At 38.4% G+C, this 126,795-nt stretch overlaps 12 protein-coding genes, 1 long non-coding RNA gene and 1 other non-coding gene across 37 annotated transcripts; 6 read left to right on the top strand and 8 right to left on the bottom strand.

Moving 5' to 3' along the window:
- The first annotated feature begins 2,922 nt into the window (after positions 1 to 2,922).
- Positions 2,923 to 3,996, top strand: LOC103699055 (transcription factor bHLH149-like). The gene has a single exon (XM_008781130.4). The coding sequence runs from the start codon at positions 3,115 to 3,117 to the stop codon at positions 3,775 to 3,777; it is 663 nt and encodes a 220-aa protein (XP_008779352.2). The 5' UTR covers positions 2,923 to 3,114; the 3' UTR covers positions 3,778 to 3,996.
- A 5,938-nt stretch (positions 3,997 to 9,934) lies between these two features.
- On the top strand, positions 9,935 to 15,476 carry LOC103698897. Its single transcript, XM_017846835.3, has 2 exons — positions 9,935 to 10,290; positions 14,989 to 15,476. Exons 1-2 carry the CDS (start codon positions 10,122 to 10,124, stop codon positions 15,270 to 15,272), a joined length of 453 nt encoding a protein of 150 aa, XP_017702324.2. The 5' UTR covers positions 9,935 to 10,121; the 3' UTR covers positions 15,273 to 15,476.
- A 1,015-nt stretch (positions 15,477 to 16,491) lies between these two features.
- On the top strand, positions 16,492 to 25,772 carry LOC103698630 (probable folate-biopterin transporter 4). Of its 2 annotated transcripts, none has more exons than XM_008780690.3 (7): positions 16,492 to 16,838; positions 18,829 to 18,956; positions 19,976 to 20,197; positions 20,284 to 20,745; positions 20,854 to 21,051; positions 23,521 to 23,658; positions 25,217 to 25,772. In XM_008780690.3, exons 1-7 carry the CDS (start codon positions 16,755 to 16,757, stop codon positions 25,479 to 25,481), a joined length of 1,497 nt encoding a protein of 498 aa, XP_008778912.1. In that variant the 5' UTR covers positions 16,492 to 16,754; the 3' UTR covers positions 25,482 to 25,772. The 2 variants fall into 2 exon arrangements, with proteins under 2 accessions (XP_008778912.1, XP_008778968.1); XM_008780746.3 differs by lacking the exon at positions 16,492 to 16,838 and adding an exon at positions 16,890 to 18,671 and having other exon boundaries at positions 25,217 to 25,554.
- A 4,807-nt stretch (positions 25,773 to 30,579) lies between these two features.
- On the top strand, positions 30,580 to 33,569 carry LOC103698758 (transcription factor bHLH144-like). 5 transcript variants are annotated; one of them, XM_039130193.1, is made up of 4 exons: positions 30,580 to 30,806; positions 30,965 to 31,046; positions 31,144 to 31,330; positions 32,189 to 33,569. In XM_039130193.1, exon 4 carries the CDS (start codon positions 32,577 to 32,579, stop codon positions 33,276 to 33,278), a length of 702 nt encoding a protein of 233 aa, XP_038986121.1. In that variant the 5' UTR covers positions 30,580 to 30,806; positions 30,965 to 31,046; positions 31,144 to 31,330; positions 32,189 to 32,576; the 3' UTR covers positions 33,279 to 33,569. The 5 variants fall into 5 exon arrangements, with proteins under 5 accessions (XP_038986121.1, XP_026657735.2, XP_017702266.2 ...); XM_026801934.2 differs by having other exon boundaries at positions 32,460 to 33,569; XM_017846777.3 differs by having other exon boundaries at positions 32,491 to 33,569.
- Positions 33,570 to 36,256: 2,687 nt separating this feature from the next.
- Positions 36,257 to 43,665, bottom strand: LOC103698844 (putative oligosaccharyltransferase complex subunit CG9662). The gene is given in 4 exon segments (XM_008781046.3): positions 36,257 to 36,876; positions 36,949 to 39,948; positions 43,009 to 43,390; positions 43,393 to 43,665. Coding segments are annotated over 2 exon segments (522 nt in total). The 5' UTR covers positions 43,544 to 43,665; the 3' UTR covers positions 36,257 to 36,876; positions 36,949 to 39,948; positions 43,009 to 43,019.
- Positions 43,666 to 45,817: 2,152 nt separating this feature from the next.
- LOC103698545 (uncharacterized protein At2g34460, chloroplastic) lies at positions 45,818 to 50,546 on the top strand. The gene is made up of 5 exons (XM_008780603.4): positions 45,818 to 45,978; positions 46,054 to 46,266; positions 46,372 to 46,488; positions 49,846 to 50,118; positions 50,228 to 50,546. Exons 1-5 carry the CDS (start codon positions 45,844 to 45,846, stop codon positions 50,390 to 50,392), a joined length of 903 nt encoding a protein of 300 aa, XP_008778825.2. The 5' UTR covers positions 45,818 to 45,843; the 3' UTR covers positions 50,393 to 50,546.
- An 875-nt stretch (positions 50,547 to 51,421) lies between these two features.
- LOC103701740 (GDSL esterase/lipase At4g10955-like) lies at positions 51,422 to 54,556 on the bottom strand. Its single transcript, XM_008783904.4, has 2 exons — positions 54,174 to 54,556; positions 51,422 to 53,587 (listed from the first exon to the last, which is right to left on the bottom strand). Exons 1-2 carry the CDS (start codon positions 54,383 to 54,385, stop codon positions 52,615 to 52,617), a joined length of 1,185 nt encoding a protein of 394 aa, XP_008782126.3. The 5' UTR covers positions 54,386 to 54,556; the 3' UTR covers positions 51,422 to 52,614.
- A 10,868-nt stretch (positions 54,557 to 65,424) lies between these two features.
- On the top strand, positions 65,425 to 68,333 carry LOC103698460 (aspartyl protease family protein 2-like). The gene has a single exon (XM_008780515.4). It carries the CDS (start codon positions 66,152 to 66,154, stop codon positions 67,859 to 67,861), a length of 1,710 nt encoding a protein of 569 aa, XP_008778737.1. The 5' UTR covers positions 65,425 to 66,151; the 3' UTR covers positions 67,862 to 68,333.
- Positions 68,334 to 69,475: 1,142 nt separating this feature from the next.
- Positions 69,476 to 77,268, bottom strand: LOC103698257 (persulfide dioxygenase ETHE1 homolog, mitochondrial-like). Of its 2 annotated transcripts, none has more exons than XM_008780281.4 (9): positions 76,823 to 77,268; positions 73,283 to 73,411; positions 72,985 to 73,092; positions 72,396 to 72,530; positions 70,490 to 70,531; positions 70,335 to 70,394; positions 70,207 to 70,260; positions 69,964 to 69,988; positions 69,476 to 69,849 (listed from the first exon to the last, which is right to left on the bottom strand). In XM_008780281.4, the coding sequence occupies exons 1-9, from the start codon at positions 77,090 to 77,092 to the stop codon at positions 69,761 to 69,763; spliced, it is 912 nt and encodes a 303-aa protein (XP_008778503.2). In that variant the 5' UTR covers positions 77,093 to 77,268; the 3' UTR covers positions 69,476 to 69,760. The 2 variants fall into 2 exon arrangements, with proteins under 2 accessions (XP_008778503.2, XP_008778634.2); XM_008780412.4 differs by having other exon boundaries at positions 69,490 to 69,849; positions 73,283 to 73,427; positions 76,823 to 76,954.
- A 6,316-nt stretch (positions 77,269 to 83,584) lies between these two features.
- LOC103698201 lies at positions 83,585 to 85,500 on the bottom strand. Its single transcript, XR_602695.3, has 2 exons — positions 84,814 to 85,500; positions 83,585 to 84,458 (listed from the first exon to the last, which is right to left on the bottom strand). It is a non-coding gene; the product is annotated as an uncharacterized LOC103698201 (long non-coding RNA).
- Positions 85,501 to 89,312: 3,812 nt separating this feature from the next.
- LOC103698119 (apoptosis inhibitor 5-like protein API5) lies at positions 89,313 to 107,596 on the bottom strand. The gene is made up of 16 exons (XM_008780132.4): positions 107,275 to 107,596; positions 107,000 to 107,164; positions 105,944 to 106,043; positions 105,789 to 105,854; positions 102,208 to 102,290; positions 102,051 to 102,125; positions 101,764 to 101,913; positions 96,922 to 96,987; positions 96,752 to 96,817; positions 94,192 to 94,302; positions 93,764 to 93,850; positions 93,572 to 93,678; positions 90,374 to 90,488; positions 90,223 to 90,288; positions 90,046 to 90,146; positions 89,313 to 89,958 (listed from the first exon to the last, which is right to left on the bottom strand). The coding sequence occupies exons 1-16, from the start codon at positions 107,371 to 107,373 to the stop codon at positions 89,769 to 89,771; spliced, it is 1,647 nt and encodes a 548-aa protein (XP_008778354.1). The 5' UTR covers positions 107,374 to 107,596; the 3' UTR covers positions 89,313 to 89,768.
- A 907-nt stretch (positions 107,597 to 108,503) lies between these two features.
- Positions 108,504 to 115,786, bottom strand: LOC103697945 (homogentisate 1,2-dioxygenase-like). 18 transcript variants are annotated; one of them, XR_005513380.1, is made up of 10 exons: positions 115,547 to 115,786; positions 115,402 to 115,468; positions 115,010 to 115,272; positions 114,735 to 114,822; positions 110,947 to 111,119; positions 110,652 to 110,827; positions 109,587 to 109,651; positions 109,356 to 109,474; positions 109,132 to 109,248; positions 108,504 to 109,053 (listed from the first exon to the last, which is right to left on the bottom strand). XR_005513380.1 is itself a non-coding variant. In XM_026801730.2 (9 exons), the coding sequence occupies exons 6-9, from the start codon at positions 111,062 to 111,064 to the stop codon at positions 108,967 to 108,969; spliced, it is 465 nt and encodes a 154-aa protein (XP_026657531.2). In that variant the 5' UTR covers positions 111,065 to 111,119; positions 111,803 to 111,891; positions 114,735 to 114,822; positions 115,010 to 115,272; positions 115,402 to 115,468; positions 115,547 to 115,769; the 3' UTR covers positions 108,504 to 108,966. The 18 variants fall into 18 exon arrangements, 5 of the variants coding, with proteins under 5 accessions (XP_026657531.2, XP_026657517.2, XP_026657570.2 ...); XR_003384000.2 differs by lacking the exon at positions 109,587 to 109,651 and adding an exon at positions 111,803 to 111,944 and having other exon boundaries at positions 109,132 to 109,215; positions 109,324 to 109,474; positions 115,547 to 115,784; XR_003384018.2 differs by having other exon boundaries at positions 109,132 to 109,215; positions 109,324 to 109,474; positions 110,947 to 111,114; positions 115,547 to 115,783.
- An 18-nt stretch (positions 115,787 to 115,804) lies between these two features.
- On the bottom strand, positions 115,805 to 115,877 carry TRNAE-CUC. Its single transcript has one exon. It is a non-coding gene; the product is annotated as a tRNA-Glu (tRNA).
- Positions 115,878 to 122,211: 6,334 nt separating this feature from the next.
- LOC103701721 (LOB domain-containing protein 2-like) lies at positions 122,212 to 123,459 on the bottom strand. The gene is made up of 2 exons (XM_017844395.2): positions 122,558 to 123,459; positions 122,212 to 122,440 (listed from the first exon to the last, which is right to left on the bottom strand). Exon 1 carries the CDS (start codon positions 123,328 to 123,330, stop codon positions 122,602 to 122,604), a length of 729 nt encoding a protein of 242 aa, XP_017699884.2. The 5' UTR covers positions 123,331 to 123,459; the 3' UTR covers positions 122,212 to 122,440; positions 122,558 to 122,601.
- Between the last annotated feature and the right edge of the window lie 3,336 nt (positions 123,460 to 126,795).

A 126,795-nucleotide genomic window follows, 5' to 3' on the forward strand; every position in this document is an offset into this window, starting at 1 on the left:
TTTATATCTTGTGTAATCTGTGACAATATCTGCACCAATTTCAACAAACAAGCTCCATTTAGAATTTGATTGGATTTAGACATAAACGGACCTATTTACAGCTTTAATCAAACTTGATGAAGAAATGCGATGACACAATTTGACCTACATGCCCCCTAAGAACAAAGGCAACATTCAACTTCTGAAATGAGATCCTACCACCTAATCTCACCTTCTAATCCTTATCTCCCACGCGTGTAATCTCGTATGCAGTTCATGTCGGCCACATGTTAACGATCCAAATCTATGCTTGCTGTGTTCCAATACTGCAGACTTTGGAACCTAATTACGGAGACATCAAACCATATAGATTGACCGGCAGAGGAATCATGGTGGGCCAATTAGGGTTCCATCACAAGCAATCATCAAACACATTGAATCAGTTATTTAAGAACTTTTAGCACCAAACAAGAAAGCGATTTAGTCTTTAAGAATTATGATCTAATTTGGCTTGCCGCAAGGGTTTTTCATTCTTTACACAAAATAAAGGTTGTCTGATTTTTGTGTTAATGAAATAAGCAGCCGGTGGTCCGACAAACATGGTATCTTAACATGGCAGATGAAATAGAGGCATCAGCCGTGATGGAAAAGAACTTCCATGAGATCCCCACAATGTGATGAAGAGAACAATCATCATTAGAGGAGTAAATTGAACTAAATCACCAGCACCACCCACACGAGCTAGCTACCATCATATCCAATTATCCAATCACGGACAAGAGACAACCCTGCCCACCTAATTGGCCCCCACCTCTTCCTTCTATGTGAGGATCCATATAGCGTGTGTTTAAATATTCCATATCCATTATTTGTCGAAGGGATCATGCATACTTATACAGAACTAAAGAACCTAAAAAATACCATCGGACTAGCTATTTTGGATACAATTCTGGATTGTTGCAATAGTATCAGAGTGGACCCAACCCATAATCTACGTGGATTAAGGGACACTAAAGCAAGAATTTATGCAGGCTGACCATGGGCTGATCATGGTGCTTGCAATTAGATTTTGATAAATATAGATCCTCAGGATTTAAATCCCCCCCCCCCCCCCTCCTCTCTCTCTCTCTCTCTATATATATATATATATATATATATATATATATATATATATTGATTGATCTCTGGAAACTCCGCTTAGGCTCAAGATCATTATGCTCGAAAATTTTTTGATGTTAGGCGCTTTCTTTCTTTTTAACTTTTTTTTTTGAAAGCCACTAGCACGTTCCACGTAAAGGAGGAGCACCAGCGGCAGCACCACCACCACCAACGGAAGCCAAACAAAACTATACGTATATGCTAATTAACTTCAATAAAAAGCCCAGGTAAAGCGACGGCAAAAGAGAAAAGAAAACGGTAGGCCCCGCCGCCCGCTGCCGTGGTGGGAAAGCCAAAGCCGGGGAAGGGGAGACTCTGCATATGACCTGATATGTGATAACCTTTATGAAGGATATCTTATTGTAAGCTTTGTGGGAGGGGTGTCATTAGGTGAGGATCGTTCTTATATTGATGTTTGTTATTGAACTTATACAAATCTTATCCACCCAATAATTGTTCCTTGATTTGCATCTATAAAATATTTATTTATTTATTGTTTATTTACTTGATTCATGCACCGGCTAGTTAAATATCCTGAGTCACAGATGCCTGACTAGCATGAACAGGGTATCACATTATGCATCAAATCATAGACCTAATTACTGAATAATAGCTCAAACGACTCATTCCACGCTTGAGAGGTTATTTTAAGTGCAGTGTTACATTATAATTTTCATGAATGATGATTACAAGTGGACTTCAAATATTATTCAAGTATAGGAATGCAAAAGGAGCAGTTTATAGTTAAAAAAAAAAAATCTAAAATCATTGAGTACAGGAATCCACATACTAAAGCGAAGATGTATCATTCCAAGAAAATATGCTGCACCTCATCTATTGCTATCTATAGAGACTGTAATAACTCAGAACCTCACTCAAAAAGACTAGCCAGAAGATATTATTTGAAATTTTTTTGATTCTGTATAAGTATGCAAGATTTATTCAGCGAATAACCGACGTGGGACTAAATACTTACTTGTATGAATCCTCACATACTCTCTCTATTTAAGCCTTGACGTTCTCGTCAGGTTAAGAGTTCAAATTCATTTAAATTTAATCACAAGCACCACGACTGAGCTGTAGTCAGCTCCAATAAATCCGTGCTGCAGTGTTCGCTAGTCTACATAGATTATAGGCCAAGTCCGCTCTGATACTATTTGTCACAATCCCGTACCTTATCCAAAAAGACTAGCTAGAAAGTATTGTTTGGATTTTTTGATCCTATATAAGTACTCAAGATCTACCCAACAAATAACCGATGTGAGACTAAACATACGCTCGCACGGTCCTCACAAAAACACCTTGTAATTTCTGGAAAAAAAGATCGACGCACCTTGTATTTCAGTTGAAAAACACATTTAGTATTTGTAAGGGCTTCATTTTTTACCACCGTGCAAGAAAATAAACAAGTATGCAAATCATACTTTGACAAATTAGATCCCTCTTTCTTTTAGAAACCATAGTATGCCGTGTTGTATCGTATCAGACGGTACAAAGTGTACCATACCGTATTGTACTGATTCGATAATAGGACCGATGGCGTAGCGAGGGTCGGTACGCTAAAAAAATTTTGTACCATACTAACACTATACTAGTGTGGCACCGATACGGAGTCCGGTACCAGTACGATGGGTCTTGTTTGAAACAACCTCATTCATTGCATTAGTGTCATGTTGAAGAAAATTAGGGCACAATTGATGCAGCACAACATTGCAGAAGCAAGGCAGCAATTTCTATTAGTTGGTTGGAAGGGAGAGGCTTATTAAACTACACAGGTGCAAGTATCAACTCTATTGTGCTGGTGATAGAATGCACCAAATGCTAACACTACCATAACAGGGGAATCATGTGAATTAATCTGCATGGGTCCGGCCATGGGCCTCACCATACCTCCCCACGTCCCCATCATAACACACAGTTTATGCTCCAATAATATGAGCCCCTATCATTCTATCAAACAACAAGCATCATAAATATATGGAGGCCGCCAAGCTCATCTCCGTGTCATTAATCATTACTTCCTCCTCCCTTCCTCCTCTCCCTCCCGCGATGATCTCGTCATCATCTCCTTCCTCTTCTTCAGCGTCCGGTTCACGGAAAAAACCGCGGCCCGGTCCGACCCCCCAGCCCCAGACCAAGTGGCGGACGGGCGCCCAGGAGCGGATCTACGGGCGCCGCCTCCTCGACGCCCTCCGCTCCGCCCGCGTCTCCGCCGCCGCCGGCGGGGCCCGGGCCGTCAAGGAGGCGGCCGACTCCGCCCTCGCCCTCACCGCCCGGGGACAGTCCCGGTGGAGCCGGGCCATCCTCTTCGGTCGCTGCCGCCGTCGCAAGCTCCTCCTCAAGGCCGGCGGCAAGGTCCGAAGTCGTCGGCAGCCGCGACCGGTCAGGAAGGCCGCATCGCCGGCGCCTCCGCCGCCGGCGCTGAAGGGAAAGAAGGTGAGGGACCGGTTCCGCGTGCTGGCCCGCCTGGTTCCTGGGTGCCGGAAGCTGTCGGCTCCGAGCCTGCTGGAGGAGACGGCCGACTACGTGGCGGCGCTGGAGATGCAGGTCAAGGCGATGCGCGTCCTCGCCGACGCCCTCTCAGCGGCTGCACTCTCCTCTCCGCGGCCGCCCCCCGCTACCCCCGAACCGGAGAATTGAGGGCCGGCCGGCCGGCCGGCCGGCGGGCTTCGCTTTGGATTCTAATTATTATTGAATAATAAAATGAAGAAGAAGAAGTAGATATGTTGGGGGGAGTAGAATTTATGGAGATATTTTTGTTGGGTTTGTTTTTGTAAATTCTCAGATACTTGTATATGCTGCATGCTGCTGTCTGATTGTTCCTTCTAACAACAAGATGAGAATTTATATTTTATGCTCTCTCATCTACAAACACTCTTGTTGCATCCTCTCTCTTGCAGGGCTTTTTTTTTTCTATGATTTTTATAGAAGAAAACTCTTGAGAAGTGAGGACAGTCGAAATATTGAGAGTTACGTGATATAAAAGGGTAGGTTACAAAATTCAAACCTGCAGCATAGAGTTATTAGGGTGCGAAAGTCAACTGGTTTCTGGAGTTATGAGCAAAAGAATGATGGTTTTTGGAGTAGTAGAATGGCATAATTTGGGCAATTAATAGTTTGATACAAACCCAAAGATTAGTTATAGATGAACCCTTGCCCTCAAATATCCTTTTGAGAGATGATGATGGAGTTAAAAGGAACCGATAACACAATTCCCCCCTCCTTTGTTTTATTCCAATTGGACTGTGTACAGAATATACAAAGTTTTGGTTGCATAATTTGCTTATAGCTTTTCAAAGACTAAGGTATTAGTTCTGTTTAGACCCACTGCATTGTAACCATAGACTTATAGTCTTTATGAAAAAATCTTCTTGTAAATTTATGATCAAACATGGACAAGATCGCAAGGTTCCATTGCATCGATTCTGTTGCCTTAGGTTGCCTTTGGCAATGCGTATATTGAAAAAAAAAAACAAAAATTCTCACTTATCAAAAATAGATAGCGTAAGTTTCTCGATTTGTGCACGCCCTCCTTCTGCATGGGGATTCTCATCTTCTCTATACGATACTAAAGATAGAAATGCTCATTATCTAAAGAAGTTTAAATAAAACCATCATCGTCGATCTATATCTTGGTGGGTGAAAGGGACAAAATATTCACCCTATCAATGTTCTGTTGATGGGAAAGTGTGAACAGGCCAGCCGTCTAGCGAATCTGCCCTTAATTTAATAAGTTGCTTTTTAATTTAATAAGTTGCTTTTAATTAGTAGCCGGAGTAAAAGCTAAAGACCCAGGTGGCCAGGTGCCTATGATGTCCGCACACAAAATTTGACCCCGTCAACATTTAACACATGAAGAGCAAAGAAATCACCATCATTAATTATTTCTATAATTGAAATATCAAAGAGTTTTCTTTTTTTTTAATTTTCAGAAAAAATGAAAGAGATTATTTATTACAAAATGCCAACCATGTCAATAGTCCCAAGAGTCTATCTTGCATGTTTTTTGAGTTTCAATATACACTACTAACTAAAGAAGATCATGCTTGAGTTGTATCTCTTGCAGAAAGAATGATTGGTCTTCTTTTGCAACGTAGACTGTTAGATCATAGGTATAGAATTGAAAGCAATCATTGTACGCTTCCATGGTAGATTCGTTTAAAGAAAGGTGAATCCTTCGTCCATCTCGGAATGGTACAACCGCTGCCCTAGCCCACCTTATACTCCTTTTTGAGGATAAGGGAGGCCATGAGCCACGCAGGTGCTATGCATGTAGTGGAGAGGACAATAAATTTAGTGTAAAGAGGCAAATCCCAGGCAACGGGCGGAGCAGGACTTACTATCTATCAAAGGCTTAAAGGATATGGATGGACCCATATCCCATGTCCAGCCACTCAAAGAGGACAACTTATTTTAATATACAAGCAAAAATCTTGCACTGGGGAACGGTGGAGGCAACCAGTTGAGCTCTTCTACCTACCAGAGAACACAGCAACCTGTAGCCAAGTCCACTTCGTCGTACCAGTGGGGGCCTAATACATGTAGTTCTTTGGATGAGCATGGGATGGGGAGTACCTCATACATTGCCTGAAAGATGAGCCTTTCGACCAGACCAATGACAGTACTTACTGTTGCTGTTTGGTGCCTCGGAAACCTTCTTTGGGACTTCACCCGAAGGAAAGGAAAACCTTCGAGGTCCGTCCGTTAGTTTACATATCACTATATCAGCTACGTACGTACTGTCCATAAGTGAAGGGTGACAAATCAGAAGGGATTGCTTCCGTGAGTTTTCTAGGCTGGACGCATTCCTTTTGTTTTGTAGGCCTGCGGGCATGTGCTGTGGTTGGACTTTGATTCAATGATAGTGGCTTTTTCACTATTTTTTATCATCTACTTTCGGTGGTTCAAAGTTGAATCTGATGGGCTCTTCTATAGTTCTATAACGCTTAGTAAACTAAATTTTGACCCATACCCAGCTATCCACGTAACATATTTATATCATAACCGGCTCCCAAAGTAACATCCACTCTTTTATGATGGATGCATGGAAAGAATGCCTTCCTATATTTCAAAAAGAAAGATTCCCTGAGAAAAAAAAAATGATAAATACTTACTTGAGATAATTGATTATCATAATCCACAGCCATCTCAGTGCTTGTTGAAGAGGATGGTTTGTTTATGGCTCTTAACTGATCAAGCAATGGCGACATTACAAAAAGATTGATAACAAGAATTTAAAGGAAACCTTAGTTAGATAAGGATATCCTTTTTAATTTTTTCCCTCAAAACAACATTTATGGGTGCTTAGAAGTCCCATAGAGATAGGGTGAATCTGGGACTCATAAGATCTCATCAACTTATAGCAGTGAGACCAAATTTAGCACTACATCAGGGATCAATAATGTAATTCTAGTCTTCTTATTGCCTGCTGGGATGCAAAGGGTTTTGCTAGAAGATAACTGCCGAGTTCTGCACATACGTAGGCATTAGCATTCATGGAATTTCGGTATAGTTGTATGTTGATCATAGACTTGCTTGGGGATGAGGTAGGGCTTGGACTTGCTACGAATCCTGACTGCTATACATGAAGAAATTATAGCCTACACCTCATGCACTTTCTGGCCGTGCATGCAGCCAATTATAGCCACCCATTTCTGTAGATGGGCAACTGATGATAGTGAGAAAATCAACAAACTATAGTAACTTGATCGATAAAGTCTATAGCTATTCAATGTTTCCGCAAATATATATGTATTTCAATTGACATGTTCATATCCAAACAGCGGGTGTGTATATATCTTTGTGATTGAACATTATCTCTAACAAGGATTTTAGGTTGTCATAGGCCATGCCTGAGCATGTTGTTCAATCGAATAATCTAACAAGAAATCCATCCCAATCATACTGGGTTTCAGGCTGTAAGATATCTTTATAAATCTCCATTTTAATAATACCACCTCTGCATCTCATCTCTCTTTTTAGCAAATATATAGAGTTTATTATCATAAAAAAGAGTACCAATATCACTGTCATTTTAGTAGAGTTGATTATGGGCTGAGCCTTGGGCCTAAATCCTATTCATTTTGAATTAGACTTTGGGCCAAGCCTATATAAAATTTGACATTTTATGTGCCCAAATCCGTCCCATATAATCAGCCCTACAGTTTCTAAGAATCATAATTACATAATTTCAACTTGAATTGCAAGTGTCCCTTGAATTGCTGAAGCAGGGACTAATGATCTGGAAAACAATAGCGACTTGATGAAGATGATGATGGGATGCTAAATGTTTAATTCCTTTCTTTTAAGGCTTCTGTTATGGGATTTTAGTCTTTGTCACCTTAGGTAAAAGATCGTGCCGAAGAGTTTTAAGTTCTAACTTGTTTACAATCTAACTATGGGCCTCTGGAGCTACAGTTTTAAGCTCCTATATAGTTATAATCCTTATTCCCTCTCAGCAGGTGTGTTTCACTGTTCCTATCAAGAGTTATTCCCAGAAAACCTATATCCCAAACCCCCCATGGAAACATATATGAGGTTCATTAAGCAATTAAGCCCTGGATACCCCACAATAAGGAGGAAGACTGGTAAAATATAGTGTAGTGCACAAACCAGTCATGACAATTATAGTATGTTGTATCGTACCGAATCTGACGATATGAAATATATCTACTGTACTGATATAATGATCAGTATGGCTTTGATATAGAGTTCAGTACCGAAATGGCATACCATAAGAACAACCATATAAGATACACAAAACAATAGATTAAATGCAAAGAGTATAAACAACAAATATCCTACAATATGCAGGGTGATGTCCAACAAAAGAACACACTCCACGAGTTTTAATTTTTAACCACTTCTTGATCTCCATAACTTCCGCCTTGCTGGTTTGTAGGTTATACCTCTGCTTTATAAAAGGGAATCGTTTGGATTAAGACTGACAAAGAGTCATCCATTGGGAGTAAATTTGTATTGTTCGGGTTTGGAGACAGCACTTGATCAGTGATGATGGGTGTATCGGTGATTTATTTGGACAATTTAATTGATGTTGATTTCGTTGCCTGCTTTTTTTTCGTAATTTTAATTGCACATTGAAAATAATATTTCATGTTGACAAAAAATATTATTAAAGCTGTAATCTATTTAAAATCTAATATATTATTTTTTGTTCTTCTTTCAAGCGAGTGTAAGGGGTCAGGGTTTTCGTGGGGCCTAGCAATTGATTGAATGAAAAAGTATTTGCAAGTGTCGAGTTTAAGATGAGCGAATTGATTGGCTCAATAAAAAAGTGAAAGCGAATATTGAAACTTGGGTAGCCCTTTTTATTCATTAGAAAATTAGGTAGATTTCTAAAAAGCTCCCCTTAACTAGGTTGGTTTGTCAATTTTGGAACCACATTAAACAAGTGGGCTTGAGCTAGATATCTGCTTCCACCATGATCAAAAGTAGAATATGTTACGATTTATTTTTTTATAAAAGAATATTCTACAATTGGGTAGCTCGTTGATCGGCTTCTCAAGTAGGCTATTTTGGATATAGATCCTAAGTTCGGTTTCAATTTTTCTATAGCTCCTTTTGTGATCATAAACATCGATAAGATTTTAGTTTGTTTTAGAGAATTGCAAATAACATTACTTTGTAGCTGGAAAGGAAAGCCAAGTAGTTTAAGGATTTTAGCCTGATACAAATATGATGACCGCAATGCCGTCACTTTGGTGACACTAGTTCTCACATGCTCAAAGTTAAGTTAGCAAGTGATTAAAATGTTTAGTGACTTAATAGATTAATGATGGCTGCAACTTTCTAGGAATGTGATTTTTAAGGGTGTTCCTTCTTGAGGGTTGAAAAGAAGGGTCATGCCAAAACAATCTCTATATAGATGCTATAAGCATGCAACATGTATTTATGCTTTGCCTCTTCTAATTTATTCAAGCCTTCCCCATCTCTATGAAGCATTATACTGCACTTACTGAGTTGTTATTCTATTCACTTCCATTTCCCAGTATTCCACCTCTTTTTATCATCTGTTCATAGACTTCAAAATTATGAACAAACCGAGCCAAGGTTTTAGTTTCTGGAACTCTATTTATTTGTGTTGAGTCTCAAACTTTATTTTGAATCAATTTGCGAACGCGTAGCTTGTTGAGGCACCCAAAATCATAAAAATGGGCACTTGTTTGCTTTAAAACTTGCAAAACAATGGCAATTTTATTGCAAACTTGAAATGCAGCTTGAATGAATGAGCTAATCAACTAGCCAAGCTCAAAGTAAACAACATTATCACATGCTTGTTAAGAAAATCGTGCTATCTTGGTATTTTTCAAAAGCTAAAATAGGGTATAAATCTTCATAAATTGGCATTTTCAATGATGCCAACGGCGCTCAGTAACTTATCACCTTCAAAATAACTATATATTGTCGTAATAAAATGAGATGCTAGCCATATCTGATGAAAAAAAGACTCAATATCAGACGATATCTATCATGATAATTAATAATTTTTTGCTAATATAAAAAAGGAAAATAATAAGAAAATTAGATGTTAAGTGTTGTTAAGAATAAATCGATGTGAAATGATAGTGCTCAAGATAGGTTACTAATCATGGTAGCAACATATTGTGCTTGTAATATTGAAATTAGGCTTGCAAGTAATTGGATTTAAGAAGCCCACAACATGACACGAAGTCACACATGACATGGCCCTGGGGGTGCCACTTGGGGCAGGGACAGCGTAGCAAACAGCGATATAAATACATCAGCACAGGTGATCGATATCAGCCGTTCATCGACATGGATCCAATCTCTTGCCACTCTTCAACGGTGGATCTCACACCGTGGCCTGTAAGGATGTCGGCAAACTTCGCTGGAAGCGAGCTGCCACCGAGGCCTGCAGACTGTCATCAAATAGGAAAGGGGAAGACTTTGAGAAGCTCGTGCTCATCTCTCTCTCTTCGAGGATCGAAGACGCACCGCCGGAGATGGAGCCGCCGAGGAGAGGAGGACCGGCGGTGGAGGTGATGGGCATGCTCGTTCTGGTGCTGCTGCTGTGCGGCGCGGCGGAGGGGTGGACCGGGGAAATCCACGGGAGGGTAGTGTGCGATGTGTGTGGGGATTCCTCCATAGGACCCGAGGATCACGTCTTGGAAGGTGATTTTTCCGGTCTTTAAACAATCTCTTATCTGGGATTTATGATCTCTGATTCGGTTGTCCAACCTCATAGTTATAGGTTCTTTTATTTCAAAAAAGATTGAGAAATTTCTTGATTTTTGTTACGGGATTTTTTTTCCTTTTCGTGACCAAGTTCAAGATTTTGTTTAGCAATTGATGGTTTAGAGTAATTGGTAGTTTAGTTGTTTCGATGTTTCATTCTACTTCTGTCTGCTTCAACAACTACGTAATTTCTCTTTCTTCATTACTTAAAATCCGTGGTTCGTACATCCCAATTTCATTTGTCAATTTAGCACGCTGATGATCCGGAGTCAAGAAAACTAGGCTACCGAGTACAAAGTGGAAAAAAAGGGATTATTTTGGAAAGGTAATTATACGAAATTCAGCAGCAAGGAATGAAACTTCCACTACAATCGTTGACGTTAGAAGATAGAGGTCAAAAGGACATACAGTAGATTTGGTATTCGACATTTGAAAATATAGAGGATGGTCTTGTGTTGAAGCTCGATCAACTAGTAGAATTGGCAATTGATTCTATCCATCTCTCTCGCTGTCTTTAACTTTTTGAAACTCTATAACTGATCGCATTGTTAGCTATCCCTATGTTCTTCATAGAAATGTGAAATATACTTAGATTTCGAATCAGATCTAAATCATGGTTGTGGTATCTTCACCGTCAATATTAGATTAGTCGATTGACTATATAAGATTAGAGGAAATATTAAGGAAGGTCACCTTACGATGAGTCAAGCTGAACATCCTTGTTAGAAAAGTGTCATGAACTTCTGTGCATGTGACAATATTTGTAAAGTGCTCGCAAAGAACTGGTAATGAAGGACTTGTTCATGGTCTTTGAAATGACTGGCTTATATCTTTGAGTTTCCTTTGAAAAGAATATATTTCACCTATTAATGGGAAATTTTTATTCTAGTGAGCTTCTTCTGACTTCGTGACATTGTAAAAACAATTTTCATCCCCCAGACATGCTATTCTTCAAGTTGCACAAATTGATTGCGAGAAACTATGACAATTTTTGTTGGGTGAGCCTAAAGATTGATCATTATTATGAATTGAGCTGGATATTGTTGAAAACTCAGCTTGATTAAGAATTGGAGATGGCCTCTTGACTTTTGTAAGATGCATGAGTAAGCGTCCAATACTGTATTCTCAATGATGGTCTGGACGTCATATGTTGGGTACAAATCTGATCACCCTACTCAAACTGAAAGCTAAATATCCAATAGAGATAATGAATTTATCAATAGTTCATGATGATCATATCCAATAGTTCATATTCCTATATTAAAATAGTTGTCACTAAGAGTTAAGTGTGGGTACACTTGAAAGAATATATTTGGCATCCAAGATAGTTATCGTGGTTATGTTCTAGTTAACACATTTTGGTGACCTATAAAGCTAGAGGGAGACAGCTCGACCAAGGTAATGAAACAATTGAGTGAATGGTTTGAGAGCATACCTTGTGGTGGGTTGAGAGGCTTGAATTGGGCTTACTTCCACTTATGTTATTTTGTTTTATTTTTTTCTATTTTATTCAATTCTGAGAACCACATCTTTGCTCTTATTGGGGCCACTTGACTTATTCTTTCCTCTTTTTTGGGAGCCATATGTTCCCTATAAGCAGCCACCAAGGATTCATTGATGGGTGGGCTGATTAGGACATAATTTACTTTTAGTTGTTGACCTAAACGGAGAAGTTCTATTTCTGAGAAATGCTATCCATGAATTCACATACAAAATTCATCAGTTCGAACCATTCATGTTGTTTGAAGACAAGTTTTCTGGAGAAGAATCATTATTTAGAGAACATAATATGGCATAGTCTGAGTCATCTTTATCTGCTATGGAGATACACCATGAGTGTTCTTGCCAATCCCTAGAACCACTTTTTGGGAATTGTAGTACCATCAGTAGATATTCAGAGGAAACATGCTTTTTAGTTCTAATTCATTAACGCTCTATAATACTTTGTCTACTCCTTTGATCATATTAGGAGGAGTTTGTTTGTTCTCCAATTACACATGCGATATGTGAAAACCATTGCGAAATAAGGTAAGATCCTCAAAATACTTTATCTGACCTTTTATGACTGTCGACCAGTGTCCTGTTCATGGTCATGATTATATTATTGTACCATGCTTTTAGCTAGATAGACATGGAGCCAAAATTGACATACATTGGGATGAGAGGATGCACAACTATATTGGATAGTTTTATTTTGGTGGATAAACGTGCTTTCAAACTTAAGATTTATTTTCTGACTAATAAATAATTGGGAAACTATGAATCCTAATGGCAGAAGTGGAGAGGGAAAATGTTTTTTATAGGTGTTTTTGGCCCTCCATTCATATTTGAGTTTTGGGTCTTGATTTTTCTTCAGACACTTCGATGTTAAATGTTAAAGCCTCTTGATTCTTTGTTATTGTGTACTTGCACATGGAAACATAACTCACATCCTACACTATATTAGTGACTTCAGACCAGAACTTGACATCAAAATGCCATTACTTAAGAAATTATCTCGTACAAAAAAAATAAAACTTGAAAAATATTTGTTTGAAAGAGTACCAGTGTTTATGTCTATGTGGTACTCTATATTATCCATAAAACAATCAATTGATCTACTTGCTACGATACAGAGCAACAACTATTAATGCTAGGTTGGTAGACCCCCCAATATATGCAAGGGGAGTGTATCGAGAACATGATGTCTCGGCATGGTACATATGATACAATAATTATATACATTGGTTGTTCAACATTGGCAGTTGTTCACATTCCTTGTAGTTCACTGGAGGAAACCTCCATCTTGTTCAAGATGAATGCTTATGTTGGTAAGGGACCTAAATTATTTAAGCACCAGAATCTCAGAAGAGATTACTTGTCTTGCACACACATGATTTTGGAGTTTTATGTGCTGTCTTGCCCTTGTTTGTCAAAAGGTCTGTGGAAGTTGGATTATGCTTGTGGACGGTGGACTGCAAGTCCTTGATTACGAGAAAATCCTGGAATTTGCCGAGAAGTAACACTCCACACGGTTGTATCAAAGCGATGCTCCATTTTAAAAAACTCTTCTACCATTTATTGTAAATTAACTTCTCCAAGAGGATGCACACTGGTTAATTTGGCGTATCCCAAGTTTATAGCTGCCAGTCTTGGCAAGTCTGGAGCATGATATTACCTGATCTGCTAAATCAGTAGTGAATTATAAATTGGTACATATGGAAATCATTCAGGGTAAAATGAAAAAGATGAGCTAGTAGTAATTTTATAAAATGGTTTACTCAATTAATTCCTATATGCAGCAAATTTTCTTATGTAGCTCCTTCTAACTCTAAAATAAAAATCCTTCCTTATATCATTTACTAGATGTATCTCGATGCATTTTTAAAATATGCTGATATAGTGTGTATAAATGAATGAACATGGATCTTCTCAGCCTACCTGATTCAGTAAGCAAAAGTGAATTATGTATCCGAGCCTGAACTGCATGAACCAATGAACCAGATGACAGCGAGTGATATAAAGCTGAGCCAAAATAATTTCACTGCTATATCTCTTGATTCTTCGAATGTTAATGCGTAATGGGTAATTGGGTCATTATTGGAACTCAAGCTTTTTATCATTTGTGAGGAAAAAAAAACCTGGTAATTCAGTGGAACCCATTCTACCACTAATTCAGATCTGGACAGGTAGATTCCTAACATCAAACAGCCACCCATATATGATCTTTATTCATGCCATCAATTATGTTTTATTTTTCCTGCAATTAGATTTTTATATGAGTAGAAAACAATAAGAGTTTGAAGTTTGAACAGCAAGAGTATGTGCATGAAGCATGCCAATAACATTGCATTATGAAAATGTTTTAGTGAATCTGCCAGCCCTGTTGCTCAGCCGTTTCTGCTTGTGGACTAGATAAGTATACTTGAATGTATTTCTTGAATTTGTGTTTGTGCTTATATGCATGTAACCCAATCCACTGCATTGCTGTATTGATGCAGTCATGGGTTTGCAAATTAGTAAGTCAAGGTTCTAAGATCAACATTTAAGTTTCTTTTTTGATGTTAATATTTTACAAATTTTTGTGTCGTGTCGATCTGCATGCATTCATCTATTAATTATTGATGGGTGAGTGACAAGATATCTAGTATTATGTTCTTTACCGCTCATATCATGACACTATAAGAGGAAAAAAAGAAAAGCAAAACAAAAGAAATTCATGTCTCATCCTTGCCTCCTCGGTGCTTATTTAATAATAGTGTCTTTTGAGGAGCGTTCTGCTTGGGGCTCATGAGGACCACATGAATGCCAAGGTAATGTTCTATTGGGCCTGGCTACCATGCTGGTTAAAGGAAAACATATTTTGTGGCCATTGACTGCGTGTCTTACGTTTCCTCGGAGGTTGCTTTGAAGTTTCTTGTGGCAGGTGAATTTGTGCAGAACCTGCAATATGCTTGATTCTCCAGCAAAGTCATTTTACTTGCAAGAACTCGTATGTGCTTTTTCATTCTTATGTTGTTGCAAGTGATCTTGCCTACAGATTTGTTCAGCTAATTTTTCAGCAATTGCAGCCACCTCTGTCGGAGCTGTTCAAGGGCTTACCGTTAAATATGCGCGATCTCATCATCTCACGGGTTGTTTTCGTGTTCCTTGCAGGTGCTGAGGTAGCTATTCTCTGCATAACCAAATCAGGTGAGGTTATTAATTATCAGGCCTTCACAAACTCGAAAGGCATTTACACAGTGGCAGAGACCATGCCTGAGAGCGACAGGTGGGAGTCATGCTTGGCAAGGCCCATCAGCAGCTACCACGAGCATTGCACTCGAAGGGGAGATGCTCACTCTGGGATCAAGTTCACTTACAATTTGTCATCTGGACATTCTCATGCTGTCAAACCATTCCTTTACAAACCTGCTTCTCTCCCAATGTATTGCAGCTGAAATTCATGCCGCATGTTCAGAAACATACCGGGAACTTAGCGGTCCAAAGTCATGTATGTTGATAATTGATTGAGGGGGGGGGGGGGGGGGGGGGGGGGATGAAGGCACCCTAAAAGCTGTAGAAATCAAGTTGGTTGTTCATACTTAGTAAAATGAAATGGCTGTATCTGCTGTATTGGTTATTTGTGTTCATTAGCCACAGTATATGCGCCTTTTTCGCCTTTCTTTGGATTTTGAAGTCTGATAAAAGGGAAAACTTCCCACCTGGTGCAACATCAGGACACTTACAATACTGTTCTTTCTCATGCTGCTGCAGATCTCGTGGCATGCAAAGGTGAGATTATCCAAGCATCCAACATTTTTTTTTAGGTGAAGAGAGTTCAGTGTGGCAGGTACCCTACATTGTAGTATGCCCTTTTGGCACGTCTGAAGCTCTTGACATATATCAGTTAATTGGCAAGCTTGTTTGTTAGAATAAAAGAAGAGTGCTTCCATTGTAGTATGCCCTTTTGGCACGTCTGAATTTTTTTTAAGAGTAAATACAGTAAAATGAGATTTGAATATTGAGAAAAAATTAGAATTGAGTTACGGAGGATTAGGACTTTTCTATTTCTAGAAAATGAAAATAAAAATAAGACCGTTAGGATGAAAGTTACTTATTTTTATTTTGTTATAGGGATTAATTTTTTCCAACTAAATATATTCGAGAAGAGTTGTAGCGTGGACTTAGCATGCATGGCATATTATTTGACTATTATCCAAGAAAGAAAAAAAAATTACAAAACATGGGAAAGTAAATGGTCCTTCAACTTGTTGTCTCAACATGATTAGAGTCATGGCCATCAAAGTGACGAGGACCAAACTATACTTTCAAATCCTGAAATCAAGATGGCGAGGACCAAACTATACTTTCAAATCTTGAAATCAAGCTATAGATCAAATAGGATCCGGCCAATGAGAGTTTTAAGCGAAGGTCCGGTGTAATAGAATGGCGCCATTACGGAAACATCTCGGGGGACTGGATTCGACTATAGCAAGCGTATTTGACCAAAAAAAAAAATATAGCATGAGTACGCCCTACGCGGCTCAACCCATTTACCCCAGAAGTTTGCCCTCACGTGGCACGAAGGGATTGGTGCGGCCACGTTTCTTTCGCCCGTTGGCAGAACGCGGTGCAGACGGTCAACAAATAGAAAGGGAGAGAGGTAGAGAAACGGGCTATAAGGCGGGCCGAACGCAAGAAAGCATGAAGAGAGCGAGCGCGAGGGGGTTACGGAAACTCTCACCTCTCCCTCACGAAAGAAATCTTAGAAGCGAATTCCCCCTCACGAAAGAAATCTTAGATGCGAATCCCTACTTGCTTCCCTTCTTTCTTCATTCGCTTATTCCGACCGGAATATCGGTCGACATCGAAGGAGATAGGCCAGAGGAAGGGCTGGAGGTGATCGAAATTTCGTCGGTTGGCGCGAGCTAGCCGTGAAGATGGGGATCCGATGGGCGAAGCAGATGAGAGATACCTTTGGAGTTCCCTTTTTATGGCTCGTATCCTTGATCTATTTCACTCAGGTTTTTTTTTTCTTCTTTGATCTCTCTTAAAAAAATTCTCTTCCTTGTTCGTTTCTTTTCTTTTTGTATGATATCTTATTGAACCATTGGTTGCTTTCTTGTTTTCTTCTTCCTTTCTTGATTTTTGGTTTTTCTTATTGGTTTTTCGATCTGAGATTTTCTGTCGGTTTTGAGATTTGGGGGGTGGGCGGCATCGCGTAAGGGTTGCGTGTGATGTTGGATATTTTTCCTTTCCTCTAGAAGATTGTCTTACTCTTCTTTTGGTGTATCTCCTACCATTGAAGAAAACTTTTTCTTTCTTCTTTTGTGTTTAAACGATGGAGCTCTTATTTTGTTCTGTTCTTGTTTGGGTTTCTTGATCTGGAGTTCGCTTCCTTATAAATACTTATGCTAATCGTGATCAGGATCTTGATACGTGGCAGCCTTATAATATGTTAGACAATTAGAGTTTTCGAGGTGCTGGTGTAATTAGAGATTTTCTGCTCCTGAGATTGGATTTTATTTTTGGCGTAACCTTTACAGTATGCTATGATTTTGAGTCATCCTGGTTTATCTCAATAACTATAACCTATGAATTGGCATTACTAAGAAAATTCATGCTTTTGATACAAACAATTCCATTTGGTCAATTCTACCACCTTGCATTACCTGTCCTGTTATGTCAGAATCTTATCCATGTAAAGTTAGCGAGATGATGAAGTTGTTTATGTGCCGTTTATATACATGCACGCACACAATCATTCTGTCAACTTTTCATCTTTTGAAGGCAGGCCACCCTTGTCCTGGAAGAAAATTTACTATGAACATTTAACACAAGAAGCAACAGTCTTATATAGAAAATTTGCAAGGCAATTATGAATGCTGATCTTTGTCTAGTTTTATCAGCCTCATGGAATCAAAGCGTATTCTAAGTTCTTCTGTAAGCTATAAAGGCTCTTGTTATGACTTGTAGATGTAACAGCTTTCATAAATGATGCTTAGCATGTGAATATGGGAGCACTGAGAAGTTTGTTCTAACTCTTGTGCTTGAGGATCTGGAGATCCACTAGTTTGAGAAGCCATCTTTGCTTAATTTGAATTGCTGATTTATGATACACTTTAAAAGCTTCAGCTAAACTTGAACACTCTGAGCTAGCTGCATGTTTTTCTAAGATCTGAGATCCTCCTCCCATCCTCGTAACCAAAACTGGTTCTATATAGCAACCTATTCCATAGGCAGACGTTTCTAGTCCTGGTTATGGAGCCTAAGGTTGCTCAGATCTTCTTTAGTTTCCTCCCTAATTAATGCCCTTTCCTTTAGAGGGTTGTAATTTTCTTGATATAGAGTGTCTAATAAAAGGTTTTATTGTGTGCTCCTTGAAGAGGTTAGCCATAGTCAAGGTAGTAGGAAACTAGGAATTCTACCTCTATGCCTGATAAGATGGTAAAAATATCTATTTCCAGTTTGTTGATTTATGGCTTCTTGATTTTGATGCTTGTATCTGAATTCCAAATGCTATACTATTGTTCCGTAATTATACTTGCTTCCGGTGTTGATGACTTGAATAAGCACTATCTTTAAAATTAATTTGGCATTGTTTAAGATTCCAACCTCTAAAATTTGGGGTGACCATGTCAAGCAAGTATTCTTGAAATGTTTGTAGTCTTATATTGTCGATATAGATATGAATAACTATTGTCTTCTTAGCTGCTATCCTTGTATTCAAGTTCTCAAAAGTTTGTTATGCTATCTTAAGCGGTAATAGCTTAAAGAAGAAATGAAAAATGGGTTATTGGCTAAGTTGTCACACTCCACCTCAAAACAAAGCAAGCTATATGTTTCAAATCTGGGAGGTATTTTTGCTAAGTATTTCACAGAGTTAATTCTAACTGGGTGATTTTCCCACCCTATAGAACTAATATCATGAGGACCATCTTTGCTTTTCTTTTTGTCCTTCTGTTTTTTTAAATATTTATAGGAAGTGCTAATGGACTTTGTATGCTACTGTAGGGTTTCCGATCATTTGTGTGGACAGCAGTTTCATACCATATGAAAGACATGCTCAAGCTATCACCCTCAGCATTGCAATTTGTGGTTTCTGTTGCATATTCTCCTTGGAGTATAAAACCAATCTATGGGTAATACAGTCTTTACAAGTACGCAACATGCATAGCATTGGTTATTTTGTTAAATGGAGGTCACCACTACGTGTATAATGAGCCAGTAATTGAGATACTAGACTAATAGTATTCAAATGGAATTAGCATTAATTTCTCTCACCAATATATTTGGGATCTAGTGATGGCGATGCTTCCTTGTTTTCACCATAGTCATAATGTCACCTTGATGCAGTCCTGCTGATGCTTGAAATTATTGAACAGTTGTCTTATGCAGTCAATATAATTATTTTTCCTTCGTTATGCAATAGTGAATTGTTCTGATTTTTGTTATGAATCACATTTATTGAGCAACTACATGTGGATGTGTTTTTGAATGGTTTTAAATTTTGTATAATGCTTCATTCTTAGGATGACATGTATTACCACCACAGACAATCTTTTGTGCATATCAGCACTTAAAGAAACATAGTCCCATCAATGCATGCTCAAAAGATACTCTTTTATTCGTTTAAAGAGAACCTCTTTACCCCACATATACTGGATTATTCTGGTTAATTCTATGATAATAAAAAGACATTTGTAAACCACTGGTATATTTGTGATTATTCTACCCATTGTGTCTATCATTCTTTTGCTGCATTATTGTTTCAAAATAATTTTACTGAAGAAAACAAGCAGTACAAAATGATACATGTGTAGAAGTTCAGTTCTGACTAATATTGTTATATAAATGCATATTGCTGTATATCATATTGTAGGGGTTGATATCCGAGGATAGAGAGGGTTATTGACCAATACTGGGATGGTATATAGGTCCCCCTGTTATACAAAAGTTTTGTATTTTTTTTCCACCAAGGGCTTTGGGAAATAATCATTGTACAGAAAGGTATGGTATGTAGTGTGCTATATGTGTGTGTTTATAAATATAGTGGACATGGGATAAATCGGAGGAGATATTAGATGGCTTATTGGTTTAAATGCAAGTTCTCTAACTTGGTGTGTGATTATTTGCTGAAATCTTTATGTTTTTTTTGCAGTATTTTATCTGACTGTATCCCTATTAGAGGGAGGAAGCGAATACCCTACTTGCTCATATCCACTGTACTCTCTCTTTTGCCATGGCTTGTTCTTGGTCTGACAACATCTTTAAGGAGTTCAAGCAATTCTCTTGCTGCTTTCTTAACAGTACAAAACTTCGGGTCTGCCATGGCAGATGTCGTTATTGATGCGATGATTGCAGAGGCTGTTCGCTCTGAGCAGTATGTGTTTTCTCTTTTTTCTCTCTTTTTTCTTTTCTGATTTGAGAATATGTTAAGAAGGAGCTGAGATATATTCTTTTTACCAGTGCAGAATTTTCTGGTGACCTCCAGTCATTATCTTGGTCTGCAATGGCCTTGGGAGGAATATGTGGGAGCTTGTTAGGAGGATATACATTATCCAATCTCAGAATAGACACAATTTTCCTTCTTTTCTCTGTGCTTCCAACCATCCAGCTATTGTCATGTGCTTTAGTAGAGGAGGCCCCTGCAGGATCTAAAAGTACACCAGATCATAGCAAACAACAACATATAGAATATGAAGCAGATGTGACCTTTTCAAGTGGAAATGGTTCCTTCACTAAGACATTAAAATCTGGCACTTCTAGAAGAAAAAAAAGCAGTCATAAAAATGCTGAAAGGAAAACAAAATCCATTAAATCTGAGATTCGAGAACAGCAGAATGGCTTGCTAGCTGCAAGAGGTTATTTATCTCTGAAATCGGCTGCATATAGTTTGTGTCGAGCATTTAGAAAGCCAATGATTCTAAGGTAGCTAGAGAATCTAATGTTGCTCGAACTATTCCATGTTTTTCCTCCTATACACTAAACTTCATATAACTAATTTTTCGTTGCTATATTTTTGATTTTTTGGAACAGACCTATGGCATGGTTTTTCTTTTCGAACATTACAGTTCCAAACCTCTCAACACACATGTTCTATTATCAGACTGAGGTGTTGCATTTGGAAGCATCCTTTCTGGGGACTGTACGCGTGATTGGGTGGTTTGGCCTAATGCTTGGCACATATATTTACAATCGCTATTTGAAGCATATGAAGCTAAGAAAAATCCTGATGTGAGTAACTTAAACACCTTCAGTTTATAGTTTTTTCTCGTCTCTCTGCTGCATTGTTCTCTAAGTTCTTTGTGATGGTATCTCTATGCTTAATTCTTTTTTGATGATGTACATTATGCTGTCATCTTAATGATGGTCAAGGAGACAATCCTTTGATAAAATTCTAGTAGAAAGAGCATGAAAGAGTCAAAACTATGTTGGGCAACTTAAAATCACTTTGTATGTCCAGTGATAATGTATTGAGTATGCTGAAATGGAGAAACATTGTCTTGAAAGTACCATTATACCACTTAATAATCTAACTTGATGAAGACATGCATATTCAGCATCCAGGCACATAAATAGCCACTTTTGTTTGAATTACAGGTCAACAACTTGAAAATGTTGGCAAAGATATTCATATGAATAGCAGAGATATGTAACTAGTATTCACGAGAAATTTGATTCTAATCCTAAGTAGTTTGACTTTGACATAATAAGAGAAGTGTGTCATTAGGATTTACAAAGAAAGAACTTAACAATCATATGTGTGAGAATGATAACAAGGTTTGTTCCACCCTCTATCTGTAGCAAGCAGAGGTTATCTTGCATATCTTTATTCCACCCTCTATCTATAGCAAGTGGAGGTTATCTTGCATATCTTTTTTTGAGGTAACATGTAAAAGAATGAATAGTCCTAGTATACTGTCGTTGCACACATTTGGTGCAATTTATTGAGGGCTAGCTTCTTCTTTTGGATGTTAATTCCAAAAAAAATACTCAATACAAATACTTCAAATTTTCATATTTTTCAAGAAGAAACCTGAGAAAATTATAAACTGCCTCCTTAGGCTGAAAGGTCAAGCTGCTTTACAGCACCAATTTGGAAGACTTCACCATTATGCTTAATGTTACTGGGAATATAGCAAATGACCATGGCCAAATGGACTTGTGTTAGGTAAATTGGATAGTCATTACGGGGCAATCAATTATAGTTATACTATGAAATGATTTCTGGAAATTTGTCTTTCTAAGTTAACCAACTGCTATCAGTCTATAGCTTTATGGAAAATTCAAATAGGTGTATTTTAATTTTCAGTTCTAGTTAAAGATTCTAGGAATGGGACCTGAGGTGTCTTAGCTCCTCCCACCATATATTAAGCTTAATGAAGATGTTTGCTTTCTTGGCTACTGTTGCCAAACAGGAATGGTGGATGTCCCTGGAAACCCTCAGAAGGATGATATTGTTCTTTTGGGCACCATTTGGTGGTATTTTGGTCAATAATCTGCCTGTCATCTGAGATGATATATTTTAATATCATGCTTTGCTTTCTTTTTTCATAATATTCATTCAATTCTAGGAAATATTTAGGTTTGTTATGTTGTTGCATGAGCTTAAAACAACCCAACTGGTATGACAGGTCTTCTTACTTACTGATAGATGTTATGGTAGGACGATTTGTGCTAGAAGTTGCCTTTGACTAGAATTTGTTACCAATTCAGAAGGTTGATATTAAGTTTAGAGCAATGTGAGTTCTGAAACATTGATTTATTGAGCCACCCCATAGGAATGATTTTACTTGTTGGTCAGTGCAAAACATTGATCCCATGCCTATGATCATACCCATCCAGCCCTCTTCCAACTACTTGGCTTTCAATTTGGATCTATTTGAGTTTGACATGACTTGTTAGTGGCTATCAACCAAATGTCTTCCCTCCTTTCGGGCTTGGGACTGGCATTAGTGGTGTTCCAAACTTGTTTCAGTAAGTTTTATGTACACTTTTGCTGTTAATAACCTTCTAAAATAATTTGCTTTGCTACTAATAGTGAAAGGTCATACAAATCATGTTGGTGCCCTTGTGATCATGATTGCGTATAAGTACACTTCTGCATTTAAAAATGGTCTCAACCATCGCACTGCTGCCCACTTCTGCTAATAGATGTTTTTTTTTTTGTCCAGTATGTTGCCTCCTATAACCTGCTGTATCTATTTTGTCTCTCATGTACTGTTTTGTCTTATTTAATTATCTCTTTTTTTATCCAACGAGAAGGCAGAAATAGAACCTTGACATTGCCAATTCTTATTTGCAAATTGTTTGTTTGACTTCAGGATTTTCTGATATCATAATAATTGATTTTAATCAATAAATATTTTACGCTTTTTTTTTTTTTTTGATTCTATTGGTTGTACTCATACTAGAGCTGTTTGAGCTGCCGTTGTATGAAAAAAAGCTGTTGATCCTTCAATTGGCCCTTGGGTTTCTTGACATCAACAAGATCTTACCATTTCTACTTGTTTTATCGCATGATTTTTTTGGAAGTAATCAAGTTGGTGATGGCGCTCTGCCATCGAGAACATAGGTCTACGAAGTTTATACAATACATCCCCTTTATATCTTCTGTATGTCCTTGTGGCTATCTGGGAATTATGTCCTGTATTTTTTAAAGCTTTTTGTTTAAGTATTTATACATTTTTCATACCTTGACAGGTTTGCTCACATTGGTCTTGCCACTGTGATTCTGTTTGACATTATCCTAGTATCTCGGTCACATGTTCAGTTTGCCATACCTGATAAGTACATGGTGCTTTGGGGTTCGGCTTTGGGTGATGCAATTAACCAATTCAAGTAAGTATATTGATTTTCATTTGGATCTTTTCAATTATAGTTCCCTGGACTGACACTTCCAGATTGATGCGATCAAACTTTGTATGAGAAAAGTTATTGTCATATAGTTCATATTAGTCGATTAGCTTCAATAAGGGAACAGTACTCTTACTCACGTATAGGCGAAGTCTTAAGGATTTGTTTCTCATACCTTATGAAGTTTGATCTCAGTTAATTATAATATGGGATTGTATATTTTCAGGGTTGAATTAAAAATAGTTTAAAACACAATACAAATATGTCAATTGTTTAAATTTTTATGACCAAAGACTTGTTTGAAATGTTTGGCATTTGGAGTTAAACAATTATTTACGTATGTATACATTACTAGCACATCTAAAATGAATTGCATGACCACTTAAAGAGGTAAGTCTGAATGGATATAAATACAAACACATGCACATTCATACAAGCATACATACATACATGCATGTGTGTGTGTGTGTGTGATTCATAAGATATGAGTAACTAGGACTTTGGTTCAAGTTATCAAGTAAGCATGGTTGTGAAGTTCAGATTGTGCTGACAATAACCTAAGGTGTTTTGCATCTGTATGCGTGTTGTTGACACACACTCGCCTAGATGCATACATACATGCATATATTTTGGATGTGTCTGTGTGTATGTGTGTGTGTTGATTCATAAGATATGTATAACTTGGGCTCTGGTTCAAGTAAGCATGGTTGTGAAAGTTTAGGGTGAGCTAATAATAACCTGAGGTGTTTTGCATCTGTATGCATATTGTTGCATTATATAGGTCTTACTTGCATGGGGTGTTGGCTAGAACTGGACCGCAACCCTTTATAATATTAAGAGAGGTTTGTACTTCTCCAATGACATCTGTTTCTGCTTATTTGAAAATAATACTGCATCATCTTGTTTTTATTGCCACTTTTTACAACATGTGAAATAGTTTGGAAGCTTTAGGTGAAACTACTTAGTAAAATATTTCGAGGATGAGGACAGAATCCACAGCATATTAGCTTATTAGTTGACTATGTTATTGGAGCATTTGCGTTGAAAGAAGCTAATATGCTCAAAGAGATGTGCTTGCGAGCATGGGTTCCCCAGCACAGGGCATACCGTGATATGAGTCAAAACTGAAATATTATAGTATAGCAGGTCTACTGACATTTACATTTGTTAATATTTAAGAGACCATCAGGAGGAAGATATTAAACTAAAATTTGAGGAAGAAGAGCAAAGGGTGGAGCCTTGCGGGACAAAATTCCTGCAGATATGAAAATTTTCTAGTGTCGCGAGTGTTAGCTACATATTCTTTCTTTCTTTTTTCTTTCATTTTTTTTTTGTCTTGAGAGAAACTGCATTTTCTTTCTGCTACATTTTCTTGTGAGCATGTGAATGGTTGAGAAATTCAAATTCGGACTGACAAAAACTTGAAAGACAAGGCAATGATGCATGCCTAAGTTCATGCTGCTCAGATGAGAATTTTAAAAATGTTCACATTTTTAAAAGTCTTTTGTATGCTTGCTTACAATTCTTCCTTTCTGACATGCAGGATGATGCCATTTTTGATCATTTCTGGACAGTTATGCCCACCTGGAATTGAAGGAACACTTTTTGCTCTGTTTATGTCCATAAATAACCTTAGTTCCACATTGGGCTCATTCTTGGGAGCTGCTTTGGCTTCAGTGCTGAACATATCATCTGGATCTTTTGATAACCTTCCCCTTGGCATTACTGTGCAACTAGCAGCCACTCTTGTTCCCATTGCCTTCCTGTTTTTGATTCCAAAGGAAGCTACAGGGCTGACTTCACAATGATAACTAATCAATACTCAGCATTGCTCAAAAGAAAGACTAATCAATACTCAGCTTTTGTTTTCTTCCTCAACGCTCTCTTCCTGCTCCAATAGAGTTTGAAGTAGGATTAACATTGCAGAGCGGTGAAAGTGTAGATTGTTAGATCTCTACGCACAAACAGAACACAGGTCGTTGCTTCATTTTCTTACAAAATTGCTGTGGAGGAGGCGGGAAAGTTTTGATCGTTTCGCTTGTAAAACAAAATTTTCTTATAAAGAATCTAAATCTTGGTCCCTATTCTTTAGTGATCAATATCTTGTCTCCAATGTTAAATCTACGGCTTCTTATATTTAAATGGGGGATAGTGAGTGTAGTCATCTCGAATCATGAGGATGTGCCAATTTGAAATATTAGATTAGGTTGATGGCTTTTTCCTCCAGATCATCACATAGATTGATTAAAGCATTTGAAAGAGGGCGTAGCATTTTTTTTTTACAATTTATTGCTCCAATGGTTTTCATAGATCTTCACCATACTTCTTCTTTCTCTATTAAATTATGGGCCAGTACTTGCCAACAGTCACTAAAAATACTTGAAGAATACTTTCATCCCAAGCAAGAATCACATAGATGCAATGTTTTGTGTTGATTTATATTTTATTTAAAAATATATAATTTATCATCGTCGTTATTATTTGGTATCAAGATGTGCTATATCGGTACTGAGTTCTGTATCGGTGCTATTATATCATTATGTTAGTATGTTTGATATGAAAGCTGATTCTGTGTATTGAGTGTTGGTACATTCTTTGTATCATGTACCAGTATCGAACCGATATGGTATCGTATATTTTGTACTATCTAATTTGGTATGGTATGATATATAATATTTGGTATGGTTGGGGAGAAGTCTTTTTCAAATGATATATATTTAAAGTAAACTCTTTGGGCATCACCTGCAGTAATTCTGGTAGGCTCGTAATGGAAGCCTATTTAAATTTTGACGCTCCACATCCGCAAGCCAGTGTGCAGCTGATTTTCTTCTTGAAATATCATATTTTTTGTTAAAAAATAAATATTGTTTTCCTAGAATATGATCCAAGTTTTTCATGAATAGATAATCGACATTATTTATATCATGGCTCCCTCTACGTTGTGGCTTGTCATTATTATTCACCTATTGTGCTGTGTGCATTATAAGGTTGGCGATGACGTAGCATGTTGCTCATCTGAAACACTAGTGACGACTCTAAACGCTGGAACTACTACTAAATTTTTGTTCTTTCAAAAGTGTCCTTTGTTCAGGTTGTCAAGGCAAATTCTTTGGCCTGGATTAATTTTTAATTGAAGCTTTGGTCTGGATTATTGCCCACTTGAATTGGACCATGGCTTCATATCAAGTTCAGTCAGCTTATCAGACAAATCAAACAAGATTGTGGATTTAGCTTGTCAACTTTAAACCGTACAGGAGAAAAAACCATTAGAACAAACAACCAAGGACCTCAACTTGTCGCAGCTCTCAAAAACAAAATAATTTGGAGTACAATCACATCTTCATTGATTTTTTGGAGCCAGGGAAAGAACCCCTCGTTTCAGAATCATAAGTCTTTAGATAAGATGCCACACTCTCGAATACCTTGATGCATCCACTTCCGATTTAGGGATGCAATCAGGCATCTTTTAAGGAGGATGCAATGGAAAAACAAGACCTTAAAAATCTGAGTGAAGAAAAATAAACTAAAAGTGCATTCGGATCATAGTCAGAGTCGGAATGGATCGGAATAAAAATCAAAATAGCCATATTCTCCGTTTGAATACCATGAAAGAGTCGGAATTGGATTTTGAGAGATTAGGGCCTTTTCCATTTCTTCTTGAAATCGGAATGAAAATGGAACTCTCTCCAACCAAATAATTAGAATGGAAGCCATTCATTTTCATTTCCAATTCTAGAGCCCAACTTCCCCGAACTAAATATGCCTTAAGCTAAAAAGGATTATGGCACCGGAGTTGGACCAGTAGGTTGGCACCCATCTCCTCCTGGAAGAGGTACAGTACTCATCCAAATGGCTGCATTCCCGCGTTATTTTTTTTTGTGGGGGGTGGAGAGGCCCGGGCCCAAAGTTGAGGTCCGCCCAGGATTAAAACCTCAAGCCCAAGCCCTACTATGAATGGAGCTCAAAGCAGACTACTTTTTATCTTGTTATCCTAAAGTTGGACGCGGTCCCTTTTTTTTCAATTAATTTACTCCCTTTTGAAAAGAAAAACCATTATAACTTGGTGGTCCTCTCTTATGTGAGCGTGCGATTCCTTCGCAGAACTGGGAGAGATTTGAGAAACCCATTAAGATCAGGCATGAGCACAATGCCACTAGAGTAGAGGTAATGAAAGGCGATTCTTTTGCTCCACCATCCTCTGGCCCCATGCAGCACAATTAGGACTCCACCATGGTATGCTGGTAAAGAACAAACAAACGACGATCACGCCTTCTTATCCCACTTCTTTCCATCCGATAAGTGAAGGAAATCACTCCAACATACACATCTTGCAATGTTTGACCTCCCCTTCCATCTTTTCAGTATTGCGCGTGATCTACCTAACATGGATTCCACAATTTTTGATGCTGGATGAAATTTCTCTATGGAAGGAATTGAAGAGGAAGAAAAAGAGAGAGAGAGAGAGAAAAGAGAAGCAAGCATTACATGCTTGATAGGTGGGATTGCTAAGGACATCCTTATCAAACCACTCAAGTTCGCATGCTCGTATCAGTAATGGTCCCATCTCATGCAGACCTCAAGCTTAAGCAAAAGATTTGGGCTTTGGTGTTGGTGGAAGCAAGATAGTGTGATATTTCTAAATTAGAAAAAAAAATAATCTCAAAGGACCGTTGACATTTTCATTCTTCTAACTGTCACTCCTTTTATTTCGGAGCAATTGGATGATTATTGAATAAATACTTCATAAATTATATGGATTTATTTCTTATTTTTTTCCAAGCTATCGATAAAGCATGTGTTAAAATATAAAGAATGCTATGTTGAGGAATAGTGATAGGTTGAAGTATCCGCCCATAAACTTAAGTTTGTAGGTTAGATTTTAACATTCTACTGCGATTGCGAATCTAAAGTAGTAAAGATAAGATTTATCTTATATTGTGTTGCTTTGTTGCGATTATTTAACCATAAATGTTACGCGACATTATATTATTTTTTTAAAAAGATATACACACATGCATTACTTTGCTAGTTGGAAATTTTAAAAATTAAAAATATTTTTATTTTTCATTATTTATATTAACCTTAAAATTTGACTGTATTGTCATAATATTTTTTCTGTATTGATTAATTTTTTGGACTGAACTAAATTTCTTACTAGATTCATAAATTGAACAGTTTATTTTAGCACGACTTATATTAATCTAATATTTTCTAAGTAGAATTCTGTAGAATGAGAAAAAAGAATCAGCTCAAAATACACCATTCGGCAGCGTATCCAGATAGCTTTTTTTTTGGTTTAAAAAAAAAAAGAAGAAGATGGGAGGAAAAGACAAGCCCACCCTCGCGTAGCAGTCTCCACCGGGCCTCCACCCCGCCAGGAGAATGTTCGATGCGGGTAGAAATGACCATGTGTTGGGTATTCCGGCTAGGGGTGGCAAAATATGACCCGACCCGCCAACCCGACCCGTGTTCGACCCGCCATAAACAGGTTTGGGTTTGGCCTAAACAGGTTCGGGTCGTAAACAGGTCGACCCGTTTAACCTGTTTATTAATTGGGTCGGATACGGGTTTTAGATGTCTGACCCGTTTAAACCGTTTGACCCGTTTAACTGTTGGGCAGGTTAAACAGGTCTAAACAGGTTAAAGGGTTAAACAGGTTAAAGGGTTAAACAGTTTAAACAGGTCTAAACAGGTTAAACGGGTCTAAACAGGTCTAAACAGGTCGGGTTGGGCAGGTTAAACAGGTTGGGTTGGACAGATTAAACAGGTCTAAACAGGTTAAACGGGTCAGTTTGGGCAAACAGGTTAAACAGGTCGGGTCGGATTGGGTAAACAGGTTACCTGTTTATTAAACAGGTTAAACGGGTCGGGTCGGATTACCTGTTTAATAAACAGGTCAGGTTCAGGTTTGCAATTCCTGACCCGTTTAATAAACAGGTCGGGTTCAGATTTATAGTTTTCTGACCCGACCTGTATTTGACCCGACCTGTTTATGCCTGATCCGACCCGATTACTACCCCTAATTCCGGCTGGTTTTACTCATACCCTCTCCATCCGTGATCCGGTTCGGTTATCCCTCTGAGCTCCAGCACGAATATTATGTATGACTACGTTACACCTGGCACTATCGAGGTTACCAGCAGAGCGATATGTCCTTTCAGATTTTATGTCCGAGAAGAAAGCATTTGGTCTTCATAATTTAATCGATATTTATGTATTTTGAATTTAAAATTACTTGGTTGGAAGTTAGACCATGTTTTTACTAGGCTATTACCTCAGTGGTCCGGATAGCTTTTGAGAAATCTTTTTTTCCCTTCATCCGGCGAGACATGACCCCCAAAGCTTGCGACCCCGCTCTTCAGAGCGTGCACAGTAATCACCGCTCTTAGGCGGTCAAAAAGGAACCGCAGGGAAATGCACGGACACGTATTCTGCCTCCTGTCGAGCGAATAATTATAACGATTCCAGGACATGATGGTCGAGCCATGGAAATAGACCTATCAATCCGGACGGCGTTAGTACCATAGATGCAAGTGGCCGCGCGTGCTCTGCCGTCAGGCTCCGTATCCACTTCCACTCCGCCCGCCGGCCCCTCCTCTCTCTCTCTCTCCTCTACAAATGCAGCAATACGTTACGTTATCATGATGATGCCCATAACCTCTCTCTGCGCGCCGGCCGCACATCACCCAGGGCTCGCCACGTCCCCCACTTCCACTTACCTGTCCCCCAGATCTGTTGGGCCCCACCCGAAGGATCTAGTGGCACGCGTGCCGGATCCGACGGCTGTCCTCCACCTTCGATCCGACGGCGTCCCGCTTCCCATCGCCGCTATCCGACGGTGGTCATCCGAATTAAATAAAGTCTTTGTGAGAAAAAAGATAAATAGAAGGCGGAACAAGAGTAGTGTTAAAGATTTGGGCCTGGGATTCCAGTTTGGGCCAAACCAGCCTAGGCTTTCGTCGCTTCCATACACCGCTTTTGTCTCCTCGGCCGAAATAAAACTAGAGAAGCCCTCCCCTCGTCCGTATTTTCCCTCTGTTTTCTCTTCGGTATCTCGCCTTCTATTCGTCCGGAGGTGAGGTGGATCCCAGCTGGTGTCTTGGATTCTCTTTTCCAAGCTCTCCCTCTCTCAGGTCTGCTTCCGTGTTGTGATTTTGCTGGGAGTTCATTCTGAGCAGCACACTCTTCTTGGATTAAGATTCTGTTTTTAATCTAGCTGAGCAAGCTTTTTGTTTCTTGTTCTTGGTGGCGTGGAACTACGCATCTTTTGCTGTTTGATCCCATTAAAAAGCTTATGCTGGATGACAGTTGAAATCGGACGGTGCGCTGTGGGTGAGATGCATACGCTTGGTTGTCTTCTTCCGTGTCATTCTGTATGAACCCCTGCTCTATCTCTTTCTTTTAATTGGTTATCTGATTTTAATTATGGCTTTTGTGGCGAAGTATGGAAACGTTTAATTCTGTGTGCAGGTGAGTAGGTGGATTTTGATCATCGGGGGTTCCCTCCCTGTTTTCCGAATTTTGAACATATCGGTTTCAGGAAGTTAGAATGTACGTTGCCGTCAACCTGGAGATAATTCGGACAGTGAAGAAGGCTGGAGACATCATAATGAGCGCTCGATTCATCGCATATTATCGTTTGATGCAGGTTTGCCAGGTGAAAACTTTGCCAAGTTTACCATCAGTTGCGTGGAACATATTATTTCCTCTTCGCTGAAGCATGCTTGTGGAGTACTTATGCTTTTATACGACACGATTGTAGGAAAAGAGAATTAAACCTTGTTATTCTATCGTGAGGTTTTTCACCTCTCTGAAGTATAACTACATATGCTTAGATTAAACTGACCTTCGTGATATTAATCTCAATTAATGCATGGTATCGGGAAGCAATTGAACTGTATTCGTGGATTTTTCTTGGCCTTTGGTACCTATCTCCAAGGGGCCGACCACGGACATCCCCACTACCTCCATATCCAAGTCTTCTTTACTTATCTTCCTCATCTTTAACAACTAGTGGACATACGTTGGATTCCTTTTTCCATCAGGTTTGCTTTCGGGCTCCACCCACAACATAATAGCATTCATATAGAAAGGAAGAATTCTAACGAGCCATGTGTTTCATAGATTGAAGAGTCCCGTTCATGCATCTTTAGCTTTGGTGTTGCATGGATTGATGCAATTTATGTTGCCTGCTTTTTTGTCGGTGATGTTTCTAGCTCTAAAACACAATTTTCCTGTTCTGCCTGAGGAAAGTTGACAGGAATGCATCGTCAGTATTCCCATGTTTTGCTGCTGTAGTTCACTGCTAAATTAATATATTTTAGATCGAGAGATCCTTTGCATCTAAATCTTTAGTTGCAGACAATTTATTTTATTGAATCCATAACCATGTTGAAATTTATGTGTTGCTAATTATGCGATTTTTGTTCTTCTTTCTGTTTGAGTTCTCCTTCATTATTGTTCTCTAAGCCTGAAAGCTGCAGTACCACTTACAACTTTCTATGCCAAATGGTAGGCTGAATACTTCCGCCAGCTGCTTAAGCCTGTCACGTAGATTGAACTCCTAGGTTGAACATAAGTTGATCTGCAGCACGTGGGCACCAGCTTTTCTTTTTCTTTTTTCTTTTTCTTTTGCTTTATTACTTGATCCATCACAAAGAAATCTCCGATGAAATGAAATCGAGAAGAGATTGGCCTCATGCGAGATATACTCTTCCTTCCTCCTTGTTAGAATCAGATGGCTACTCTGACTGAGATGTTTGATTAAAGAATTTCACCATTTCCAGCTAATTATCATCAGATCATTCTTATCGACAGCAGTTAAATCCGGCCAAGGTTAAATACAGGGGAGTTCATTCTCATCAACAGCATTGTAGTTGTCGGAGAAGATTCGGTAGGGGCCTATGCAGAGAGACTCGAGATTGTTTTCTAAGAAGGCCTCCCGATCTCTTGGATATGAAGCGGGCGGTTATGCTCTTGAGTCCCCTGCAGGTGCTTGCTATGCTGATGGCGAAGCACTGACAGGCATGAAGCATCATGAGTTTCCCGGTCCGCTTAATGGTGTCGAGTTCCAACCCTCTGAAACCTGTCCTGAGAACTTTGTCATCTTTGATCAGACGTACAGCAAAAGCCGGGTCATGTTCCACCCTTCCTTAGCCCACAATTTTGGCTCTTCAAGCTTTGATATCGACGGAGCTCATGCCCATGAAGCTGGCAAAAGTATGGACAGAGATAACGGCAACAGGGGAGAATATCCCTCTTGTTACGAGGATGACGCAGAAGCTATCGATGCATTGCTGAGTTCAGAAGAAGATGATGATGATGATGTGGTCAGCACCGGGCGGACTCCAGGCAATTGGGGAGGCAGTACTTCTTCGTGTTCGTTTTCAGAGGGGACGAAATGCAGCAAGCTCAATGCTACTAATGCCAGCAGCAGCAAGACTAAAAGGGAGAAAATGAAGAGGATGGTTGGAACACTTCGGGGAATCATACCCGGCGGTGGAGACCAAATGGATACACCTGCTGTTCTTGATGAAGCTGTTAAGTACTTGAAATCCCTCAAGGTGGATGTGAAGAAGCTTGGAGCACAGAATTTTGACAGCTGAAATGGCACGGATTGCGGTAATCTCGCTAATCAGGATATGGAAACTAAATCCTCTAAAAGCATAAGCTCTCATGATGCTGTATGCTGGTTTTGTCTGTTCTTTTATGCCACACATGCGCTGTGGCTTTATGCTCCATGATGAGAGAGCATGGGAGGGAGATACATGGAAGAGGGTGGGGTCTGCGCACCTTTTCGTTTGTGCTGGGTCTTGGTATTTATTGCCCAGGCCGTTTGGATGCTTTGTGTTTGGTTTTGTACTTCAATGGCTATGCCTTTTCCTTCTCTTGCCCCCCTTCTTTCGTAGTATGGTGGATGGTGACGTTATTATTCTGTGTCATCCTCCTATTATGTCGGGAAAACCGCTGCCTCTTACCTTTAGCACCTCATCTTTTTAGCGACCAATCTACTACAAAATTCCCAACTCTAGTTGCATGCGTCTGCCTTTTGGAATCTAAGCTCTATGTTCAGTAGCTTTTTATATTTAGGTGATGTTGAGTTTGTGGGCATGTAGCTGACCCTAATCGTTTGGGATTAGAGCTTAGTTGAGTGCCTTGTGTTATTTTTTTTAATTTGTGGGCGCGTATTGTTTTGTGATGCTGCTGTTGATTTAAGGTGCTGTGATTTTTTAGGAAATATGTGGTAGAAAAGACCAGCCTTCTTCTGCTTCTTTGACAAATAAGCCTTCGTGGAGACACCAATGATGATAGCGGACCCCGTAGCACCCACGCTTTGCCTTTTTCTTTCTTTGATGCTCGAAGTCTGGAAAAGAAGCTAGGAAAAGTTAGCACACGAGACATTTGAGCCGAGAGCAATGATATCCGTGGTTTCCTTTAGGCCAGGCCTTTGGATTAACATGTCATGGGGTTTATCAAATTTTTTTTGGTATTTTTTTTTTGGGTGGTAGTCCAATGTTCAACACAAGCCTGCCATGTCCTGAGGTGGCCATGGCCCTCTCCTTACTTGGATTCAATAGACTGAAGCTTTTTTTTTTTTTTAATTTCCTCTTCTTATTTAGCTGGTGAGCATCATACCTCTGGCTATGCAAGAAGCTGCAAGAGGATTGGTCCTAGGAAAAGGCCTTCTTCCATGTTCTCTAGCCAGTATAGATATTTCACTTACTGGGTTTAATTGTTTGAGATTTCTACAAGCTGTCATGTTGCTTCTTTTTGAGATGGAGATTGGTTCCAGATTGGAATCTGCAATGGCACAAGATTTGCAGGTTTCCTTCATTAGTGGTTTTTGATTTTTTTTTGTAATTTATTAAGAATTTTGCTTGGAAGATGATTCCAGCAGGAAATTTTGGTAACTGGCCAAGTGATGGTAAAAAGGCTGCAAATTTAAGTCAGAATTCTGTGTTGGGCAAGCCGAGCTCAATTCACTAGTAGTCCAACTGTGCTTCTATTCCTTCTAGCATCTAATCAAGGTCACAATGGTCATGTGGACTCAGTGCATAAGACCCTTGATAACTATTAAACGTATGCTGCCATCAAAAAACTTTTAGAAACAGATTTACTTTTACATGTAACCGGACCTCTATCAACCTGGAATTGGAATCCTATATAAAGAACTAATAGGCAACTGTCTCAACTTTACTGAACCCCCTTAACAAACTTGGTTTCCCATATCAAACCCATTCTTATTGTGTTGGTGCAAAAACTTCATGAAATCAAACCATGTGTTTATTTATTAATTAGGTCCTAACCATCTATAGCCTTGATCAAATTAATAATCTCCTGTGCTACAGAAGCAAATTTCGGTGAACATGAAAGTTGAAAAAATGTTAAGCCAAAGATTCTTTATTTTGGTCGACCAAAAAGAAAAAAGAAAAAAGAAATCTTTATTTTGCATGAGTGAAGCTTAAATCACAGGTTTTTTACACTGCTTGTATCTCCCACTGGTTGCAACAATAGAATGTCATCTTTTACTTGAAGGTGACGTCGAAGGGTGTCGGGAAAAAAAATAAACGGCTTGGAGCACATGCTGAGGCACATGAAATGCTTGTTTCCTTTGTATCCAAAAGTTTCTCACTCCATGACTGAGTCAATCCTTATGCAGATATTAAGCTTACATACCCCTTACATACCCCTTATTATTCAATGCTTATATTAATCCCCACTATCTTTTTAATACTGTAATTCATAGAATACATACCCCTTATTATTCAATGCTTATGCAGGTTTAGTTATCTGACCTCATCAAAATTGACACTAAGGTTGTATATAATTTATATAGTCAGTCATTAGCCAAAACGTGCTCCTAATCTTGGATTTTGGAAGCTTGGGATTAGGTCTCATGCCATTTTCTCTTGAAGTTTATTCGAAGTGGCTAGCCCATCACAATGGAGTTACTGTGCATGCAACATCCCAGTTGGAAAAGAAAAAGGTGGAGGTGCAATGTGCCTGCAATAATGACGAGGCAGATGGTGGGAAGATGGCTTTATGCAAGTGCGGAATGGTGTGGCCGAGGCTCCACTTCTTGCTGCGAGCCATGGAGCCATGTTTTAGACCTATTGAGTTGCTTCCTGCCAAGTGCCAATGTAAGTATTTTACCGACTTTAAAATTCAGACGAGGATACTTCTTGGCTCCACTCCTCTCTTCATTCCCTCACAGCAGAAAATATGGTACCAACATATAGCTTGCCTTTAGACATCAAGAACCAATAAAATGGACACAAAAAACCTAAGCTCAAATGGCAAACCATTTGATCGCAAGTCTCATAATTACTAGAGTGGGAGTCGAGTCCTGAGTCCTGAGGAAAACTTAAAAGCAACGGAAGATGGCCGAGCCCATTCTGTATTCTTGATTCCACTTCATTTGCCTGATTGTGAAATGGTTACCTTATTGCACTAAAAGGTTTGTAAAATTTACATGGCTGTAAATTCTTCAAGAGACTAAAGAATTCCAGATACCTGAGCTCATGCTTTCTTGCTATTACATCTGATTTTCTAGCACAAGGATTCAGGATTGCGAGCAGCAAAGTGGATTTGTTCAGAGGGTCTCCAACTCGTTTATACAACATTTAGAAATCTCTAGTACAAACAAATTATACAAATTTGTAATATCTTGATTAAGCATATACAGAGGAATTTGCTTCATTCAACAGAGGAATTTACAAATCTCTAGGAGTACTAAGCAGTATACCATGTTCCCTTCAGTGAGCATATTAGTGTAAGCTGAATCAAATCGGTATATTGTTGTGCCCTTCATCTGATGAGCATCCTCATGAAGTCTGCCATCATGACTTCCAACTAAGGTCAGCAAAATAAATATTTGCATAATTAATAAAGAACTCATGCCCGAGGCTAATCCAGAACATCTTCAGCATCTGACGAACAAAATACCATGCATCAGCAGCTAGGAATGCCGTAATTTCTCTGGGATGAGCTGCATAGACTAATCACTGGATGACTTTTTCATCTGAACTACAACTCTGATTTGAAGGCGAAATTGGTGGCCTTGGATGACTGTATGGAGTTCCTCAAGCAACATCATGTCACTGCAGCATCTGATTGCCACAGCATAATCAATAATCCCCTGAATGGAGCAATGGTGCAAGCAAATGGTCTCTGGTTGGAGGAAAGGAATCCTGTACTTGTGCACTTAAGAGTGTAAATTCTTATCAGAAACAATAGTATGCTCCAAATGCTGGAAATCGAAAAAATCATAAGTACCTTTCCCAATCGTGTTCGGTAACATGGCACTATCAATGGACATGAGCTGTTAGGTCTGATCTGGTGTTGAAATGTCCAGACAATACCACACTCCAAATGCCGGATAAGGGAAAAGTCACAAGTACCTTTCCCAATCGTGTTGGGTAATATGGTACCATCAATGGATGTGAGCTGTAAGATGTGATCTGGTGTTGAAATATCCTTGCAATGCAATGCAAATTGAATGTTAGAGAACAACAGTTAGCTTACACACACACACACACACACACACACACACACACACACACACACACACTACTACCATCACCAGACATCGTAATCGACAAGCATCATGCTACAGTTCCTATAAGTGCCTATCTCTGTCTGCTTAGCTTAGTTGGCTAATAAAATGTGAATACTAGTATTTGGTTCAATTTTGATAGTTAAGAATACAAACAATAAATTCCACCAAAACTACAGCTGCAAGCTAGTCTAAACCATCCTGGTATAATCTACAAATGCTTTTTCATCACACACTATATGAAAATATTATGTTCCACACAAGTTGCTTCAACTTGCACCTAATGGCATTTGGGCTTCCATTTTAAAATGAACAAAGCACTATTATTTCATTTCTTTTTATTACACTATAGATGCAACTCCTGAATTTATCTGATGGAAGTCAAATATAGTTCATTATATGACTTAAAAGTACATTATCTTACTAAGGCAGTCTTCTGCTTATATTCTTTCTGTAGTCCAATGCACAGCCTTAATAACAATGTTTCTTCATGACATACTAAAAATAGAAACAACAATGCATTCACATTAACATGCAATTTACACTGCTGGTTTGGTTAAGACAATGTATATCTTTCAGCGAATGAAAAAATTCTGCCAAATCTACTGTAATGAATAGAGGAGTACTGTGAGATAAAAAAAGCTTCATTAAAATCACTCCATCACTTCTTAGGTTATTTATCTACTTGTCAAAGTAAGAGCAATAGAAGCAACTATCATAAAGAAACAGTGGGAAAAAGATGCATGTGTAGATAACCATCATGGTGAAATGGACTACTTTGGGACGGTGCCATCATGGTGCTCTGTCTTTCTTAACGATTCTTCATTGTTAATACAGTTTATGAAGATCCATGTATTAACAGCATCATATCTATTGTAAGTAAACCAGAGGATATTGAAGCATTGGCTTTTGAATCAATAGTTTCGCAAATAGAATACATCACCAGTCGTATAAAAATGATATTTGTTTTCACTCGGCTTTCATAACTTTATTATATATTTGGAGCCTTGTATTTCCCCCACTTTCGCTATTATCAAACCTTTCAGTAAGGCTTGGATTTTGGTATTCAATACATCTTTGGTAGCCTTGCAGAAAGCAGACAAATATGTCTTCTAGATGTTCCCGCTAATCCTCTAGTTCCTGCTATATTGTCTTCCAAGCTAAAAGATCATCAGGCTATAATTTAATGCAACCTTCCTCATGTGATGCCTATCAGATAAAAGCATGAAGTCTTTTATTCAGTAATCTAAACAGAATTCCCTAACTATATGCCAGAAATAGATTTTTGCGACCTTCTCAAATACGACTCCCAGATATAACTGATTTAGCAAGTTGCCATTAGTGAATGTAGATAGAGCATATCAATTTTTCCATTGGCACAGAAGTAGGCAAAGACCACCAACCTGAAAACATTTAAGAAACTAGGATTTTAGAGGTTTCCTCTTAACCATATAAAGGTGATCAAGTAACCACTTCAAAATGAAGATTATCAGAACACTTCACAAATGATATGTTCTATAGATTGTATCTTGGGTATTCAGCTATGAAGAACAAATTTGCATTGCTAAAAATTTCAATGTAGTGACTTCTCATGGAAACACCTTCACAGGACATATTGGATTTCAGGATGCAGTCCCTGCCAAACTTCCTGTCCAGGCAGCAACATAGCAATCCTTGTTATTCTGCATTAATTGATGATATGCAGTATTTGTAGCAATCTTACCTTCACGTGCACATGATCATAACTTATCTTTGACAGCCTTTCAAGGGAGTGGGTATAAATTCAATCTCATCTGCAATACTCTCCTTTAAGAAGAAAAATGTTCAAAAAGCCATCTTAAGTCATTTATTCTGCTATAGTTTTGATATTACTTAACACATCTATCATATTACAAGGTATTGATCTTCCATTCAAAGGTCTCCAATCAGCAAATTATCTTCCAATATCCTAATTCTCTATCCAAAGACAATGTGTAATGCATCATTAGTCAGACATGGATAGGGTTGCTGGATAGGATGGTAAATGCATAAAGCATGTAATATTAGCATTTCAGTTGACTATAAAATTAATCAAGCACTCATCCATCACCTTAATTCCTATGTCTAAAAGTTCTTCTTTACTGTTTTTCTTTCAAATGCTACTTGGGCAACTGTTCTAAATAAAAACCTTGACAAGATATTCGAATAACAACTTCCCAATGATTTAAAATTCTGCTGCTTTTGTACTGGTTAAATACTGACAAAAATTGGATTCCAAATATGTCCAATCACTGCATATTCAAAAGTAATAGAGAGTGTTCTACAAAGTCCTCCAGTAGGGGATTAGAGTATATGTTTCCGCTGGCTTCTATCATGCCCTTAATCCAATGCATAAATTACTCCACTTAAATTATTTGTATATCAATTTCTAACAAATTAATGGATAAGATGATTACATGAATATGGCTAGGTAAAATCAATGCAAAGAATTCATTATAGAATTCATACTGAATAATGGACGATATTAATGGATGCAAGGGAAAAAAAGATAAATCCACAAATATCGACTTGTTAACAACTCAAAGAAAGCATGTGCTACCGATACATAATTCTCATTTTCCTATGGGCAAAGTTTTTCATAATTTGGAGATTACTACATTGGCAGCCAATCAAATTCCATGCCATGCTTCATCTACATTTGACTCTTCATAAAGCAGAAGCTGCAGCCAGAAGATAGTACTCTGCAAAAAAAGAAAAAAAATACTCAATTTCAGAAATATAATTATTTTACAACTACTATAAACTTGTATTTTTAAGTATATATTCTATCAAACATATTGGTTCACCAGTCAATGGTTCACAAGAAACTTATGTATTGCTAGTAATTCAGCTGGGTACCACATAATCATCAAATACTGGCGACCACTTTGTTAGTGACGGACCTTAACCACCATATAAACAACTGTTTGTAAAACAGTAGGCCTTTTTCAAAAAATTATAGTAAAAATGCTGCGTGTTTTCTCGACTAATTGTTTGAACTTCAGATGCAAATAAAAGAGTGGACAGAAACTGTGAAGGACCTGACAATCCCCCTTACATTAGAGATTTTTCATGAAAACCAACATGTCATCAAATTCAGTTTCTAAAATCATGTTAATACATACATACATGTATTCACGAGTTCCTTTATCTATCACACATAATCAAAAATTAAAATACTAAACATGTAAATTACGTGACCAAAATATGCATCATGCCAAATATGTTTGAAGTATATGTAGTCTCTTTTAATTTCCCCTTTTTCTTTTCAAGTTATTACATAGCATAGATGATTCCTTTTCTTATTTTTTTCACTTTACATCTTTCCCCCCCTCTAAGACATAACATGAAAAATATATGGGTTTTGACTGTCATCTGAAGCAGGTTGAATTGTTCCAAAAAAATGCATGCTTAAAAGATGTAGATAAGGTCTGATCAACTTTTAGAAGCAATCATAGCCTCAAGCTAGAATGGTTGGAAACTCCGAAAGCCCATAAATTTACATACACTATCAGGGAAACTGTTATCACATATGGTTGATGCACCATTGTTTTGCAGCAGTTTGGTCCTGTGAAGTTTGTAGAGAAACAACATTTACCAGGACAGAAGTAAACTAAGAGTAAATTTTACTGTTATCACAAATGCCAACTTAGTTACTATGATTATAATGACATAATACGCAACAACATAGAACAACATTTCAGCAACCAAATGCTTTATTTGTTGTGATTCGCTTGCATATTTTTAATTATATCATGGAAGTGGTTCTTAATTTTATTGCGTATAATTCAATAGAATCATGAGTTATTTGTGAATAGCTCCACATCAGCCCTCACTGCAATTGCATTAGTTTTCACAAAAATAAAAAATAAATGATAAGAGTTGAATTGATACATTTCTTGTAACACTTGGTGTGAGGATCCATGCGGGCATATGTTTAGTCCCACATCGGTTATTCACCAAGGAGATCTTAGGTATTTATAGAGGACTAAAGAACCCAAATAATACCTTACGACTAGCTATTTTGGGTGAGATCCTGGGTTGTTATAAATGGTATCAAAGCAAACTTGGCCTATAGCTTATGTGGACTAGGGAACACTACAGCACGGGTTAATGGAGGTTAACCACGGGTCTATCGTGGTGTATGTGATTAGATTTGAATGGATATAAATTCTTAGCTTGACGAGGATGTCAGGGCTTAAATGGGGAGAGTATGTGAGGACCCGTGCAAGCGTGTATTTAGTCCCACATTGGTTATTCGCCGAGGAGATCTTAGATACTTATACAGGACTAAGGAACCCAAATAATACCTTCCGGCTAGCCATTTTGGGTGAGATCTTGGGTTGTTACACTTAGGCTTCCTTTTCTATAGAAAATTGATGGCAACCTCCCATCAACTTCCCTAGGTTCTTCCACATCTGCAACAAGCACCGAGATTTGATTTGGCAATAAGAATAAGAGTTGAATTGGTAGCTCCTTTGCCTGCAATACCAACCATGAACTTGGGCACTAGGGATCGTTCCATAAGATTGGGCCATAGGGAAGAGGAGAGCATGCACGAAGACATCAACTTGCATGAAATTACTGGTTAGAATTGTTAAACTTGTTGTTGATTCGTGCATGTGTTCATGGAGAAAATGATCCTATAATAGATTTCCATGGGTAAAATGTTGGTTGAGAGGAGCTGAAGTGCTATAGTTGGCTTCTTCACAGATTGTGCTCAAACTTGAGCCACATGTTGACAACAAAGGTCAAAATATTACTCTTTTTCTGCACAAAACTGCTATTATGTTTGAAAAATTTGCCATGGAATCTTGTTTAGAACTAGATACTTTCATAATACATAGAAGCCACAGTCTCCTAAATGTCTCACTATGTCCTTTTGCCTGTTCATATTTTACATTTAAGCATTTTATTCGTGCCAAGAATGATAGGAAACTTGCTTCCAGTTCAGTCGGACTACAAAATTTCAAATGCTCTGGTCTAATAACAATGACATCAAAAATTGTTAATTACTCCCAGAAAGTGTAAACCATGAAGCCATAGGTCCATGAAGTATATCTACCACAAAGATGATGGTCGATTTTTCTCAAAGTGTTGCTTGTGTTGTTGCTCTTAAAACGATTAACATAATCAGCAAGTCGACAATTAATTCTCATAATCATATCATTGTTGCCTCACATTATGGGCTCGGCAGATAGCAAGATATTGGCATCAATAAATTTCAATTCGTCATACCCAGATTCAAATGAGGCCATGAACCAAAATAAACTTTCTTTTCTAAAGGGGAGGACCCCCGAGAGATTCAAGAAGAAGGAAAAGCGCTTGGGTGAGAATAGAAATATTGGCTAGTCTCTGCTGGAATAACTAAAGCGTCTGCTATCGGGACAGCCAGCCCAGTCGGCATCGGAGAATGCAAAGAAGGTGGTTTTCGGTCCCGGAGTGCTTGTATAATGATCATTGCAAACCCAGGCCCAACCATTGCAAACCGCTCTCTACCAAAAGTTCAAATTATAACACATTCCAACGCGATCAAATCAAACCAACTAACGAGCATACATTTTGATTCAAACAACGAAACACAGTCCTTGTATAATGATCCATTAACTAAAAATCACTTCTTTAACAGCAAATCTAATTTTTTTTTTCACATTTCCTCGCAGAGAAGGGAAAGGGGAAAAAGTTCCAAGAACCCTCAAAGTTACTAACCCTATATCCAGAAAAGGGTCGAAAACATCCAAGAAGCTAGCTTTGAGACATACCAAGAAGGGGGTCACCAGAGGTAGGCGGGAATCTTTATGCGGATGAAGAGCATGCTCATCATGTAGGCAACGACGATGGCAGAGATCCCGAAGGAGGCGAAGGAGATGCGGACGCTGCGGGCGCAGTTACGGTCGAGGGCGAGGTCCATGAGGATGACGCCGACGCCGCCAAGTACGAACATGAAGCCGGAGGAGAGGCCCTCGATGATGTACTGGCCGTTGACGCGGCCAGAGAGGAAGACGACGGGGCGGACGGCGCCGGTGGAGCGGTCCTGGGTGCTGCCGATACCAGGGGGCTCCACGATGACGTCGTAGACGAGGCCGGAGACAACGGCGAAGTAGGTGAGGAGGACTAGGGAGAAGATGGTCATCGGGGAGGGGAGGGCAGCTTCAGGCGGAGACGGGGCGGGCGGAGGAAGCCGAAGGGTAGGAAGCGGAGGAGGTGAAGGATCGGATCGATCGAGTCGAATTCCGACGGCGGGGACGCCGCCGATGCGGCGGCGCCGACGCTGGTGTGATCGGATATCGGTCGCATCTCTCGGACGACTCCGCCTCGTCCTCCGCGATGGGCTCCTGCTTTCTCTTGTTTCTGTTCTTGACTTTTTTTCTCCGCAGCTGGGTTTTCAGGGTCTGCGAACTTTCCCGGACGGGCTCCGGCTTAGCAATTGTGTCCTAACAGTTATATGGTTTTATGTAACGGTGTTATAACCGTTATAGCGGCTGCTTGATGGTTTCGGCCAGCTTTTTTGTTTTATTGGGATAAATAACGTAAAAAAAATAACGATTATTATTTTCTGTTATTTCGTATTATACCATTATAACATAAAATAATGATTATTATTTTTTTGATACAATAATGATTAATAAAAAAAGATTATTATTTAGTCATACTTTCTTTTAAATAATAATAATATATTCAAAATTCAAATTTTCTTTAAAAACTTTTAGAAAATTATTGTACTGTCTAATAAATAATATTATTTTATCTATTAAAAAGTGAAGGAAAAGATAATAGCTTATTATCCATTATTTTCTGTTATAAAAACTGTTATTTAGTGATTCTTGTAATATTAAATTTCAAAGATGTTTTGGAGATAAATAACAGCAATTATAATTAGTATAGTATGTTATTTAAAATACTATCTATAAATTTTATAATTAATAAATATATTTTTAAAGATAAAGGAGGCAAGCAACATACCATGTCCAATCTTATCAAGGCTGAAATATAAGCTGCCCAAGCCTATACTCTTTAATTACGATTTTTGAAATGGGGACTAAAAAAAGGGCTAACGCAATCAAAATTGAATCGACGACATTTCATATATAAAATATGGGAGAGATCGTATTTTCCTAACTACATCCTTAGTGATGAAAAATATGAATTAAAAAAATAATGTTCTAGTTATGATTTGCTTAATAAGGCATAGTTGGCATAGTATGCACTAACCTATTATTTTTTCCATAATTAGTAGCTCGAGGTAATTGCTATTCTATCGACCACGTCTGACATAGTGTCCTCCACTTCAGAGCCCATTTACACATGGCTCGGCTATCTAACATGGAACAAGCAACTAATTTTCTTGTGTGTTATTCTTGTATCTCTATCTTACGAAGAATTATAACAAATATGTTTATAGAAAATTCGAAGGCCACTAAAACAAGGTTATGCACGTTTCACCGTACTGGAAGTATGGATGACTGTGATTGATATAATTATAAAGGTTTGAGAAATGTTAGATACTCACGCCTATATTTCTCATACTTGGTGCTGCATTGCAAGGTTAGATCATAGCAAATCAATTATTTCGCTCATAGAAAAAAATACTTGTACAAAATTTAAATAAAATAAAATATTATTTTCAAGTATGTAATACAATCTTATTACATACTTGATGCACGTTTCATTTTCCTCAAATGAACCTTCTAACTAATGTTTATATCCTCTCTTTCCTCTCTACCATTCTCCTCGCCTCTCATCTGTATTTCCTCTAGACTTAAAAGAATATACTCATCTACTCGTTATTAGCTAGTATCATTTTAGTTTGCTTATAATTCCTTTCATATTCATCGCAAGTATTTCCTTGTATGCTATCACTAATGAAAGGTGAAAGAGAGCTCACTCATCAATTATGAAAGTTTTCCCGATAAAAATTATAATATTAATTTTAAAAAGTCAACTGTAATGAACTCAAATTTTCTCCTAATAACCGATAAGATAACATTGCTATTTTTGTTGCATCTCCTCATTTATGTTGCAATGATAAAATTATAAAATCCAACCATAAAATCTTGATGGCCAACATTAAATGGAACCCTTTTTAATTTTCAACTATCTCAAAAGAATCAAGAAGGTGCATGAGGAATATGTTGCAGTGAAATCTGGATTAATAATTCTAGCTCTGCATGAAATAGCACTAATACCATTAACAAATTGCTCAGCTTTTCTAAGATTTGTTTGGTACTTTAGAAAATTTTGAGAGAGAAAGACGAAACTTATCCTAGGAAAAGGCAAGAACTAGTCAATTTTTTTTTAAAAAATTATTCTATATAATATTAGTTTTTCCATGAGATAGAAAATTCAGTTTTTTCCAAAAAAAAAATTAATTTCCAGAACTTTTTCCAAGCTTATCCTAAATATTTTTCAATTGATCATGCTTAGCCAATAGACAAATATACTCCCGTTTATTGCCAGTGCACTCCCTGATTTTCCATTCTTATTTTTCTGGTAGAAGCCTAGAAAGAGTGTATTTATTAAATATTGGGATATCTATATAAAAGCGTCAAAAACTGCAGGCTTCTTATGGAGCCGGGCCGACTTCTCCGATAAAGTAAATGGTCTTGATGGCTGTCGGCGTTACGGCCACTGCTTTCCTCCGAACCCCATTTCCACCGCTTCGCGCCCTCATATCCTCCACCGCTCGCCCCATCCGCTCCAAATTCCCCTCTCCATCCATTTTAGCTGCAAAGGTGTAGCCTTGAATCGCTCTCTCTCACTCACTTCATCTGTTATTCTTCACCTTGGTTGTTCTGTTCTTCGAGCAGATGGAGGCAGCGAGCCCAGCTGCGGATAAGATGGAGCAAGAAGCGAGAATTGATGGAGAGAAGAAGAAGAAGATCTTCGTCGCAGGGTCCACGGGCAAAACCGGGAAGAGGATCGTCGAGCAGCTGCTTTCGAAGGGGTTCGAAGTGCGGGCAGGTGCTCTTGATGTCGACAAGGCGAGAAGCAGCCTTCCCCAGGACCCCAATGTGCAGATTGTGAGTCTAAAACTACCAACTTTCGGAGTTTGTGGTGAAACTTCTGGTTGCTTCACATTTATGAGAAGATTTCTGATTCTAATATTGGGTGGGTGCGATTGGCAGGTGAAGGCAGATGTCACGGCGGGCTCGGACAGGTTGGTTGAAGCTATAGGTGATGCGGAGGCAGTGATTTGCGCTACGGGGTTTCGGCCTTCGTGGGATATCTTTGCTCCATGGAAGGTCAGTTCGCTGTTTGGTAAGCTTATACACCATCGATTCCCTTATAGTAATGTTCATGAGATGGTGTGCAAATCATTGATACTAATAGAGATGAATATAAAGAAGTGCAAAGGACACACCTTTTCTTTAGGGGGATGAAGTACCAAGCCGACCCTGTCAAACAAATATAGAGAACTCCTCTTCAACAAAAGGGTAATTAAAGCCTCTCTTACAATCAAGGTTTTAGTTTCGGGTTTCAAATTAGGATCAATAGAGATCAGTTTCACCCATAACTACTCTGAAACCGATCCTAGTTGTGGAGCATTTTTGTGCTTTATCAGATTTGGCTGTTTGGGTGATTTCCATTTTTTTCAGTCAAAACAAACTCGGTCCAGTGAAAACTGGCATATGTGAGGCATATCAACCTCAATTGTGAAGACCTTGCCAATTTTTATTTTGTTCTTTCAATATTGATGTGAGATGAGAGATTCCAAGCTTCCTCATCGCTGGTAACTAGGACCTCTAGAGAATAATTTCACCAGATAAAACTCAAATTTTACAACTTTTAAGAATATTTGGGAACATCTGGTGTTAGATTTTAAAAAAGTTTTAGGGAAAGGTAAATCTTTTGATCGCAATTTTACATTGATCACCATATCTGGTTTTTTTTTTTTTTTTTTGCAATACCATAGTTCAATTATCATGTATTAATAATAGAAATAGCAGATTACTTAAACTCAAACTGTATACATGGTAGTTGTTGTTGCATATCATAAAGTCCGCAAATTCAGTGACTGAATTATTATGAAAAGCTTGAGAAAGATGTAATGGACCATTAAAGAAGGAATTGAGGCTGTTTCCATGGGTGATGGAAGCCCATCTTGATTGATAACTATGCCTTTCTGTTCTATCGATGAAGAAAAGTAAACTTACCATAATTTCCTATCACATGAGTCGTTGCCCTGTTGTTTGCACTCCTTCCATCAGTGTCAAGAGAATAAATTAACATGTTCTCAAATTGGTGAGTGAAGCTTCTATTCTGTTGTTTCTTAGTGAGTCCATTATTGCTGTATCATGTCTGTTGCACCTCTTATCTCAAGAGGGCTATTACATGATTCTACCACTAGAACCTTGCTAAAGTTTTGGGGGTCTGTAAGAAGTGTTAAAAACTTGGGTGAGAATAGCAAGAGAATGCTTTGTCCTTCTTGTTGGTTTTCTTGAAAACCATGACCTGAATTGCCTCATGACCTCTGCAACTCCTTTGTCTTATTTTTTGCTTGAATGAATCAAATGGGCCTTTTTGAGCCTGTATTATGAGACATAAGGTTTAGCGGTAGAAAATGAAGGAATAGGACGATATATCATTCAACTGCTGCACATTTAGTACGCAGCTTCAAGCTTAACAAGAAGGCTGCGTGCCTTCTCATTATCACCATGGGATGTCGAATGGAAACAAGTTGATCAAAAAGTATGTTGAGTTTTGTTAAGATAATTGGTGATAGAAAGCTTATTGTTCTTGAAGATGTAAACCTTAATGGCAGAGGACTGGATCCATCAACGAGGCCTATCATTGTTTGACTACAATAGAGTGAAGAATAGGACCCCTTCAAGGGATGTGATTAGCTAGAGAAAGTTTGGTAGAGAAAGGTTTGCTGGGCATATTTGATAGAAAGAGGGATGTTACTTGCCATGGAAAAGAAATAATAATAGGTTTTAGAGAAAGATGACGAAATAAAGTGAGCGAACAAACAAAAGAAGCAAGAGAAGGTGACATGTCGGATTATATATAACCTCCAAGATCCTTTTAAGCGAAAATATCCAACATACCTTATTTATATGGAAATTTTGTGGTAGCAACACATTAAAGACAAACAAATAAGTGAGAAAGATGAAGGGCATGAGAAAGAGGAATGAAGAAAATAGGATAAGTTTAAAGGAATAAATAGATGAACTGGATGAAGTTTGATTCAGATGAATCAAAAAGGTAAGGGAGGCAGCTGCTATGGGTACTTGTTTGATTAGGTGAGTATTATTGGTGGATGTTTAAACTAAGGTAAGAAGAAGATGATAAGAAGAAGGAACAAAAGGAGAAGAGAGAAAAGGAAAAGGTGATGACCACTTACGGTCAAGGGCTTACAGAATGGAGATAAATTAGTGACGGAATACCCAAAGGTTATTGGAAGCATTGGCTAGTCAAGTAAAGAAGTCTTTTTTGATCGATTGGATTCATGCGATTTAAATTATTCCTTAGAAGAGAGTAAATGTGGAAACTTTACAAGAGAGGAGAATGCTTGGTGGGAGAGGCAGGCTAGCTTATTAGGTTGGCCCTCTCTATTCTATGCTTTTGTGTGTATGGGGGATGGATTTGGACAATCCTCCTATGGGCCTGTTTGGATGACTGGGCTGAAAATCCTATAGGATTCGTGGATTCGTGGAGTGGACCGCCCAATCCTGTAGGAAGAAAAAAAGACCTCAGCCAATCCACGAATCCTATAGGATTTTCAGTCCAATCATTCAAACAGATCCTAAGTTGAATACTCTATGAGGGTAGAATCAGTGTAGAATTTTACAAGATCTAAATTTAAAAAATGATGTCACTAGTTGTTATATTAGCAAGACTATGTTACATTTGTGCTTGAAACATTCAAATGCATTTCTGGATCTGGAATCCAAGATCGGTCCGTGAGCTTAGACACGCCATCTGACATGCTTTTTTGGACTATGGTTTGGCTGCAGCATCATTATATTAGTGATGATATTCCCATAGCTGTTTTTCCTAGGCTAACCCCAGAAGCTTCATGAAAACAAGTTGTAGTGATTGAAAACTGTTCTGAAAGGCTATTGCAATATGTGGTTGGCTAGAGGATCACATAGTGCCTGTGTAGAAGGAGGGTGCTAAGCCAGACTCTTAGTCAGATAGTGTTAAAAATAATAATAATAATGACACTTATATGAAAGTCATGCTTACTTTCTTATCTCTTTGTTTTTCTTCTGTCATGTCTTCTTTCTTTGCCAGCAATGTGGTTTTGCTGGCCCATGATTGAGACCTTTTATCTGGTTGTTTCTTTCTTTTTCCTACTAGTTGTTTGTGAGTTCGTTTATTCACGTAATTAAGTACAATCAAGTATGCTCTTCATCAGGTCCTTAAATGTGCATAAAATATATATCTTTTTTCTCAAAGATATGATATGATTATGCCTGGCATGTTTTTTTGGTTTATGGTTCTGAGTTTTTTTTTTGTTGTGTGTGTGTTTAGTACCGCAAGTTTGCATTTTCAATTTTTGGCAAATTTGCAAATTCTACTTTGTTCTATTCTTCAGGCATTATCTTCATATATTTGATTCAGTCTTCAGTAATTCGGAATAATTAATATGGCAGGTAGACAACTTTGGCACAGTGAACCTTGTAGAAGCATGCCGCAAGATCGGGGTTAACAGATTCATTCTTATCAGTTCCATTTTAGTAAATGGAGCTGCAATGGGCCAAATCTTTAATCCAGCTTACATAGTTTTGAATGTGTTTGGCCTTACTTTGATAGCAAAGCTACAGGCAGAGCAGTATATTAGGAAGTCTGGTATAAATTATACAATCATAAGGCCCGGAGGGTTAAGAAATGATCCCCCAACTGGAAATATAGTCATGGAACCAGAGGTAACTGTGTCCATATTTGTCCTTTCAATTTTATTTTGTATTACTCAAGCATTCATTTTCTTCTTTTAATTTGTTGATCTGTTCTTTTTTTTTTTGCCATTCTTTGCAGGATACTCTTTACGAAGGTTCCATATCTAGAGATCAAGTTGCCGAAGTTGCCGTCGAAGCATTATTCTGCCAAGATTCTTTCTACAAGGTGGTGGAGATTGTTTCTCGCGTTGAAGCTCCAAAACGTTCATTAGAGGATCTGTTTAGGGCTATTAAACAACACTAATCTCGTCTTGAGGCATGATGTGGTATGTCTTGTGACATTCTTAATCTCTTCCTTTTTATTTTTTTGCTGACATGTTTTTTCCCTCTTTTTTCAACTAAAGGATGGAAAGTTAAACCCACCCATTTCACATAATGGAATTATATATTTATGCTAATCTAGGAGAGTCAAAAAGCATATTTGGTAATGACCTGGTACGTACTTGTTGATATAGTAATGCACCATCGAATAAACATGAGTTTCATCTGCTTCAAAAATAGCAGTCTTGCTTGCTAAAATCTTTATGCAGTCAAAAAGGCTAGCCTGTACATCATCAGTCTTAGAGATGCCGTTTTGGCATTAGAGAATGCTGAACCGGCCATGAATTTACACATTCAAGCCTTTGCATTCGAAGCACAGTGTTCTAAGTACAGAATTATTTACACCAGAAAATGAAGGAAGCAGCATATAGATTGGTGAAAGAATAAAAACAACCATGCAAGCAGAGAAGCCTTGGCTGCAACCATAGCTGGTGCTGCCACTGTAGCCCAGCCAGTACTGCCACTTGCCATCATTGGCAATGGGGTGACTATCCAACTCTTCTGTTGTGGTAGCAGCTCGAGAATTGAGGAAGGCCAGACTTAGGATGCTGAAGACCATAACCAGCCTGAGGCACTCCATTGGCTCACTAGGTACTCAAAAACTACTAGGAAAGCAGGTTTGCATGGGGAGATATTGAGCTGTTTAGGGCAGGTCTACAGCAGTTCATTTATAATAGTGATGAGTGATGAGATCTATGGAGTAAGGAAAACGGACCTGCCAGCTCTATGTTGATGGGGCAGCTGCAAGCTAAACTAAATGATTCGAGGAGATAGGCTGTCGAATAGTTCCTTGGGTCTTTAGTGGAGCGGAAAAAAGGAAAAGGTCTCTTAGGGGGAATTGCTTTTGGAGTGGAACATATTTTGTCATTCCTGGGCTCTGGCTAGCTATTGGTTTTGCCTGGACTTGATGAATGGTCAGGCCCCACCTTAATGCTCGCGTACTTATGTTTTGCCGAAATGTCTGATCTTTCCAGGAAAAAGAAATGTCTGATCTAGGTTCTATGTCCTACAGCAAATTCAGTGCAGCCTCGAGGCATTTCTTTGTTGTGGTGGGTTTTGTTTGTGTATCAACAAGGTGAGTAACTAATAGTCTGATGGCTGATACAGTGTCTATTATTTACAGCTTCTTATGGCCATAGCTGCACTGGTAATTTTTTTGGTATTGCAGATTATAATTTTTTTCATTTCTTTTTTAGATCTAGGTTAGTATGAACAGCCTATAGCTGATGAACTTTTTTTTTGGTTTTGAGGTCATCAAGAAGACAGGGGATTTTGATATAACCTGGGGGATTGCATTATTTGTTCATGTTCATGTTGGTGTTTTGCTTATGGTAAACTTTCAATCGAAAGAAACCCCGTAGTGGATATGTTGGTTCACGTTACTCAAAATTTCAATGCCATGTAAAAAGCAGAGCTTTTGTCTGTAGAGCTTTGAGCAGTAGAGGTTTTGTTAATGGAGCTTTTAATAAAAAGATCCCGGCTCATGTTTCCTGATTCACAACTAGATTCTTTGTCATGAGAAATGCTCCAATGGTCCGATACTCGTTCATGGTTCCAGGTATCAGTTAATGTAATGATTTGCATTTTGTAGTTTGTTTGTAATACATTATGATATGCCTGTAGTCCTAAATATCCAATATGCTGCTTCCATGGTCCTGAATTCTACAAGCATCAGAATCCTCCTGCAACTTACACTAACATGCATCAGAATCAATGGTCCGATGCTACACATGATATTTCAGACGAGCAATGCTACGGACACCAATAGTAATATCGACACTACGGTGTGGGTTGCAGTATAAGCTCCGGCTGCCTAGCGACACAAGGCAATGGATCTTTGAATATATGAGAGCAATCATTTGAAAAGAGACATAAATAAGAGTTGTCTCACAATCTAAAGGAAAGAGTTGTCCCATAATCGAAATGCTTTGATATGAATTTACCAATCGCGCAAAACCATGGATGATTCGTCTCATGAACTACTTGGCACATGGTAATACGTTATATTTATTTCTTGAACCAGATGCAACGCAAAGAAAGTCAACAATCTTGACTCATGCTCAAGAAGTCATGCAAATCAAAGAATGTGAAGGAAGAACTGAGATGAGGAGGGACCAAACAAGAAGTAACATTTCAGAGGTTTTGTCAGGACTTCGCTGGAGTCGGCGGCGGCGGGACAGCATATAGCGACCTTAGCTGCCTGTCAATAAGTTTGCTTTGATGGACAGCGACTTGGAGTTCCATGTCGTCTGACCACCATTGTTCCAACCCATGAGCTTCAAGAAACTTCTGAGGGCCCTTCGACATCACAAACAGCTTCGCCGCTGCATCTCCGATGGTGTCCTTCATCTTCGGTTTGTCCGTAGTAACATCTGCAGCAACCCCGGCACAATCAGTATAATAACAGCAAATGTAGTCGCTACTGTTCACATACAAATGTGGCACCCATTTCTTGGTCTCTGTACGCAGTCTCTTCTGTCCAGCTTTAGAATCCTTTGCCTCCTCACCACTCGGAGGCATTGCAGCTCTGATTCTCTTCCAGACAGAACCAACTTTCTCCCCAATACTCCTTAGACTCATGGCAAGAGAAACAGAGGGTGGGTTAAAGAGATGGCATTCGACAAGCACCCCTTGCTTTGCCAATGCTTTGCCTATTTGGAGAGCGAAGCCAGCGCCCAAGGAATGCCCGCCTATGCACACATTGCTGCTGCCAAACCTGCCGACGACCGAATTCAGCGCTTCCAATGCTCCGCCAAACCTGACAGAACCCTTCAAGCTTTCCAAAGCAAGGAAGCGGAGGTCGTCCTCTAGATCTCTCCTAATTGTCGGGCTCCTCAGTAATGTCCCCCTGAGGGCGAGTACAGCCTTGGGAGCTCCGCTCGGTCTCAGCAGCATGAAATCGGATAGAGCAGCAGAGCGGTCCCATTCTAGTATTGCGCCGTAGATGGAGCCATCCCTCTCATCCACCAGGGTCTGTGTCAGCTTGTATTTGAAGGGCTTCCACCACTTCGGAGCAAGACCGTTCTCCTCGCTCCTTTTATCTTGTCTGTCGAGTTCCAGCAAGTATACTGCCTGTACGAAACAAGCTATCACCATCCTCTTGTAATTTGGATCCCTCCTGGTAAAACAGATATACAAGAGCTAGAGTTAGTACATTATCCTTCAGTGAATCTTGAGGACCTGAAGCAGTCAAGACATTAGAATTAGAAACAAAGAGAATATCACTGGAAGGACATTACTTAAGCTGAAACTAGTAGTAAGATATAATTGCATATTATTTCTTGAAGAACTTTGTATGTTAAGAATATCTGCAGAAAAGCTGGTGGGAACAAGAAAAGCCCAGATAGCCACAGTCAGCAAGCGAGATAAACATAAAATGTGAAGCAAATGTCCATGAGCGCGCGGATATGACCCAGTGTCTCATTTCCATCCGTCTTTACGCTATGTGCTCAGCCATCATACCAGCAAAATCCAATTTCAGAATCCTTCTTGTGATTATTTGACAATTGGAAGCAACAAAAGAGAGGAAACTCTTGTTTTACAAGATTAGTTTTCTCTTTTTATTGCTGGAGAAGTGAGGGGAAAGGAAGAGAAAATGGGTGTGGATAGACATCTTCTTCATCAAAAAATAAAAAAAGAAATGAAACACAGAACCCACTCGATAGAATCCAAGTAAAAGAAGAATGGTGAGCAGAGAGACGAACCAGCTGGAACGAATTAGATCTCTCCAGTTGGGAGAGGCGAGGTTGCGAGGACCCGACACGTGGAAATCGTATGGATGCCCCTCCACCTCCGCCGCTTCCACTCCCTTGTTTCCTTCTCCACTCTTCTCTTCCACCGCGCTCTTATCCATTTCAACCGCACCTTCCGCCTCCCCTCCTTCTTCTCCTCCTTCGCCTGCTCTTATCTTCATCATTCTTCTTCCGTCGATCAGAGAGAGAGAGAGAGAGAGAGACTGATCGGGAAAGTTCAAACCGACCCTGAGAACTAAGCAGCACGCAGCGCTCGCTAGAAGAGAACAACGGTCGAAAAAGGCATTAATGGGGAATGGAATGCGACGGAGCGTGGTATATGCTCTCTTCTTGGATTCTTCTTTCTAGGATTCTACACTACTACCCGAGTGGGCCTCGGCTTGTGACTTTTTCTTAGCTGAATAATTTAATCCTTGTTGTTCGGGGCGTTCGTGCGTCCGGTAGCGGAAACGTGTGGAGGGGTTAGAATTCGAAATCGCGCTCCCAACGGTCGTCTTTTGAAGGACAAGAAAAAAAAAAAAAGGAAAAGTGCCAACTCTCCCTAAATCTTAATGTCCACAATTATAATGTTCACAATAATGATGATGACGGGCCTACCTGGCCTTCGAGGGCTACAGGATTTTCATCTATAATTATTTTCACGTATATCTCAACAAATTATTTTTTTTTTCCATCTGCACGAACACTATGTCATTCAATATTATCAAGGAATGAGCTATTTAAAATTAAAATAACCAAAATATCCATAACACAATAAAAATAGATATGTAAAAAAATAATTTATAAAGATATATACAAATAATAAATTTTCTAGGATATATATATGATTTCATATATTTATAAGGATATATATTTAATTTTTTTTTACTGAAAATACTAGTTAAACTAACATTATCGAGTAGACTATAACGATGAGGTTAGACATGCAATAAAAAATAATTTATAAATGTGTATATCTAAATAAAAAAACAAAGGCATACATACAATTTTAAATATTTATAAAGATATATATGCCAAAAAGAAACTTTTTTTAAAAGCATATGTCACAAGAATGCAATGAATTCAATGTTTGTTCATTCATCAATGCTTTTAAAAGCCCTAAAATAACCAAAAAAGTAGTCAATTGTCAAATTGTTTTGAGGGCTTGTAAAAAAGAAAATCAACTACATATTTCTCTAGAATTTATAAAAACAAAAAATTCAAGGATTCCTAGGTCCCATTATCTGCCTAGATTTCCACCTAAACATATATGGATGTAGCTTACAAGCTAAATCCATCTAAAAAACTATTCAAAGCACTTGATCCTAAGTTGGTTATAAAAGTAAAAAATAAAAGAAAATATTGACATTCAAGAGAGAGAGTAAGACTAAGAGAGAGAAAGATGCACTTGGGTGGCTAAGTATTTGCTAACCTTAAAAATAGCATGGGCTGAATTAAGGAGGAGTTGAATAGCCGATGGTGAGAGAAAGAGCTGGTTAAGGATAATGGCGAGCATTTTGAAACGTGCTATATTGCTAGTGATGATGATACTAATGAGGATCACCCATTGCACCGTTATTCTTTTCCTATTTTTCACTTTTCTTTCTCCTTCTTTCTAACCTAATGCTTTCTTAATGATTAATCAACAAGGGGCTAGCCTACTGCTCTACCACTGTCATTCTGGATTTGCACCCTCTCCTCATCATTGGTTGAAGTATTCGAGCATACAAATAGATCTGAAACAACAACATTTGGTTGGGTCCAACTTATGTATTGCAAACATGGATGACATCTTTCAATTGTGGGCATTTTGGATTACAACTTTCAATTGTATATGAATTATGATAAATATCAAATGTGATAAGAGCATGAGCCAATGAAGAACAAGATTTTAATAACCATTCTATTCCCTTGAATAGACTCCAACTTAAATTGCTAATTAACCATTATATCGATTATGATTGTTGCTGTTTATTATATTGTATTTTGGATTTGATACTGGAGATGGTCTATACTCTTTTCAAGAAAAGAAGGTATCTACTCCTTTTAATTCTAAAATTAGTAATAGAACACACAAATTGAATATCCATTTCACTATTCATGATGTATATCATTAAAAATGACTAGAAATCAAAAACAAATATTTTTATAGTCCCTAATCTACACATGATATCAACAAAAATGGACGATTTTTATTTGTTAGTGTGTTCATTTGCATGATAAAATATTTAAATTGAAAATTCATATTGTTGATCATGATCCTTACATATTAAACTTATATAAATTAAAAATTAATAGATTTTAATGCTGCACTAACATGATCATAGGTCAGAAATTATCAAAACATATAATTTTGTTGAAAATTTAGCTAAACATAACTCACTATCCCATAGTTTCTTGCAAGTTTAATACGCCATCTATTCATTTAAATTGGCGTGCAATGGTGTTAAGTAATATCCCTGCTTACAAACGAAATATTGCATTTTAGTAGGTTATAGTTAGAGCTGCTTACAAACGAAATAGGCCCATGACCAGCACTAGCTACAACAAAGTTGCATGCATCCGTAATGGAAATGGATCACCAATTAAACGAATCCAAAGTGGACAGATCTAGTGGGCCTATTTTGGGCTGTGGCAATGCCTGTGTCTTTGGGCCATTAGTAGCAGTAGAAATAGCCGGGAAGGTGCTTCCAAGAAATACGAGACACGCTTCCAAGTCAATGTACGCGGAAACCATCCCGACACCAATCCCGGCGCCCACCAAATCCAGCCAAATCCCGACGAAAGTCGCCGGTTGCTTCGGATGAGAACAATGACATCTGCCTACCGTAGCCATCACCATCACCTTAAATCTCCATTACATCTCCTAACGTGTTCAAGAAACTGGTCCAATTGGATTGCTTGTGAATCAGGGAACACGATGGAAACACCGCGGAAGAACCGTTAGGGTTTTAATGTAAATAAAATTTAATTTTTTTCTTCTCCCCCAAATTCTAGCCATTATTTTTTTTTGACGCATTTTTTAAAAGAGTTACGAGTCTTCAAAAGAAAATATTGATCTTTGAAAATTTATATTATTTTCAAAATATTATGTATCTTTTCATATCCGGATAGAATCTATAAATAAACTCTTATAAGATATATCCATACACAATACCTTTTTCTCGGTTTCAAAAATTTTGCTGCTCTTTTATTTTTCATTTTTCTCCTCATATATATATATATATATATATATATATATATTTAGACAGTTAAAAAAGTTTTTCAGATCAAGCCTCCCTAACGACTGTGCTTATTAGAGAAAGATCGGACTAGATCGAATTATTATATCTTCGAGACGAGATCGTGTCATAGATACATAGAACGAATCACATTCTTAGAGCAGTATGTACTATATACCATGATGTATACAAACTTTTTCAGAATTGATTTTGGAAAAAAAAGCTATAGATATAGAATTTTATTTAAATTCATTATATTAGATCACAAATACTAATTTTTAGGTGCAAATTCTTCTCACATAAACCTCCAAGAACTAGAGAGAAAGTGGCCGCAATGGAAAGGACTCGTTCGGAAATAAACGCGTTTGCTCATGAGCCATGAGCAGGCGGATGGCTTCCTGAAGAAACAACAGGAAATAGAAAGAAGCAGGGCACCATGAACATTATTAATACGAGAAAAGGTGGTGAGGAAAGCTGGGTTGGATTGCAGCAGAGGAAAGATGGGCAAACGAAAGAGATAGAAAAGCTTGCAAAAAGGCGAAGACAGCATCTTGATGTTGGGTCGTCTCGGTCTCGTCATTGGCTGACAAGCCGACTTTGGTTTATGTTTGTATATGGAGTTGCGGTAACGAATTGCCAGACCAAAACATGAAGACTGTAGAATATTGGCCCGACCGGTTTTTCTCTGGTGCAGGGAATTAGGACCAGTGCATGCTGTCCGGATCATGAATGGAGGAGGGACGGCAGCGTTTCGAGTGAGTTGACCGAGTACTCTTAGCTTTTTTTTTTCTCTCTCTCTCAAAGAGAAGAGAAAAACTATTGGTTTTGCAGGAGGATAAATCATGGATTCTTCCTCGTTTACGTGGACCGACAAAGGACCACCACGGCTGAAACTATACATCATGATATCAAGCGCCAGCTTGGGTTATTTGTTTTATGACTGCTAAGAGTAACTTCGTACATTTATATTTTGAATGCAGTCCTTGTTAGGCTAGAGGTTGTGTATGTTTCACATGTTCTTCCCCTCCCTCTTCTCATGTTTCAATTATGAAAGATTTTGCCATCTTTCCTGTCCAACAGTTGCAGATGTTTTCTTTTTCTTTCTTTAATACTTAGGGAGACATTATTAAAAAAATTGGTAATTACAGAGAGTATGAGTTACTGAAAGTAGAGAGTCTCTTAGATCAGAACTGCAAGTGTTAGTTGTAATCTAACAACTGCAGATGTATGCTAAGAGGTTGTACATGTTTCACGTGTTCTTCCCCTCCCTCTTCTCATGTTTCATTTATGAAAGACTTTGCCATCTTTTCTATCTAATAGTTGCGGATGTATGCCAAGGGAATTAACTTGATTGGGTCCCATAGTTGGCATTCCTCTCTAAGGAACTTTGCTTTCAAGGTAGGCTTCTGGATCAAACCCTACTGGTGGCACATCCCTAGCTACCATGTTTCTTAAAACAGATGATTGCAAATGTAAGATTTCGCTATATCAGTTTTGTATTAGGATTATGTACTAATTACAAGCAAGCAAAGGAAAAAGGTGGAAGAGAATAAATAAAATATAATTAAGGGTCTAAATTAGTAAAATAGCAATGTTATTAAATTTATGTTAACTGAGGATATAATTAATGCAGATCATCTTTGGATGCAAGCTAGTGACTTTGAGATGTGCGTTGGCTGCATTGAGAGATCGAAGTGGATCTCAAGCTACTTTACACGCCCATTTCTTTTATTTTTAATTTTTGAAAAAACAATTGTCAAAACTACCATCTTATGGGATATTTTTTCAAAAGCATTTATTAGTACTATGCTAACCAAAAAAGCATTTATAAGCGGTAGACTTTTTTATCCTTGTCGACAAATTGAAAGAAGCCAGGTACTTCAATTAATATGAGAAAAATAGATTGTTTTAAGGTGTAGTAGGTGAGAGCTTGTGGGCTTGTCATACCTATAGGGCAGACCGAGTTTAACTAAATATGTAAAAGTGTTGAAAAATTTATTATATTGGTACAACTGCAATAACATAGCCAACAATATGTAAGTCAAAATCCATGAAGAAAAAAAAACATTTGAATAGATTCTTATGAATTCATTTTTTGGAATAACTTGGAAAATTATTTGAGTTCATATATCCGGAGATATCCAGAGACTAGGTTATCCTTTATTTACTTCGAAGGAAAGGCAAAACCCTATGTAAGTCAAAACCCATGGAGAAAAATTGAACATTTGAATAGATCCTTATGAATTCGTTTTTTGAAATAATTTGGAGGATTATTCGAGTTCATATATTTGGAGATATCCAGAGACTGGGTTATCTTTTATTTACTTCAAAGGAAAGGCAAAATTCTATTCTTAGGAGAGCCCTGAATATTTGTTAATTATCTACACGACAACCAATACATATTGTTTCTTATCTAACAATTAAACTAAAGAAAATGAAGTTTATAAAATAATTATTTTTTTAATGTAGATGTTAGGTGTAGTAATTTATGATTCGACCCATCAATCTTATCTGCAACTTTGGAGTTGGCATAAATGGATTCAGGTCATAAATGGTTCAACTTATTGAGACTCGTTTATTAAATAGGTTGAGTTTTTTTACCCGTTTAAGCTATTTTGACTTTTTAATAGATGAATTAGGTCATCATTCGATCCATTTAACTTGTCCAAAACCTATTTAACCAATTTTTATTTAATTTAGTCTGACCTACTTAACATGTTTAAGCTTATTAATTTAATATGTTAAAATCTATTAATTTGTTTAATTCAATTCGATTTGTTTAGTTGAAGTAGGTTACCTGTTTAATAAACAAATTATATTTAAATCTGAATTGTTAACTTGCTTAATAAAATAGTTGGGTTCAGGCCACTAAATTTGGACCCATTATGCATCCGACTCAGCTCGACCCGATCCAATTGCCACCTACAGTAGATTGGAGTACCTTTTTAACGTGTCGGTAAAATAGTCCTCAAGCTTGTTCAAAGGTGATATAACCTATCAGTTCTCTCTCAAACAAAAGGAGGTCGATTGCAAACTATATTAAACTCCAACATCACGTGGGAGAGAAACCGCCTTCCAAGAAGTGTCCAATTTTAATAAATAATGAAACAAGTTGATATCACTTTCTCTACCTTCCACATTTCTCGAGTCAAAACTCCAAAGATTCACATGAAACCACGCAAGTTTGGTATAATTGTTGGGAACGAAACTTTTTCTTCCCCAGTTCCAAACTCCAATGTTCTCTTTTTTTTTTTCTTTTTTTTCTTTTTTTTTTCTTTTGGTAAACAAAAACTCCAATGTTTCAAACTCCGAAACAAACCACTGAAATAAATCCATAAATTAAGGGGTGACGGAGACATAGGAAAAAGCTTTCATTTTAGCGTGAGGTGGAGGTCCAGCACCAAACTCAAAAAGTTCCATGGCATTGAAATCTCTCAATTTGGAGGCAGTTAATGGCAGACATGGTTAAAGTTTCCTTGCCACATGAGGTCAAATTCAGGACCTTTAACCCCCTTGAAACAAGGGCTCAAAGAAAAAATAAATAAATATACTGTACTTGAAGCAAGGCTGAAGAAGAAATAGTGCCATTAATTGGTACCTCAGCAAGATAAGAAAACGTAGAAAACTTCTTGAACTTTTTTTTATACAGGGATGCTATTGTTTTATGATATCATTGAACCATAGGAGATTGATTAAGCCATGGCCATATTAATGTTTAACTTGCTAAGTGCCGGCCTAAGCAGCCACCGGCCATTCTCATCAGATAAATGTGTGACGTGTGGGGAAAATGTCAAGAGTGGCAGCAAAAGACTTGTACGTCAACGCAAATTAAAGTCCATTTACGCGGTACTCTCACAAAAGTTGTACGAAAATACCAACTAGAATTAGTAACCTCATTATATGTGAAGTGGTATTCTCTTTGACCTTCGTAGGCCGCCGTCCGGTCTCACTTGGAACATGAGAAAATTAGTTCGACCAAATAAAATTGGTCCTCTTTTGGAATGGTGATGCTGCGAGCGCTGGCAGCCATAAGTTCTTGTTGAAGACTACGTTAATAAGGGGCTACCTGAAGTGATTTTGTCAAGAATACTGACTCTTGGGCATTGATTTCTTTATCATAGTTATAGCCTGTGAGACAAGCCTAATTCGGTTGTTGCAATTTTGTACATGAGATATATTTCATAACTTGCCTGCAAATGCTACATATGTGTGAATAATAGTTTAGCTGCCGTTAATTTTTTAACTATGCAAAATATAATTTAATGATCAAAGAGGTAACCTTAATGATGATTTTGGATATATCTTTGGTGAGAAAAGTTTCATATATTTGATTTGGTAAACTTTAAGTTAAGGTGGAGATTTGTTGAATATGCCGTGAATTTAGAAAGACAAACAAAAAACTATCTTTCCGAAGCAAAGGGCAAGTGGAGATAGCCCCTTTGGTCATTATAGTTGTTTTGTTTGGGCTGCACAATTGGTTGGCCCAGGGTGCGAAGATAGAGCCTCCATGTGCTAGACTTACCTGATTATTAGAGGACACCGATTCGAGTAAAATCGAATTATTCTATTATATATATCTTTTGTAACCTCAAAAAAAGAACAATTGAGTGTACTAGAAATAAGATATATTAGATTTAAAAGAAAACCTTTTACTCTATGATCTCCATTTTTTATAGTGAAGCTTTTGCATCATCTCTGTTTATGGACTTCAATCAACATACCGAGCTACATAAATATTATGTATTCTTATTATTCTCTCTTTTTCTTTTTATTTTGTTATCCTCTTTGTACGTCGCAATAGGGTATAGAAGTGTAGTGAAACGTATTTTTTGAAAAGTGCTTATGGAGAGTTTGGATTAATACATGCTTTAGCACTAAATCTCTCTCTCTCTCTCTCTCTCTCTCTCACACACACACACACACACACACACACACACAAATGCATCTTTTGTACATATGGATATGGGTTAAAGTCTTGGACCACCAGAATGATTCAAGCAATTAAGATGAACATAAAAAATATGTCCCCATCACAATCATATGATGGATCCATTTAAGCTAATTGAGAGGAACAAATACATGAAAATAGACTAAACCGAGAATCAAGGGAGAGGGTATTGAAATATAGAAATGAAAATCTGAATAGGACTGCGAGAAAAGTTTGCAGTTCTCCGTCAATTAGCAAGGAAAAGGAACAATCTGAAAATAAGATATGAAAAATTAATGCTTGCAATGGAACCCAAAATAGTTCTTCAAAGAAACGTGGCCAATTTTTATAAGATTTGACAACAAATTTCCTTTCAAAGTTGTCACTTTCACTGTTGAAATAATGCTTAACGGCCATGAAAAATAAAGAGTACCAAACCACAAAGCATGAGCTCCAAGTCCAAGTACACATCAGCATAACATCATATCTTTGGTATTTTCCTGACCTCGAGTACCTTACGAGGCGCAAGTGGCAAACTACTTCTAGGCTTTTAGATGGACGCAAAGGTCCAGCTCTGCGTCATGTGCTCCTCACCCTAAACCATATAAAAAGTTTCCACTCGATGCATTCTTGCTTCTACGTATATCTAGCGTAACCGTCCAAAACAAGTAATTGACTTGGAATATTTCGGACCGGAAATGATGATAATACCATAGAATTAACTAGGATTCAAAGTCAGCCAAAAGATAAGACTCCCTATACCCAACCAAATCTAGTCAGAATACTGTTGTTGTCTTATGCTTACATGAAGTAAACTGACATTCATGGAATGCTTTCTCAGCCCGTGGTTTAAAATTTACAAACCCTATGTCGCATTCTGCGTTGCAACTTTTGCACCGCAAGATACGGTATGGCTGTAGATAACTGCCGCATCATCCATCTCGGAGGTAAACGTGCATAAAATGTAGGTGCGCCGTGTATTGCACTCACGGTGTTTCGTTGTAATTTAGGAATGAATGAGATAGATGACATGGCGGCTATCTACAATGGTACCGTACTCTACGGTGTAAAAGTTGCTTGGTGGCAGTAAGTGCACTTCGATGAACCAGAGAAACTATCATCTTATAGAGATGATTTCATGGTTCGCATTTGACAGTGATGTTTATCTGTGTTCATTGCGTATCCGTCAAGAAAGGAAAATTAAGGGCTGTTTAGGCGAAGGCGATCTATGGGCACAAAAATTTCGGTCATTCGCCTCCATCATGCACTGTATGTCATATGTTTGAAGGAATTCCTTCTTTAACATTTTTTTTGAGAAAACAATGTACATCCTTAACAACATACAAGGTGAGTAGGCATGAGACACCATGCTTCATATCATGCGATTGTACTTTGCACCAATTGTAGGAAAGGGTTAATTTATAGATATATGGTAATCTCATGGATGATTGCAATCCATATGATGTATGTAAAAGGAAATTATATGACCATAAGGAAACCCCATGAATAACACTTAGCACATATTTTCACATGCATGCATGGATGTAATTCCTATTGAGTATTGCTTGTTGCTTGAGTGGCTGTTGTTGATCTTCTTTTTTTCTTTTAATCTCTAACCAATCCTCCATTTCTTTATTAACTACATAAATCGCGCTGTTAGAAACTAATAGACATGCTGAGCTTACAAGACCATCAATGCATGGATGCAATAATGTTCAATGCTATGTCGCATATATCATTGACCTTGCGATGTGACATCTAATTGGATCTTGACCTCACCACAGATTGCCTTGGCTTCTGGGGCAAGTATAGGACTTCTCCTAATGAGGTCCGATAACGACAAGGATTTTTTTTTTCTTCTTAGCCTTCAGGTCTTTTGGATTTTGGTACAGTTTTGAAGATGGACCCACTTACTGGTTTGCATATTGTGCGACTTTGCATAACTTCCACTCCCATTTTATTCCACTCTCCTTCCTCACTTTTGGTGACCCACAGGAGAAGAATCACAATAATTTTCTTCGATTTCCAGTGAATTATTATTTGTCATTCAGATTAATCAACATTTCTTTTCTTTGTCAATCTCTTTATCTAACTTGGTATGCTCTTAAGCTTTCATAAGATTATATCCGCCTTATCTTATTTCAACTTGCTCCCCATATTTTCTTTATTTATTTATGTATGATTTTTGACAAGAGTCTCTTTAAGTTAATTGTTCATATTTATCATTATATAATTCATTTTACTACATTTAGCTTCTAATTAGATGAAGAGTTAGGTCTCTCAACTTTGAGTGGTAGAACCTAATGATTATAAAAGTTAAATCCTCAACTCAAATAAATAGTTTTTTTTTCTTTTTTTTTAGAACCATCTCTGATTCAAATAGTCAAGAAAAAAAAGCCAGATATGCCCAACATACACACACACACATATAAATATCCAAATTTTTGTTAAGAAATGTCCTAAAAGTATATAGAACATAGTCATTGTTTCCCTTTTTTTTCTGGGAGCCTAATTAATTCCAAATATGGTTAACAAAAGTAGATGTTGTTGTCTCCTTCTATGATCCAGCAATCAACTTCATTGTGGAGGATGATGCCCAAAATGGGGTATACATTTCCGTTCCCTGCCAGCCACCTTTGGAGACCCACTCAACCTACAAGCCGACACAAACTAAGTATTGCTTCAATTTCCTCCACTAGATTCGAAAGTCCATGCAGCATCACAATAAATTCTTGTGCGAGACCCAAAGATCCAAGAAGATTTCAGAGTCATCATCTTGCGCCTATTGGATGACTTCAAACGATTAACGGATCGTTTGGCAACCATTAAATGCAACTCCGTCCTTCCGCGCGCTGGCGTTGGAGGTGGGTGGGCGCGGCAGCGGGGGGGGGGGGGGGGTTCAACCACCGGCCGCAGTCAGCGCGACGTTTGACCCAACGAAAAGGCCACCATTTTCCGTGTTCAATACTATTTTTTTGACCGGTCGCCATGTGGCCCAGCCAGCACACGTTATAAAGGGAAGAACACGAGGAACCAGAGCCTGCTTCCATTGTTCCTCCTGAACTCTATGAACCGTAGCATTAATGGCAAAAATTTTCAACTCCGAACAGCTTTGTCTTGCACGGGGGGGTGTTAGAATACCCGTAAAGTAGCTCCGCGGTTCAACTCACACTGGGAAGTCCTTCCTTCCTGGATCCCTTCTATCTCCCATTGAATTGTGCTACGTATTAGTTTGTTGGTCTCAACTTAATAATTGGATATTAAATATATTCTTTTCCAATCCAACTGCTTTTGTCTGTGCGAGAAAGTAGAGAAGTCGAAAGGATTAAAAAGCGAGTTAAAAAGTAGTCATGAAACCATGCTATGTGGACATTAGTAGCTAAGACCAGGCAAACACGGCTCTTGCTGTTGTTACTTAGAAAAAGCAAACAAAAAAAAGAAAAGGACAAAGGATGAAACCTATAATAACGATAAAAAATAGTAAAATAAGTAAAATAAGTAAAATAATAAGCTGGTCTTCCTTCCCGTTCCTCCCTATCTCAGAACAAACCGCGTTTTTCCACGATCTCAATTCCAAACCCATCTCAATTTGATTTGAAGAGTTCTAATAGGAAGCAGGCTAATATAAAACGCCTCCTTCCTTTGTTCATCGATCCTCTCTTCCTTTTTGTCGAGAAAACCAAACAAATCGCCGATCTCCCTCCATTCCCTTTCTCTTCTTCCCTTCTCCTCTCTTCTCTAGAGTCCTTTTAACCTTGCTATAACTGTTTAGCTATTAGTTTCATGAAGGAGAGGCTGTAGAAATGGCTTCTCCCAATAGTAGAGTTCCCATCTTCTTGGCTCTCCTCTTGTGCTGTCTTCTCCATCCCTGTCCCTCCTCAGCTTCTCTCTTCAGCTGGAGCAGCTCCAATAATTCTCTGCTCCCCGGCATCGAATTGCCGAGCCACCTCAGCTTCAACGCGGTCACCTCATCGGATGGATCCCGCTGCAATCACAACCTCGACCCCGCCAGCCCCTCTGGCGAATACCGCCACGGCGACTCCATCGACGGCGACAATGAAGACGACGACGAGCCTCGGAAGGAGAGGGCCGCGCCGGCCTCATCGACCTTGAAGCTCCACCTCAGGCACCGATCGGCTAAGGACCCCGGTGCCGCCGAGTGGACTCAAAAAGAATCTCTCCTGAACTCCTCCCATAGAGACCTTTCAAGAATCCGCACGCTTTTCAGGAGGATTGTGGAGAAGAAGAACCAGAACACCAGCTCCCGCCTGGGGACGACCGCCGGCAAGACCGGTCACCGCTCGATCACCTCCGAATTGGAAGAAAAAATGGCAGCCTCGGCGCCGCCGGAGCTCGCGGGGCGGCTGATGGCCACCCTGGAATCCGGCGTCGCTCTCGGCTCCGGCGAGTACTTCATGGACGTGTTCGTCGGCACGCCGCCGCGGCACTACTCCTTGATCCTAGACACCGGCAGCGACCTGAACTGGATCCAATGCCTGCCGTGCCGCGACTGCTTCGAGCAGCACGGCCCCGTCTACGACCCCGCCGCCTCCTCCACCTACCGCAACGTGAGCTGCGCCGACCACCGCTGCGGCCTCGTCTCGCACCCGTGGCCCTGCCGCTCCGGCGACCAGGCCTGCCCCTACTACTACTGGTACGGCGACCGTTCTAACACCACCGGCGACCTCGCCCTCGAGACCTTCACCATCAACCTCACCTCCGCCGACGGCGCCGGCGCCGAGTTCCGCCGCGTCGACGGCGTCATGTTCGGGTGCGGCCACTGGAACCGGGGCCTCTTCCACGGCGCCGCGGGCCTCCTCGGCCTCGGCCGCGGGCCCCTCTCCTTCTCCTCCCAGCTCCGCTCCCTCTATGGCCACACCTTCTCCTACTGCCTCGTCGACCGGAACAGCGACCTCACCGTCTCCAGCAAGCTCATCTTCGGCGAGGACCGCAACCTTCTCAGCCACCCCGATCTCAACTACACCTCCTTCGTCGACACTCCGGGTAAAGAGGACAGCCCGGCCGACACCTTCTACTACGTCCAGGTAAAGGAGATTCTCGTCGGTGGGGAGGCGCTGCATATCCCTCCACAGACGTGGGAATTCTCGCCGGAGGGGGCCGGTGGGACCATCGTCGACTCCGGCACGACGCTGAGCTACTTCGCCGACCCGGCCTACCGAGTGATCAAAGAGGCCTTCGTCGGCAAGGTGAAGAAGTATCCGGTGGTGGAGGACTTCCCGATATTGAGTCCTTGCTACAATGTGTCCGGCGTCGAGAAGGTGGAGATGCCGGGGTTCGCGATCCGGTTCGCCGACGGGGCGGTGTGGAACTTCCCGGTGGAGAATTACTTCATCCGGGTGGACCCGGATGAGGTCGTCTGCCTCGCCATCCTCGGCACGCCGCGGTCGTCGCTGTCGATACTGGGCAATTATCTGCAGCAGAACTTCCATATCATGTATGACATGAAGAAGTCCCGGCTGGGATTTGCGCCGATGAGGTGCGCTCAAGTGTAGCAATTCTCTGCTCCATTAGATTGGAGGGAAGGATTTGCGCCGATGAGCTGTGCTCGAGTGTCGCAATTCTCGGCACTATTAGATTGCAGGGAATCAATTGAACAGTCCTCATTTTGATGTGAGTGGGAAAATGATCCATCCATACTGGTTTTCTACAGGTAGATAGATGCAAAGGATAATTAGACTGCAAGAATTTTGGGTTTCTGAGGAGGTAATGGGAGTTTTGTTACCTCTCAAAGAAGAGGTAAAGAAAAAGCTAAACAGTGTGTCATATCCATTTTTTTTCTTCCCTTTCTCCTCACTTTTTTTTTTTTTTTTTTTGATTTTGGTGTGCTCTTGTAATGGTAGATTATTATAAGATGCTGAAATACTTGTTGCACAGAAACAATTTCAGTTTGGTTTATGGGAATTGATGCTTGCAATTCCCTTTTGATAAATGTAAGAAAGAAAATTCAAGGCTTTTTTTTTTTCCTCGGCTGGGTCTAAAAATTCCTGATATTTTTTTTTTCAAGCATTTGGAATGTGCTAGTTATTTAGACTTTCAGCTGTTCGGCTTCTTGTTTTTGTTATACCTAAGATGATCCTTATAGTATTATTGGATGCTCATAACCAATAATCTTCAAAGTCGTTAGTCTTTGGTGCCGTATGAAACCAGCATTTATTGCTCGACTCATGCCATTTGTTGTATCTAGCAAACCTCCTTCAGCGGATTAGACTTTATGCTTCCAGCAGCGGCAGGTATTGTGGAATGTTGAATGATGAAAACAATGACATACCAAGGATGAAATTATTTGACTCATAGATCTCATATGGAGCACAAGGAAATCGTATATGTCCCTGTTAAGTCTCAGGCAATTCTGGTTTCACGTTTGATGGTTTGAAATTTATATGTAGCCTTGGTCGTTCAGCCTTGCGAACAACTAATATTTTTGATATCTTTTATGTGCCAACTCTTCTTTGCTGCTCGCACGTTTGGTCAATGAATGAGCTGAGGGGTTAACGTGTTCATTTGGATGCTTTCTTCATGCTATCCTACATATTCTTCTTACAATCTACATATCCAAATTGAATACTTCTCCACAATTTTTCATGCTCTCATGTCAAAAGAGTTCAAGAAACCCCTACATTTTGGGATTTTTTTTCTTTCTTTCTAATGGAACACTCTTGGTTTTCCCTTCCCATAATTCAGCTGAGTTTGATAATTATTTCCTCCTTCCTGTCACACACATAACTGAGATCCAGTCCTATGACCCTTCATCTGCTGTGAAACCAAATGCTACTGACCTTTTATTCTTCCTTCTCCTTCCCTCTAATCTGTGATAAGTGCATCTTCCTCGTCCATCCTGTTCTTCTGACTGCTGACCAAGCATCTAAGCCCATTTCTCCCGACCAAACCAACATATCCCTTCCTCTTCTTTCACAAAATAAATAAACTTAGACTGATTATTGTTAGTAATTTAAAGTTCATCAGGATCAATTTGCAGTTTACGATCACACAAGAATCCACCCTGTAAAATTTGAAAAGAATAAGCATTTGAAATAAAAATGTTGTGGTCAATATTAAATATGAAGATGGCAATGATAATATGCCTCATCATACGTTGGCACTTCACCTTTGGATGCAAAAGTTTGTTTCCATACACGTAACTTGAACTTTTTATTTCTTCCATGCCCCATTTGTACATTTTCTTCATCAAGAACGGTGATGGCAAGTGACATGCCATGATGATTGATAATACTTGAATTTATGACAAGGAGTTTGATATATCTGAAGCTACTTGGAATGATCAGGTATACAAGTAAAATGATGCAGACACATACATGATTGCAAATGAAGCTACATTTTCTTTCACATGGTATTTCTGGGGCTTTAACCTGCCAGACCAGCCAGAGGAATGGTTAGGCTTTTGCTGCTCGATCTTGCAGTCCACAAACCATATTTGCAGGCACTGCCACGTCAATCATTTTTGGATATGGCAAGTTCAGATCTGGAAAAGGAAAAAGAAAAATCAAACAGTAAAAAAAAAGTACATATATTTCCCAGATATGGTATAATAATCCATAATCACTATATTAAAGTATTTATTGCTGCAAACACTCACTTTCCATAATACTCTTGAATGTTTCCTGCAAAAGATTTATACCAAAAGAATGATTAGAAGAAACTCGGCCAAAGCAATAAACCATAACTCTATGAAATAGAAGAGCTTTTCAGAAAAAAAAGCAGCTAAAATGGGTCTGGTAGGAGTTTCCTAAAGTGAATTCCTCTTAAAATTATCAAGCAGTTTATTGTTTGTAAACTACCAATATATCAGTAAAAAAAGAACATCTACTTGAAAATTTACCTCATCTTTTGTCAGACGAGGATTATAGAGCATCTCTTCTCCAACTGTACTAACCTGAACATCGAACAAGTTGGTCTAAGCCATTAGAACAAAAGAACATGAAGCCAGAAGGTTATGGTGTTTCTTACAGTGAACCCTTTGTAGTCATGAGCAGGATACACCAAAGTATCCTTTGGCAATGTAAATATCTGAATACAAACAGACAATAAGCCATTACATTAATAATAACTGCTTTTAAATGTAAGAAGCATGATCAGAAAAATGCAGCATCTCAATTACTTGCCTGTGAATGAACTGATTGATAGAGCTGACTCGAACTTCCGCCCTGGAAAAAAAAAAAGAAAAAATATTTTATGTGTTCTGTTGATTATCAAAAGAAATATCTTCTACCAGTTCCCTCCTGCTGCATGGAGAGTATAATATACCTAATACTGGAAGTACTGATACTAATTTTCTTACGTAGATTGTTTTACACTTCGTAGCAACATGCCCATCCAATAACACATAATGTTTAAATATGAGATTCTGAAGTACAATACTTGTACAAGCACAAAATCCTACAAGGCGGAGTTATCCAACTTATTAATGCCGCTTTTGGGGGTAATAGCCCAAGTATCAAGACATAATAATTTATAGTTTAAAGCTGACATTATCATATTCAAGATAATAATCACATTCATTGGTATCTGGTTACCATCGCTCTTGGCATTACGATGAAATTATCATTTGAAACAGAATATAAGGCTTTGGCGACATAATATCACAATAATTATGCAACTTAATAGTCATAGTGACAAGTATGATGAACAAACCTTACACAATAGTATGATGACAACTTAATAGTCATAATAATCCTCGTCCCCATGGACCTTGCCATATACAGAAACACAAGCAACCGTCCACATAGGGCTGTAAATTAATCTTGGCTGCAAATAACTACACCATTTCAAATGGTTACATTAGTTTATCTTCTATTATTCTGACTCTAGTTTTCCTCAAGTGCACTCATATCTAGAATTCTTCTAGTTTTCACCACACTCCACACATCCATCCACATTTGATTGGTTCAATATCTTTGCATTCATCATGTGCATTATCACCTTCCTTTATGTGGATGAAATGTGATACTTGAGGTACTGAAATATAGGATGAGAAAGGAGAAGATTACAGGAATTACTGACAATCGATGCATGTTTCATGTACTACAAGATATGAACTAGGGAATAACTCGTAACACGTCTAATTTTATTAAGTGCCACAAATTTCTCCATAAGAAGAGAATATCCTCCTGAGAAGCTTTACAAAAACCAAGCCATTTCCCTATTTCCCAAGCCATTAGATTGAATACAATAGAAGGCTCAACCATGACAAAATCCGAAAGAAACTAAATGATTTTTATGATTGCCCATAACCATATGATTTCAAACCCAACTCAAAGTAAATATATGACCCCAAACCTGACTGAAATACTGAAAATTTTTTATACCTATAACGTAAGGAGAGTGGACGATGGTAATTAAATTTCCACCAAATGTAGAGGCTTTTCATCACAATTTTGCATTGCTTTGTGCACAAACAGTTATTACTTCTTTTTCGAAATTTGTGCCCCTTTCTGGTCACAGACACTTCCAGTGCATGTATCTTGACTTTAAGGTATTGCTGTTTATTGGCACAATCTTCCTTAACAAGATGTCCCATCATATTCTAAACCAATACAAGGAACCAATAGTCACGACTGCAAATTTTTTAATATGGTCGATGAAGAATCAAAAAGTCAACGTTACAATATCTGTATGGGTTAATCTAATGGTAATGCCCTCTCTACTTCTGTCAAATCTACATTTGGGTCTTACTCTGACATGTGCTTTATCATGCTCATTTGACAAATGATAAGAGGAATACATGCAATGATGCTCAACTTCAAGTGCTCATTTTCACATTTGTATGTAATGATATAGAAATGCAAAAGACAAGATACAAGAGAGATGATCCAAACAAGACTCCCATTCAAAAAGCCCTAAAACAATAGTCTCTACTATAATTTTGTGAAATCTCAGGGCATTAGGACCTTTGTGCATCCAATAATCATGCTATCTTTTTCTTTTCAGTCAAAATATCTGTAATTTATGCTCCAAGAAATGTAGCATCTTTACATTTTTCCAGACATGAAAAATGGCAAACATGTGCACCTGAAAATCTGTCCTTCCACAGCCACGTATAAGCAGTGTGTCACCAGTGAATGCCATCCTAGGATAAGGTTGATCAAGCCCATCTCCTGTTACATATGTAACACAACCCAAAGTATGACCAGGAGTAGCTCGCACCTGCATACATATGCTTCAGAGACACGATCATTGCAACCCAAACATGTTAAGTTCATGTACTATCATAGTTTCTTATTGTGGGTTGTGGACTGCTACCTAGTTAATGCACAGATTTCTGATGGAAATATCATTTTCATGCCAGAAACACCAGAATATCATTTAACTTACTGATGAATGAAACAAAACGCATCATTAATGAAACACCAATGAAGCCTGAGCATTTATGAATTGCATATGATCAGTGACTAGAGATAGATGCAGTCATTTGTCAAATTATCGGATCATATACATGCATTATCTTGGTCCTTCCCAATTTATTTTATGCTGATTGTAACTTTTATATAGAAGAAAAGAGTGTTCTATTAACATATTTGAAAGTCATCAAAGGATAGAACAAGTTTAAGCCTTGTGATCACTCAGTTAATAAGAATAAATTGAACTAAAGAGGCGCTACCTCCAGAAACAAACTGCCAAGACATATTTTATCCCCAGCTTCTATCAAAAGATCTGCTTTTGAATGGCTAGCTTTGGAAATGACAGACTTCACACCTGGCACCATATCCTACAAATTGAGACAGCATGACATTATGTTATCCAGATAAAAATAAAAGAAAAAATTAAGAGTCGTCTCACGTATTAGGAAGAACAAATATAATAAGGCTTCCCAACTTGAATTATCTTCATTTCTGCTATAATTCAAGTTACTAAGCAAGCAATTAATTAATAGGACTGATGCGAAAGATGTCACTAACCTTTATCAAGCCTGTTCCGGTGATATGATCAGCATGGACATGAGTATTCATAGCATAAATGAGTTTCAATCCCAGGTCTTTAACAAGGGAAAGATCTCTGTCAACTGTTCTATCCACCGGATCAATCAACTATATAAAAATTCATCTATAAGATGTCCATTCCAGCATCAGTTTTTAATGATGAAAATAATTAAGCACATAGACTAGAAAGCACTATAATAGACTGGTAAACATATAGCATATAAATCACTCTAAATGATCTGTTTCTAGGTGCAGATATTTAAGTTGCAACATTACAGGAAGTTGTGAGGAAAATGATGAAGGTTAAACCGGTCCGTCTATATGTTGTTCAAAATTTTCAAGTGTCTTGAACTTAAAATTTTCAAAATTTAAGCCAACAAAACACATAGATGATCCAAAATAGTAGGACCAGTACAGAAAGGGGTTTAAGTTTTGAGTTCATTCAGTTCTCATATACTTCAGTAATACTCAAGTCGATAGCTCCATTGATAGAAACTTGAAAATAGACCTTCACTTCGTAAATACAATTTAACCAGCCATCGCATATTAAGATAGCAAAAAGAAAGAAGTATATAATTAACCATCATATCTTTCAATATGAATCTAAGCTTCATCTATTTTATGTGCCGATAAACATGCCTATACATTTCTAGATGAGTCTTGATCTTGAGTTCCTCACCAGTTCCCACGTAATAGGGCCAAAGACAAATCAACATAAGACATGAATATTTGTATTGGAAGCCAATCTCAAATCTATCCCTCTCAGCCATATAATCACTTCCATTTGCTAAAATTCACGTGAAAGGTGATGTCCACTCAAAAAGAAGCCATATGATAGGGACTAATGGGTAGATTGAAGCTATATTTGGTTCAGCAAGGCATCTTCATGCTGTACAAGACAAAAATTATTTATCAATTATTGCTGGATAAATGGCAGCCATCTATATACACATCTTAGATGGCCTAAGAAACTCAAATTTCAGGGAGGACCCTGTAAGTGGAAATGGAACCTCACCAATTCTCGTATTTGTCTGTGGATGATCTAGCATTCTTTGCTCACATGGCACAATTTAATTCCAACACTTTTCGCTACTAGGAGGTGACATGAGTAGTAGATAAAACGCTCCTAATGGTTGTCATGATAGAACTCATCCATTTTTTTCAGCTCAGGCATGCACTTGGACATTAGAGAGAGTCAAGTATCTGTCGATTGTTTTGCTAAGTCCATCAACCTATATGTGTCATCTCCATAATGCTCACACAAGGTGCCATTCAGCTTGTCAGGTGAGAGTTGCAAGCATTGTCTCAATTGATAACCAAGTTTGTCATTGTAACTTTTTTGGCAAAACGTAGAATCCACCACAACATTTCATTGACAAACAAAATGAAGAATGGGCTAAAGACAAGACAGGAGAAAGCATAACAAAATAGGAGAAAACGAATAGAGAAGGGGGATACAGGAAGCCCAAACTTAGACAACCATACAGTACAAAACCCAATCAGAACAAACAAACAACCCCCGGTCAAACAAAGGACAAAAGCAACTTAAAATAAGCCCAAAATACACTCCGCAAGCCCAAACAACTACTAGCCCAACCTCAAATGCATTTAATAAAATTTGAAACTCCTAGCACCCATCATCTATTGATGTGACCCATGCGACCGCCCTGTTGAGCAGTTCAATGTGGTTGAACTAGACTACATGCTGAACTAGGTCGCATGCTACTCCACTTCACGACTTCAAAGCACCGGACACCAAAATGCTATGTCTTCCCTTTGCCTATACCAGCACAGCCACATCTTCATTGTAGCATGGTTCCACCGATGCTCAATGCTCCTCCACAACATCTCCCTTGCAGCCTCCTCCAACTCTTCCACCGCTGCCACTGCTGTCCACTCCACTGCTCTTTGGCCGAGATCAATATCACCACTCTTGACCAAATACCTCCCACCTCGTCGCCTTGTCGCCTCGCTCCACCGCCACAACATCCACTCTAAGGCATTGCCACACTTGCTCTTGATGTAATGATGACTTTTTCTTATCTCTCTCAAGCAATTCATCAAATATATGGCTTGTTTAACTCCTCTACCACGCTTTGCATAGCCATTTTCCTCATCCCTTTTCTTTGCCGCACTCCACCATTGTGGTTTCAACATGTAGTCCCCCAAAATCTAATCCCTACCCTCTCCTAGTATTCAAAAACCATTCTGCTTCCAATTCTAATTCTGGTGTCATGAAGCAAATACGTCAGAGAATATGGCCATTTTAGTTTCTATTCCGATCCATTTGGATCCCGATTCCGATCGTGAACCAAGCCCCAAAAGTTGATTGTTGAAATGAAAACAGACTTTTGAATGAGACTGCATTTTATATTCTATTAATACATAAATAAAGGTATACTTTCTGCTAGACATAAACGTGGAAAGATACAAAGATTAAGAGTTCAACTAGACCCTACCTCAATTCAATTAAGAAAACTAACAATTTTCATCACTTTAAACAATCCCATCAAATTTTTACAGTTCATTATCCAAATATAAGAGATTGATTCATCTGATTCCAGTTATGCTCTAAGAAGCAAATTGTCATTCAGGTTGGTGATCTAAGGTCAAATGAATTGGTAAATCATCCAAGAGGGGGAAAAAATCAAGATGCGTTCATAGAGTCGTTTCCCTGCTTCATGCACAGCTGAAGCACGGCAACAATAATCTTCCACTACGTTCAAAATTGAAGTCAATAAAAAGAAGCAAAGTGGAGAATAGATTTGATTCTTTCTCATCATAGGTAGGAGATATTGATGTCGAAATAATCTAGGAAAAGTTTATCCCTCTTATAAACTGCTTTCTCCCAAATCACTTTACTATAATAGTCAAGTACCATCATCATAAAAACCCCAAACCCTAGGAAATAGAGGACAAACTCCTCTAACATAATGGAGAAAAAGTAGTGCAGGTGCAGAATGGTGCCTCACTTTCATATAAACTGTGAAGGCAATTTAACAGCCGGCAACCTGGTCACTGAGCATGGACCATGGACATTCAGTGGGATTGATTCTAAGATAACATACAAGCTACCACAAATCACGAAAGCACTTCAGAATACTCAATGCACGCAAAAACTATTTCAATGTGGGGATCCCTAGCCTACCTACAACAACGATTTAAAACAATTAAAAATTTTGACACAAAATCTCTCCGATTTATATGACAGGGTAAACCTGAAACAGGATAAATTTATCAGACCTCCACATCGAAAACATTTTACTCTCAAGAACAAGAGGTAATAGAAATCCAAGAAAAACTCCGAAATCAAATTTAAACACTTAGGCGGAGCGTGTGGCGACTACAGCCAAATAATGTTATAATCTAAGAATCAAAATTATTTCGGGGAAAAAAATAAAAGAACGAAATCAACCGCAATAAATGCGCCAGATAGATTGTGCTTTCTTGAAAGAATATCTGCGGGAACAGTCGGACCATTCTAAATAAGGGAAGGAAAGGTCATGGCGGCGGCCTCACCAGAGCGGGCTTGTCGGGGTGGGCGACGTCGGCGAGCAGGTAGGTGTAGGTGGAGGACTCCTTCTCGAACAGCTGGCGGAAGACGAGCTTCGGTGGCTGCACCCCCATGGGACCCGTCATTACTCCGGATCGGAGGTTCGATGCCGGCGAGGGGGGCTTAGAAGAGGACAGGAACCTCGAAGGAGAGGAGGAGGGGGAGGAGAGGAAGGGCGGGGGAGAGGAAAGGTGGCGGAGGAGGAGGAGGCGATGATTAATACGAGGCAGCAGCATATTTCCGGATGATGGATCTTATTCGTTCTTGTTTTTATCCGGTACGTGGCGTCGAGGGCTCCGTCGCGGCGTCCTCGTAGTTTAACTTTTCCGGCGGAGTCGGGTTTATTTTTTCGCTTTTTTGGTGATAGATTGGAGGTTTCGATCGTCTTGCTGGCGACGACGGATGGTTCGAGGAACAAATCCAAGGAGATGGGCCGTGGTGGTGTCAATGGGCCGAACCCTGTCCAGGCCTAGTTCTAAGGCAAATGTGGGCTTACCTGCACATATTCACAAACTATAGGAACTCCTCTTGGTGGAATAAAATGTACCTTGTGACATGATTTAGAAAAGATTGTTTCTCGTTAATAGACATAGGCTTAGGATATTATTGATGAAATTAAGGGGCATATTCCTTTTTGATTTCCTCTCTCTCTCTAATGAAAGCTTTCGTATGGCCAAGAGTAGTGATAGATGGTGGGTCCTTTTCTAAGACAAGGTTGATTGATTTGTTTGTGAGTCTGGAATTTGACGTGGCAATTTGTCCTCATTCTCCAAATTGTTGATGCTGACTGGGATAGGAAATGGATCCCTGGATCCAACCCTTCAACCCAAGTTGATCATATCAGGTTGTATCCATTTCGAAGGGTTGGAGTCTAAGTCAAATCCATTTTTTAGATGCTAGCACACGTGTTCCCTATATATGGTTTGTCTTGATGCACAACCAACCTCGCTGTGGAATCTATAGGCCGACGGATACCAGCCTGGTGTATGAGTTGATACATTAAATTACAAATTGGACTATAGCCTAGCAAGTACTGCTGAATTTTGATATTTTGGAGGTATGATATCCTAAACGACCGACACAAATAGTTTTTGATCTTTTTGGAAATACGATTGGTGGAGCTTATATCATTATTGTCATCAAAAATAATTCAGATGCAGTCTAAGGCCCTGTTTGGGAGAGCTTTTGGAGGGCCAGAAAGCACTTTCTGGCCCTCCAAAAGTACTTTTAGATGAAAAACTGTGTTTGGTAAATTTTTCAAAAAGCTGTTTCAGCTTTTGCGGAAAGCTGAAAACAGCTTTTGGGAGGAAGCTCCAATTTGGAGCTTTTGGAAGGAAGCTGTTTTACCTTTTTTGGAAAGCTGTATTTTTGACAAAAATATCCATATTAAAATAACATAATTACATAGTTTATCCCTGTATAAACCTAAAAATCTGCTGGAGCCAAGAATCCAAGCCGTCAGACTCCCTTCCGTAAGAAAAAGTATTTTTCTTTTCAATTTTTATATGCATCTCTTGAACCACATTTTAGAAGAAAAAATTTTAATTCTTTTCCATACCTTCCAAAATCAATCTATTGTTTTTTTTTTATCATCAACCTCGCGGCCCACGCTGAGGTCCTCCTCGAGCGTGGACCATGAAGAAGAGCCCCTGAACCGCGGAAAATTATTTTATGAGAAATTATGGGAAATTATTATGGAAAATTATTTTATACTAATAATTATAATATTTTATACCTTTATTTTTATATTATACTATAAATATAATATCATATTATATTATATCATATTACATTAATATGTTATGTTAAATAATTTAATATTATGTTATATTATGGAAAATTAATTTATACTAATAATTATAATATTTTATACCTTTATTTTGTATTATACTATAAATATAATATCATATTATATTATATCATAATACATTAATATGTTATGTTAAATAATTTAATATTATGTTATATTATAGAAAATTAATTTATACTAATAATTATAATATTTTATACCTTTATTATTGTATTATACTATAAATATTATATTATATTACATTACATTATAATACATTAATATGTTATTTTAAATAATTTAATATTATGATATTATGAAAAATTAATTTATAATAATAATTATAATATTTTATACCTTTATTATTGTATTATACTATAAATATTGTATTATATTACATTACATTATAATACATTAATATGTTATTTTAAATAATTTAATATTATGTTATATTATGAGAAATTAATTTATACTAATAATTATAATATTTTATACTTTTATTATTGTATTATACTATAAATATAATATATATTACATTATATCATAATACATTAATATGTTATGTTAAATAATTTAATATTATGTTATATTACCAAATATTAATTTACTCTAATAATTATATTACTATTATGCTATATTAACATAATATTATACTATATCGTATATTTATGTATTAATTTATGTTATGTTTTATTATGTTCTGTTGTATAATACTATGCAATGTCCTTTATGGTAATTTTGTCATATAAAAGTACTTTCTCAGTTTGTTTACCAAACACAAAACAAAGTACCACAGCACTTTACGAATGTAGTTACCAAACAGCAAACAGCTTTTTATAACAGCTCTACTTCAGACAGCTCTACTTCCAACAGCTCTACTTCCAACAGCTCTACTGCCAACAGCTCCCCCAAACAGGGCCTAAGCCAAGCAATGGTTTGCTCGACAGGCTTACACTCTATGAACTGATGAGAAGCAAACTGCAGCATCTTTAAGGACTCGTTTGGTTTACAGAAAAATGAGAAGAAAAAGCGTGGTCAATGAGAAATTGAATAAATGGCTTGTATTTAGTTGGAGTTTTTAAAGAAGGGAGACAGAAAAATAACTTTTCTATAGGAATAAGATTTCTATATTTTATGAAAAAGAAAAATCTATGTGGGATAGGAAAAGTCCAATTCCCACCGGCCGTAAATCATGGTAATTTTTTTTTCTAAAGTACTCATAAGCTTTTAGATAAAGTGGGATAAAGTCTTTCTCTTTATTGAGCGCATAACAGATATTTTACATAATTTTCCTAAAAAAATAAATGCTCAATCAAACATAAGTTATTTTGAAATGTGCTACTTTTCTATAATTAACCAAGCATACACAAACGCATTATACACTCAGGTATCATCTTTTCAAAAATAATATTCCAGCAAGAAGAAATTCTTTCCATGTACCAAATGGATCCTAAAAGAAAAGTATGCAGAGAAGTACCATTCATGGTTCCAGCTGCGATACAAGAGCCATCTAGCTTGACGGTAATGTTGATCAAAGACTAAGTTTATGTGTTTTGAAGGACTATATTTTGGCATTAGTTTCACCGGATTAATGGATGGCAAACTCCACAAGTAGGCCTGTTAACGAGCCGAGCTGCTCGGGCCCGGCTCGGGCTCGGCCCGGTAAAAGCTCGGCTCGAGCTCGGCTCGTTAGTCAAACGAGCCCGAGCCCGAGCCCAAAATAAAGCCCGTTTAAACTCGAGCTCAAGCCCGAGCCCGAGCCCGAGCAGCTCACGAGCCCAAACGGGCTCGTGACACCACCACCACCACCCCCACCCCCCAACCCAACCCACCCCACCCCACCCACGCTCGTGACTCAAACCATTTTTGACCCTCCCCCCAGATCCCCCCACCCCACCCGGCCACCCCTCTTCTCTGAAAATTGCTCTCAACCCGCCTCCCCCGAGGGTCCCGACGACCTCCTCCACGCCTCCCTCGACGTCGTCGCCGAGGGCTTCCGCACCTCCGAGCTCGGATTTCCCAGGACCCTCTCCGCCGCCCCGCCTCGCTCGGATCGACCTCCTCCACGCCTCCCTCGACGTCGTCGCCGAGGGCTTCCGCGCCCCCAAGCTCAGATCCCCCAGGACCCTCTCCGCCGCCCCGCCTCGCCCGGATCGACCTCCTCCACGCCTCCCTCGACGACCTCCTCCAGATCCCCCAGGCCCAGGACCCTCTCCGCCGCCCCGCCTCCGCCCCCTGGACCGACTGCCTCCCTCGCCCGCCTCGACCTCCTCCGTCCTTTAGGCCCACCCCACCGCCGCCGCCTCCCTCGCCCGCCTCTACCTCCTCCACCGAGGGCTTCCGCGCCTCCGAGCTCGCTGCCATCGCCGCTGCCTGCCCCAACCTCTGCCACCTCCTCGCCCCCGGCGTCTTCAACCCCCGTAGCCCCACTACTTCGAGTTCGTCGACGACGCCTCCCTCCTTGCCCTCGCCGCCACTTGCCCCCGTCTCTCCCTCCTCCACCTCGTCCACCCCTCCACCCTCTCTCCCGCTCGCCCAATCCCGATCCCCAGGACCACATCCCCATCCCCGGGCTTGGGCTCGGGCTCGGGCTCGAGCTCGGGCTTGTAATTGAAACGGGCTTTACGAGCTCAAGCCCGAGCCTTTGATGTGCCAAACGAGCCCGAGCCCGAGCCCAATACAGAGCTCGGTACCGAGCCCGAGCCCGAGCCCAAGATTCTGTGAAACGAGCCGAGCCCAAACCTCCCAGGCTCGGGCTCGGCTCGGCTCGTTAACAGGCCTATCCACAAGCTATTGTTGGTGACAATCTTTTCATGCTTCGTTTTATTTCATCTGAGTCTGCAGCCCTCCACAGAGTCGTACACAACAAAGGAACTGGAATACCTTTTTGAAAATTATTTTTGTGAAGTTGCTTTTATGCGCTTTGTGCTCGAGTTTTCCTTGAGCTAACAATTTTTCCCCCTCTTAGCAATGCGCACCTGCAATATGACCTTTCAAACAGCACAATTCAGAAATCCTTTTACCACATATCCTTCTTGTACTCTCAATCATATACATATATATGTGTATTAAAAGCTTTGGTATATTCATTTTGTGTGCAGTTTCATGTGTGAGTCAAGATTAAGATCTGATATGGTAATTTACAGAACCTGATCTAAGGAGTCTAGAATCAAAATCCTTTTTTCAGCTAACATTCAAAGAATTGTAGATATAGTATCAGACAACTAAAAATCAGCTATTAATCTATTTGCTTGTTTATCATTGGTATTGGATATACTGAGCAAAGTGCATGGGGACAATTCTCTCTTCCTGATGCATGTGCATGGCGTCCATAGGTATTTCTTTCCAAGCCTAAATTGGCTGCCCTTGCTGCCTTTCTCAACTCAGGTATGATACAAACCCAACATTAGTGATACCTTGCCCTGATGCCATATGGGTGGATTTGATAGCTTTTGGGAGCAAGGAAGATGACATATTAAAGTCTTCAGATATTTTTGTGTGCATTCAGAAGATAGCAAAGTAATGAATATAGTTTTGGACTCGCAGGGCGTCCATGCTGCTTTCAGTTCTCCCATTTATGTAGTATTGTTGCACAATCTTCACTTGGATGTGGAAACAAACAAAACGTATAGGACCAAACTTGAGTGGGGAAATTAATATATCAATTCATGTTTACTGTTGTTTTTTTCTTTTCTGTTCTGTTCCTTTTCCTTTAAAAAAGGAATCACTTTCGCTAGTTGCAGTAGCAAAATTTACCAAACATGCTGATGGGCTCCTACCTCACCTAACCAAGCTTGGCATGACATAAATAATTGGGCGAGCTTTATTCCTTCCCCCCCTCCTCCTTCATGTTTCTTGTTTCTCTTTTTTTCTTTCACATCATTCCCCCATCCCATTGAATGCGTGCTCATGACAATAAATGAGAACCTCTGAATTTGGAAGCCATTACTTTTAGTCAAGTCAAGAACTTGTCGAAGTCAGAATTAGGTTGAAGATTAGAAATCTCGGTGGGACAAAACAATTCTGAGATGCTATTGAATATCTCATACTTGGTTTAGATATTATGGTTGAGACTGACCTGAGAAGCAAATATTTCAGAAACTCCAATCTGGATTAACTTGGAGGGGAAAAAAAAAAGGCTGGTGCAATTACCAAACACCTCACAGAATATTGCTAAAATTTACGTCAGTTATAACAAACTGCCAGAGGTTTCCCTTCACAACAATAGCTCTACTAATACTTGCTAATATCGCTTAAAAGGTTCGACATAATCATCATTTTGGGATAAAATGCTTTTAATACAACACATATGGTAAAGTTTATATAAGGTTATTTCATATTTTTGGTTTGTTAAAACTTTGAAAGGTCATACAACTAGCCAGGAAATCTAACAGCATGTCAAGTAATTACCGAACTTCTCTTCATGCCTATAAAATGAACCTTTGCATCCCTTAAAAAAGGGATAAATAAATAACATTTAATTTTTCATCAAATTTGTAAATGTTTCTTTTTTTAATGAATTCTAGTCATGCATCACCGCTTTTCCCGTTGTAATTATAGGAAAAATTATGTATTTGACACAAAGTAAAAGTTGTAATGGCTAATCTCCATACAAGCACTTAATGCAAGGATACCTCCTTAATTTACATTACTAACAATAAACATAAAATAATTAATTGAAGGATTTGCATTAATATAAGGGTTCTATTCCCATGCACTCAAGCAAACTGTCATGGTCCCCTCCCCAGTACACCAAGGATTCAAGATATGGAGCATTAGAAACTCAAATGATAACCGTGCCATATAATATAAAATATCTCGCAAGTAACGTAGATTAGTACATAATATGCTTGCATCTACCATTTCAGAGATATCAAACATCGAGTTTTTTAAGCCACGAACAAGGAGTTTTTTTTAGCACAACCATCAAACATTATGGTAATATATTTAATTAGCATCAAGCACCACACAAATTTCACTTCAACTCAACATTATGGACAATCCCTACTCTTATAAAAATCTATTAACATTCTTCAGAAATAGTAGAGCCAAAAAGCCCTCAGCCTCAGATGATGCACCGAACCACATAAAAAGCCTGTTATCCCTCAAATCACAGCATATAGAATCGTTTGGGAAAACTCAAGGAAACGGCCAAAAATGATGACACCCCTATCCTTAGCAGGGAAACGAAGGGGCACACAAAATCCAGCCCTCACTAATGTCCAACCTAATAATATAGTCTTGGAAGAGAGAGAGAGAGAGAGAGAGAGATGAGGGTTTGAGAAGAAACAAGAAACAATGGACATGGCGACGTGCAGCACACGGCGTTTGATCGAATCTGTGCCGAACCCGCACATGGCGCAGCATGGAACGGAGATTAGATACGAGTCGGGCACGACCGAACCTGAAACCCTGGCCGTTTCGTCGCCATTCTCGGGAGTTTTGTCGATGGACGGGCCTCTTCCTCCGTTGTGTGCGCCCCGGAGATGGAGCAGGATGGGAAAGCCTGGAACGGACTGCCTTGTTTTATTAGGACAGTGCCACCGCTCCCCGTCTTCTCACCCCCTCTCATCCCATTCTTCTCTCTATTTTTAATCGCAGCTCCGCTCAATCACAGGTCTCTTCAGCTGAAAAGAATAAAACAAAAAAATCTGAAAGGAAAATAGATATTAAATGCACACCAAAAGACGAGAAAAGTTGCATCGGCATGGCATGAATGAGGTGGACTGATATCCCATTCCAGCTCTCCTTCTTCCAGACTCATCAAAAGGGTATCGAGATCATCAATTGGTGGTGCTCTACTTGTTTTTCACCTTGAGAGAGAGAGAGAGAGAGAGAGAGATTTAGATCCGAAGCGCCACAAAAAAAAAAAAAGGAGCACAAGCAGTCTATTTTTAGCTATATGAACATAAAAGCAATGTTTTCGAAACACCAATATACTGATTGAGGTGCGACAGGCCATGTTAGTTTAACATCTTTTAAAACTTTTTCTTCGTCAAGTAACCAAGAAACAACCTTCAAAATTTTAGCGCAACGTAGAGGTCCGCGTACCTCCATCATGAGTAGTGCAACGAATTAGTAATAGCCGATCTTCAAACTTAAGGAGGGGAAAACGAGAGAGAAAGCAAACTCTATCTGCATGAGTGCAAGTATTTCATGCTTCCTTACCATTCCAAAAGACAAATAGCTGTGGGTATGAATATATAAGATCTGAAAACCGTCCAACTCTTTCTCCCATATCTTTCTGTGTGTGCGAGGCTGTGTCTCCGTTGCCCCTTGTATACATATGCATGCTGGGGCGCACACGCGCGCGCGCGCGCACACACACACAGAGGAAGGTGGCGAGACGTCACATGGCAAGATCTTGCGCAAGACCACGCAGCCAGGCCATAACCAGCGCATCGACGACCTGACCTATCGCTCCTCCTTGCTTGCTCGCAGATCACGTACTTCCTCTTTCGGCTTTTCTTCTCCGATGCTGACGACGGATTGATGGATAGGTGAGGACGTCGATGCAGTGTCATATGGAAGTGCTGCGCGGTCTTGAGCAAAACCATCATACCACAGCCATCTCTCTCTCTCTCTCACCCACGCAGGCAACCACTCCTTTCCTCTCTCTCTCTCAAACACGTACAAACATTGATTCGAGCAAAAAACACACACATTAGACATGGAGCCAATCATGAAATAATTAGCCAGCCTGCACAAGAATTACATAAGGAACCAAGAACATAGGACACAGCACGGAGAAGCTAAGGAAAGAAGAGAGGACATATATATCCTCGTGAGTTGAAGGATGGAGAGGAGGGAACTGGGGTATAACTAAGGAGGGGTTTATACTTGGAGGTGGAAGGATGGCTGCAAAAGCTTGTATTTATAGAGCACAGAGGAGGGAATAGAGAAGAGGAAAGGAGGTCGCCAACTAGCTAGGGCCCGCTGTTCCGTTGTATAAAGCCATGACCGCTCCTTTTCCGTTGTAAACATTTAGTCTTCTATACTTTTTTTTTTGCTAAGGTTTAGTCTCCTGTACTTCAATTTATACCTAAGAAACATTTTGGGGCGATTCGGTCTATTTGAGGTGTGCAGTGAATCTAGCAAATATATTGTTGAATGAGTTGCGAGAGTGCGCATGCGATTGTTCAATCCCCTTTCATATTATTAGACTCCCTTTCATGTCTTCTCTTCTTTCTTTTTTTTTTTTTTTTTTTTGAAGCGGATGTATCATATATGTCGGGTACGGATATACCAAAAAAAATCAAAGAATAACAAGTTCTGGAGTGCACTAGGATAAATTCCTCTCCCCTAGCTAAAAGATCTCTGCAAAATGGTTAACCAAATACGAGGCTACCCAATTTGCTTCCTCATTGGCCTCTCGATAGATATACTTTGCCTGCAAGGCCATCCCACCACTGATCATAGCCCGGATATTTTTGAGCAATAGGTGGTACGTACTCGCCCCCCACCCCCCAACTCCCTTCTAGATCCAACCAATAACTGTAGTTAATTGAATCGCTCTCAAGCACAATAGCACTGTCTCGCAGTTTGCGCTAAGCATAGTACACGTCAGTCCAGGCTGCTCGTAGCTCCGTCTACGATACTGAGGTGTATTATTGCTATAAACCATGACAAGTTCACGGCAAGTTTGTGTTTTAGTAGGCAATAAATGTTTCACGTGGTGGTTCAATTCTTGTAATATATTTTGTGCCTAACGCTACCAATTCATTCATACACTATATAATGGTAATTTTTTTAGAAAAGAAAAGAAATTATTTAGGGATTGAATCTAGAATCTCTCCTATCAATTGCCAGCCAGTCATGACTCTTGATTGTTCATCTCTTGGGATTTATTTGTCATGTTATTCCCACCTGTTACCATGAATCTATACACGTCATAATTTAATGTAAACAATTTCGCATGCCTGGCCTCATTCTTGCTCTAAAAACGGGCACCGCGCATGCCAAGTACTGCTGCGGTTATCGCAGGAAAACCCCCTGATACTATTCAGCACCGGCTTGTGAATTTTGCCTATTTCCAGACACCTTTCTAAAAACAGCAGTCGCATGTCCTTTATTATGAGAATTCATGCAGGCATATATTTAGTTTCTCATTGGTTATATGGATACTTGTATAAAGCTGGAAAATCCAAATCCAGATAAAATCTTCAGGGTCGCTACGATTCCTAGCATGCATTAAGAGATGCCGGGCGTCTAGGAGATCATGAAGCTTTTCTTCGTCCAATAAGCTTTTCAAAGTTGGAGAACCAGGGGGATGTGACGGACCGAGGGGCATCCTATAAATGGCTTGTCATGGGGCACTGTTAAGGCAGGGGAGTAGTATTCCCTGAAAAGATTGGACGAGTTTAAAGGCAGGAGGAGGGTGGGTGGCAGGATCGTGTCATTTTTAAGATTCATTTTAAGGGGTGAGCATGCTGAAAGGAAAGAGCTAGTTTGCAGACCCACGAGAAGAAAGATGGGCTTTTACGATAAGCCGAAATGGCGGGCTGATGCGAAAGGAAACTCCTACTTTTGTGATGGGGAGCACTTGGATATATTATTGCTTCGAATTTTAATCTTCTCTGGGAGGTGTTAAAAAGGGCTTATTTAGTTAATTCGTGGAATCTCATGGGTAAACTTGAAGGCCGCGTTTGGTTGGAGAATAGACCCGTAGTAAAGAAAGTGTCCCCGTTCAGCGATCTCTACCCGAGGAAAGCTCAGTTCTCTAAAATATTGGGTGGATGGCACCTCTCATTTCAATAATAATAATAATAATAATAATAGTCATGAGAAACTATCAACTCTATGTATTAGTGCATGCACAATCTTCTATGCAATATATTTTACTCAGTGCTCAACATGAAGTGATAATGCTCCCGCCGTATAATAGTATTTTCTAACCATCTTAGTATTCACCAAATAGTTCTTTTTTTAAGATAAATCTGACCTGAATGTAAAAAATAAAGCTCGCTGAGTAACTAATGAAATAGTTAGAAGTAATTGGTGCATCATGATTTCAATGCTATCACATTGCTTGCAGCATATATATATATATATATATATATATATATATATATATATATATATATATATATCTATACCCAGTTATTAAGTTGTTTGATCGTTGTGCATATATTGATGTAGAGGATATTCCTAGAAGATAACATAATTCCTTGCTGATGCTATGCCAACTATTATTTGTAAACAAACCGTGTATTGCAATCTTGCAGTAATTAAGGGCAAGTGAAAAATTTATGACCTACTTATCTATATATTTTTTTGAATGCTCTTTTTATTTCCTACTCTTTCAGATGTTTTTTTTGCAAGTATGATCGAGAGCAAGGCTTCGTGTTGATGATGAACATCCTAAATTTCAGAATGTGAAACATTCACCAAAATCAGTTTTTTAGATCATCACTGACAGAGGCACGATGGTAATTTATAAATTAATAACTAAATTACCATAATTACTTATTAATTAAGTTGTATATTAAATTTAAGCGGATGAATTAATTAGTTGAACGGAACACTAGCAAGTTTGTTATTTATGAAGCTAGCACACATACAGGATATAAGCTGCTCATAAGCGGTGTGACAAGGCTCTCCCGTAATCCTCTCGGTGCAGGGTGGAAGAAAAAGGATACGGAGGCACAGCTGAAGTGAGAGGCATTTATTGAGCAGCAAAGTTTGAGGTATCCAGCGCACCGAGAAGGATGGGCGAAAACGGCATACTATATGTACATATTTCGTGCAGGAGACCGTTTGAAACCTCGGGTATCGTCAATATTCCCTTTAATTTAGGAATGGAGTTGGTTTGTGTGCAGGAGGAGTCGATGGTCTTGTCCTTTTTAATATGCAAATTAGGTGGTAAACATATTAAAAGGGAAAAGCTGGTTGCAGGCCCTCTTACAGGAAGCTGCGTCTCTTTGTGACGGCCCTGAGCACTGTATCATCAAAAAGAAGAGGAAAGAAAGAAAAAGGAAGACCCTGAGTACTGTATTCATACAAAAAGAAACTGTGATAGGCATGATATTTTCAGAGCAATAAATCTATTCTGCCAGAGCAACTAAAACGCATCCATCTGTTCTTAAATGACGACGATACCTGTGTCAAAACTGCTGACCTTTTTGATCTTAATTGAAATATCGATCATAGTAAATAAGTTCTTCGCGAGAGATGCAATGCTAGTGATATATGCTCAGGGACTGGACCTTCATGTCCAAAATTTACTAAAAACATCCTGTATCTAGCATCTCCGGCATCTCATCCCGACAATTCAGATCATCATTGGCAGCCAAACGTAAGTCTTACTCTTTGTATCCCAATATCATCATTTTCCAAGCAACATTATAATTGTTAAATGACTCCAAACTGTCCCAACCCAGACTTCCATATCCTCAGGCAAATTCATGTCAATGTCGCCGGTAAAAAATTACTTCACTGAGTTGCAAACTTTAGTTGGCTTCTGATAAATATTTGCCCGTGCCGGTTTCATGATGACTAAGGATACCAAGTATTTGATTTCATTTCATCAGCCCCACTCAAATCTCCTGAAAGAAAGCTAAACATCCTATCAGCTCTTTGAATTTTCCCGGACACCTCACTATTTCCGAATCAAGCCCCAATATTTCAGTATTTACATTCATATCTTTCAGATCCATTACGGCAAAAACTTCGTAACATTCTTTTCAAGAAATTTAGCAATAATAGTACTTACACGCCGTGCCTGACATAACATTATGTTGAAACGATGAAATAAAACCTCAGGAATTTTATGAATATTCAAATGCTAAAGCTCTGTGAGATATCTAACAAGGTGGCGTTATGGAATAACAATAAGTACAATTCAATGCACATGATATAAATTAGAGCGTCCAAAGAACCAAGAAAAATTACATATTCCTTCAGCCTCTCCAATACAAAGTCTTGTTATCGTCAGTCATTCTAGACATGTCAGGCCGAGCGTGGATTGGATCAATTTTTTCAGTCTGCTCCAAGTAGATAACAGAAGCAACAAAGAACCACCATTTGCCTGATTTGATGATCACAGAAAACTCGATACCTTGCTCTATATAAATCAAAACTGCCAAGAGGCCTTCCTAGCAGCAGAGCTAGCAGATTCATCTGAACTAACGGTAACCCCTTCCCCTTCCTCGGCCTCCCCAACCCCTCCCTCTACCATTGTTTCTCCCACCCCGAGACAAGCCTTCCAAAGCTCTGTTCACAAGCTGGCTTTGCATGACTCCATCACCTCGACCCTTTTTGTTGGCTGTCGTCTTCGTGCTTGAACCATTAATAGATGCTGTGTTTCGCTTAACCCTGTGAAAACAGAGCACCAACACAAATTTAAGGTTTGAATAAAAACATAAACAAGAGTAATTCAACAGAGAGAGACCTTTATCTTACCCCGCTGTAGTTGATGAAGCTGGTGATGGTTTCACTGGTTCCTTCCATGATAAGTTTATTTTATTATCTCCAATAAATGAAGGGGCTTTCGCATGCAATGGCTGAAATTAACATAAGTGGAATCAACCGGATTGATACAAAGGCAGCAACTCTATGTAAAATAAACATTTACAGTACCTGTGTCATTGCCAATATATTGTTGCAGATCCGCAATCCACTTGTAGTTTTCTGCTGCTCCATTTTCTGCAGAAGTTTTATAATTGAATCAGATAAGCCAGCATGAAGGCTCAGCTTAACAATTCGAATACGGACTGTCAAGAAAACTCACAATCTTAGCCTTTGCCTCCTCTGTCTTAGCTGCAGACATTGCCTTGTTGTGTTCTGCCATCCCCTGAGTGAGTTTCTTCATAGCCGCCTTCGCAATTTCCTCAATAGAGCTCAACCTGCATCACCACAACCAAGGCTGTCAACAAAGAAAATTTCACCATAGTATATTCACCAAGGCATTATGCATGTATAAAAGAGAGAATCTGCTTGTACATCAGTCTACGAGATTGCATGACAGTCCACTTAGAAGCAAGCTAAAAAAAAAACTAAGCTAACCTCTTTGTTTCTTTTATTTTTTCCCTCTTTTTTTCACTATCCACAGGGTGGGGGGCAGGGGCCTTGTTTTGTAACATTAAAATTCTCTCTCCTTCAAGTAGATGTAGCTCATCGATGATGATGACGACGATGACTCCTCACCATTTTTGAAAGAAAAGTGACCAATACCACAGCATATGAGAAATTAAATGTGGGATACTATAAGGATATATGCCTCTTGTAGCAGGAGACCCTTCTTTGTAATTTTATGTGCCACTACCCAGGCAACTAACTTAGGAAAAAGTTGAAGAAAACAATCAAACACAACAAAATCAATCAAGCTGTTATGAAACCCAAAGTCATTTATTATTCAAGTGAGTTCAACTTCTTGTTTTCCACTTCCAGACTTCCACAATACCTTTTTAAGCTTCTTTCCTTGCTATAATTGTGTGATTTAGTATATGATGTTAACTCATGTTTGTGGGTGTCCATGTGTCCATGTTTCTTTAACAGGTGTACTGCAAATGTTTCTAGTTTGTTTACGAATAATCAACATGCATTGTGTACATCACAGATTGATTCAGCTAGTTAAAGCATGCTTGTTTGCAGGAGAAAGCGCACATGCACATATGAGAGAGAGAGAGAGAGAGAGAGAGAGAGAGAGCCATCAAGATTCGGAGAACTACAATGGTATGGCAAAACAGATATCTATATTGTGTTCCTTTTCTTTTCCGAACAATATTTAGATTTTCACAGTGGCAAATCACCAAGGACAACTTGTTACTGAGTGTTTTGAGCGATTTTCTAGCCAACATGAGAAGACATCGTTTAAATATTAACTATGTAAATTCTTTCTTATTTCTAGATTGCAATTAGAAACATTGTGTAAAAGGTAGTCTACAGGGGAAAGAAAAAAAAGGAAAATCTTTCCACAATAGTGGTTTCCTGCTTCATATTATTAACCCTATTTCCAACCATCCAAGATAAAAGCGTTTAGGAACCATAATGAAGACGAGGAGTTTAAGAAAAAGTTTATACCTTTTGCAAATCATAAAAAAGCAACTGAGGTGATCTTGTCTAATCAAGTTCAAGGAAAAAGTCACCACTTGCTACTAAGTTGACATTGAAATCCAACATCTCTCCAGAGAATCAAATATCTTCAAAAGGTTTGTTTTGAATGAACTGGCTAAGTTGTAGGACACAAATCACTCACTATACAGCAATTCACTCGTTGCTTAAGTTCCCAACACCACCCTATTTTTCCAATTCATTTCACACCCCAAGCCCCACCCTCCCTCAAATAACTATAATAAATAAATAAAGCAAGGCAGTTCTTTTGCCCACCACCAGCCGCACATAAAAGAAAGACATTTGCAGATTAAATAGCTTTTATGCTGATGATGGACATTAACTTTAGTAAAGGCATAACCAAGGAAAGAGCCATTATATGCATAAAAAAGGATAACACTAAGGAATGATAAAAGCACTCATATTTCCATGTGCATATTTAGACTAAAGGAAATCACAGCAAAATTTCTCATAGACGCGCAATTCATACTTATATCAACATAAATCTGCATAATGAGCAATGTGCATATCAATAGGAGTTCACTAGTAATATTAGGGGCTATCTGGAGCTTTGTCTTTGAAGTTGCACTACAACTTAAATCGCATTGCAACTTAAGTTGCAGTAGTTAACTTACAAGGAAGCTTATTTATTGTGTTTGGAGGAGAGTTCAGGGAAAATAGTGGCATTTTTGGTTGACATTCTATAGAACACCTTATGAGCTAATGCCAGGTTGGAGCACTCGACGTACATGGAGATACAGGCGTTTCTTGAAATAAAATTAGAGGAATGTTATGGTAAAACTTCGTTTGAAACGATGTGGTAGAAAGCAACGTGCGACTTGAAGGACATGATCGGCTGTGGATTCGAAACCGCTGGCGGCGAGGGCCTAGGCATGGACTGGAGTGCCCATGGGAAGGGAGCGAGCCGTAGTGCAAGCCTTGAGGGCGGAGAAGGTAAAGGAGAGGAAAGGAGGGGACGAACAATGGTGGAAGGAGGCAAAATGGTCGAGTTCGAGACTGAAGCAGACTTGGGCCTCCTGGAGGTGGCACGGGCAAGCAACGACATCGAGGGCCATGGTGAGGGAGTTGAGAATAGTGGGGGACATCTCAAATCAACTTGTTAGTCTTATGGTATATCTCAATATAGAAGATGATACTATGGATCTTTATTTATTTATGAACTCTCCCAATGGATGGGTAATAGTTGGAATAGCCATCTATGGTACCATGCAAATTTGTGCCATCCATTGTGCATAAAATTTGCATGGGATTTAGCCACTGCAATGGGATTAGAGGGGGAAGGGATGGAAAAGGAGAGAATTTTTTTTTTTTAATTAAGATGCTACTCGAGCGGTTACAATTTGTTCCACAGCCATTTTGGCTGCAAGTTGATTTACTGCATATAACCTTGAGCTACTTAGGAACCAATTCTACCTCGTGCAATTTGAGTTCTAGATTTCCAACTAAGCAGGTTGGCCTGCACTTGCAACTTAAGCTGTATGTGGCTCCACTTACAGGATCGCAAAATGCCCCTTAGGAAAAATCAACCAACTCCCCCCTAGTGTTGAGACTAGACCATTCCACCATTATCCCAACCTAATCAGCGTATCTTGAGACATCCCCCATCCCTAGTATATTGGGATGGCGGTGCAACCCATTCCAAGGAAAAACCAGGATGGCCCCATCCCACGGAATTTGAAACCTCAATACTAAATGCCTACAAATAAAATTAAACAAAGAGTACAGCTTGAAAAGTGTGCAAGCTTTTCTTTGGAATTAACACCAAGACAGGATCAATTAGAAGTAAATATATAATTCAAAAAAATGACACTGCAGGCAGTCAAGAAAATAGAATAAAAGTAAAAGAAGTGATTACCGCTCTGTGAAATCTTTATAATTATCTGAAAAATCCTCCCCAAGCCTGTCTGATGGCTGGCCAGTCACAATCTTGTAGCCACAAAGACTATTTGTGGAGTTTGGTGTCTGCATTACATACAGCTCAGAAAAAAAAAAAATACAAGGACTGGCATGTAATATAACAACTAAAACAACAGTGAAGACAAATAACCTTGTGCGCTAAGTGGTGAAATGTGTACAGCAAGCACTCAGCATAATTAAGGGTAGACTCTTCTGTCTTTCTTCGAGGCATGTATTTCTGTAGAAATCCAAAAAATATAAAATTACAATGTATTGTCATGCATAAAGCAGTCACAGCGGATTTCTTGACAAATTGAATAGCGACAGATGTATGGCAACATTAAGTAACAGTTATTGCACACAAATGTGGTGCTTTGATAAACAACAAAATAAATGATAATAGCTGCATCAAAAAAGACAAAAACTAAATTGTGAAGAAACAACAAAAGTGCTTTATTTAAAAGCAAAAAATGCCCGAAAAAGTAGGAAAACAACTGTGCAAAGTTACTCGAAAGAGGACGGAATCGACGGCATAAGAAAATTTGATTTTCTGGACCATGCAGGTGCAAACCAATGTACCTTTAACAATTGGACAATAGATGGAAGAAGTTGACGGGAATCTTGTGCTGTTGCATAAGGTGAACTTCCAGCAATAGTCTTCAGCAAATCTAATTTCCGCTCTTCAGGAAACTGACAAGAATGATAAAAATAATATATTAGATGGAGCAAAGACTACATTTGAAAATGCATAAAAACATTAAACAATAACTAGCACTACTCACAGGAATATAGGTCAAATTGACATCAACTTTTAAGTAAAACAAATAAATATGCACATACAGATGCAAATACCTAAACATGTGAATTTTCTATATGTTCAGCATACCATACAAAAGAAGTCCACAGTCCCAAATTACAACTCATTACCAATAATATCATGATTCATGACCATACTTTGTTTTTTTAGAAAAAAGAGAGGGCAATAATGGATTGCATCCACAGCAATGCATACCAAAAGCCAGTATTAAAGGTGCAGATTTTCTCATTAACCTAAACAAGGACTAACAAGAATTGGTACAGGGGAGCATGACAAAGCAAAACTTCTTATAACTGCCATTTCATGCTACTTCTTCTCAAAAGGATGAGAATTTGTCGTAGATGCTATGGAGAGAAGACCAAACATGATTTTTTAAGCAGACAGCGCTCCCACATAACATGCAGTCTGTGGACAATTATTTTCACTCCTTAGAAACATTTTGATGGAGCTTATGCAACAATAATTCAGAAACCTTTTCATACTGGTGGAGACAGGGTTATCATGAATTGGCTATTGAGCTGCAAGGCAAGTTTTCTCTTTCTGTGAAGTATTTAGCAATTAGGTTTATCTTTCAGTCCCAGTACTTGGTCCAACAAGAGTTTAAAGAGAGGTGCTGTGATTTAATGATCAAAAAGTTAAAGAAAAGGAATTCATCTCTACAATATACATGCACGTTTTAACAGCATAGCTCAAGAATTCTACATTAAGGTTCACTCACCCACATTATGCCCATGACAAGGAAGAAAAAACTACATTATTTAAAGTTTGCAATTTCAATACTGGACCCTATACTAGTACCATGCTTATATAGTGTCGGTATGCCTAGTATAGGGGTCGGTTCAGCATACCCAGACTTTGAGACGGGTATGACACTACTACTACATCAACCGAAGCAAAAGGATCATTGGGGTATACCATGGTTGAAAGAGCAAGGGTAGCCACTCTACTAGGTGATATTCTGGGGTATGCTCTTTTACCTTTTTTTTTCACGCTCCATACTGAGTCACGATTTGGTGCCCATACGGTATGGTACACTTGATACAAGGCGATACATATTGATATGGTGAACCTTGTCCTAAAACCTCCGCCGACTATCTTCGTGATTGGCTTTAGTTACATCTAAAATAATAGTTTGCAATGATTGCTCTATACAAATAAGCCAATCATTGCAAAAGTACTAACATGACTATAAGGCCCTGTTTGAATGTTCCACTAGGTTATCCTTCAGATATGACTAAAATTGGGCGTACAATGGAACAGCTGCAAGCTACTGGGAAAGAAGCGCTTGCTGTAGGAAGAGTTTTCCTAATTGGGAAAACAACAGAATTGACAATCCCTAAATGTTGTAGATCACCTTTGCAATGGAATTTTGAATCCTTATCTTTTGAGGGTTAGGTTCTTGAGCGGCTGTGATTGAGAGAGCCTCCTCTCTCCCATCAACTACCTCTTCCCTTACCATCAATCAAAACTGGATTTATTCAATGAATAACTTATCTGGGCATCAAAACAGCCCCTAAGTGAGGTAGATATCAAAAAGTAAAGACCTTGCATCAAGAATTTCCAATTGTACTTCTACAATTTATAAACAATCATAATACAACTTGGCAGCCTAAAATTAAAAGAACTTTTGTCTTCAATGCTACTTGTGAGCTTCAAGACCATAAATGTTGAGAGCATGGTATGCTGTACCGATCAGTACAAGTCGGTACCGGGCGTACCGTACCCGTACCGATGGATACCGGTATCGGTACGCCAGTGTCGGTACGCCTGACGTACCGCATACCGTACCGTACCGACATTCGGTACGTTTATGCTAGTACGGCACCGGTACGGGGTTCGGCACCGGTACGGCGAACCTTGGTTGAGAGACTATTATTTAACAAGCGAAAGGGATAAGATATTCACTGTTACACCAACAGTGCAGGCATTTTCCAGATTCACCATTAAAATAGACCTTGCATCAAAAATTTACAATTGCATTTTTAAACATTACAAAAAGTCATAGTACAACTTAGCAAGCTTGATAAAATAGAATTTTTGTTTTTGTTGCTAACTAGTAAGCTTCAAAACCAACATAAATTTTGAGAGACACACTATGTAACAAGAAAAGGGATAAAATATTCACTGTGGTACCAATATCAGTCAGAAGCAAACCAGAATCAGTGCAGGCATTTACCAGATTCACCATTAAAGTTCAATACTTCACATTGACAGACAAAATTATAAAAATTAGTCTGTGGGAGTTAAGTAGCATCTGAAAGGTACGGTATGTATAACATGACAAGCATAGCTAGCATAACTGGAGCATATTCTCCAACATACCTCATCAAAAACAGGTACTATGTGTTTGTTAAAATAGTTGAGAAACTTGCTGCTTGGTGCACCTCTCTGGAAAAAAAAGATGTTAGTCTAGACAGGTCAAGAATCATAACAGTAGATTATTTTCTTAGCCGTAGTGACAAAAGAAATTCTATCTAGCCTGTGTCACATACCATAAAAAATGGAAGAGCCATATACATGCATGAAATCAGTCTATCAATATGATCAATATCTGATACCTGCAATAGTAAAATGTGACACAGCCTGTAAGAGGTAATGATTCAGGATTTAGGCTTCAGTAGAACCCGAAAGATACTTCTTCTTAAATATTTTGAAATTAAATATTAGCTGATAACAGTCAGCCTTCTCTACCAGGCTAAGAAATGCATAAATCAAGTGTGGCATAGACGACATAAACCAAACAGTGCGTCAAAGTAACTGTCAACAAAAACAAACCTAATGCAAATGGAAGGAGGAAAATACATCCATTAAGCACAAGGTTTTGAATACCGGAACCAAACCATGTGCCAATTTTCCATATTACTATGGAACCAACACCGATGATACGTTCCGAAACTGACAGCATCAAAAAGAATAAAATACATCAGTACTGATCGGTATGGTTAGTACGATACTGTTTGTATGGACCGATATAGCCAGTATGTACCAACATCAGTGGCTTCACTGTCCGACAACCATACCTGTGCCAGTTTCGCATCAATGACATGGTACTGGCATACCATTCTATTCTAGCATTTTTTTTTTCCAAATCCATGAGTGAGAGCATCAAAGACAATAAATAAATAAATAAAATCCAAGTGTTCCGAAGAAGAAACTAAAGTTTAACATCGCACTTGCATATTCTAATACCTCAAGAGCTATATATTTGCAAACCCATGTCTAAGTATGTTCACAATTCAGGACTAGTCCAGCCAGAACAATATTTTTGATTCGGTAAAAGTCCAGGAAAAGTCATGATAATATAAGATTTCATTAATTGGAAAAGACAAGTGAAAGAGTCTGATATTTTTTTGAGGAAGGAGTGAATGAGTCTGACAGACACATAAAACAATAATGTTTAACTATTATGATGGAAGCAATTGCAGAATACTTGCAATATCTCAAAATGCATCGACAAAGGTATATAAAACATATACAATAAAGTCATGACAAAACCAAATCTCATTGATGCTATACTAGCCAAGGTTTGCTCACTCAATACCAGCCGCTGCACCAATACCCAACTAGTATACCCCGTGCCAAGTGCCAGTATGATGCATACCTTGATACTGACACCCAGTATAGGGGGTGTACCAAATCTCGGTACCCTATGGTACGCCCCATATAATGCAATACATTCTGGTACAATAAACTATATATTAGCTCTTGCAACTGACTATGCTACATTGGGTAGACAAGAAATCTTTGATTACTTGGGGAAAAGAAATGAAGCCATCCTCAATTATTTCATTGCATCTATAGGATGATTGATTAAATCAACTACAACATGATGGGCAAAATTAGGAATAGCTAAAGGTATGTCCTGAAGAAGACAGGACTTCAACACTCCGTAGTCTGCAGAATAAGAACTTGTTCTTGAATAAACAAGCATTGGTGACTGAACAAAAATATGAATGCTGATGTCCCTGAAATGACTACCATATAGCAGCATTACTAGAGATCAAAGGGCAATTTGATCCAAAGATTTCAAAGAAAAACAGAGGAAGGAACATATTCTTGGAGCTCAGGAAATTAACAGACCTAATATTGCCAGGATCAGCAGAGTCATAAATCAGAGGATCTAAGATTGAATCGGGTTATGGGTTGAATTGCAGATTGTAAGTCACAGATTTTAAAATTATAAAAATGTGAAAATTGGAAATGGGGATAAAAAGAGAACTGTAAAGTATATGAAGAAAAGAAAAAAGCAACCTCATGCAAATTAAAAAAAGACTGTCTTCCACAACACCAAAATCATCAGACCTTATACCAACTCTCTGGGGGTCAGCTTCACAGATTCTCATAAAGCTATATACATAGCATGCCAGTGAAGAAAAAAAACCTAGCCAGTTGATATTTATATACTACCACTTCAAGTATATATCAGTCTAATCCATTTGAGGTAGGATATCTTACAAAGAAAAGAATCAGATTGCCACAAATGAATGCAAGAATATGGAGTTTTTCCTCTTCCTTTTAACTGCATGAACTTCAAAATTTGTTGTTACCTTTCAGAAGTCGAAAATTATAACAGATTACTAATATTATGAGCCCAAGGCTTATTAGATAAAATGTAACATTCTAAAAGCCAACTAAAATGATATGAAATGGACCTTCCACCTGGTTTAGCACATTTTGTTTTGCTTCATTTAGATTTTTGTTGAGCACTAAATGTTTTTAAGTAATGTCTAGTGAGAGCTAGTGCAACTAGATTATTCTAGCCTGCAAATTCTATGTTCTAAAGTCCATATTCAAAAACCAACCATAAGTCATCTTGTTACCAGCCTGAAATTTTGCAACCAGTATATTTGCTTTTTATAATCACCTGCTTGTGCTTACAACTTATAAGATTCCTCCATTTGCTCAAAAGCACCTTCTCAACCATGAATGAATGAAACTTACCAAAAACATTATTACGAGTGACCCCATAAATGCAGCCCCAGACAATCCCAATCCCATTATAAAACATCATCGTCTTTTCTCAGCAACTCTAGTTATGAGAAGAAACAGTCAGTCGTTTATTTAAGAGAACATTTTTAGGACTTACCTTTATGTACTTTCAAGAGCTATTAGTTCACAACTTCTCTAGGCTGAGTATGGGATTGAGGAACATGTCATGTGCAAACTCTTGGATCATGGCAACAATCCACAACAAGCCTGTCTCCATTGACATGCCTGTTGCCCATGATTTAGACAGTGGAGACTGAAAAATCTACCTTAATTTTGTTAGTATCCAGGAACAGCACAGTTTATCTGTTGCTACCCATCACACCAAAATAATATTAGTGTGTACTCCAGCTTATCGTTGCTCAATGTTGTCACAAATTTGGATATGTCAATCAGGTCAAAATTTACTTATTTTTCAAGTGACTACAGTACCCTGCCCACTTCAAACTTTGATGAACAATGGGCTTTCAGATTCATTTTACACAACACCAGCAGCAGTAGTGAACCTTACCTTTGAAAACAACAGCCCTTTAAATCAGCACTTCAAGTTCTCAATAGTTTTCTTAGCAGTAGTGTGACATAGTTTAACTTTTTGTCATGTCTTTGCAGTTTCCCATTGCAGTCCCTGGCCTGCTGCTTGCTTTGGTGTACATCCCATTTGTAAATGAGGCCCACAAATATAATTGCATAAGTGTGCACCAAATCAATGGCTATCTTCTTCACTTGGCTTAAGGAATAATTAACAACACCAGGCACATGACTGATCCTCTTCAAGACACAGGTATGCATTCATCCTACAGGTGCAATCAATTTTATAAGCCTAAATGTGCAATTAACAAGAGACTTCCAAGTTACAAAACCATTTCAACTCTGACATTCTAAAAGGATGCTATAACAATTCCGGCCATCCACTTAAATCAAATTTATCAAGCAGGTATTCAATCATAAAACCATTTCCATTAAATAGTCCTTTCATATGAACCTCATTAAAATCCTCCATCATTTTTTTCGTATCTCCTAAATTAAAGGCACCAAGTTAACTTTAGGGCTTTTCAGGTACAAGATTTTTCCCTTCAGGACAAAAAAGAAGTAGATGCTTCTATAATATAACATAACATGCACAGAATAATAGACACTCTGTTAAGCAAAATATATAGAATGTCAAGATTTTTTTCTCCTTTTTGTCGTTGTAGGAGCACAAAATGTTAATTAGTAGAGCAACTAGCATGTAATCTAAGCACCACACATGCACATGGACGAATTCCAAGATTTAATGTTCAATTTGAGCATTGTCTTGAACTCAACATAATTGGGCAATTTACAATTATTCCAACATTGTATTAAGCAGGATTTTTAGTATGGCTTCCGTACCCATATTGATACCTAGCTAGTATAGAATTGATTTACCAACACTTGGTACAGGAGGCATACCAAGTATTGGTTCCTACAAGTCAGCACACCTAGTATGGATTGGTGAAGCCCAGTACTAAAATCCTCGGTATGAAGAACTGCCCATTTTACTTAGCTGGCATCGACCATGACTTGGCAGAAAAATTTAAAAGAAGAGCAGCCACTTCAGAAATAAGAGGAATTCTACCAAGCCATCAGCTTGTCCTTAGAATCATTAGAATAAATAGGTTTTTACCAGAATATAAGCATTAATTAGTAAAGGGGCAGACAACAAGCTAAGCAAACTTCAGGGATGAAAATGTATTATTGTTTCTTTTCTTAGACCAAGGAATTGTGTACTTTTTTTTTGAGGAGAGAGAGAGAGAGCACCCACAAGCTTTTCACTAAGAAAATGAAAAAAATAAAAAGGGATAAGAAAAGAAACAAAAGAAAAAGAGAAGTGACGGGATTGAAAGGAGAAAAGGACAGTATAATGGACAGACAAGAAGAACCTCTAGTCTGCAGAAAAAGGAGGGCAACCAGATGAGCCTTAAGACAGGCCACCAAGGATCATATACCTGATTTCAGAATGGTGCTATATAGCTGGGTCAAAGGAACAAATAAGTATCATCATCCTAGCTGGAAATGTTACAAAATTCATTAAGATTTGAACTACAGGTAGCAAAAGGTGAATAAGTAGTTTGTCAGCATGTCAAATGTGGAAAGTTCACAAACAGATTGATTGCAATAGATGAAACAACATATAGTTTTTTTTTTTACATGACTCATAGCACCAGCAGTCTAATTTTAATGGCAGGGCAATATAACTTCTTGTGTTTCTGAGAAAAAGAAAAATTTACAGTTGTTGGGAAGATTGATCAATCATGATAACATACGTTGACACTCCATTATCAAGCACATCTCATCATTTCCATTATTTAATCATCACAATCACTTACATTAAATTGTGCATCAAGGTCAGCCTGGCCTTCAATAATCTCAATCAGTTCTTGAATACGTTCTGGAGGAGCACTGTCTCCAAATATGCTCAAACTCCTCAGGAAGTCCATAAACAATTTAAATTCAGCACCAGTTACATCTTGTAAACTCTGAGAAATAACAATTTCTTTGTCAGAACATTTTAGCAGCTGATGAAATAAAATTGGCACGAAAGGTCATAATTACCCAAGATTTCAACATTTAAGTCAAAATATAATAATATGTAATGAAGAAATCAGAAACTTACTTTCTTTACCAAATCAGTGATGTGTCTTTCCATTTCCACTTGAGGCTTCAATAGCTCAGCTTTGAGAGGAAACACCTGAGTTGAACATGTTTCTAGCTCAGACACTAATGAATAAAGAATATTTTACAAAAGAAGACCTGCAGACTGAGACATTTACCTTGTCCTTAAGGAAACAAATGACTTTTTCACGGACTAGTTCCATGCCTATCTCAACATGCTTAAACAACGCTGTCAATGAGGCTGCACAAATAAGAAATTATCGGTAAGAAATATGGATAAATGCTTAAAAAATTCCAGTTTTACAACAACTCAGTTTTAAAAGGTTCTAGTATTTATCTAAATTATTACTATGCAGTGCCATGTCATGACATATGCCATTTCATACTGGAACATGTAAAAGAAAAGAAAAAAGATTGAAAAGGTCCATTTTAAGGATTGAATGGATACCATGCCAACCGGTGGTAGGTGCTGGAACAGGCCCAGGAAGGTACATGCTGGCCAGCATGGAAACCACAGTCTAAACCAAAAGGAATCATTTACATAAAATCACCACAATTGCTAGTCTCACAAGTTTGAGTTTAGAATTTTTGTTTAAATTGCAAAAACAGGCTCAGGCTCTAATTTAGTTGCTACAAGTAAAATCCTACTAAGACCTAAAAAATGTGGGTGGATATACAACAAACTGTCTCCCCAATTGTCTGGCCTCAGTCCCATTCATGCACCTACCAACGTTTCCTCCATATTTTGAACCAAATATCTTTTATTGCTACCATTATTCCATCGATCAAATAAGTCGAATAAACATTGCATCATATCATTTTTCCAATCCCATCTCCTTGAAATCCAATAACCATATTGAAAATTTATCTTTTTAATCATCAAATAACATTCTGTTCAAATCATTTATAGGCCCTTCTATGCCCTTAATCTTCCAAATCTTTGCTTCATCATTCTTGCACCTAATTGAGGCTAGTGGTGAACCAAGCCTGGAACAACCATTCTTAAGCCTTGGACAACCTGAAGTATTCTGAAGTTGCCTAGGCCTTGGCCTCACTTTTATAACAGAAGTTAGGCCTAATCCCGATCTTGGCCTGATCGGAAGAGGCCTAGGCCCATCTCAGATTTGGGATTTGGCCTTGGGACTGAAGTGACTTTAGGGCATGAAAAGAGGAACACAGTTTAATTTTGAAGGATGGCAAGAAGGCGATGCTGTGGCAGTGATGACATTGGTATGGGAGGATGAGAGTTGGAGGTTCCAGCAATGTTGGCATGAGAAGAGAGCACATGAGGTAACAACAGCATGCGAAGAGAAAAGCAAGGTTGCAAATGAGCTAAGCTGACTGAGCCAAGTAGTAGACTTATCTGGCTTGGCTTGCTATTACTAATCGAACACGAGTTGTTCATGACTGTTCATTTGCAATCATAGAGAAAAAGTCTGATGGTGGCGAGGCAGCATAGGAGAGGTCAGATGGTCATATCATGGGAGTAGTGAGCCGATGCTGCCATAGGAGGCAAGTAGAGGGTGAAGATAACATTGGAAGAATAAAGGACTCCCAATGACAATGACATGCGATAGGTGTAAGGGATCTAGTGGTGATGACTTAGGCAGCCAGGGGGTAACAAAAGTGATGGGCGGTGGGGCTATAGCGGCATGGTCCAGTAAGGGTTCCAATGATAGTGATAGGTAAGAACCTTAAGAACCATAAATGGGCCGGTGTGAGGACCCGTGCAAGCGTGTGTTTAGTCCCACATTGGTTATTTGCTAAGTAGATCTTGAGTACTTATACAGGATCAAGGAACCCAAATAATACCTTCCGGCTAGCCATTTTGGGTGAGGTCCTACATTGTTACAAATGGTATTAGAGCAGACCCAGCCTATAACTTATGTGGACTAGGGGACACTGCAGCACGGATCCTTTGGGGTTGACCACAGACCGATCGTGGTGTTTGTGATTAGATTTGAATGGATTTGAACCCTTAGCCTGACCAGTACGTCAGGGCTTGAACGGGAGGAGTATGTGAGGACTCGTGCGGGCGTGTATTTAGTCCCACATCGGTTATTCACTGGGTAGATCTTGGGTACTTATACAGGATCAAGGAACCCAAACAATACCTTCCGTCTAGCCATTTTGGGTGAGGTCCTGGATTGTTACAAATGGTATCAGAGCGGACCCGGCCCATAACCTATGTGGACTAGGGGACACTGCAGCACGGATCCATTGGGGCTGACCACGGGCCAATCGTGGTGTTTGTGATTAGATTTGAATAGATATGAACCCTTAGCCTGACGAGAACGTCAGAGCTTAAACGGGGGGAGTATGTGAGAACCCGTGCGGGCGTGTGTTTAGTCCCACATCGGTTATTCGCTAGGTAGATCTTGAGTACTTATACAGGATTAAGGAACCCAAATAATACCTTCCGGCTAGCCATTTTGGGTGAGGTCCTGAGTTGTTACAGCCGGAGCTCCAATGTCTATAATGGATGGCCATCTTCGATGGCATGGGAGTCTGATGGATATAATGGACGGCCAGTCCCATGGTCAAATGCTACAGTAGAGATGGGCCATAAAGAGATGACAGGCAACCAACTGGTGATGTGAAGTTGAAGGAGGCGCGGAAGAGAGGAGAGGTTAAAGATGACATTTTTTTTATTTGACATGGACCATCCACTCAAGATGGATGGCTCATAATTTCTCTAATATGTATTATTTACTAGTATAATATAAATAAGTTATACTGGATTTGAAAAAAAATGCAAGCCATGTTCTAGCTGATGGGAAATGGGCTATGGGCCAGGCCTGGAAATAGGTAAGGCTAGTCCAAGATCAGCCTAAAATCAATTTGGCTTGTAAAATGAGCCTTGCATGGGTTGAAAGCCATTTTTTTCTTTTGGCCTAGCCCAACCCAAGGTTGGCTTGGCTCGATGGGCCACATGTTGGCCCAAGCCCATTAGCAGCCCTATACCTAATCCCTCTCTCACGTCTGCTACTAGTTCAACCAACATAGATATTGACTGGTGAAAATACAATAATTTCTCTAAGATGGAGGGAAGTATCTACTATGTGATGCTTCTCCTTGTCACCAAATTTAATTCTAACATCTATTATTTTGACCTTTTTTTGACATATATTTCATCAGTTTCTCTATAAACAATGAATATAGCACCAATCCTCCAATTTACATTGGGTTGATAGCCGAAATCAAATATGTGAAGCCGGTCATGCCTTATTTCCAGATTCATTTTTTGCATTTTTTATTATTCTTATCATGAACTTATCATGTTGACAATTGTATCCTTGTTAAACATAACTTTCGACCATAACACTAATTTTAGCTTAATTTTTTAATTAAACCAAACCAACTTGTGAATTCAATGATATGCTTGCAACAATGTGGCTAATCAACTTGTGATATTAATACAGTATTCGAAACGATGTGGATGGCTTTTTCCCCCACAAGGAAAACAAAAGGCCTATCCAGAATGTTTGAACAAGGAATTCTTTTCATGAAAGTGTTCTAGAGATATTATCATGAAATTGTAGCATGTTAGGCATCTAATCACTAGATCCTTCTATTATACAAGGTGGTTTCATTTTAAAAGCATTTAAAAAGGAAGTATTATAATAGAAAAGTGGCATAAATTATGCTAGACATGGTAAATGAAGCTATTTAATGTCACCAGACCCAAATAGCCAAATAAAGCTAGTTTCTTATGGTTGTTAGTTTTGTTTGTTATTACCTTTTGCATCCTGCCTTAAAAGGGACATGATGGCTTTATGCACCGCATCACGCTCCACATTTTCCTCTAGGGCATGGAAAAAACCACATAAATAGATAATACCACATAATGACAAGGGTTTAAAGCCATAGAAATGAAGGGGGGAAGAAGAGTACCAACTGTTAGCAGCTGCCCCAGAACATCTACAATTTTAGAAACATGTTCTGGTGTATCTTTGCAAAGAAGAGGAAGCCCACGAATAGCTTGCACTCTGATCTGGAAACATAGATGAATAATAAATAATTTAAATAAAACCAGGGAAATTATTAATTTTGAAAACAGGAAAATGGGATGATACCCATAAATAATACTTCAATTAAATACACAGCTGTAAGACTAATCAATGATTAAAAACAATTAAACATGCTCTTCCAATTACTCATGCTCTGCATACAATTATTCAATAATAAAAATATTTTTAAATGTCTGCAATGCTAAAATTAAAGATCTGTTGGTGCTGTATGCTAGCACAAGGAAATGAAGCAAAATTCCTTGTATAAGTAACAAGGAGCTAACAGTATCATTAGTTTAGTCATTCAAATTGTTAATTTGGAATAATAATTGTCAGAAAAAGCACCATGAGTAAGCCAAGGATTGATAAGTTCAAACAGAGAACGCAGCAAGCATTTAGCATGCAAAAATATATGGAAAGCTTATATTCTTGAGTTATATAAATGTCTCAACCAGCTAGTGATGCTGACCTGTTAAGAATTGATAGCAAAGAACCTCATAACTTTTGATCCCTTGTGCATCAGGAAAGCAAAATATAGCTGTAAAGAGAATGCATAATAAAAAAAAATTGGAGATGTGCTCCGTACAATGCATATTTTCTTTAGCGAACGCTCATGGAAAAAAGGCCAGCTCTGACTTCAGTGAAGTACAATTCTTTTTTAAATAGAAAAATTAAGCCCATAAACTAAATCCTAATGCAATTTCTATCATTTTTCCTATTTTGCGATCTCAAAAACAACATTAGCGACAGCATACAAGATGGCAATTCTCAGAAATCACGTATCAACCTTTGGGAGGAGTTTTCAGATTTGAAATCTTTAGCATACCTAGTTTTATCATTCAGACTATAAAACCATCTACAAGTTCGAAACCGTTCAAAAAAAGAAGTTCAAGTGCGTAGATATGCATAACCCGAGAATTCAAGAAGCTAGAGAACCAACCGCGAGCTCATCCTCCTCGACCAAATCGAACTGTGCGGTCATGGCCCGGAGCGCGAGGCTTGGGAAGAATTTGAAGAACCTTGGGATGAGCTGCGCCGCCAGCTGCTTGGCCTTCACGCTCTTCCCTTCCACCGCCTTTATGATCCCTTCGTAGTCGCTCACGTGCTACCGCCAAAATCCCCAATCCACAATCAAAACCCTAGAGTCAGAAGAAGTCGTAGGAGAACGAGCGAAACGAGCCTAAAGAATGGAAGAGAAGAGGAAACGGGGGGCACCTGGGACTTGTCCTTGGCCTCGTTCAGCCGCTCCCCAAGTTCGTAGAGCTTCTCGACTTCGGCTGCGTCGTCGACGACGGCAACAGATACGGATGCCATGGCGACCGGCGAGAAAGGGAAGGGGGAGAGAGGGAAGAGGAAGAGAGAAGGGGATTCAAGGGGGGTGGAATAAGGGGATTGGAGTGAGAGATATTTGGGAAGAAAAGGGGGATGGCCGGACGGGTCCTGGGAGATTGTTTTTTAAGGGTTTTTTTTAACGGAGGGAGTCGGAGAGGCGGTGCTGCGAACCACGCGATGAGATCGTGGTGGAAGTGGTGGCCTCTTTGGGCTCGGAGATTTAAGGCGATGTGGTGGCGTCCGGACCGCTTTCGTGCAGATCTGTAGGGCAGGTTTTCATCCAATCGTGCCGACTAGGGCTCGCTAACGAAAAAATTACTAAAATATATTTGATACTACTATTTTTATTATTTATTTTTTAAAATTATTTTTATAATTTTTATAAAAAATAGAAAATAAAATATAAAATATTTTTCAAAATAAAAAAATTATAATTTTTGCTATCACCAACACCGTCTCTACCACTCCATTATTATTGTTGTCGGCGCTGCCATTATTGTCGTTGCCATTGTAGTCGCCGTTTTTACTACATCTTTCTACTACACCATTTCTACCATAATTACCACATACATTCTTGCAACCATCACATTGCCTCCACCGATTATTACCTTCTTCACAATACCACCATCAAAATTGCCATAACCGTATTTACAACCTTTGTTGTAATTTTCATTGTGCCATCACTATTGATATATTTATTTTAAAAAATAAGTAACTAAATTAAATATATTTATTATTTTACAAATTAAAAAATTAAAATATTTTTTTTATTTTTTAAAATAGAAAAATGAAACTGAAGTCGAACAACACTTAACCCTCATCGCTCTTATCTCTATTGCTGATATAATAGGCAACAAATATGGACATGGCATTCCAAGAATCGTCCAACCATCTATTTTAACTAAGAGCAAGGAATTGACCACATCAAACCAACTTATCTTCATAGATAATTTGCTTTATCAATCACACTATGTTTGCCAAGAAGAGAATTTAGTAACTTGATTCTTAATAAAAGAATATACCTTAGACAACTACAGCTCAATTAGATTCATACATAACCCCTCTCATCAAACCAAGTTCCAAACACCGAGAATCAGTACGAACATAAAATAGAAATAGAACTTAATATCAATAGCATATTCTAGTCAGCGAGGAAATAAAGATCTTAAATTGGGGGTATTGCACAACAGTTCGAACAGATAATCTCATGGATGTTGAATCAAAACTATTTTAGATGCAACATCTTGGTTGTCAGAAAGATCTGGTGCTTAATTCAATATGAGATACTTCACTGTGCGCATTTTCTTTTATATTACGGATCTATTTTCTATGGACATTATTTTGCTGGGACATGTACAACATGACTGCTTGAATAATTCAGTAACGGGAAGCACATCAATCATTGCTTCCATGATCATGCACTGCATTATCTCCAAGCAGAACTTCTCCGCTGCTTGGACTGCCACTTCCATTTACTGCTTGTTTCACATTGCATGAAAAGTGCGACCTCAGTCCAATCCAGCACTGGTAGTACTCAGCATCGACATTTGGAGACTCAGGTGCCCATGAGCAGACTCAAGGGATAAGGGAAGACTCAAACATGAAGGCCATTGTACCACTTATTCTAAATGGCTCAAAATCCTCACCACTAGCTATCGTTGCCTGTCATGTAAGTCAAACAGAGAAAAATGAAAAGCAAGAAGATGAAATGAGAAGCCTAGAAGCACAAGCAGATGTTACCTCATATGTCCTTGCATCGGGTCCATGTGGTGTCATGCAGCTATGTAGGCTAGCACCTCCAGGAAGAAATCCATCAGCTTTAGCCTACAGCAAGGCCAATTTTAGCAACTTTGTCCTCTATATTACCAAAAGAATAAAATTTCATTTCATTAAATGGAATTATAGAACTTTACAAAGTAATAACTCATATACCCCATAAATTAAATCCATAAATTCACTCATACAATTGCGATGGTAATAAGGAGGGTGAAAGGTATGCTCGGCAACCAACCATCGAGGTGGGAAGATCACAAAATCAAGCAGTGCAACACCAGGCTTACCAGACAGGGTCGTCAGTACTGCACTGCAGTATATCAATAAAAGGTTAATGCAACAAACAGTATGAACCAAATTTGATACTCTTAATATTCAGCCACATAAAATGGGCATACGAACATAGCATGGAGTCAAGCTACCTAAGTTTATTGAAGGGTCCCCATGGTCGACTAAAACGGTATTATATGGGCAAAATTTACTCAGCCTATACTAGAAAAGGAGCAGCAGGAGTTAATAATAAGAAAAATATGGGGGGAAATACTACAGATAGATGACATATAAATTGCTGATAAAAGATGTCTACAAATGAGTTTTTTTTTGAGAGAGAGAAAGAGAGAGAGGAAAATGTCAATGAATTAAATATCAAAAATGAATATAGAACTACATGTGCAGGTGATCAAATGTGTGCACAGGCAGAGAGGCAGAAAGCATAACAAAAGCATGCCATTTTATCATGAGACCGTACTAATTTTTTTGACAGTGGCTTCCTTCTTAGCCATTCAATCCTATCAACATTACACCGACTAGACACATTTTTCTGTCTAATAAAAAGTTTCAGATTATAGTATGTAATTATTAGTCATTTCATACATAATCAGAACATCCTTATTTATTCCTCAAGTTATCTGATAATATTTCTAACATAACAAAGAAATAAATCAAGACTATGCCTTGGCCATCCATTCTAAATAAATATTATGACTTAAAATCTCGGTCGCATGTTATGTTATGTTATCAAATATTTTTCCCAGCATAATTGTAATCATCTCTTGATCTTTTTGCTGCTTGTTTTATATCTTTCCATAAATTGCTTAAGCATGTAACTTCCCAAATGGCCGATATTTATAGGATAAAAGCTAAATTGGTTCTTAAAGACTGTTTCCATTATTCTCTCCAATTCATAAAGTCCTAAAGAAGCTTAAGTTACTGATAGTTGATGAAATTTTTGCATCCGTTCATTAAATTAATTTGTGATGCTATACTATACTACGGCATTCTTCATACTTCAAAGAAGCTGCTGAATAAGCTACTGAAACAAATTATTTTCCCATCATCTTCTAGGTTCACTTCAACAGACATGAATTTAACATAAAATACCAGATGGATAAACGGACCAATTCGATGAAGAAAATTCTCCTGATTTGAACTTTTAGAAAAGCATAAATAATAATTACCATACAGCACGCATAAAAGGCAGTAAATACCTCATATGGTAGATAATTTCCATGCCAAGCAACCACATTAAATGGAGAAAAATCTTGTTTTGCAGTAAACAATTCACCACCAAACTTTTGCACAATCATGTACCCTGAATGGAAACTTTCTTCAAACCAAGCTGTGGGAACAAGAAAATCCCTAGGAGAAACCAGACCGTTGGCACCTAAAAAACATCCAAGCATCAACTATAAATTAGAGTTTCATAGACAACTGAGGTACAATACAGAAAGGATCAAGATGCCTCAAATATCTCTTACACTAAAATGGACATCAAAGCTATACCTATCGGGCCAAGCTCAGGAAGTTGAAAATGGGTGCCAAAAACTTCAGCAACATAACCACGTGATGGGCCATCAGGCAACTTAATAGCAAAATGAAATCCTTGCAGGAGAACTACCATTTCACCAGGAGATACTTGCAATTTTCCGCATTCAGTTGTGATCAACAACCCTGGGCTTGATAAGAAGAAAACACAAGGTGTAAGAAACAAGAAACTGGTATAAGAACAAAGAAATAAATTTGAGGATTTAAATCAGTCAGATCAGTAAGAATAGTTGTATGATAATTTGGCAACTGTACTCATCATGAAGAAACAAAACAGGTGCAGCTTCTATTTCAATGGTTTTTTATGGTGCAGCCACTTTGATGCACAACTGAAGTAAACTTGGATCGGACTATTAAATAACATGCAAAAGTGGGCAATTGTCCATATATATAATAAACAAGCAATCCATGGTATCAAGATATCAGTATGAATGAATGGTAGCGTATATGTATGGTAAGATGTACTAGACTTTGTATTTACAAAACTATCCAAGTTTTGGGAAGTCGATAAACCTTTAACATGGTATCAACTTTTGATAGCACAACTAATGTGATCTACTAAAGCAAAGAGAAATCAAATATTAAATAAATTTCATAATTTCCTTCACTTGGCCAACGAAGAAACGCAGGTATAGCTTCTTAAGAAGACCAAAATGTCAAAATAGTTAGGAAGTAGACAATTGCTTTGACAAAACATAATAACCAAGATTTTTCGGATTCAAGTTGGTTAGTTCAGAGGACACATTGCTAACTATTAAAATCCAATAATCCTCCACTACACTGCCAATCAGGACTTTAACATCATAATACATACTCTGGTCTAGGGAATCATAAGGTAACTGCTTATTTGGAAATTTTTCCGCTGCCAATGCTTCTTGTTGCATCCCTCCAGTTGTTATTTGTCTAAAATGAAGCCATCATTATTCAATAAGCATGTTGTTAGATGCTTATGGAAACTGTCAAGAGTGTCAATATCAGATACTGACAAGGAGTTAGTTCTGTAGATCTTCACATAGAGGAATCAAGGGCAATGTTATATATAAATGCAATATAAAGTGCATTTGATTTCTAAACATACGTCTTAATGATTTGACTTAATAGCCTGAAGAACCCAAAATTTGTCAAGGATATTAATGCAAAAGGCTCACATCAATTGCTTTATTTATTATTTTGCATAAACTATTTTCAGTGCCATTAAAAAGAATAAACAAAGGCACGTCATAATGATATGAATATTCTGGAGTAAGTAATCAGTTTATCAATGTGGTTTCCAAGGAACAAAAGAGAAAAAAAAGTAATAAAGAGAGTAAATGACAATGATTGGAATAATCAAATTAGATGATATGATGCATTCGAAAAAACTGGAGTGGCTACATGTAAAAGTAGATTCTCCAGGGTCAGTCTCATATGAGTTCCTAGAGATGTGCTGATATGTCTATAGTCAATAGGTCTCTATAGCTGAGATAATGTATCTCAATAATATATGACATGATTAAGGATCCATTTCCATTTGGTTACGAAAATCTATATAGATAACAATGGTTTCCCCACGCAGGGGATCTATATAGAATTTGCCAAAAAAGGAAGTAGAAAAATTATGGAAACTATAAAGAAAGACAGATGTCAATCCCATAACCTGTTGTATTGGAGGAAATTAAAGAATGCTGCTACAAATCTAAGCTTGGGAAAGATGGCACATTATAAGAAATTAATATCAATAATGAACAAAAGGTAAGGTACAACACAGAACAGCATTGAATGACTGCAGCTACAATCTCTACTTATAATAGTAGTTTATTTGCGAGCATAGACACATCAATGGAGATGCATGGAAGGCAGATTCCAAAATCATGAGCTAAGAGCATTCTATGCAGAAGACATGGGATCTTCAAGGCAAATGAAGTGCCTAAGCAGCAGTAGGCATGAACAAATTGGATACAGAATCATTGATGACCAATAATGCTTTTCATTTCTCACTTTTTTTTTTGGTACACAGTGGGGCTTAGAGCCCCAAAAACTCACATTAAAGTTTCAAGACAATCTGCCTGCAATGACATTGTGGATTCCGGATTTGTTTCATGCTTCAGTTAATAGGTATTTCTGTTACTGTGGTACTCAAGCAATAAGAACAGAACTGCAGAAGTAGTTTAGATATCATCTCCTATTGGTGACTGCTCACAGTTTGTCTTCTGAAACACTTACTACTCACAGGTTCTTATCATAAAATCCCAAACCAAAAGTCACATTCACAGGAGCAGCCACTCTTACAATATCTGAGGTACTAATAGCAACACTGTATATGAACAATAGATGATCCAAAGGGGAAGCACCAGGAAGTCAAAAAAGAGCAACCTAAGATCAAAGTACTCAGAGAACAATTCCTTTCTGAGGAACTATTAAAGCAACCCTATCCTATGCACTATAAGGGGACTCAATTCACTCTTAAGGATGGCATATATGGGCTTTCTCTTGCAAGCCACAGTTAAACCCTCCAAACATATCTCATTTTGCCACCTGAGGCAATTCGTGACAGTAGCAGCAATCATGAAAGAAATCTTTGTGATGATAGTAGTGACCATGACCATCATCCAGTTGATTGTGTCCGGGAACAATATAAATTACAAGCTTTTGATAAGGTGCAAATATTGGAAAAGATGGAGGGGAACAACTCAATTGTGATTGATCTGATGGAAGCTAACTTAGAGAGAGAAATAAAGCTGCCCCAAGCGCTAAGGATCGACAAACATCAATTTGAAAGTACTTTAATCATGGAAGATTTGATCAATGATGAAATGCACAGAGGATACGATCAAGGGTATTCAAATATTGATGGAAGTTATGGTCGTGATGGATATTATTGAGAAACCAATTATCTGAGAGAGGGGGCATATTCCAATGATGATCGTGATTGAACTTCAACAATATGGAAATCATTATCATCAACCATCTTGAATATCCAACAATTCCATCACTGATTTCACATACAAAAGCAAATATAAGTGCTTCTCATTATGCCATTTGATTGCAGAAAATCTTTGTTATAGATCAACCTTGAGAACGAAGTTGATTTCAAGGGAGGGCAATGACATGACACCTAATATCATAAAGAAACCCCAACCGGCTTCTTATTTATTTTCTATTTTTCATTTTATTTGATTTTCCTTGTACTTTTAGGATTGAGTTTTTGGTGATAGTCAAGGCATAGGAGTATACAAATATGTAAGCTCCTTGGGCCTAGAGATTCAAGCATTGGATTAATAAAATTTGCCTGTTGGCTTTGGAGGTTTTGATCCCCTCACAATGGTTGTGCAATCTTTCTTCTACTCTTTTCTTCTATTTTCTCTATTTTTCTGCTGAAAATACCATTGATAGGAACTGGGATCCAATCAATTATTGAGCAACAATTCAGTAACAATCCATTGTTCTAGGTAAGCCCTAGCTTATCTAGCAGTAAGATACCCCCTCTAGGAGGAAGTAGTTGTAATCAATTATATATGAGGAAAGATATCAATCTATTGGAAAATAAAGAAGGAAATCAGTTTTATCGTATTCCACTGAATGATTTCATGTCCCAGCAGTATCTAAAACAATATTACTAAAAGAAGCTATATCAAATATCCACAACCCATAGAAATACAAAACATCCCTGACTCACAAAAATCCAGAAAAATAACAAACCACGGCAATATGGACTTGACTCAGATAAAAGTAAATCACGGACGTGTACTTAGAGAGACACAACTCACCGGAGTCAAACAAGCGATCTAGACATTTACCAGCTGCCTCCCCGTCAGCATAGGCAACTTCTGAGCCAAGAATTGACGGCGATCATGTCTGCAAACGCAATAAGTTCAGATCTTCAGCAAATTAACACTCCAAGAAATCTAAGACATCATTCTTTTAAAAAAAAAGGAAAGAACTTAAAACATCTCAAAGAAACTGCTTGCAGCAATTAAAGCGGCAATCTGATTACTTTCACCTAAGAAAAAATAGAGAAAAAGAAACGCAACAAATCGCTTACCTCTTTAACCACAATGAGCTCACCAGTTCCACCAGAAGTTGATTCTGGTTTATCTGGACACGTCAAATAGACTCTCGGGTAACGCGATATAAAGTAACAAGAAATGATTTAGATTTATCAGTTTAGCATCATTGCAATCAGAAAGAAGGCGTTAAAGAAAGAACTAGAAATACCAACTCCAACTCATTTAGAAGCTGGTAGCTGACCATGGCCAGTTCCAGAGATTTGCTATGAGAATCTGAAAGATCGCATGAAACGTTCTCCTTCTCGGACGAGGAAAAAGGAACTTAATTAGATTCTTGGAATCACAGAAAAATGGGATTCGACTGTAAAATCTTAGGGTTTGTCGGTTAATAGGAGACGGATGAGAAGGGAGGGGAAAGAGAAGGCACCAAGGAGGAGAGGAAGGGAACTCGGACGCAAGAGAAGCGAACCGGACGTCTTCCAAGAACGAGAGCCCTGCGAAGAAAAGGGAAGACGAAGGTATCAGCGGGCAAGAAAACAGAGAGGGAGACGTGAAGAAGGGGGAGGGATTACGGTCGTCGTGGATATTGCGGGCGTCCTCCATGCCGGCGCCGTCGAGAATGGCCGTGCAGTTCTCTTCGATCTCTCTGCTGCTTATATCCTAGGGTTCTCCATCGCCGATTCCGAGACGGAGGAGAAGAGGGTGGTTGGACGAGAGAGAATGATATAAGGGTGGACGAATATCAAGAAGAGTGTTCTCCATCGCCCGCTCCGAGGCGGAGGAGGGGGTATGGACGAGAGAGAAGAATAAAAAGGTAAAAAGAAAACAAATTCCGTTGCCGGGACTCGAACCCGGGTCTCTCGGGTGAGAGCCGAGTATCCTAACCAACTAGACTACAACGGATAAGCCAAAGGTCTCGGACTTAACTAATATATTCCTAATTGTCAACATAGTCGATTTTAACTTGCATTTATATGAGATGATTGATACCCAAAATGGACGACAAAAGATCTCTTTTTCTTGCACTGTTGTTCCTGAAGGTTCTTACTGTGTAAAAGTAACAAATACGATTTCTAACCCTCCTTTAATGGGATGGATAGAGATATATAGAAACTAGAGAAAATTTATAAAATATGGTTGATCTGAGATTTTGCTAGGTTATTTAAATTTTATGGAAGCAGCTGCAAATCTCTCTTTTCAGCTACTCATGGCACACATCCATGATCAAACTTATTTTAGGGATCGTTGGTCATGATTCAGATTAAAGAATTAATAAAGAAGTCTAGGCACATAGCCATTCAGTGGTTAGTCAATGAGCCATTCAGTGCCTTCAATATGGTAGATGGCTTATACATACATAGTTAACTTTAAATCTTGGAAGACATGACAGGACCTATGGTCACAAGATAGCCATTTGTCAGCTCACTCCTGCATCAACTTTTGTAATGGCCAAACTAGTCCATAATGGATATGGGATCCTCTTGAATCATAGAGGCACCACCTTCAATTACTTGGCATGTGCTAACTAAAGAGAGTGTTTCGGACCATTGTTGTACCAACCTGATAGGATTTTGTGGATAAAGAGAAAAGGAGGGTAAGGGAAATTCAAAACTAGCAAAAGACATTGTCAAAGGATGACTACACCTTTGGATTGATCAATGACTTCAAGAATATGATCATAAAAGATAGCAGTGATCGGATATGCCGAAAACGACAAACTGTCGTTGATGAATGGAAGGATGATTCATATCAGCAACAAGGATTGGATCACTCACTACATCATTGCAATTGAAATCTCTCAAGTGGCATTCCATTGGCTCTTTGTTAGCTGGGCTATCCAGCGTTTTCAGTTACAGTAAGAAGGATCGATCCATGCTACCTCGACGAGTAACAAAATTCAAACCTACCCTAACTCAACTTAACCATTAACTTGATTATATGAATAAGAGCAACACAGCCTCTGCTGGATCATGTTTATTGCAACAAGCTGATACAAACATGCACGCATGCATACATATAATTCAATTACAAGTATACAACTACAAATTCAGCTAGATTTGGATTATATTTGCTCAGGCTACCAGCCCGACCGCATTGTGAATCTTTGTCATAGAGTTTCAGCTGCCAAGCCCTACGGTTCAAACTCGAGCTGATCATAGATCATGTTGGCATGTTGATCTCCCAACTGGGACCATGGAACATGCCGGTCTAGTCCAATCCATATCAAATAACTGCAGGCTAGCTGATACGGTATCGAGCATGTCAAGATCAACCAAATAAAACCAGCTGCTATAAAGAAAATCCAAAAACCAAAAACACCTGTAGACCTTTTCTTGGGAGAAGCTAGCATTTACACATAAAAGTTCCAAACAAGTATAAAGAACAAAAGATGACTAAAGAAGAAGGTGAATACATCCATAAATCATTGTCTATAGCATGCAGCACAAACCTGGGAAGTACCTGAATTATATCACTATCATAACCCTTGCCAATTACACCTGAGATTAAACCTGATGCTAGGGCAGACATACAGCACATATTGGCTTTATCTACTAAATATCTATTACTGCCCCAGCTAGCCTAAGGACGTATGGATGCTTTGTATTTAGATAATTATATGCTGCAGCACAAATTCAGAGCTACAGTCAGAAACATTAACATGTTTCAGATTCCCTCTAGAAGAAATAGGAGTCCCCTGCGGGAACCAACTATAAGAAACAGGGCTCCAGGAGCAAGTAACACAACAATGTTGGGCTGTTGAAGCTCACACAGGAATGTACTTTTAGTTGAGTGGTAAATTAAAGCTCAAAAAGGGAAAAACCAAACCAAGCCATGTTGAGAATTTCAAATAAATAGCTCAAGGATCCTATAAAGAATAATATTCTTCCCTTCTTCAAACTAAATTCATAGTAGAGAACTTCAATTAGAAAAAGCTAAAAAAATTTCTCTTAAAAAAAATAAAAGAACTAAGAGATGCTTTGAAAGAAGACCCCTCGCTTCATTAAATCCCGGGATGTTGTTTGCAAACTTGAATTTATTAAACCTTCTTGTCAAATATAAGATTTTGCTCATGAAGTATAATTGTAGAGTACAAAATATTCCAAGATGTAATCCTATGGCAATTGAATCACCTCCACATGACATTTCTCTCGCTATTTTAAAATGCTATCATGTTCACGAGTTAAAATTCTCTCGGTTTTAAGGAATATATCTTTTAGTTGTTTTCTTGCGGAGGCCAGCTTTGAACTCTTCTCCTGTGGTCGAAGAGGGAGTGAGACAGTGAGAGATGATGAGGAGTTTGGGAGCCTGGTGGCTGCGCTGACGGTGGTGGCACTGCGGATGTGTGCATGGGCGGCGGGGCTGCATTCTGGTATTCGGGGACTCAGCTGTGGATCCCGGAGACAAGTTTCCGCCATTCGGAAAGGGACTTCTCCAGGGTCTTCCCCACAGGGCGCGGTTCTGCGACGGCAGGCTCGCTGCTGACTTCATTGGTAATTGTTAGTCAAAAACAAGCCTACACCCCTCCCTCCCTCTCTTTCTGCCAATGCTCGATCTTCTTCCAATGGCTCGCCATGCAACACGTTACCGTGTCAAGTCTAGCTTCGATACCTGAGGGACAATGATACTAACCATGGGGTGGTGGAGCTCGTTTGTCGAGTAAAGTTTTTGGGGAGAGGTCTCAAATGTCTCTTAGATGATTCTATTTAAAGAAAGTAATGATGCAAATTAGACTGGTCATATCTGTGGTTAACATGACACTAGTTAGTGTCAATGGAGGAATCAGATCAAGAACCAATCTGTTTGCTTCTATCGTGATGCGGTTGCTAGGGTCAAATTTTTTTGACTTCGTCTTTAGAATACAGGGGATAGTTTTGATTGCATGAGTATTTCGTCAAGGCAAGAGCAGGGTTGAGAGGGAAGTCAAAAGAGTCGCTCATCTGGTTTGCACATGTTTTACTTTTCCATTCAAACTTATCTCAGATAGTTGGCATCCCCCTCCACGCTAAAGAGATCCTGAATTCAAATCCCAGTGACGGCAAAACAAATAAAAAGTAAGGAAAGTCTCAGCTCCAAGATCATAACTTAATTTGACGGAAATAATTTAAAAAACTTCTCCTCTCTAGTGTTATTTTCTATTCATTTGCTCCAGTTCTTTGTTTTTTTTTTCGGGGACAAAAAGAAAGTATCAGCCAATGATATCTACCATAACCATCCAATGATACATACTTCTTCCCCAGCAGCATATACGCCTATACATTAACATTGGTCTCTAAAGCAATCTATCCAGAACCAGTGGGTTCAGGTTTAGATAAATTATTTCTCTGGCATAAAATGAGAAAGAAAAAGAAATAAGGTTTTCATATATTGTAGAGCATTGTTGCAATGCTTGGCTAAAGTATCATATAGGAACCATATAAGATCTTGGTCTACAGCTATGAATAGCAACATAAGGCTAACTTCTCCCGCTTTTTTTTTTTTTTGTGTGTGTGTGTGTGTGTTTCGGTTACAGAATGTGCTGCTATTTTTCTAGCCGTTAGAATATATAATGCATCATAAGATCTATCTCAGAAGGTTGGTTGGACTTACGAAAGCAGAGCGGACTGCAAAGAATGCCCTCTCTATGGTGAGTGCGGGTTCCAATGATTTCGTCCAAAACTACAATTTGCTATCTAATGGAGGACTAACTTAATCACAGTCATGTCAAAGTATTTTAAGGTTTTTCATCCTAGTTATCTTCATCACATAGTTTATTTCTTACTCTCCGTATCCTCCCCTAACTTTGTCTGATCCATATGAACTTCGGGAGATACATAAACTTGGGGGAACCAGGTTTATGGTGGACGGTTTTCCTCCAATAGGTTGTCTCCCACTTGTTAAAACACTTCTGAACATTGCCCACTGTGTTAGTTGTTAGAATGATGTGGCTATTTCGTTCCACTCGAAGTTAATGGCACAACTGCATGCTCTAAAGGAGACGTTAGGTTTTAGAGCTGCTAATCTAGATATCTATAGAACCATAAATGAGTCTACAGACAACCCCATCAAGCAGGGTTAGTAATGACTCAACTCAATATACTTGTGCTGATCTGTTGGATTGTCAGAGTTTAATTTTCTTAAGATTGTAGGACTTGTAGGGACATCGAGGAGGTGTTGCGGATGAGGGATGGTAGAGATTGGAGAGGCATGTAAAGGTCTACTCACACGTAGAAATCCAAGCAGGTACTTGCATCAGGATGCAGTTCATCTCACCGAAAGAATGTATAAGGTCATTGCAGATGCAGCACTAAGGAATGTTGCCAAGGATGTTTTCGGTTGAGGACAACTTATAATTGCGGTGTGGATGCCATTGCTCCTTCTCTTTTTCTCCTGCTTACTTTTGATGCTTCTAAGATTGCAAGCAGCATCATTATGATACGTAAGCATGTGGAATGGCTAATATTATGTGCACTGTAGCAGCAATAGATTTTACATGCTTAAGTTTGCAAATAACCTTATATCTTGAATCACTTGAATGAAGATTGCATGTGACATTCTATGGAAAATGCTCTTCTTAATCCTCGTTTCTTCCAGTCTCTGACACAGATTAAATTTTAACTTGGATAATGGTGCTAGTGCAATCCAGAATCTTAGAAATGGAAAGAATGAAATATGTTGAAATACTTCATTGAGGTGAAATATGTGCACATCATTATCCATACCTGAACTAGTCCTGCATGATGAACACTTACATCGTTGAATAATCATCTATGAATGTTATAATGTACTAACTATTCACCTATAGAAAGCATTAGGATGGGCTTTACATGTCCTCATAGTTCTATTTATGAAAGTTGTCAATAACTGTTTAATGTGAGTTTCATTTTCGTATAGAATTCCGAAGATTTCACGGACAATGTATGGGATGGTGAGCATTTTCATCCTCACTGTAAATATCTAATTTCACATCTACGATGTGCTTCTTGTGAGTGCATGCCCTTTCCTTTTAATTCTCCAATGTGGTTTTCTTACATGAAGTGGGAGTTTCTCCTCCCCTTTTTTTAAAAAAAAGAAGGGAAAAAATACAATGTTGTTCTCTTTTGGATGTGCATCTTATATGAGGACTTCAGGGCAATGTTCATAAAATTATTATGTATGGTGACTATGGTCACATCAAAAAAAAAAACAGAGACTATGGTCACATCTGATCTCATAGCAAAAAAGTTATTGCGGCTTGTGGTGTCAAACATCTCCCTAGTTTGGGGTAATGTTTCAAAAGATAGATATTTTAGATTATGGTAAACTATGTGCGCTCTCCTACAGTTCGCTGAAGCTTGCACTTATGAGATTTAAGGAGTTAGACAAAGTAAAAAAACATAAATAGGATCAAGATCTACAAGTAACATATTTTATCATGCATGTATGGCTAGCTGCATGGATTGCTTGCAAGTCCAGCTAGTGCAAGTGTACCTTTTCTGTTTCTCACGGTCAATGCATACTCAAAAATATGTCTTCAGCTTCAAGAAGTATCTCAAATAATCAGACATCAAGTTGCAAGAATTGGAGGCAGTAAAGGCATTGAAAATTGTTAACAATGAAGGATCGCTAGAGTTACTGAGCTGTTGTAATTTCAGTTCCATGCAACTCCAATTACTCAACAATTAATGTTAAATCACAAAACAACCATATAGTCTGTTAAGAGATAACAAGATTGACAGATATGTAATCAAAAGTGTATTGAACTTCTTGTAAGTACAAAAATAGCTCTTTCTCCATCTCTCTGCGCGCGCTTTTGTCTGCTATCCACCTCTGGGTAAGAAAACAAGAACTATCACTAAATTGGCTCTCGTTCATCCTATTTTTTTCGAATGTTAACTGCTTAGTGTAGGTTAGAGTACATAGCCGACACGATCAAGTAAACAATTATCATGAAAGTTTTCAGTGAGAAGAAGTTCATTTTTTTCGAAAAAACATATTCAAGGTATGCAGCCAGTATGCTTAAGGTAGGCAATGGTAACCTACATCCCCACATTATATAGCAATTACATGGTACATACATAATCTAATGTTATGAAGTCCTCTGCATGGTAAAGTGTTCCAAGATTCAAAAGCAGAAGAAAATAATTCAAACATAATATCGGGACACTATAACAGATTATGTTAGAACATTTACCTCTTTAAGCTTCTGAGCTTTTCCATCTGTGCTAATAAACAGTTTTCCAACTGTGACTATAGAGAACTTGGCAAACAAAATTCTGTCTCAAATTAATCCTCAGCACTAAGTCGAGTTTAATCATAGAACTCCATAACAATGTTCCACATCCAATTAATGCTCATAGTTATACAAAAAGAGCAGTAACAAACCTAAAATAAACAACAACAATAATAGTTAGCAGGTGGAAAATTAATAGAATATGCTGCAACTTTTGTGTGTGTTGGAACTCCTCTCCTAGCAAGAGACCTCTTTGCTAACCTCTCCCAATTGTGATCTACAATTAAAAGAAAAGAAAAAAAACAGGATGAAAAAGAAGAAGCCAGCGACAAACAACAATTCAATGAAACTAGAATTTAAGAACCTTTTACAAGAAGAATAGGTAACGAAATACCTTTTATATATGATCGGTATATATTTTTCTACATCATTCTACGTTCATCTAATGTGGTTCGGAAGATAGAGTGCGCCGCGAGCAATGTCTCTTTCGTCCATCTCCGGCATATACATGAGAGGATGCGGATGATGATAACCATTGATCAAATCTCCATTGTAGACAGGATAGTTGATCATCTGCTGATGTACCATTGCGGCGACGCCCACGCCTCCTCCGATGTTGCCGTTGTTGTTGTTGTTGATGATGATGTCCTCATGGTTATGGATGAAGTTACCGCCGCCGTTATTGGGATTGTTGCCGTTCGCCCGATGCCGCTCCGGCTGCGGAACAGGCGAATGGTAAGGCGGCGGTAGGGCCAGATGGCTGCAGCGGCCGCAACTTCTGATCACGTCGCGGAGCATGGCGTTCTCATACTTGAGTTGTATGACCTCGTTGTAGCAGCCCTCAGAGGGGTCGACGATTCTCCACTCCGCTTCCCACGTCAAGGTCTCGGCAGCGCGCTCCCGTTCGGGGATGCTGTCGACGGCCTTCAGCATCTTGGTGACGTTGCTGACCCCGAAGACCCTGTGCACCAGGCCAAACTCCCTCGACCTGTTAGCCGGGAAGTAGGAGGCCATCTCGCAGTTCCCGGTGCACTTCTTCCGCTGGTGCTTGCACGCCGCGCACGCCTGGTGGCCGCCGTGGCCAGCACCGGCGCCGGCGACAGGGGCCGGTGCTGGGCCCAGGGGAGGAGCCGGGGGGTGGAGAGGATGGGGGATATTGTTCTGCATCCTGCGAGACTCAATTGAGGGGAATTAGTCTGCTCTGTACTCTATTCAGTTTAAGGAAAGAGCCGGGAGGGAGAGAGGAGACGGCTGAGTCCGTATGGGGTTAGAAGAGGGGGAAGGGGAAGGAAAATATGACGGTTTTATTTGTAACGAAGAAAGTTTAGAAATTGAAGATGAATCCTCTCTTTCATATAGAATTTTGGTGCATGTGGGATTCTTTTTTTAGTGAAAGATCTTGTGGGATTCTTTTTTCAGTGAACGATCTTGTGGGCACGTGGAAGTCCATTAGTGGACTAACCTTTAGTTATTCTAATATATAAGGACTCTTAATTTAGAATTCGAAAATCTAATTTTTATTTATTCGTTTATTTGAAGAAATTGGGTCGAGCAATAATTTTTACAATCTGGGCACGTGGAAGTCCATTAGTGGACTAGCCTTTAGTTACCTAGGGAAGAGTCTAAAATAATACTTTATTCAAGTAGAAATCTTGCAATCCCTCAATACTATATATATCCCTTCAATCTAGGAAAATAAATCCCGTTTATCTAAACTTTCGGAAAAGAATTATTTGCCGCATAAATACTCTTGTAAAACATACTGTAACTTCCAATTTTATTTCTACATGGAATAGGAATATGCTATCCCCACTCTTGTACATGATAGCAAGAAGAGGTCAGATGAAGCCTCCTCTTCCTCTCTACTCTCAACTAGTTGAGAGTCATCCAAAGTTAACTAGATCATCCTAGATATAGCCCGTTACTATAGTAGTATCTTTACCAATCAATGATCCCCAGCAGAGTCTAGCTTCCTCATGACTCTATCCTAATCATTTATTACTCCATCATTAACTCATGAATGGGACCTTCATGGTGAGATCTTAACGTTGATTTAGCTCTCTTTTTCTTTTTAGAATAATTCATGTATAATACTAGAGCATGGTTTTCTTGTTGTTGTTGTATATGACAGGGTTATGATATGTAGGAAAATATACGGACCTCTCTATTTTAGTGCTATTAAGAAAGGACTAAATTTAGGAAATTTTTTACCTATGGACCTCTCTAATCATGGAGAATAAGTTCTAACTAAAAGCAATTTCGAATTTGTATATATTTTATTTAAAAAAAGTTAGAAAAATTTTACTTATATAAAAATCTAAAACCCGATGAAAAGATATCATGGATATATTAGTAGATATCCAATTATATATTAAGAGAACAGTAGATTATGCCCGGTAGTCCAACCATACAATTTCTTGTTATGTATGGTCAAAACTTAAAGTTTTCCATTAGATCTATTAATTTCTTCTTCTATATACAAGATACCAATAGAGTGATTCAATTAACCAAATCCTTCCATTCCAAGCCGATCCCACTCCTACAAATCCCTCTTGTAGCCCTTTTGCACTACAGACTTTTTTTTTGGGGGTAAATATGAGTGACTTGTTTAACCTCTTTAGCCGGTGGAAACTTTCTATAATCTTGCTTCCTACAAACTAAATTTATTTATCTTCCTAAAAATAAATTATTACTCTTGTTGTTGTTTTGTTGTCGTCGTTGTTGTTGTTGTGAGTATTAGATTTTAGTCAAACATTCAAATAGAAATAGCTCTATACTATGCATTGTAATATCTACATAATGAATTATGTATGACATAAAGAAAAACTCATATTGTATGTATTTTTATTTCCAAGCTCATAGTTTTACTATGGAATGATTGTGGTGGTATATTTGTGTTCTGTATATATAGTCTTGGGTCATATCAAAATCTAAGATAATGAATGTTACAATAGTTTTGATGATCCTACACTACATTATATTCATGATAATGGGGAAAATATAATGATCATCATAGTCGGTTATTTTGCATTATAATGATCCATTATAATGTGACTAATGACAAGTATCTTCATAAATTTTATTTCCAAATTCATAATTTTGTACTAATTTTCTATCTAGAAGTGATTGTAGAGCCTAAAGATAATAAACTTTTTATTGCATGAACAATGGTTGGGAAAACAATGCTATTTGTCAGTTATTTTTGTTATAATGCCATTATAACATTTATTATAATGATCATTATCTTTAGTAGTTCAAAAGTTGAAATCACACATTCAAGGTAAATAACAGACATTATAACCATTATGAGAATCATAGTTATTTAACTGGAAGTCTACTATAATAAAATAACCCTATTTTTGAAAAGTTGGTCCGCATACTAATATTATACCAATAAATAGAAATAAAAAAATAAATCGTAGTCATGATTATGTTTTTCTTCTTACATGTATATTTGCACATACATTTTCGCTATCTGTAGTAATACCGACCAAGAGGTCAGTGATTTTATTCGGCTCCTTATTAACATAAGCAGCATAGAAACCCCAAAAATATTGAAGTGATATTTTGGTGTCCCACAAAAATATCTCGGATAATTTTAAACCCAATTCCACTTGGAGTGGAATGTAATACTTTGGCAAGCAAATGCGGATCATTTTTTTTATATTTTACGAAGAGTCAAGATGAGATAACTCATAGAAGAAATTAAACCCTACACCAGGTGTGCAGTATCGATAATGTACCATAAGAATAATCTGAGACAAAGTAAGGAAGGCGATAATTCAAGATGAGCCGCATAATGAATGAGATCCACAAGAACAAAATATTTGATTGACGTAATGAACTGCAGACATGGTGCATTTGGTGTAGGGTATAATTTCTCAACTCATAGTGATTGTTGGATATCAAGTTTTATAGTTGTAATAAGAAAAACTTGATGGGATGGACCAATAATAGATTAAATTTGTTAGTTTTCATAGAGATACAACTCATAAGCTAGTTTCCATAATTTTTAAACTCGAGAGAATTTATATTGTAATAATACGTAGGGTAATTGTATAATTTTATAAGCTTTGAGAATTCATATCATAATAATGTAACACGATACTTAGTACAAAGTTGAATGCAGCACTTGTTCCAGAGTCCAAATTTTATTGAACTCATATAAGAATATAATATTAATAATACAATATTATTACAACATAATATAATGTTATATACTATTATCATAATTAGAATATAATATAATATATAATATAATATAATAATACTGTAATATAATATAATAATATAATATATTATAATTAATTATAATCTAATTTAATAAAAGATTACAATATAATATATTATATTGTAGTATAATAATATTATATTATTACTAAATATTATTATATTAGATTGTATTATTATAATATAAAATTATTATATTATATTATATTATATTATATGTTTATATTACAATAATATAACATCATTATAATATAATCATATAATATAATATAATATCAGGATCACAATGATATGTTGTATTATACAATTATAATGTAATAATATAGTATAATATAATATAATATCAGTAATAATAGTAATAATAGTATTATTATACTAATAGCAATATTATTACTAATATTA

This window comes from Phoenix dactylifera, chromosome 9 (genome assembly GCF_009389715.1).
Source record: "Phoenix dactylifera cultivar Barhee BC4 chromosome 9, palm_55x_up_171113_PBpolish2nd_filt_p, whole genome shotgun sequence".
Lineage (NCBI taxonomy): Eukaryota > Viridiplantae > Streptophyta > Magnoliopsida > Arecales > Arecaceae > Phoenix > Phoenix dactylifera.

Excerpts from the sequence above, each read along its gene's own strand:
- LOC103697945 (XM_026801730.2), bottom strand. The coding sequence starts at position 111,064 with ATGGTAGTTCTCCTGCAAGGATTTCATTTTGCTATTAAGTTGCCTGAT. Across the intron at positions 110,828-110,946 it reads TCCTGAGCTTGGCCCGATAG|GTGCCAACGGTCTGGTTTCT; the intron begins GTATAGCTTTGA and ends GATGTTTTTTAG. Across the intron at positions 109,216-110,651 it reads GAAATTATCTACCATATGAG|GCTAAAGCTGATGGATTTCT; the intron begins GTATTTACTGCC and ends GCCTTGCTGTAG.
- LOC103698758 (XM_039130193.1), top strand. The coding sequence starts at position 32,577 with ATGCAGAGAGACTCGAGATTGTTTTCTAAGAAGGCCTCCCGATCTCTT.
- LOC103698460 (XM_008780515.4), top strand. The coding sequence starts at position 66,152 with ATGGCTTCTCCCAATAGTAGAGTTCCCATCTTCTTGGCTCTCCTCTTG.
- LOC103698630 (XM_008780690.3), top strand. The coding sequence starts at position 16,755 with ATGGGGATCCGATGGGCGAAGCAGATGAGAGATACCTTTGGAGTTCCC. Across the intron at positions 20,746-20,853 it reads AGAAAGCCAATGATTCTAAG|ACCTATGGCATGGTTTTTCT; the intron begins GTAGCTAGAGAA and ends TTTTTGGAACAG. Across the intron at positions 23,659-25,216 it reads GATGCAATTAACCAATTCAA|GATGATGCCATTTTTGATCA; the intron begins GTAAGTATATTG and ends TCTGACATGCAG.
- LOC103698545 (XM_008780603.4), top strand. The coding sequence starts at position 45,844 with ATGGTCTTGATGGCTGTCGGCGTTACGGCCACTGCTTTCCTCCGAACC. Across the intron at positions 45,979-46,053 it reads CATCCATTTTAGCTGCAAAG|ATGGAGGCAGCGAGCCCAGC; the intron begins GTGTAGCCTTGA and ends TTCTTCGAGCAG. Across the intron at positions 46,267-46,371 it reads AGGACCCCAATGTGCAGATT|GTGAAGGCAGATGTCACGGC; the intron begins GTGAGTCTAAAA and ends TGCGATTGGCAG.
- LOC103701721 (XM_017844395.2), bottom strand. The coding sequence starts at position 123,330 with ATGCAGAACAATATCCCCCATCCTCTCCACCCCCCGGCTCCTCCCCTG.
- LOC103698257 (XM_008780281.4), bottom strand. The coding sequence starts at position 77,092 with ATGCTGCTGCCTCGTATTAATCATCGCCTCCTCCTCCTCCGCCACCTT. Across the intron at positions 72,531-72,984 it reads TTGGCAGTTTGTTTCTGGAG|GTGCGAGCTACTCCTGGTCA; the intron begins GTAGCGCCTCTT and ends ATATGTATGCAG. Across the intron at positions 70,532-72,395 it reads GTGGAAGGACAGATTTTCAG|GGCGGAAGTTCGAGTCAGCT; the intron begins GTGCACATGTTT and ends TTTTTTTTCCAG.
- LOC103701740 (XM_008783904.4), bottom strand. The coding sequence starts at position 54,385 with ATGATGAAGATAAGAGCAGGCGAAGGAGGAGAAGAAGGAGGGGAGGCG. Across the intron at positions 53,588-54,173 it reads GATCTAATTCGTTCCAGCTG|GAGGGATCCAAATTACAAGA; the intron begins GTTCGTCTCTCT and ends CTGTTTTACCAG.
- LOC103699055 (XM_008781130.4), top strand. The coding sequence starts at position 3,115 with ATGGAGGCCGCCAAGCTCATCTCCGTGTCATTAATCATTACTTCCTCC.
- LOC103698119 (XM_008780132.4), bottom strand. The coding sequence starts at position 107,373 with ATGGCATCCGTATCTGTTGCCGTCGTCGACGACGCAGCCGAAGTCGAG. Across the intron at positions 93,851-94,191 it reads CTATTGTCCAATTGTTAAAG|AAATACATGCCTCGAAGAAA; the intron begins GTACATTGGTTT and ends GGATTTCTACAG. Across the intron at positions 89,959-90,045 it reads GCTTCATCAACTACAGCGGG|GGTTAAGCGAAACACAGCAT; the intron begins GTAAGATAAAGG and ends CTGTTTTCACAG.
- LOC103698897 (XM_017846835.3), top strand. The coding sequence starts at position 10,122 with ATGGAGCCGCCGAGGAGAGGAGGACCGGCGGTGGAGGTGATGGGCATG. Across the intron at positions 10,291-14,988 it reads CGAGGATCACGTCTTGGAAG|GTGCTGAGGTAGCTATTCTC; the intron begins GTGATTTTTCCG and ends TGTTCCTTGCAG.